The sequence below is a fragment of the Patiria miniata genome, unplaced genomic scaffold (assembly GCF_015706575.1).
Source record: "Patiria miniata isolate m_02_andy unplaced genomic scaffold, ASM1570657v1 HiC_scaffold_18, whole genome shotgun sequence".
In the NCBI taxonomy this organism is placed as follows: domain Eukaryota; kingdom Metazoa; phylum Echinodermata; class Asteroidea; order Valvatida; family Asterinidae; genus Patiria; species Patiria miniata.
The window spans coordinates 5,518,592-5,648,873 of record NW_024037056.1 but is presented as its reverse complement, the minus strand read 5'-3'; the positions used below and the strand labels follow the sequence as shown (position 1 = coordinate 5,648,873).

General features: G+C 39.9%; 8 protein-coding genes across 11 annotated transcripts; 4 read left to right on the top strand and 4 right to left on the bottom strand.

The window, feature by feature from the left end:
• Window positions 1-2,912: 2,912 nt before the first annotated feature.
• LOC119724391 (aquaporin AQPAe.a-like) lies at window positions 2,913-16,664 on the bottom strand. The gene is made up of 5 exons (XM_038195421.1): window positions 16,175-16,664; window positions 13,613-13,775; window positions 6,220-6,424; window positions 5,627-5,719; window positions 2,913-3,289 (listed from the first exon to the last, which is right to left on the bottom strand). The coding sequence occupies exons 1-5, from the start codon at window positions 16,437-16,439 to the stop codon at window positions 3,089-3,091; spliced, it is 927 nt and encodes a 308-aa protein (XP_038051349.1). The 5' UTR covers window positions 16,440-16,664; the 3' UTR covers window positions 2,913-3,088.
• Window positions 16,665-16,945: 281 nt separating this feature from the next.
• LOC119724390 (proteasome inhibitor PI31 subunit-like) lies at window positions 16,946-23,651 on the top strand. Its single transcript, XM_038195420.1, has 6 exons — window positions 16,946-17,119; window positions 18,347-18,496; window positions 20,058-20,140; window positions 21,235-21,444; window positions 21,901-22,068; window positions 23,247-23,651. Exons 1-6 carry the CDS (start codon window positions 16,982-16,984, stop codon window positions 23,389-23,391), a joined length of 894 nt encoding a protein of 297 aa, XP_038051348.1. The 5' UTR covers window positions 16,946-16,981; the 3' UTR covers window positions 23,392-23,651.
• A 2,710-nt stretch (window positions 23,652-26,361) lies between these two features.
• Window positions 26,362-48,169, top strand: LOC119724389 (protein tyrosine phosphatase type IVA 1-like). Its single transcript, XM_038195419.1, has 5 exons — window positions 26,362-26,510; window positions 36,403-37,158; window positions 39,571-39,663; window positions 40,961-41,166; window positions 43,963-48,169. Exons 2-5 carry the CDS (start codon window positions 37,033-37,035, stop codon window positions 44,072-44,074), a joined length of 537 nt encoding a protein of 178 aa, XP_038051347.1. The 5' UTR covers window positions 26,362-26,510; window positions 36,403-37,032; the 3' UTR covers window positions 44,075-48,169.
• Window positions 48,170-54,406: 6,237 nt separating this feature from the next.
• Window positions 54,407-98,853, bottom strand: LOC119724387 (arf-GAP with SH3 domain, ANK repeat and PH domain-containing protein 1-like). 4 transcript variants are annotated; one of them, XM_038195415.1, is made up of 21 exons: window positions 98,551-98,853; window positions 92,677-92,749; window positions 85,468-85,616; window positions 84,473-84,597; window positions 82,161-82,236; window positions 76,783-76,836; window positions 75,804-75,889; window positions 75,234-75,393; window positions 74,103-74,364; window positions 69,293-69,514; window positions 67,976-68,109; window positions 66,798-66,886; window positions 65,482-65,662; window positions 64,161-64,362; window positions 63,134-63,351; window positions 61,465-61,654; window positions 59,512-59,661; window positions 57,903-57,978; window positions 56,593-56,908; window positions 56,012-56,131; window positions 54,407-54,913 (listed from the first exon to the last, which is right to left on the bottom strand). In XM_038195415.1, exons 1-21 carry the CDS (start codon window positions 98,674-98,676, stop codon window positions 54,839-54,841), a joined length of 3,084 nt encoding a protein of 1,027 aa, XP_038051343.1. In that variant the 5' UTR covers window positions 98,677-98,853; the 3' UTR covers window positions 54,407-54,838. The 4 variants fall into 4 exon arrangements, with proteins under 4 accessions (XP_038051343.1, XP_038051345.1, XP_038051344.1 ...); XM_038195417.1 differs by having other exon boundaries at window positions 56,012-56,128; XM_038195416.1 differs by having other exon boundaries at window positions 59,512-59,658.
• Window positions 98,854-99,206: 353 nt separating this feature from the next.
• Window positions 99,207-102,290, top strand: LOC119724385 (E3 SUMO-protein ligase NSE2-like). Its single transcript, XM_038195413.1, has 6 exons — window positions 99,207-99,259; window positions 99,808-100,001; window positions 100,291-100,403; window positions 100,851-101,010; window positions 101,205-101,391; window positions 101,731-102,290. The coding sequence occupies exons 2-6, from the start codon at window positions 99,869-99,871 to the stop codon at window positions 101,843-101,845; spliced, it is 708 nt and encodes a 235-aa protein (XP_038051341.1). The 5' UTR covers window positions 99,207-99,259; window positions 99,808-99,868; the 3' UTR covers window positions 101,846-102,290.
• Window positions 102,291-102,814: 524 nt separating this feature from the next.
• On the top strand, window positions 102,815-106,964 carry LOC119724386 (cytochrome b-c1 complex subunit 7-like). The gene is made up of 4 exons (XM_038195414.1): window positions 102,815-102,908; window positions 103,836-103,892; window positions 105,246-105,412; window positions 106,118-106,964. Exons 1-4 carry the CDS (start codon window positions 102,890-102,892, stop codon window positions 106,193-106,195), a joined length of 321 nt encoding a protein of 106 aa, XP_038051342.1. The 5' UTR covers window positions 102,815-102,889; the 3' UTR covers window positions 106,196-106,964.
• A 1,454-nt stretch (window positions 106,965-108,418) lies between these two features.
• On the bottom strand, window positions 108,419-117,730 carry LOC119724384. The gene is made up of 4 exons (XM_038195412.1): window positions 117,270-117,730; window positions 114,299-114,531; window positions 110,540-112,831; window positions 108,419-109,740 (listed from the first exon to the last, which is right to left on the bottom strand). The coding sequence occupies exons 1-4, from the start codon at window positions 117,430-117,432 to the stop codon at window positions 109,444-109,446; spliced, it is 2,985 nt and encodes a 994-aa protein (XP_038051340.1). The 5' UTR covers window positions 117,433-117,730; the 3' UTR covers window positions 108,419-109,443.
• A 1,144-nt stretch (window positions 117,731-118,874) lies between these two features.
• On the bottom strand, window positions 118,875-125,706 carry LOC119724383. Its single transcript, XM_038195411.1, has 4 exons — window positions 125,151-125,706; window positions 123,097-123,323; window positions 120,489-122,861; window positions 118,875-119,788 (listed from the first exon to the last, which is right to left on the bottom strand). The coding sequence occupies exons 1-4, from the start codon at window positions 125,311-125,313 to the stop codon at window positions 119,516-119,518; spliced, it is 3,036 nt and encodes a 1,011-aa protein (XP_038051339.1). The 5' UTR covers window positions 125,314-125,706; the 3' UTR covers window positions 118,875-119,515.
• Window positions 125,707-130,282: the final 4,576 nt, after the last annotated feature.

Genomic DNA, 130,282 nt, shown 5'->3' with positions numbered 1-130,282 from the left:
CTTCTCATTTCACTAATCATACTTTGCTATCGGATAAAAAAAAACAAACTGTTGTACAAAAATACTTATGCTGATAAAGTGTATATTACAAATTTACAACTTGTTTACATTGGTTAAAATGAAACACTACCAAAATAGTACCATTTATTCGACTTTCTACAAAAAGGTGAACAATTTTGATCATTTGTCTTTTAACATTAAATATGTTCAGGATCACATTTTGGGTAAGGCCCAGCCCCAGACCAACGTTACAATATATATGCACCTTTCTCCAAAACTTTTTTGAGTATCAGTTTTTTTGGTGGTAAATTTTGTAATCACAAATTAAATTGTAAAATGGTGTTACAAATCAAGAGAATTATATTTTAAGGGGCAATTCAGAATAGTCAAAGTTAACAATATTATATTTTTTGGAAATTGTTTTGGACCCACCCCCCCCCCCCCAAATTTCGATTTTTAAATGCTGAGTGACTATTCAGAATGTCCTATATACTAAAGAACAAAGTAAAGCTTCAAATATTTTTGCAGATATTTTAGGTCAATGTTCCTCCAGCTCACAAGTTTTCAATGGCCTTTCCAGGCTTCCAGCATGCAACTTTGTAGACGAAACAGACGGAAATTGCCAAGCACACAAAACTTTGTACAATGTATTCAGTTTTTTAAGAAACTTTATAATATTTTTTATAAAAAGTGGTTTATTTCGGCTTCGTTATGATTAGATTTGCCGTGTCCAATGACAGACATGACAGACAATCTCGAAGAGGCTGCTGGGTAGTTTTGTCCCTTCTTGTATTTTTTTTCTTTTACTTTAATTGAAAACTGAATTTCGATTTTCTGTTATTTCCTTTGACCCACCCACAATTTCGAAAAAAAGATATTTTTTAACATTGACTATTCTGAATAGCCCCTTACCAGTAGGTATAAAACACTGACTAAACCAATAAAAATGTTGTGTGAGACAAACTTCTTGCGTTTTCTGTACTTTCTGTGTTTCTGTGTTATTATTTCTGGATAAAAAAGTTTAAAGTGGCTTTGGCATGCTCAGTTCATAACATCGGAAATTGCAATATTTTTAACAGCACTGCAATTTTTTTTACGTTTTAATTTTTTTGTTAATCACCATGCACTCTTTAATCATGGAACTGCATATTTTTCAAAACCTGATTTCTGCAAATTTTATTTAACAAAAAAATGACTAATATGTTTATGATCACTAATACTGTGTGGTATATTGTTGACTTCTTGAAACTACAAATTGGAGCTTTTTTTTACAAAGCCAAAAAACGACACTACTTTCAAGAAAGAAGGCACTATAATCAGTTACAAATTCACTACACCTCTTTCAACTGGGAGCCAGGGTAAAATGTAAGTTCTATAAAAAATAAAAAACTCTTGTCCGTTACTTTTTACACTTCTATTTACAGAACACTGAAAATTGCAAAGCGTTTTTATTTGAGACAAGATACATTATGAATACATATTGTAATGAATTTACACCATGTACAGTTATGATTAGAGGTATACTTTCTGTCAAAAGTGATACAGATTGTGAATTTAAATCTAATTTAAGTGTACAAAACAGATGAACTACACCTGTACTGCAAAAATATATACACAAGTTAAAGTAGTGTTATGCGCATTTTAAAGATATAGTCCATCATTTGTAATTTGTGCATTTTGTTCGTTTGAAGCAACAAAAGTGTTCAAAATCTAAAGAAGGGTACTGAACAACTTAGCTGATGAAGTTTCAGCTCAGCTTCAGCTGTATATTCCGAGAAAAACAGCATTTTAGGATCTTAATTTCAAATCAAAAGTTGCTGAATCATGTTTTGAATTGGGCCTGAATTCAGCGCCCGAGACACGTTTTCACTGAGCCGATTGTAGCTACACGATGTCGCGCACTGATCCGACGAATTATAGCAACCGCGTGTGCATCATGTCAACGCTTGCGCGCACTTCGCCGATTAAAAGAAAAACCGAACCACTAACATAAATTTCCAATGGTGCGTCTTAAGACGCACCGTTGGAAAGGCCTTCTTTCGTTGATTACTTCAAAATGACAGCTTGCCAGAAAGAATAATTTCACAGGGAGTTTACTCCCCTTACTATCTTTCAACTAAATATGTTTTTCAACAATAAGTACGCCAGTTACTTTTCGGATAGCTGCAAATGATGGACTATAGCGTTAATCAGTGCACGTCGGATGACGTGTATACACGCACAGGTTTTGCGGTATTCGGAACGGATGACGGATAAACACGCAATGAGCGAGACCGGAAATATCTGTCTGCGACCCCCTTGCAGCGAGCGAGGCTGGGAAATATCAGGGTGTGCTACCCGCAGATGACGGCCTGAACCCGTCTGACATCGAGGTTCGTGAAAAACAATCCCGCACCTTGGTCCGGTCAATGTCAAAATAATCTCGGCGCGAAGTGGTTAATTCAGAAAGAATTTATGTGTTCCAGGCTTCTATACATGTTTTTCTTTCTGAAATTTATTTTGCAAATGGCTCCTTTAATTTTTACCTCAGCCTAATCAAGTACATGTTTCGCACATCTTCTGAAACTCTACAATTCATCTGCTTAAAAATTGTTCACACGAAATGTGTGCACATATGCAGGCCTGCTTGTAATGCATTTTCCAACGTGCAGTTGACGCCAAAAAAAAATAACCTGACAAGAAATCAAAACCTGAGTCTTTTCCCTGCAAACACTGAGATGCTAACACCCCTAATAATAAGGCACAATGGACTGACCCATAAAGCCCAGCCCACAATATTTTTGACCAATCACACAATCTCTGCAACTTAATGGAGTACTGAAGTGTGACGTCATTTAGAACCAGAAAGCGTAGTTCAAACGAATGGAGTACGCGCGCTTCCTTTTTCTCGGGCTCAATCACGCGCTAATGTAACACACATTTTGTTCGCGTGACGTATTCACTTCGGTACTCCATGTCTGACTTCTGAGGAGAGAATGCAAATTGTTCCCAATGTTCAAAATGGGCGGGGCTTATGACCAAACCGGACCGTTCCATTGTCCCATAGGGAAGTTTTCATAATATGCACTTTTAAAATATGTCCTTTATTTCAAACCATGCCTCTGGTTCCTCTGTCCTCTTTCCTGTGTGGTGACACGGGCTGCATTGCGATCATACTGTCTTCCTCGGAATCAAAGTTGGAAGTTGACCTCAACGACCTCATGCTGCCTGGGACAAAGGTCGGGTCAAAGATGAACTTGTAGATCAGAGCTGCAACCAGTCCGCCGGCGACGGGCCCAGCGAGATAAACCTGCAGAGAGGTATTAAAACAGGAATGAGAAATAGTAAGTAGTTCATTCTAGGAAGTGTGTATTTAGCCAGTGCCGGCTTAATTTCAGTAAACACTATTTGGCCAGCACCCGATTTCATGAAACTCATCTTAACTTACAATGCATCGTAGCGCTGCGACGCGTCATATATGGTGCGTCGCAGCTGCTACCCATTCTGCAATCCATTTCACAAAACATGTAAGTGTGACGCGTCATAGGTGCATTTATAGCACAACTTGGTGACTGGTTTATGTATCATGCATCGGTGAAAGTAAATAGTCGTCTGATATTCAAAAGTGTGTCGGATGATCGTGGTTTAAATGATCGATGAAATGGTTTAAAACGTAAAACCAAATGGCGGACGTGTGATGCAATTTTAAAGGAAAAAAAGCTCTCAGTGGACTGTATAGCTACCGTACTTTCAATAACTGCAATATTCCAGGCTAATTCATAATTATTCAATGCATTTTCTATTTACAACTTTACACACATTGTCTCGGTATTATAGTCTCGTTTATGTATATTTATGGCATAAAATTGGCTAGGAAAAGGGCGCTTCTTATTTTGCGATGACCACTAGACATGTCGTAACTTGTGACGTGTTTTAAGCCATTGTCAAGGAACTTGCGACGCGTTCAACACATTGCAAGTTTCATGAAATGGAACATACGACACGTCGCGAGTTGTGACTTATTACATGTCGTAACTGGGGTTGCGAAGCATCGCAGCGCTTCGTGAAATCGGGTGCAGGTAGGTTGTACAATGCCCTCTACATTATACAAGGTATTAAATTACCACCGTCGGATGTGCAAGACCTGTTTTAGTGGATAGAGTGTGTAACTCATTGGTAGGAGAACAGTGTTCACTTCCCAGCAACAGCGACATTTTCAATTTTTTTTTCATCCCAAAAAATTAAGAATATTCTTCTTTTATTATTTTAAATTGACTCCAACATTTAATTACAGAGTATTACATTTTCTTTTTGTGATTCGTGGCTCTGGAGGATTTTTTTCAAAAGGGAAAAAGTCTGAAATTGTAAAATGGTCTGATTCCCATCTCGTGAATACGAAGTCACTTTGACAATGTTGGCGCGGAACCCAACTAAGATTTGTCACGGTAAAATTTTTTAAGTCCCCAAAAAGTCACTGCGCATGTTCAGTGCTTAGCCAGCAAAATATTGTTTACTTAAATTAAGCCGGCCCTGGCTAAATATATGGGCCAAGTTCGGGCAAGGACCTTTAGTCAACTAGTAGTTGATTTGTGACGTACCTTATGCCTGCGCACTGATAGCAACGTGCGAACGTCTTTAGTCAAACGCTGGTCAAAATGTCATCGCAAAAACTTCTGGATCCTGGCTCTCTGCTAGCGTTATGAATGCGCGCGGCTATTGGTTACCAGCGATGCAACCAGCCCCAGTAGGTTGGTTCCAAATAGTCAACTAGCGTAGTCAACCACCGTCGACTAGACAGAGTTCGGGCAAGCTATAGTTAACCATTGGTCAACTATAGTCCTTGCGCAAACTTGGCCTACACTGCCTTCATTCTATGAATTTGCCGTCCACTGATTTCCCTACCCCTTACCCCCTATACATCTGAAATGATGATTTTATAATTGTGATGTACTCCTTAATGCAGTCATCCTCCAAGAGTGATTATGAATAGCAAATTACCTACCCCAACAAATAACAAATCCTTCTAAGTCATTGTTAAATGTTAAAGATAATAAAATAGCAAATTATAAAGTCCCAAGGTAACAGGGACAGTAAAAATGTCACACTTTTGGACCTTAAATTTATAGAATGACCAAAATGGAGCTTTAAATCCCAATTTTGTTTTGAGGTCAGTGTATAATTTTAGCAGAGTTTTCTAGGAAAAAAAAAGACCCGGGGAGTAAAGGTGACTGCACTTTTCTTTTCAAATTTTCTGAAGGGAGTGCGAGCTCTGAGCCACGGACACGCGCCGTGGTGGGTATATGCATTCGAGCGGAACGTCATTGAACCCCATGTTTGATTGGCTATTGAGAGTTGGCATACGACCAGCACAAGTACACGTTTCTAGTCACAGTAGAGTGATTACTTTCAAACCCTAGCTCCCAATGAATACAAAATATTATTACAACCCTGATGAGCACACAAAAAGTTTAGAATAGAGTAAAGTTGATTTTACTAGATTAACTTGTACTACCATGTAACGGTACCTGTATGTATATACAAGCTATTGAGTGGTCAATTTAATCTGTAGTGAATGCGTGTACGCGTGTACAGCTTATGAATTTCAATGTATATTTCTACACGAGCTACAAAACTTTTCAAAACTTACCTCTAAAATAACGGGCCAGTCGTTGGTATTGCTTTGGACAACCGCTGCACTGATCGTGCGTGCCGGGTTCATGCTAGCACCAGTGAACTCGTACTGAAAAAAAAAAAACAAGAAACTTTGAGAATAGTTAAAATAGTACATTAAACCTTGTTTAGATTTTACATGTACAGTGAAGTATTGGTAGAATATAAGATTTTAGGCTTTGCATGGTTTCGTTTCGGTTTGCGGTAACACCATTTGATATTTACATGTAGTTCTGATAAGAACTTGTCCTGCTTATTATCAACTTTCACCAAGTAGTTTTTAGTTCTGATAAGAACAGTCCTGCTTAAATCTAAAAGAACTTGTCTTTGGTCTCCAGTATTGGTAGAGCTGTAATAAGATTTTATAAGTAATAATTCAGGCCACAAGATCTTTTTTTTCTGCAGCAGCTCAATTTCAGCACAATTTATTTCTACCCTCTACCCAGCTGTACTCCTGGGTGGGGAGAGTCAAACTGTTGCATAGTGTCTTGCCCAAGAACACAAGCCCCATGTTCCTCTGTCAGGGGTAGAGCCCACATGCCAAAATGAGTCGGACACAGCCAAACTTACCCCCCATAACGTATTCAAGAGGTACGCCAGGCCGATAGGCAGAGCGACAAGCTTCGCAGCAAACCGCGTTGCTTCCATGGACGAAACGAACGTGAAGACAAACAGAAATGACATCAGGAACTCCAGCCCCATGGCCTGATGAGCCGTGATCTGCGGCGAGACGACCGTGTATCCCATGTTGCCAAGAATTGACGTCGGGAGGAAACTGTGGTGAAGAAAAAATGAGAGTACATATATTGGAGAAGTTAGTTTTTTGCTATTTTTAGTTTCAAAAAAGAGTTAAGAATTGTTTTCATTTAAACGTGTGAACATTTCATCCTTAACAGAGACCAGTCAAAAGCAATATTCATGTACATAACATGAACCCAATTTTGTAGAAAAGATAAAATTTCTCGGCAAAATTTGCTTTGCAAAGATCAGCGGAGAGTAAGGATGTGACTTTGCGTTTAATTTTGTAAACGTTTAGCAAATATTTTAAGAACCGTTTAAACGTTTAGCCATTCACAAAGGCTGACGCCTGCTCATTGAGTCTGCAGACCGGTGTGATTGACATGATCAATCAACAATGGCAGTCATTGAAAAAGTAAAAACTTCACGTCGTCTGCTCCGAATGTAACAATGTATTGAAGTACTTCTAAGGTTTTGTAAATAAGTTTGAAAACATTGTTAATTATTTGTGCTACTGTATGTAGGTTTTTTAAAACTCAACGGAAGACTGCGTGAACGGTGGACGTGGGTCAGTTTTTTTATAATTCGGGTTTCGTTTAAATGTTTTTTGAAAATTTGTAAACAGATTTAGAATTGTTTTCGTTTAAACGTGTAAACATCACATCCTAAGCAGAGAACCAGTCAAAAGCAACATGACATTTGGTTGGGAACCAGTTTTTTTTTTCCAATTCATTTTCTTGCACTGATATTGTATAAACTTTTCCTTTCACGCATTTTGTTTCAGGATTCCCCAATAAAAGTCTATACAAAAGTCCCTGGATGCCTCCATATCCGGGTGCACGATCCCCAAGATTCCTGGAATTCCAGTCACGGAATTCTCTGATAACCTTCCAACGATAAAAACCGAGGCGCACCGAGACGGCACAGTCATTTTATGATATGACATCTTTGCCATTCAACTTGTACCTAGACTTGTAAAAAGCGACTAAGATATCTCTGTTTGATGACACATTAGGTACATTTTTCAAACTCTAAAAATTCTGGCTCCATGGAGAACTGGGAACTTGTCTAATAAGTGCCCGATTGCATAAATTGTGGCAGATTTATAGCAAGCAAACAGTGGAGCATGTGTGGCGCGCATAGCACTGCTCGGTGCCTGACTCTATGATGTGACCTGCCCATCAATCTTGTTACTTGTAAAAATAACAGTGGAATTTAAAACGCGCCAGGAATACGTTGCTCAATAAGTGTACAGCGTAACGCATTTTTAGCTACAAGAAACAAATGGCACTGCATGTACAAATCCAGTTTAGTATACATGAACACAGAAGAATACATGTACTTTTGTCTTAACTTAGGACAATAATAGTTCTGCTTCCGAGTACATGGCATTTGAAAATAGGGTAGGTAGGTAGGGAATTTTTATTTTGCCATTTTCTTTGGGTGTACGATCATACACATATGGAGGCGTCTGCGTGTAGTCAAGGGTAAAAGGTAGAAATTGATGGTTTTGGGTGTTTTTCTCATTTTTCCCATAAAAAAATTGGGGTAGGGGCTGTCAGAATAGGATAGGTAGGGAAACCGGAAGCAGAAGTATTTTTTTTTTGGCCTTAAGTTAAATGTAGAGTATATTTGCATATCTATTTTATATCTAAAAAGTGGCTGACAACTTTATCGTTGAAAAGCATACTAGGTTTAAAGATAGTAATGGCACTAAACTCCCTGTGAAATTATTCTTTCTTGCGTGCTGTCATTTTGAAGAAAACAATAAAAAAGGTCATTTTAAAGATGCATCTAAATTCTAAAGAAGAATTTTTGGAAATTTCCGTTAGCACTGAGTTCATTTTTAAATCAGCGAAGCCGTGAATGGGTGCACGCATAGTCGCAAGTGTTGACACGATGCACGCCCGCGCGCGATTGCTATAATACATGTACGTCGGTTCAGAGCGTGACATCTTTTTCATAGCTCAATGATGAGAACATGTCCCATACGCTGATTTCGGGCGCAATTCAAAACATGACGCGATAACTTCTGAATTGAAATCGAGATCATACTCATAGTATATATTTTTCCTCAAAAATAAACAGTATTCACTGAGCTATAAACTTCATCAGGTTAGTTCTTTAGATTTTGAGCACTTTTGTTGCTTCCAATGAAAATAAATGCCCAAATTACAAATGATTTACTCTACCTTTAAGTATAGAATCGGTATAAATTTCTTTTTGGAGAACTAAATAAATAAACAAAACTATTCCACAAAGTTATTGTACCAATATTCAGTTTTTTTTTACAGTTTGTTCCACTACCAGTGCCCAGTGGAAAATAAAAACAACTTACACGACCTTTCACCCCAACTGCCCTTTCAGACGCTTCCACAAAAATAACAAACCTACATGTAGGGGGTCCCGACCCAAGGACTAGACCAGCAACTGGACAAATCTTCACCCAGCAAGACTTTGCAAAGTAACCATACATGTACATGCAGCTCGTGGTCGGGCAGTGTTATTGATGTAAAGCAATTGTAAGCGTCATGTGCAGGTCGCGTGCATTTTCTATGGGGCTTTTGTTATTGTCGGGTGTAGGCTTGTGAAGTTTACGCAAGTGGGCATGCGGGACATGCCAAGTTTTTAAAGCACAGCAACAATGGTGCGGCTTGACGAAGTTCAACAACTGGTTTATGAATAGAATTGCGTCAAAATTGTTCATTTGGCCAATTGGGTTCCTTGCTCATGATCACCTTGTAAATGTACTTGAACAATGTATCGTATCTAAAATGTGTTTGTTGTATAAATAGCCCAATCAGGCCTTTTGCAATTGCAGTTTACCGAGCAATTATAAGAAAACTTTACTGCAAGGAAAGACAGAACTATAAATTATTGAAATAATTAATTTTGCTGGTTGTCGTTTAGTGGGAAATTACCTTTAGGTAATTTTTTTTTTCAATTTGTTTAATTTTTAATGGCATAAGTGTGAAGTTGTCGTTTAGTGGGAATTAATTATTGTACCTTTAGGTAATTTTATTTTTTAAAATTGTTAATGGCATACATGTAAGTGTGAAGTGAAAAACGAGGAAATCAGCTAATCCGAATAAAAGTTGCATGCCTATACTAGAGCCATTCTAGCAAAATTGAGAAATAAGTGCAACCTTCAATTTCGGAAACTTTTGTCCACCCCACTCAACATGTACCAGTATATTTGCCTACGGATGGCCTTGGTTATGTTATAGAATAGGATGTGCAGACTACATGACAGTATTTTCGCAAGCAAAAACGTGACGCTATTTCACTCGTACAAATATTGCTTTTCCCAGCTCCATGTCCCACCTGTATGTAAATGATGCGTCCTCATTTTAAGGTCATCGCATGAAAGAAAACATGTCAGATAAGATCATGTTTGCACTGCGTAAGGAATTTGAACTTACCATAAATTGGTTTACCCTAGGAGTTAAAGCTACAGTCCATCATTTGCAGCTATCCAAAAAGTAACTGACGTAATTATTGTTGAAAAACATACTTGGTTGAAAGATAGTAAGGGAACTAAACTCCCTGTGAAATTATTCTTTCTGGCAAGCTGTCATGTTGAAGAAATCAATGACAGAAGGCCTTTCTAACAGTGCATCTAAAGACGCACCGTTGGAAATTTCCGTTAGTAGTTCGTTTTTTTATTCGGCGAAGTGCGCACAAGCTTTGACACGACGCACACGCGGTTGCTATAATTCGTCGGATCAGTGCGCGACATCGCGTATCTGCAATTGGCTAAGTGAGAACGTATCTCGGATGCTGAATTCAGGCCCAATTCAAAACATGATTCAGCAACTTTTGATTTGAAATCGAGATCCTAAAATGTTGTTTTTCTCGAAATATACAGCTGAAGCTGAGCTGAAACTTCATCAGGTTAGTTGTTCAGCACCCTTCTTTAGATTTTGAGCACGATTGTTGCTTCAAAGGAACAAAAATCACAAATTACAACTGATGGACTGTTCCTTTAAGGCAAAGATAGTGATTTCAATAAACCTACTGAAAGGGAGCACATTTTAGTCTTGCAAAGGAATTGTGAAGACTAAAAAGTTGTACACAATCTTGCAAGGGAATTGTAAAGACAATTTCTTCAACTTTATTGTCTCTAAACTTCCTCCCTTGCACACAGTCGTGCACATGGTTTTTCTTTTGATAAATTCAGTATGCAGATCTATCTAATTGTCTGCACTACTTTTCTGTTTTTCTGTTTTGTCACTCTAGTGCTAGAAATTGGGAATAATTCTCAGCTTTCTTACATGTAAATGTTAACACTAACAGGTTTGGTCAAGTTCAAAGTTATGGCAATATTGTGGGGAACTATTGTGTTCAGTTTGGAGAAATGTATTTTTCCCTGGAAATACCGTAGTAATTTTATCAATACGATTTCAGACACAATGTACAAACAATGGGAACTTTAAAGACAAACTTCTCTTCTTCAAGTTATTTTTTCTCCAAACTTCCTCCCTTGTAGTTGTACACACAATGTGGTAACCCCATTATTCAAATTTTTTTGAACGAAACACAGAAAGCAAAAAAGGGAAACGGTCAAGGTCAGGAATCATTCTTTAAAGAGACTATGATTTTACAAACATACTTTGTTGCTTTTGACTTTTTAGTTCCAGGATACAAGCGAATGAAAACATGGACCATTGCCAAATATCTGGTTTTATCATAACAGCCCCGACAGGGAACCATGTAGGAAAATACCCAAACTTGGAGTTGGAAAGTGTTCAGTTGAGCGAAGATAATATGACTGTAACCAAACGTGAAGGTGAAACTTGTATTAAAGTGACCTCGCAATAAGGTCTAGGGATGAATTTTTTTTATTTCTTTCTGGTAATGAAACCAAGGATTCCTCAAAAGCGCCCTAGGCACTGCAGCTCGCAAGCCTGAAGAAACCCGTAGAGAGAAGACAATGAGAAGAAATTACAGTTTTAGAGGTTGGAGGAAAACCCGCAGATGAGTGTTTCTGGGTAAAAAATAACCTACGGGATCAGGTAGGGACTGAAAACCCAATCCACATGTGGAACGGGCAGGAATCGAACCCGGGCCATAGCAGTGGAAGGCGAGGAACGTAACCACAAAGCACTTGGCCAACCTGACTCCATGTATGATGTATGTTACCTTGCAGTTAAAAAAAATCTCCCTGGTTTTACATACATGTACATGTAGGTTTTTGGTTTAAATGTCACTTTGTAAAAACGGAAATTAACCGCCTAATGAAAAACTGGCAAGAGCACGGTAGTGCTGTGCGTAAGTCTTAAAATTTGAAGCTTACAATGTATCAAATTATTATCAGGCACAAATTTATTATGAATGAAATACACACATTGCCCAACATCCCGATTTCAGCTTTATGGTGATTTCTGGTTTGGCAACAGCTGTGAGTCTTTATAAACACCCCGCACCAGTTAATGACAAGAACACAATTATTGTCCTCATAAATTGGCCAAGCCAGTCTGTTCCCATGGCTATCACACAGTTTGATAGGTTCTTTATATCGACACCATCTGCTTCGAATCACAGCAAGGGGGCTCAGGACAATATTGCCTGTTCCTCCTTTATCAGACCTCCGCTTGCTGTATCTGACCTGATAGGGTCACTTCTACACAAGTAGCCTGTGGATGCTTTGTACAGTTTTTTTTTCTCCAATTTTTTCTTCTTCTTGGCTTCAAGGTCTTGTAACAATCAAGACATCTTCGGCTTTACAGGGCGAGTGAAAAAAAACAATCCAAATGTTCGGACTATTGTTTTATTGAAGTTCTGCATGTAACACTTTCAAAATCTAGGACATGAAAGCCCAATTCATAAGCTTTCTTTAAGTACAAGCAACATTCAAATCACTCATGTACTTTTCAAGTTACTGAATTTTAAACGCGACCACCGTTTTTAAAGTTCTGTCCACGGATCACAAAAAGGCAAGTGTTCTTTCAGCAAAACGAAAACAAATCACATAGGGATGTGGGTGAATTGTTTTTGTTTTGCTGAAAGAACGCACACCTTTTCTGTGATCCGTGGACAGAATTTTTAAACGGTGGTTGTGTTTAAAATTCTGTAACTTGAAAAGTACATAAGTGATTTGAATGATTCTTGTACTAAAAGAAAACTTATGAATTGGGCTTTCATATCCTAGATTTTTAGAGTGCTACATGCAGAACTTCAGTAAAAAATAGTCCCGACATTTTGGTTTTTTGTTTGTTTTGGACTCACCCTGTATAATATAAGCTCCTCGGATTTTAGAATATGAATCACAAAATGCCATTTTTTGTGTAAGAGAGATTTGAAGCTTTGTATGTCGGATTCTATGGACAACAAGAATGAGGTTTGCTGTATTTGATAATTTCATGTTTTTTTGAGGAAATGTTGTTTCTGGAGGATACTCAATGTTGTTTCTTTCACTGAAAATGCAGTGCATGTTTCTTTCAGAAGTTGATCCACTATTTCTAGGGATTAACCTCCTGCTGTTTGAACAGTCACAGACAGTCAGAAAATGGATCCTCTTCCCCTGCCATGCCTTTTGCACAGGCTAGTCACCAACAGTCCGATCATATTTCAAGCAAGCACTTTGACTAGTCAAATTCAGTCAACACACAAAAACAGGCAAGTGGTAAGCACAGCTGGCTTATCAATCACCTACAGTCAAAGCATAGCTTAATCAAGTTACATAAACAGTCACAGCCAGTCAATCCTGCTTTCTGTAGGCTGGGAGCTCTTAACTGTTGAAAACAGTCACTTGATTGATTTTGACTGCAAGGACAACTTGGCTCAGGATGTGTAATTTGCATTTGAGGGTTAATATATCACATAATGTTATCACCAAAGTTCACTTTATTGTAGTGTATTGAGAATAATTCATTTGCTATTCAGCTCTATAAATCCATTAAATCTCTTCATTGTATTATTTCCTTCTTCAAAGCCTATACTTATTCATTTTGTACAAATCACTAATGATACGTATATATGTACAAAATTTTTTTTTTTAAATTTGAGCTCTATAGGATTAAAATAAGGGCCTAAAAAAAGGGGAAAAAAAATCAGATTTAATTTGAGTGAAGGCTTCGTGCATTAAATCAACTCCAATTGAATTTGTATCTCTTGACAGCAATTTAAGATTAACTTGTTTTGAAAACATCTGTCACTGAAAGGCTATAAAAACACAAAGAATCAAAGAGAAAAACCCAAATTTTAAAACCACAAGAATTCCTACCCCTTGAGGAGCAAAACTGCGACGGAGGCGCCCAGGAATTGAGCCGCGATGAAGAACAGTCCTTTAACGATTCCTGTTTGTCGGATGATCATGAGCGATGCTGTGACGGCGGGGTTTAGATGTGCTCCACTGATGTGCTCAAAACAGTGAACAAGGGTCACAACTGGGAACAGACAAAAACACCAATAAAATGTGTTAAAGGGAATGTACAACATTTGCTTTTGCTGTAATTTTCCGAAATAAATGAATTTGGAGGATCAGTATGTTATAGCAAATTTTGTTAAAATGACTTGATTTACGTTTTGGGCTTGTACATGTAGATGCTGGAAAAACCAAGAAAACCAATCATGTTCTTGTAGTCTGGTTCCCTGACCCACTTAAGATGAATCTGGAGCATAGACTTTGGGGAATTGTAAGGTCAGGGTCAGGGAATCAGTCTAGAAGGCTTGTACCCCTTCACAGGTGTATAATCAATTGCAAAGAAAATGCGGAAACTGATAAGGAAAAATTAGGAGCAATTTTTGAGAAAAAAAAACAACAGTTTTCTCCAAGGCTGGTCGGCCAACCAGTGTTGGAAAAATACCACTTTTCTTGAAAATGTCAGCACACCAGGAGCCACAATTTTACAGGATGCTTTAGAATGTCATTCCCTAACAATCCAGTAAGTATTTTATGATAATTTGATCATTTCGTTTTGTGATGTTTGCAAATGTTTGCAAATGTTACGGTACTGACATCCTAATTTCGTGAGCAATTTTCCCTGGTAAGCACCTCAAAGTGCAAGGCAATTTTAACTATTTGCTTTACAAAATTGTAGTGATAACGTAGAAAATATGTTTCTTTGCTATAAAAAAAATGCTTGGCAATTTGGCAAAAGTTTCAACAAAATCACTCACTGACATAGTGTAAAAATCCAGAACTTTTAAACTTAAACTTTAAGTAAAATTCTCAACAATACAGATGGTAAAAACATGCAATTCAAGAAATTATGCTTGCACATGAATTAGCCAGTCCTGTACTTTATCAGCTTAAAAAAGGGGTACTAAGCATCAATATCCATCCAATCTCTCTCTAAATTCCAAATCAAATGTAAATCTTTTTTTTTTAAAGTTTGGCACGTGCCTGTTTTTGATTCTTAAAATTTTAAATAACTTGGTTTCACTCGCTGCCTGTATTGAAGTGCAAAAAATTTGAAGAGAACATTATAATTTTAATTCAAACTTTCAACTTACATAGTAAAATACCCCGGGCCTCATTTTGTGAAAATAGGTATGGAAATTTAGAAAAAAAATAATTGGCTACCGGGCAGGTGGGTATTAAGAATAAAGCATTGACAACAGGAACCTTACAAGCTGTTTAGACGTTAATCTTTTTACCACTTCAGCACATTTCACTTTCAAGCCACCCTATGCCTTCTCACAGTGCTCCCTAATCCCATTCTCCAATCTAAATCTCTCATTACCATATCAACAGGAATGCCTCCTATTTTCATGAAAAAAAAAGTCCAGCAGTTTAGCTTGAGGCTAAATTGGATTTTAGCTCAATGGAAAACTCAAGCTGGCGACTTTCGAGTTCAATCCACAGAGTGAAAGAATGTTGATGGAAGGGCAGCTTTATAGTGAAGAATAAAACGCTGGCCACGGGGTAACGGGCCTTATGAATGTAATATTGAATATGAATATAAAGCTCTTTTTTTCTTCATTCAAAAGTTTTTTTATCAGCTGAATCTTTTGGCTGGAGATTTAAAATGGTTTCGTCATTTGAATACAAATGAGCTTTACATTTCTCATTGTACATGTACTAGGGAGGAAGTCAAGCATGCTATAGAAACATTGGTATTTTCGACATGTGCAGTTTCACTTTTGAAATGTGAAAAAGCATTAAAAAAGGTCATTGTGAATTTCAGACTCGGGGAAATGTGTAGAGTGTTAAAGGTAAATGAATGGCGGGAACATTTTGCAGTTTGCAAGCTTATTTTAAAAAAAAATGGTTTTCTTTAAACTTAAATGGAATAGAGTAAATCAGATCCCGCAAAAATAAGTTTATTTACAAATGTACAACTGAAGATATTTTTATGTTTTGAAAGGAAATGCTAATTTGTAGAAATATTGAAAATTCTGGGAATATGTGATCTCAAACTCAGTCAGTTTCTTTAACAAATTTTTTTAAAATCATTTTCAGCCAAATTTGTTTTTAACATATCACAATCATCACATTTTCTCGCCAATTTTACATTAAATTTAAAAGTATACATATATACCTTCTTGAAATATTTCAACACATTTTACATTCACTGATTCAGCATAAAAAAAACCTAAAAAATATTATTAGAAAACTACTTTAATATGTCGTCTTGTGTTTATCATTATAAGATTGATGAACAGTTTATTTAAATTGGTTAAACATTAAAAGTGAATTACATGTATATTTGTTTAGCTTGACAAATTTAAGAAACGTTTAAAAAAAATTCTTAAATTTGTCTTAAGTTAAGCTAAATAAAAAAATGTGATTTTCTTTTTGAACAATATAATTCACGCCAAACCGCCAAACCAAAGAACCTACCAGCTAATCCTAGTGTAAAACTCAGCCTCAAAACATCCACCCTGACAGAAGAATCCCACTGCAGATCCGCCACACAAGCCACGATCATGAAGAAGAAAGTACCGAGGCACTCGGCCACCACACCCCGGCAAAACTCCGCCGAGCAGTTCAGGCCCAGCCCCCAGCCCCGCTCCCGCGTACTTTTCTTCCGTGAGCTCCCCGTCGCCCCGGAGTTTCGACCCGACTTGTTGTGGGTCCGCTGCAGATCGTACGAAGTCGGAGCCATTTTACATCCAAAAGGTTTTGAAGATTAAGTTGCACAGTTAGATAGGACGAAGCAGAATTTCTCGTTTCACGTAAATGTGGTTTTAAAAACTCCCAACAATATTCACGATCGGCAATTTTGAACAGGTTTTCGAAGTGTATTTTAGACTAATTTCACTGATCCCTGACCACGCATCGCGAGCTAAGCTAAACTGAACTGCACGTTTGTTGGAAATGTTTAGAGTTGATTGGTTGATTGATCGATTCAACGTTCTTGTCATTGGACCTTTGACCTCATTTCTAAGTTTACTACAGACGAAACCATATCTAACAGAGGGGTGTGTGAATGCCGTTTGTTCCAAAACTGGACATTTCCCATTGATATTCTACTTATAAATTCCAAAATGATTACTTATAAAATACCTTTATGACAAATTTAAATGAGATATTATCAGTTAAAAATACCGGATAATATAAAAAAAATTCTTGTATCTTCCCTCCATAACATTATAGAAGGGCCTGAAGCGTGCGACCTGTGACCTTACTCGAACAACAACAAGAAACATGGCGGCCTCCACTGGTCTGGAACTTCTCTACGCCAGCGTACAAAATCAAATTAGATCGCAGTATGATGCCCTCATTTGTTGTTTGCACTGGAATATGGTGCAGAATGGATTCAAGTGTGTCGGTGCGGGAGATATGGTGAGCTGTTAGAGATTCTGGAAATAACAAAAACCTATATTAAAACAGATTTTTGCATGATGACCGTGAATGACGATATGTATTTATTTTTACACTAACTCGCCCCAATGGAAAAAAAATACGTCAAGGGGCGATTTTTTTACATGGACTTTATCTTGAGAAAAGGTCAAGTTTAGTGATATAGTTTCAATGACTATTTTACTTGCAAGCATGGACCATTTTTGGGACAACATTTAATTTTTTAAAAATATAATTTTGGTAATCGTGTAGGACAACTGTTTTGGTGATCGTGTAGTGTAGGGCCCGGTTCCTGTAAGGGAACAAAATCCACTTCAAAATTATTGGATCTACCAAACTTGTTGGCGACATTCTCAATAAACAGGTATGTCAATGTCATTGAGTCATAGATAGAGCGAGGGCATGGTTTTGATTTTTTGACGGAAATTTGTGGGTAAAATGACGATGACAGCGCGGCGACAACACGTGACCCGAAAATAAAGATGGCGATCACCGCGCGATGTACCGTGAGCACGCACGGTGTGCTGAATCACAATGCGCAAACCGCGCAGGAAAATCGTGATTTCTACGCTAAGAATCTGTTCAAAATTGCAAAACGAGTGTCACATCAGAATTGAGAAAAGTCTGCTTTTGATTGTAAAGGTGATTTTTGAGCAATAAAAAGCATTTTTGACTCTAATTTGATCAAAACAAAACAGGGGCCCTACACTTCACGATCGCCACTGTTTTTTACAAGTTCCGTTCATAAATCAATTCAAAACCAGGGCCTCTTTTCACAAAATAAAGTTACATGATATTCAACATGTTATCTTCAGTGCTTAAAACTTAGATGATTCCATACACATAAAGTGACTTATCCTGCTTGTATTACCGCCAAATGTTTAGTTAAAAAAATAGTCCCAAAATAAACAAAACATAAAGTGGCTTTTTTTGTTGTCTTATATGGAATGGGTTCCTTAACTACACGATTACCAGAATTTTACTTAAACTAGTAGGCCAATAGTGATGGCAATTCATCAACAACGAAGTGCCAATTGCAGGAATATAAAATTAAAATAGAAATTATTCTATTGTCATCATTGAAGTGCTATAATGCAGTTCAATGTTTGCAAAATTTATATTGTAAACTTTTGATCAATTTATGGTTGAAGCAAAACATCGGAAATAAGAGTACATGTAGTTGTGTTCACGTGTTTGTAAATTTCCCAGGCAACCGGCCAAAAGACTGAGCTGCTTCCAAGTGAGTGGAATGGGGGAACCGGTGAGGCCTACAACCTGAGATATCAACCTGCCGAGGGGACAGACTACTACCTGCTGAAGGTGGTCAGAATGGACGATACCCTGCTGGTTCACATTCTGGTATATTGAGAAATCTGGGTCTTTAACCCTAACCCCCCACAATCCTGCAAAATCCTACTGGCCTTTTTTGTGTGGAGGATTTTGGAGGATTGAGTCTGAATGGCAAAAAGAAAGTGTTGGTTGGTTATGCGGAGGATACATTGTGTACCCTGCATTGTTTACATTGAGTCCAGACTGGGACCTGGAGTGCTCTGAAACGTGCAAAACTAAATCAGGCCAACTTTACTCACTCTTTTGCCAGCAAATTTCTCCAAAAATTCCACTGGGCAAAGAAAAGGTCCTCAGTATTTCACCAACCGAGTTTGCAGACTCAATTCAATTTTTAAAGGAGACATTTCGTCAATATTTGCACGAGAGGGAAGCCAAGTGATTTCAAAATGAGGCTAAAGATCAGACTGGTACATGTCCAAGCATGGTTCAACTATTTCAAAAGACTGACCTCATCATTCAGTGTCATTTAGTCTGGTGGCTGACTATGGAGAAATGTGTAGTAAATAGAGACTAGTTTCCGGTTCATGCCACATGTTTCATTTGGCACAGTTGATTGATGCAGTACTGAAGCAGTGTTGGACTGGTTGTTTCAGGTGCCAGTCTATTTTCTTGTATTGCATGTTACACAGTTTTGCGAGTCCCAAATTTTCGGACTAAATTGAGCCCTGCATTATGATTATGCTCAATATCATCCACACTGCTTCTGAATGTCATTGGCCCTGCCTCAACCCATTAATAGTAATTGTAAGAGGATTTTAAAGGATTGGTCAGTCACCCCTCCACTGAACAAATTCAAGAAATAACGGATGATTTTTGAGGAATGAGACTGAATCCAAATTTGACATGGTGGCAGTTGGAGGATTTTGCAGGATTGAGGATGGTTCCTAGCCAAAAGGGCCGAGGAGGTTACGGTTAATTAGGCCAAAGAAAAATAATAGTTCTGCTTCCGGTTTCCCAACCTACCCTATTTTAACAGCCCCTACCCTAATTGTTTTGATGGGAAAAATGAGGAAAAAAGCTGCAAAACGTCAATTACTACCTTTTAACCTAGATTACCTCTTTTGATCGTACACAAAAAAATTGCCAAAAAAACAATTGTCCCTACCTACCTACCCTATTTTCAAATGCCATGTAATATGAAGCAGAAGTATTTTTTTTGTTTGGCACTATGTCCTTTGAGACATAGGGACTCCCTTTTACTATCAAAATCTTTAAGTGATACTGTAGACTGGTACATTGAACAATCAACCTAGGCACCAAGTCAGTACTTATAAATGGTTTTTCAACATTTCGGCCACATAACAAGATGGTTATGTATCAATCCAGTCTTCGACTTCAAATTTTAATCACTTGGCTGTCTGTCTGGTGAAAAAAGATTGAAAATAACTCTATTTAACAAAATAACCTTAAACTGGGCTGGTGAAATACTCAGAACACAATTTGTGCAACATGGAAATATGGGAGAATGTTTTTCACCAATTTGCCACATTTTTGTTTAGAAGAACACAAATTGTCTTTTCCTGTTTTGATAAATTTGAATATTCATCACTTTTGGTTTTGTGCCTCACAGAGGGAAAAAGATGAGAGGATATCCAATGTTTCTCTGGAAACTTCCGACTATGTGGATGTGGACAACTTGGGAGATTTTAACCGGTGAGAAGTGTTGATCATCCGTAAACTGCATAAAAATGTGCAACATTAATACTGACATTTTTTTAAGCTTCGGTAGGAGCTTTTACGTGTCACTTGGTGGTCGGTTGGTCGGTCGGTCGGTCTGTCTGTCCCAAAAAATTTACCAAAAGTATGGTGTTCCATATGTGCCATCGGCGTCGCATTTCTCGGTGTCGCATTTTTTAGCTCTGGCAGGGATCGTTCTGATCGATTACATGCAAGACTTTTATGCAAGACTTCTTGCAACACGGCCAGAGCTTATTGTGCACTCACACTTGTAACCCACCATTTGGCTAACCAATGCCAACACAGCACGTACCTCAAAATGCTATAGTTACAAGCATGTCTCCTGCGAAATTCGAGAACTTAAATCCAAGTTTTAAGGTAGTTATGGTTCACCCACTTCGTTCTGGAAAGGTTCGTGTGCTTCGCAAACTATTGTGGGTCAAATGTAAGAAGTGCCTTGCAGCTTACTTGTTTTTTAATCGTTGACCTAAATAACATAGCATCCTCTATTGAATACATAAATTATTCGTATTGCAAATGCGAGGATGTAACAACAAGAGGGCGCTGTTACATCTACACAACCAGTATGAAAATGTCATAGCTGAGGAATTTTTCGTCAACAATTTCCTTGCGACTGACTTGTTTGGACTTCAGTAACTCTCTGGAAAATTAGAATCAACAGCTAAATTTCAAAGGTGCAATGCTCTAAACAACAACTTAGCAGCACAGAAGTTTCAAGTCTTTGAGCAAACTGTAGTGAGTTGCTTATATATTTAACGCACACAGTTTTTTTTTTACGCAGCACAAACTTTTGCACGATATACATGACTTAAGTTTTAGGACTCTCATACACAGTGATAAGAGTCCCAAATTTTCGGACTCGTCATCGTGGTGCTCATCTTTTACTCAGGTGCTGAAGTCGACTCTCAAAACTTGAATTAAGTTTACAGAACGTCTTGAAAACTCTGCGCTGAAATCACATTTGTACCACAGAAACTGTTTTGGAGTCTAAATCCTAAACTCAATTTCTGTCGTTAATATGGAAGTGTCAATGCTGATATTTTATCCAGGATGTTTAAGAACTTGAGCAAGCTGCAGCAGAAGTTCAAATCAGAGCTGACGGACAAACTCAAAGCAACCCCATCAACAAGCTCTAGCTCTACATCCCGACAGAACCCCAGAGACACACAGTCACGGCAGGACCCCGTGGGTAGGGAGGATGATACAGACCCTCTCAGAATACCCAGGAGACAACCCAACCAAGGTGGAAGACCAGATTGGTAAGAATTGCATACAAATATTTTAATATCATTTGTTCTTAAGTGGCTGTTAATTTAACCCTTTTTTTTTAAAACTGAAATGGGATGTTATTTCTGCAAAGTATTTAATTGTACACAGAGAGTGTAGAGACATTACTGCATGCCTAAAAGTTGTAGCTGTTTTGACATTTTCTTGACATGTTATTTAACAGGCCAAGAAAATGTCGAAAAAAGCTACAACTTTATAATTAATAACATTAGTTAGTATTTTTCATTTGAAAAATACTAACTAATATTATTAATTATAAATCTGATCAAAACCCCATTCTTGAACAGCTTTGGTATTTTGTACATTACCATTGTATGTTAACATTTGTAAGTTTTACCCATCCTAAAATACAGCAATAACCAAGTTTGGCTCAAAGATCATTTCAATTTGATATTGAAGGAACTTGAAATTTGCCATTCTCCATCCAGGGGGCAGCCAAGAAATCCATTTGTAGTGGGTGAGGGTGATTTGGATCCATTTAGCGGTGCCCCACCTGGAATGCTAATGGATCCTGCACGGTCAGGCTTCCCTCGGCCTGGATTCCCAGGAGGGTATGGGGGAGGACTCGGAATGCCTGGACCTGGTAGATTACCAAGGTAAGTTGAAAATCAGCTGTGAACCAGTCACAGGTAATATTCACCTTGACCTCAATTTGCATATTGACCCCAAGTGGGCGTGGTAAGCCTTGCTGAAGCAATTTTGCCACATTTTTCATCATCAACGTTATGTTTTGTGTAATAGCGATATGTTTTTTGGAGTGTTTTCGTAGAGATAATGTACTGTTAAATTTTCGAAGTCTGAAAGAACGAAATTGGCGAAAAAAGCGAAACAAAACAAATAAATCATTTTTTTCACGTGCCAACCGTGACTTCAGAGGACAGTGAAATCGGAGCGTAGGACCTGCATACACTGGATACCTCTCCATTAACCCTTGCATTTTGTGCTTGTGCACACTCCTTAGGCCTGCAAAAAAAGGGACACACAGACAGACAGACATCAGACAGACGGACAGACAGACAGACAGTGTAGGATCTTTTAATATAGGATATGACTATTTGGCCAGTACCCTGTTTATGTTAAGCAATATTTTTTCTGTGCTTAGCAAAGTTGTGTGATTGGCAGCTCCATGAGTTTTGAACTGCTTGGCTAGCTTGCTGGTTGGTTGGCTGGCTGGCTCCCCCCCCCCCTGCTTGTTGGCTGGCTGGTTGACTGGCTGGCTGAATGGTTGGCTGGTTTGCAGACAGGCTGGCTGGCTTGCTTGCTGGCTGGCTGGCTCCCCCCCAACTCTGTGACTGGCTGGCTGGCTGGCCGACTGGCAGGCTGGCTGGGTGGCTGGCAGGCTGGCTGGCTGGCTGGCAGGCTGGCTGGCAGGCTGGCTGGTTGGCTGGTTTGCAGACAGGCTGGCTGGCTTGCTCCCCCGGCTGGATGGCTGGCTGGCTCCCCTGCTAGCTGGTTGGCAGGCTGGCTGGCTGACTCCCCGACTCTGTGACTGGCTGGCTCCCCGGCCGGCCGGCCGGCAGGCAGGCAGGCAGGCTGGCAGGGTGCCTGGCTCCCCGACTGACTGGCTGGTTGGCTGGCTGACTCCCCAGCTGGCTGACTCCCCGGCTGGCGGGCTGGCTGGCTGACTCCCCGGCTGGTTTGCAGACAGGCCGGCTGGCTTGCTTGCTGGCTGGCTGGCTGGCTGGCTCCCCTGCTAGCTGGTTGGCTGGCTGGCTGGCTCCCCGTTTACCTCCCCTAGGCTTGCCATAACTATATTTCTTTTCTCTGTTTCCAGGGGTGCAGTGCCTCCAGGTGCCAGGTTTGATCCTATTGGTCCACCAGACCCAGACGGCGGTCTTCCAAATCCGCAGGGACGATTCCGTGGTGAACCTGACCCAGACCATGGGCCACCACCAGGATTTGATGATATGTACATGTAGGAGTGGATTACAGTAGTGCTGTTCTCTCACCAGTGGGCAATGTTATTAAATGTATTTAATAATATTCAATAATATCTATTATGTTTGATAATATTTACTAGGACATTTTAAAGTGATTAATTTTAGCATTGCTGTTCTTTTTCCAGAGGTTCCTTTATGTTCAAGTTATTAATTCGTTGTTATAGTCCGTGTGAGAAGAACTCGTTCAGATTCTGCTGTTCTCATTCCTGTGGGTTGGGTGAAATAGCCTAAAGATAAGGGGTGAACTCTCTGTGAAACAGAGAAGTGTGTAGAATAAACGTGTACATTGAAAACCTTTTCAAAAGCTTTAAATTGTATAATACGTTTATTATTAAGAGTAAGTTGTAAAAATTTATAAAACCAGTTGCAATTTTACATTAAACTTGAATTGAACAAGTATATAGGCTTAAATGCAAAATTTTAAAGTCAAGTGTATTTATGTTGAAAATATTTTTGTTCTAATTGGAGTGGGTTGCATGTAGCTAAGCTTCACACTTTGGCTTTAACTTTGATGAACACTGCAAAAATGTACCATTAACTGTCAAAATTAGACATCTGTTGGAAGTTAATCTCTATATTGCAATTCAGGTGAGCAAAAAAGTTACTCTAGTGAAAGATTTTGCTTGCCTATTTTCGTGGTTTTTACATTATGTAGTACCCTGGAGTCCTATCAGTTCTGGGGGAAGAATTTAAGACAATTAGTTTTCCAACTGAGAGACTGGTTATTTTTTTTAATCCATGAACAAAACACGGCAGGGGTTTTTGCATTAAAATTTAAAAAGATAAAAACGTCCCTCATCAACGACTAGTTTTAAAAGGTTCATGAACTGAATTTTCCTTTGGAATTATTTTGTCCAACTTTCTACCCTTGTACACTTCTTTTATAATGTAATATGTCCTGTGCTTTTCAGGACAACTGAGGGCGCTGTTGCTGTGACACTACTCAGATTAGGGGTTTTCAAATTGTGAACCAACCAATTTGCTCACTGAAAACATCTGTGAGAAAATTGTGCTCATTGGCCAGGCTTACAGCCATGTACTGACCAACGACGAATCACCACGGAAAAAGAAAATTTACCACAGCAAAATGTGCAAAATTCCGGCAAGTTTTGGTGCTGAAATGTCTGTAACATTGAAGTTTCCGCTTGAAATTACGTCAGACTTTTGCTCATGATGAATATGGAGATTTGCATTGGCATAAAAACCAAAAAGGCACCAAAATACACTTGAGAAATCGCACAACAGAAGATTAGATGGGGACACAAAGGTGCATTTTCATTGTTTTTTCAAGGATTGCATACATTATGGGCCTTTTCGCTAGTATAATTTAAAGGCATGTCGACCAAATCCGCACCATTATTCGCCGGTTGAGCAAGATTCAATGTATACATTTATTCTGAAATCTTTTGTCAGATCAGATACTGTGAACATTTCTAACAAAGTAACAAAGATTTGAGAACTAATAAACGGTTAAGTTGTGGCCTTGTAGTCCCAAAAACCGATCGCGTACCGACATTCAATTTGCGGTTTTGGCTTTCGCGCGCAAGCCGCGCATAAATTATGCGGCTTTTGGTTTTGGTTAAAATTTCAACCCGGTTTATCTGGCTATGCGGGCTCCGTCCTTAAAGGGGCAGTTGCGTTAGATATTCCCGCACTGTCATCATTTCCAAATCGTTATAAGATTTTACTTTAAAAAGGAAAGAAAAAAATACCAAATTGATTGTGGAGGATCATTAATATATCTGCTTGTAATTATATATTTAAGGGCACAAATATAACTAACAAAGGGAATTATTTGAATCTGTTGTGGATCTCAATGATATTAAACAAAATTAATTTACTATTTGAAAAAAATTCATTTTTGAAACATTTGATGTAGATAGTCTTTGCGGATATTTTGCTGGCTAAAAATAAAATGAGCTCAGTTTTCCAGATTATCGATTCTCTGTTACACAAAGTTTGGGAGGATATGGATATGTTGTAGTTGTTAAAGCTACAGTCCATCATTTGCAGCTATCCAAAAAGTAACTGACGGAATTATTGTTGAAAAAGATAGTATAAGGGGACTAAACTCCCTGTGAAATTATTCTTTCTGGCATGCTGTTATGTTGAATCAATCAACGAAAGAAGGCCTTTCCAACGATGCCTCTAAAGACGCACCGTTGGAAATTTCCGTTAGTACATGTAGTTCGGCAAAGCGTGCGCAAGCGTTGACACGATGCACATGCGCGCGCGGTTGCTATATTCATCGGATCGGTGCGCGACATCGCGTAGCTGCAATCGACTCAGTGAGAACGTGTCTCGGACGCTGAATTCAGGCCCAATTCAAAACATGATTCAGCAACTTTTGATCTGAAATCGACATCCTAGAATGTTGTTTTTCTCAAAATATTATTATTATTATTATTATTATTATTAATCATTTCTGGTAATGAAACCAAGGATTCCTCAAAAGCGCCCTAGGCACTGTAGCTCGCAAGCCTGAAGAAACCTGTGGAGAAAAGACAATGAGAAGAAGTTACAGTTTTAGAGGTGGGAGGAAAAGCCCAGAAGAATATTCTGGGGAAAACCCACGGAATCAGGCAGGGACTGAAAACCCAATCCACATATTGGCCCAGGCGGGATTCGAACCCGGGTCACAGCAGTGGAAGGCAAGGAAAGTACCACTACGCCAACCTGACTCCCCAGCTGAAGCTGAGCAGAAACTTTATCAGGTTAGTTGTTCAGCACCCTTCTTTAGATTTTGAGCACAATTGTTGCTTCAAACGGACAAAAGGCACAAATTACAAACGATGGACTGTACCTTTAATTAGCTTCGATGAGTTTTGTTTGGTCACTGAACCGGTTTATAAATACTTAAACCGGATTATCCGTTAACCGAAAGGAGTACGACTGCGTGGTGACCCAGCATGACCTGGGCGTAGTAGTTAATCCGTTGGACTGCGCGCGCGTGTATGCAGATTGCGACATTTCGATTCATTTACTACACGCGCCATCACGATTTGTGACCAGACGTGAGTCGTCCGTGCGAAATCAAGACACCTTTTCTTTCCGTTGTTTTGGAATTAATTCCTCCCTCGATGTGCCAATTAACAGGAGTAAGTAATCACAGCACTCATACGTTTTAAGTTTGTGTCATGTTTTCTGAAATCGGCGAGTGTTTTGGGTGGATTTTCTGCGATTTTTTGTGCCGGTACACTGTGTGGAATGTGCAGATGAGTGTTCGTTGCCATGCAAGTGTACAGTGTGCAAAGTCTTTGTGTAGTTTTATTTTTTTTGCAAATGCAGCAGTGCACTGATGCCGCACCGTACCGGTACTTACTTGCCCGGCCCACCAGGCTCTAGAATCGGAAAGAATTTCGCAATCAGGGGAAAGCGTGCCTGAATTTGCGAGATGTGATGCAATATTTTTGTTGGAGTAATGCACACTGACTGACTAGTGAAGGGCACACTAGGCATGCTAGGGGAACCTATTGCTTTTATTTTGTTGTCATGATGTGTCGGGCCTTCCTCCATCACTGACCATGCCCATGGTCAGAGCATGGAGGAATAAGAACTTATTCCTCCATGGTCAGAGCATGGAGCTCCTTACATGCCTTATGCCTTTTATGGTTGCAGACCAGTAAATAAACTTCCATAGACCATGGAGGAAGGAATTCAATGGTAAATGCTCCCACTTCAGAAATTCGGGAAAAATACTCACAACTCTCCAATTTCTACCCCAAAAAACTGTTCAAAATTACAAAAAAAAGTGTCATTAGAATTGAGAGAAGTCAGAAAGAATGTTGCATCCTGACGCCACCTTTTTCATTATACAATATTTCAATGAAGGTCGGTCATTGCAAAAATGTTGAAAAGACATGAAACTATCTGGGACTGAGAAACATTTCCAATTTTTTTTTTAGAAAATTCTTTAAAAAATGCACTGGACTCTCCATAGTATTGGTTGTGTACAAAGTGTATGATACACTTCCTTCACAACTGAAGAACAGGCGTCTGGATACTACATACATGCACATTCTTTCCAAGAAGTCTGCTTAAGGTGGAAAATGCCATTTTTGAAGGACAAAAACACCCTTGACTCTAGTTTGGTCGAAACTAAAGAGAGGCCCATAACTTCACGATCCTCCCATAAAGCTATTGACATTCAAAGAAGGATTATAAAATACCAGGAAGTACATACCATGTACCATGTGCGGTAGGTGTATTGGCGAAATATACAGTGTGTAGTATACATGTAGTCGGGTGGTAATACATTTGTGGACGTGCACGATAGGGAGTCATCAATGTTTTGAACCCAGATCCCAACCCCACCCCACACCCTACAAGTATCAGGAGCAGGGTTCCATTAGCCTGCTTGAGGTATGGCCGACACAGTATTTGGTTTGGGTAAATACAAAATACTTTACCCAAATCAAACAGCGCCTCTATGCTCTGTCAATGGCAGAGCCTCAAATAGGCCTTGTTCACGTGTCGGCCATAGTAAATTGAAAGCGAGGTACTAAAATCTTCATTTTTGGAACTTGCGAATAGAAATGAAAGTAATGAAATAAAGTAACTACATATTCATACCAGTCTGCTCTGATGAATAATTAAAAATGTGTGATAAATTATACACTAATGTTTTAAACCACATGTAAAAAAATACCCAATAGAAAAAATAAAGCCCCATGGAAAGTAATGGTGCCAGAACGGCTCATCTTCAAACGCCTCAATTTTTTCCCCACCAATATATTATTTGCAATGACTGACAATCATAGCGGTGGAAAAGCATGGCAGCAGGATATTGCATTTCCCACAGTGCGTGTGGAAAGGAATTATGAATATCACAGTTCATAGCCTAGCCCTACCTTCAGTTCTACTAATCCTCCAGCATTTGTATTGAACTACATTGAAGTACATTGCATTACATTGTATTACATTGTATTTATTTCCTTCAGTTCTACTAATCCTCTAGCATTTGTATTGAACTACATTGAAGTACGTTGCATTACATTGTATTTATTCCCCCCCCCCCTCCCTGGAATCCACAATTCTTTGTCACTTCTTAGTTCTAAGAAGAGACGCATTCAACATTGTGTGTCTTTTGAGCAATAAAATTCAACTCTCAAACTCTGACAATTTCATTCATGGAAGTTGAGGAAATAGCTTAACAGTGTGGTGTCCCTCTCCATGCATGGGTTGGATTGAAAACACGCTTCCAAAAGGAAGCAGAAATTTGGCGTAATTGCCTCGTAGGCGACTGACAAGCTGTGAACTTGCCCCCGTTCCTGGTACGCCCACTCCCATGGTCGTCTGCGGTGTGTCAAAAGCCGTTGTGTCATTAACCAAGGTCCAACAAGTTGGCTATTTTTTTTTTGAATTTTCTTGAGCAAAAATGTCATTGTTTGGATTTTGTGGATTTGTAATTTGGTCTTAAACTTGACTTCTGTGCTGTCACAATCTTGAAATATTATCTTTAACCCTAACCTTCCCAAATCCTACAAAGTCCTGTTTGCAAAATGAAGGATTTGCAGGATTGTGGCCATATGGCAAAAATGTGTGGCTGATTTTTGAGGATGCACTGTGTCAAGGTCTCAGGCCGGACCTTGTGTTGTTTATGCTCAGCTGTTCATAAATTTAGGGCCTAGATTATATTTGAAATCCGCACTGCTCCAGGATGTCACTGGCTTTGCCTCAGCATATTGACAGTGATTGCTGGAGGATTTTGCAGGATTGAGGCAGTGGTCACCCCTCCAAGTCCAAGGACCACATTCAAGAAATAACAGATGATTTTGGAGGATTGAGGCAGTGGTCACCCCTCCAAGGACCACATTCAGAAATAACAGATGATTTTGGAGGATTGAGGCAGTGGTCACCCCTCCAAGGACCACATTCAGAAATAACAGATGATTTTGGTGGATTGAGGCTGTATGCAATTTTTACATGGAGGCAGCTGGGGGATTTTGCAGGATCGAGGTGGCAATGCATCCTAGCACATATGCCTAGGGAGTTAGGGTTAAGATTTCTTTTTGCTGCTCGACTTTGAGCCTTGCTTGTTCGGCTAGTGCCCTATGCTCTTCATGTGACCTTTCCGTGGGTGTTACATGTACACTATTGCTGTCATTCCCCGAAGCCGTGGCCAGTGCACCCTGTGTAGTTGTACACTGATCTATGTTCTTTACTCGTAATTGAATCCTGACATGTGTGTGTCTTGTTTATGACCTTGTCAGGGGCGGGCGTGTGCGATATCCGACACGCATCCCACACATACATCCTCGTACACACACGCTGCTTGTTAATGTAGGAAATTAATAAGTCATCACAAACTCCTGTGGGCTTTATTCTCATGTTAAACATATCTACTAAAGGTTGGCAGATGTTGTGTGCACACATACTGAAATTTGTATCCTTGTGGAGACATTTCTTTGTTCTCGTGTAGTAAAGTTTTCGAGTTTGAAAGTGTACTTTCAAAATGCTCTTATTTTAACCAGAATTAATTTCATTGGCTGAAATTCGGACTTAAAGGGAATATACAACATTTGCAAACATCGAATAAACAAAATACCAAATTTTTACGAAATACCTTACTAGGATGTTTGTAAATTACGGTCTTAAGCATCTTGTAAAATTATGGCACCTGGTGTGAAGTCATTTTCAAGAAAAGTGGTATTTTATTGTAAATTTCCAACGCTGGTCGGCCGACCACCGTTAGAAAAACCTAACTATTTTTCAACTACTGCTCCAAATTTACCATTTTTTCAGTCCAAATTTTTTTTGCTATTGGTTACATGTTTATGAACGGATGCAGGCCAGCTAGACTGGTTCCCTTACCTTACAGTTTTCCGGCATCTATGAATTGATCCATATCATCTTTAATAGAGTCAGGGAACCAGACTACTTGAACATTTTAGTTTTTCTTGGTTTTTCCAGCATTTTTGAACACAAAACTTCAAACATGTCAGCGTAACAATATTTGATCTATTATACTAACCCCTCATATTGTTCATTACTGAAAATTACAGCAAAAGCCAATGATGTACATTCCCTTTAATATCCCTTTTCTAAAGCCCTTCCATTTGCGACAGATCAACAGACCGTAGAAATTCCTAGTTTTTTAGTAAAATCCATATTTCGTGAAAACCTTGTGGAGACGTATTCATCTATAGAAATTGCCATGTGGAGACGTATACAATCTTTTGTTCCCTATTGTGTGCATGTCTCCAGAGGGCACGGTGTATCAGATGACATGTGTTACTGTATGAATGCCATCGAAAATACCTGCATTTTTTCCCCGATAGTATAATATTGTTAGAATAATGACATTTCAGGTGCAGTACATGTGTAGCACAATTTTCAGTGCAATATTTAAGACACGACGGTGAAATTGTTTTGAATGCAAATTCCTCGCAGTGATTGACATCGCATGGGCATGCCATACATTTCTGCAGTAACAGTGAAGGAGCATTAGGGCCTGCTATCCCTGCGGTGGACATTTTGTGGCATAACGTTTTTCAAGCTTGGATAGTCATGAGTGAACGCTTTATGCATTCATTGTTACTAAATTAAAATAAAGAATACCCTCTCAGGTACCTGCTGTGCATGGAGAGTGTTGTACATGTACATTGTGGAATTTTGTCAGACCACACACTGTACCGGTAGTTGCATAGAATAATTGAAGCAGACCTCGATAATCATTCATGCGCAATGTGATTAGATATGAACATTGATCGTTGCTATAGGGCCTGTTGACCCATTTCGTTGTGTTCAATTCCAGAGTCATGTAAATATGTCAATTATGTTCATGTATATGAACAAGGTGTAAAGGATTATTTGTTTGATAACCAAAAATGTGCATAAACATACATACTATACGGATTTACATGTACCCTGATTTCAAGTCCTTACATTACAATAAATTATGATCTCATACAGTTGGTTCCAACATAACCTGAATTTTCTGGGCAGAGTTTGAAATGAAGACTAAGACCCCCCCCCCCCCCCAAATATGAAGGATGATTTTTTTTCAATTTTCTGATATTCAAATTGTCTAAAAAAAATAATAGGTAGGCACAGCTGGCTTATCAATCACCTACAGCCAAACCATACACTGTATCAAGTCACATAAACAGTCACAGCCAGTCAATCCTACTTTATGTAGGCTGGGAGCTCTTAACTGTTAAAAACAGTTGCTTGACTGATATTGACTGAAATGACAACTTGGCACAGAATGCATGTTTGCATAGGAGGGTTACATTCAAGAAAATTGCAGAAATTTAACATAATTTAACAACATAGTGTTGCCACGGAAAATCTGTTTTCTAAAATTAAACCATCTTTGAAAAGGGAAAGTCTAAAATATATTTTACAACTATTCATTTGCTATTTGAAAAACCTATTTTCACTAGCTACATGTACCCAGAACACATTAAATGACAGAACACATCAAAGGGAAGATACAACATTTGCAAACATCATGAAAACGAAATGACCAAATTATCACGAAATATCTTACTGGTTTGTTAGGGAGTGACAGTCTAAAGCATCCTGTAAAATAATGGCTTCTGGTGGGCTGACATTTTCAAGAAAAATGGTATATTTCCAACACTGGTCGGCCGACCAGCGTTGGAGAAAACTGGCTTTTTTTCCAAAATCTGCTCTTAATTTTTCATAATTAGTTTTTCCGCATTTTCTTTGCAATTGAATACACACAAATATGAAGGGGTACAAGCCTGCCAGACTGATTCTCTGACCTTACAATTCCCCAAAGTCGACAAACTGCTCCGTTTCATCTTAAGTGCGGTATGGGAACTACATGTACACTACAAGAACATGATGTTTTTCTTGGTTTTTCCAGCATCTTCAAGCCCAAAACGTGAAACAAGTCAGTTTAACTATATTTGCTATAAATAACATTCTACTCCCCCATTTCCATTTACTACTGAAAATTGCAGCAAGTACATTCCTTTTAAGTATACAATGTACATGTACATTATTTTTTCAGTACAAGATGTCAAGGTGGCACATGATGACGACAAAAATAATATCCATCTAAAATCTATAGTTATGGAGGTCGCGCATGCATTGACATGTACAGTATACCGATCCCTGAAGACCATACATGTACACCGCAGCCGGTCGTGCGCCCTAACAACTCCATAAAGCAATTCATTATGATTGATAATTCATTGCGTGGCCTGTCCACTCTTCCTCGAACGTAGAAATTCCAAGCGTCCTGCGAATAGGAATTGCTGTATCTTGTGTTAGTGTGTTATGAGTCGTTTAGTCGTACACGCAGCTGACCTTGGCTCCGACAGTCAACAATTTGAGTGATTAAACGGGTCACTTGCAGGCCGAAGATTATTTTTGCAGATTGTCACTTTATTTTCATAATGTACTAAGTACCTCTGTCTTCATAATACACAAAATACACATGTTGGGTACACTGTCGGTTCAGTAATGTTCTTGATATTCAAAGGTGCATTTTGAGGTTAAAATTATCAAATTTTTACCAGAAAATGGCACAATTTATGTGCAGTGCTAATGAGTTGGGCCAAAGAGGTGCATACCGTGTAACAAAAAATCATGTTGTTGCTGAAATTACCTTAGTTTTTAAAGACATCAACAAAAATTATGTTATTAAAAATAATTTGAATTTAAATCCTACCAACTTTATAGGAAATGCCCTGCATAATTGCATAACATACAGTTTGTACATGTACATGTGCATTTGTGTACGGATACAAGATGCAACAACAGACCCCAAACTGCCCTTAATATTTGTCATTTTTTAAAAATTGTGAAACTTTATCTCTGTAATTTATTATCTGTACCTGCACTTCCCTGTTTATTGTGTATTTGTGCCACCACACAATTCAAAGGTCGCAATTCGATTCCATTCAATTCCGTAATTTCATCCACGAGAAACAAAATCCCCTCGAATTTTCGAGGAAGCTATCGAATTTGCGTCATGTCCACGACAGTCGACTTGTCGAGGAGATTTCTAATCTATAATCTCCCCGTCACCATTTGTCCTTCGTTTGTCTTCCTGCCCCGAGCCATCTCAAATTTAATTGAGCCGAATTTGTCCTACCTTGCCAGAGCTTTTGAAGATCGTCCCTGACGTTATTGGTATCTATTTAATCTGCAGTTGATGAACTGCTGCTCATGATCGTTTTTTAATTGGGAATTTTTTTAGCCGTGCGGATAACCTTACCAGCTGGCTGGTACGTGTGCTTTAAAGGGATTTCTGTCCACTCGGGCATGGAGGTGCAAAGCTGATATTATTGTTTTGCAAATTCATATGCTCCGCAAAAATTAGCAGGGGACCAGTCAGTGGTAATATACTTCACACGACATCTTGACTGGCAATCGGTTTTTCGTAAGCATGTGTTGTTTGAATTGGCTAGAAAATTGTGTTTGTTTGTAGCCCGTTGTGCAGGAAAAATGCTTAAAAAAATTAGGTACATGTACACATGTACATGTATGTACATGTGCAAGCTGTATGTAAGTGTACATGTTTGTACATGTACACGTTTTGTTTGCCCTCAATTTCTTTGATATTACCGCATTTTGTGGACCATGAACTTGAAGGTTTGTGAAAAAAAGGTGGGTGGAAGCCGTGCACAGGATTGTGAGCTCCTATTTCTGAGAAATTTCAGATGAAATTGGGCCCTAAAATGGCTCTGTTTTGCAATGGAGCGCAGGCATCATTTTTCAAAATGGCGATGGGCCACAGGACTACTTTTAGGGGTGATCATCTTTGGACAGTTGGATGGAATTTTCTCCCAAAAGTCATCGGATTACCACCCGAAAATTAACAGAAAATGAAAGATGACGAAATAAGCTTTAATATGATGGGTGTCTCAAACACCTTGGAGAGTTGTGAGTATTTTAAATAATTTTTGGAAGTACGCGTAATTATCTCTGAGGTCTATGGGAGTCGATTTACAGGTCTACAACCTATACTCGAGACTGTAGGCATGTTATGTTGACTTCCAGAGGAAAAAAATCGTAAGTCTGGTCCTGTTTACTAATTTGCTGATTGAATGTCCAGCATACATGTACCACCAACATGATAAACATGACTGGCTCATGTTACAAAGATCCTCCTTTCATGGGAAACTTAGACACATCCGCCAGGCTCAGCTAGCTGTGTAAGCCACACTACACAGAACTACATTGTTCATGCTTACATTACAGCATGGGCCTTATTCACGAGTCGGCCATATTGAATTTAAAGTGAGGTAAAATCTTCAGTTTTGGAACTTGCGAAGAGAAATGAAAGCAGTGACATATAAAGTGAATTACACATTATACCAGTCTGCTCTGATGAATAATTTTAAATTTGTGGTTAAAAATACCCTAATGTTTTAAGCCACAAAAAAGTGAAAGTGAGGCTAGAATGTAGAAATAGTCTGGCACCATCCCATTCAACAGTTCACAATTAATAAAATACATTCAGGGAACCAGTCCAAAATGGCTTTCTCGTTTATAAGGTCCATACATGTATTGGTGGCCCATGCAATGTAATTTTATGCAATCCTTGAAAATACACCTTTGTGTCCTATTTAACCTTATGTTTAATTTTTGGTTTGCCATTTTCAAGGGTATTTTTGGTGCCCTTTTGGTTTTTCTGCTAGTGCAAATTTCCATATTCATGAGCCAAATTGTGATGTCATTTCAGGCAGAAACCTCAATGCTACAGCTATTTCAGCACCAAAAATTGCCAGAATTTTGGATATTTCTCTGTCGTAATTTTTCTTTTTTTTTGGTGATTCTTTGTTGGGTCAGTACAAGGTAAGCCAATGAGCAAACTTTTCTCACAAATATTTTCAACAAGCAAATTTTGGGGTTCACAATTTGAACAGAAAAACCCTAAACTGAACAGTGACTTCCTGAAATGACATCAATGTTTAAAGAAGTGCACTTTTCAATCAAATTAGCCAAAAAGGGATGTCAAATATTTTTCATACATTTAAGAGGAGTAGCAAATTGGACAAAATATGTTCGTAAGAAAAATTCACTTCATTGACCCTTTAACTTCGTCGTCACTGAAAGAGGAATTTGGCCTATTATACATGTACCCCAATTTACATTAATGTACGTCAATCTACTGAACATGTACATTTTTTGAACATTTTCACTGAACAATTCTAACATTTGTACTGAACCTGTGTGTACATACATGTACATCATTTTGTACGTATACATGTACATTCATGTACATTTGTATACAAATATACAATGTACCGGTATGTATGTACATTATGTCTGTAAGCCAGACAGTGTGTGGTATGGCATGCATTAGGTTGAGACTGTGCATCACATACATGTGTGGTTCGTGAGTCACAAAGTCATTGAATTAGTGCAACGATTCGCAGGTTTAGGTAATGTGAGAGACGAGAGTGGATGCATTGTACGTCGGACTTACGCAAGCAGCGTGTTTTTGGTTGTGCAATAGTCGAACTTCGCTAACATTGGCGATTCGTCTTGAATAATGTGGCCAACTATTAAAAGTATGGAGTATATGACGTTTTTATTTTGTAGATGTGTATAAATGAGAGCCATGCAACTTTTCCTCGGATCCGCAGATTTCTTCGTTTTTTACTTCTCATGAATGCCATTACAAATTGGAAAACACTGCAAAGTCTTGTGTGGTTTGGAATTTCCTCTTTTTTCCCCTTACTTTTCTCAGATTTTTTTTTGGTTGTTAAAAAGATAAACAGTGTATATATCATGAAACATTTTTAAATATTTATAAGACTAATCTTGCTACCATGGTTATCAGCTATTGTTGACATGGCACGCTGGTCGTATACGCAAAAACAGCCCTTTTTTGGGGCAGTAGGGTTGGCAAACTGAATACATACCTCAAATTTGCGACAAAATGTGCATAAAGAAGGCACTACATTGGAAATGGCTTCTCATTGGGTCTCCAGTTAAGTCTAGAGTATTATACGAAATTTGTAAATAACTTGATTTGTTTTTCTGGGTTTTTTTCTCCAACAGTTCTCTACTGCCCCAGTCTCGGCATTTATGGCGTTTGCTAAAATTGCAGGCGAATACTGCCAAAGCCAGCACAAGTAAAAACTGTAACCGAACTTTCTGGTTTCGCACACGTGGGACACTTCAGCCGTCGCTTCCCCCGTACTCTCTGAAGCGCCCTCGTGTGAGACACAGACTGAACGCTTCTGGACCCCCACGACTCGGTGAGGGTTCGGCGCAAGCAACGTACGACACGTGCAATCTGCTTTCTCGGGGCCTCGCTTGCATGCGCGGGCTTCGCCACGGCACAGCGAGAGCTGTTGCACAGAACTTAAACTCTGGACACCACGGATGGGGTAAGTTGACGGTCGGTGACAGGGCGACTGCCTGGGCCTGGCAAGGGTACCAAGTTGGGGACTGGTCGGTCAGGGGAGCTGGCTATTGCGGACTTGCTTTCCCGAAGGTTAAGAGCAAGCCGAACCGGTGATCGGAGATCTGAAGTCTCGTCTACGAGGGACCCCAAACCGTCAGCTGTGTGTGTGTGTGAGTGTGAACGCGAGTGATATCTTGCCTTGGACGTCTAGTACCACTACCTACCCCCTTCCGCGCCCAGCTTAGTATTTTGTACATTTCTTCGTTCGTCGCTGTGATCCTATGAGGAACTACAGTATCAACATGGCCAGAAGCGTGCGACCAGCACCCGTCGAGATTATCTACAAACATACACGATTTCTTATCATCCACAACCCTGACAAGAATGGACTGGATCATTTCATCAAGGTAAGGAATAAAAAAATTATGAATTTGTTATTTTATTAATATTTTTCTCTGAGTTGAGTACACATATGTACACATGAAAGTAACTTGAATGCAAATTTATGATGTCACAGGAAGTATTTGCAATGCAAATTAGCAAAGTTTAAAATATTTTCGACTTTTGCAAAACTTGTAACAAATTTCAGAGACAACAATTTGTGATGTGTGAACATCAAACACACATGAATATAAAAACAATTTTCATGTCATCAATTTCCATCAAACATTTGTAAAAACTGTACCGAAATTTGACTTGGAATTTGTTGCCTATTCCAAAAGCGTTTACTTTCTGTGAAGTCACAAATTCACATTCAAGTTCGTACATCTAAGAACTGACACCATTCATCAAAACTCCACTTACACGTTTTGCAGTATTTTGGTAGATTAAAAAAACTGTTACAATTACTATCCATAGAACGTTCTGACCCAATTTTATGTGCTGTAGGTTATTGTAAAATGTTAAAGAGTGTTCCAATTCCGAAAGGTTGTTAACAAAAACAGCCTAGAGCAATATATGGTCAAGAAATGAAAACAAAATGTGGACAAGGGTCGTAGCTTAAACACTAGTCCGTGATTACCACAACATAAACTAGATCGGGCCGTGTTTACTTGAACACTTGCCGACAGCTTTCTGAAAATTCTCTCGATCAGCTCGGAGACGGGATTATAGTTCCAACTTCCCACACGCCTCATTCCGTACATTGTTGTTGTATCGCCAAACACAGCACCTCGGGGGGACAGCGGCCCGCCGCAAAAAAAAAATATCTAAATTTACTTTGCATAATGCCTGTCCCATCCTATTCAATCGTCCGTGCAAGGAAAAAAGGGGCAGACATCACAAAGTCGAAGACACCGCGATTAGGCAGACGTAGGCAGCAAGTCACGCTTTTGTGAGACGGTTTCAGTCAAACATTGCCACAAAAGGGGGGAACGAAGACAACAGTTTGACCTTTTCAAAATTCTTTAGACTCAGCTTTCGGCCAATTGTGCCATTTTCATGCAGGGATGTATTTTTTTTCTCTATTGGTCGGCTCAAAAGATTCGCGGAAGCGTAGGATCATCTCTATTTAATTACGAGGCTGCCAGACTTCGTAATTTACCAGATGGGGTTGAACGTCACGTGCAAGGGCCGATTCGTTAACAATAGGAAGCACATACATGACTGTAAACATCTGACTTGCTATCAGACAAAAATTGCTGCAAAAAACATGAACATTATTTGAAAATTTAATAAAGATTTGTTTTGAGTTTATTCTTCCGCATACCGGGGTACATGATGTACATGTACATGTATGTCATTGTTAACATGAACAAGTAGAGTTATAATTCACATGTTCATGTACATACTACATAGTCAGTACATAGTTGTACATTCTCGTCACTTCTGTTAAGGCCAAAAAAATAATAGTTCTGCTTCCGGTTTCCCTACCTACCCTATTCTGACAGCCCCTACCCTTTTTTTTAAAGGGCAAAATGAGAAAAAAACACAATGAGAAAGTTTTACCCTTGACTACACGCAGACGCCTCCATATGATTGTACACACAAAAAATGTGGCCAAAAAAAAAAAAATTCCCTACCTACCCACCCTATTTTAGAATACCATGTAATCGGAAGCAGAAGTATTTTTTTTGGGCCTAATGTTATCAACACAAAATTACAAATCACAAAATAACAAATTTGCTTTTAGAAACCCAACTTGTATGTCATCCGTATCGCCGGTTTTTTTTCCTTCCACTTTTGAAGCCTCAACTTCAATTTTTATTGTGAAAAAAACCAACCTAATCTAGGGTTGGAGAACACAGGAACAAAATAGGATTTAAAAATTTCCTCTGGCGAATCTGTATGATTCTTTGTAAAAGCCCAGACATGCCTCGCAAAAATTCCTGTGGTTTTTCTCCCTATTGTTTTGAGGAAGACTTCTGCGTATAAATATTTTTCAGGCCAGTGCCTACATTTTAAGCCCTCGCACAGTCAATATTTGCAAGCGTTCCAGTCCTGTTGTTGTTACGCTTAATGTCCTGTTGGTTTTGGACAGCCGACTGTTTGCCGAGTTCTTATGCCTATTATCTCTGGCGCTGCACATGTGGGGTTGGTTTTGAGCACGGCCGAAAATAAAACTTCCGCTTATTAAAGGCTTAAAATTGATAAGCCAAACATGAAATTTTTAATGGATATATGTATTTGTATCTATTTTTGGTTGTTGGCTGCTCTGTAAACCGATCAGAAAGATATTTTGGATGACAATATTTTTGGCAAAAATGTGCAAAAAATTATATCTTTAATATCTTGACTTTTATCTTTAATTGGTATTGAATCATTGATCTTGTGGTTTAGTGAGCCCTGATATTTTTTTCATCATTGTATTTGCTTTCTAGGAATTGAAGAAGAGAGACATAGTTGAAGTAGCCCGAGTTTGCGAGCCCACCTACGAGACCAAATTACTGGAGAATGAAGGAATACAAGTCCTGGTAGGTTTGCTTGTTACTGGCCTGTTTGTTTACTAATTTGTTTGTTTACTAATATTACTTTATTTGTTCATCAATTTCCCAAGAACATTAGGCCCAAAAAATAATAGTTCTGCTTCTGGTTTATACCCTACTATTATACCTACCCTCTTTGATAGCTCCTACCCTAATTTAATTTGGGGAAAAATGAGAAAAAAACCGAAAATCATCAATTACTACCTTTTACCCTTGACTACACGCAGACACCTCCATATGATCGTAAATTAAAAACAATGCCCCCCGCCCCCCACAAAAAAAATCCCCACCTACATGTACATGTACCTACCCTATTGTAAAATGCCATATAATCGGAAGCAGACATATTTTTGGCCTTACATGAATGTGAATTTGCCCTGTCATGGAGCTGTCAGCTCAACAGTAGAAAATTATTTATTTAATGTGCCCATTCTTTTAAAACTTCTGCCATTTGCTGTTGTTTTTTCCCCACCTAATCAGGCACCATTTTATGGCCGAACACTTCCCACAAGTGGAATTAGTAAATTTCATGTGCACATTCTTTGGAACGTTTCACTTTTGTGGGTCTTCCAATTCAAAAGTTTCTGACAAAAAACTTATAATTGTCTTTATTTTCCACCTCTTCTGTTCCAAATCCTGTTGTTTTTATAGACAGTTTTTACTATTTTTTTTATCCATTCTTTTGAACTATTTTTGACAGTTTTTTTGTGAACATTTTTATACGTGTATGTACAGGTTTTTTGTTATTAACCCTAACCCTCCTCACTCCTCCAAAATCCTCCTGGCGGTTTTTGAGGATTCTAGAGGATTGAGGATGAATGGTGATTGAATCACATGAAGATTTTGGAGGATTGAGGATGAATGGTGATTGAAGCATAGGAGGATTTTGGAGGATTGAGGATGAATGGTGTTTGAAGATGAGGATGATTTTGGAGGATTGAGGGTGAATGCATTTTGAGGCAGGACTGTCTGAGGATTTTGAATGATTTAGGCGTTGGTTATCCTTCATTTAAACACGAGTGCAAAATTCTGGGATGGGGAGGATTTTGGAGGATTGACAATGAATGCATTTTGAGGCAGGACTGTCTGACAATTTTGAAGAATTAAGGTGTTATTGCAAAGTTTTGGAGGATTGAGGATGGTTCTTAACAAAAAGGGCCAAGGGGGTTAAAGCTATTTGTGCATTTCTTTGTATAGTTTGTCTCCTTTTTAACTGTTTTGACACAGTTTTTCATGTACACTGTGCCTTTTACAATGTATTTCTTGTTGACTTTTTCTTCTTAAGGACTGGGCCTTTGACGATGGTGGAGTGCCTACCAACGATATCATCGAGAAATGGCTGGATATGTTGAAGAAACGTTTTAGCGAGACGCCAGGTAGCTGCGTGGCCGTCCACTGCGTGGCGGGATTAGGGCGTGCCCCCTTGCTGGTTGCCGTGGCGCTGATGGAGGCAGGCATGGGATATGAGGATGCCGTCACCTTGATAAGAGAGTAAGTATAGCGTTACGTTCAGCTGGTACCCCGCAACTTGGAACCGACGTTGCGTTCTGGTGACGTCTGAGCTTTCATTGGCTTACATTTTGTTCAGGAAGTGACCTGATTCAAAACCTTGTTTACACAGAACACACAAACATGCATTTATTTTGGCGATGAGCTACCCACAATGCATTGCAAAGTTTGCATTTCCTCGTCGACTTTTGTAAATACAGGCATGCAACGTTTCCTCGGATCCGCTGATTTCCTCATTTTTGTACTTCTCATGAATGCCGTCACAAATTGAAAAACATTGTACAAAGTATTGTGCGGTTTGGAATTTCCTGGGTTTTTTTCCTCTTAATTCCCAGTTGCATGCATGTAAATAGAGATCAAGTGGCCACCTTTGGATATGGCGATGGGTACAAAGAAATGCCAAAATCTTTTATACAAATTACAGTCGAATCTCGTTAGTACAAACTCTGTTAAAATTCTGGTTATAACAAACATAAAGCCTTAGTCCCGACTGTGCATTTATGTGCACAATGAATGGGACTGATGTTCCTCTTAATACAAAATTCTGATATAACAAACAATTTGGCTAGGTCCGAACGAGTTTGTATTAACGAGACTCGACTGTATTGAGAAACTAACCCAAAACGCATCTCTGACATTTGTCAAAAATCTGGGATAAAAAAATGGCATGGCAAAGAAAAATTTGTTGGACTGTTTTCCTGAATGAAGAAAACACAGGCATGTAATTTTTCCTCGGATCAGCACTTTCTGTCATTTTGTGTTTTCTACATATGCTGTTAAGAGTTGCATGTCCGAAAACAACAAACAACAAGTAGTATGTCTGTAGGAAGGGCAAGTATGCATACACATTTCTACGTACATGTATGTACGTGGTTTTGGTTGCCAAGGCAACAAATGTACGGATTCAGGGTGAATTACAGCACTTCAGTTTTGATTTAATTTGTTTTGCTGGTACAAATATGCCTTTGCCGCATACTTTGCAGTTTTTTGTTTTTCATCATCAGAAATTTTACCTTGCCCCAAAACGGGGGAAAAACAGAGGTTTTAGATAATTGGGAGCTCTCCGTATGCGTCATTACCGCATACTTCGCAGTTTTTTAGTTTTTTCATCATCAGAAATTGTACTTTGCTCAAAAATGGGGGAAAAACAAATGTTTTAGATAATTATGAGCTCTCTGTAAGTGTCATTACTGCATACTTGCAGTTTTTTTGTTTTTCATCATCAGAAATTGTACTTTGCTCAAAAACGGGGAAAAACAAAGTGAAAAACAGAAATGTTGGTATTTTTTTCCGCACATGCATGCGATGTTTATCAGAGGTCATTTTGATAAGGTTGTTTGTGAAGATATTTCCTTATTCGGACAGTATCAATGTCACAAGAGTTGTTAACCACACAGGACGTGTTGCGTGTCACCCTGCTTTGCTTGATCCCACGCACAATTGAAGAATAAGTATTTTGAAGCGCCTGGTTGCAGCTCATAAAGCATTTTTTCCCTGTTTACATTTTGGATGGTAACTATCAACAGGAAACAAAATATTTTTCTCGATACATGAGCAGAGGAGTATAGCCCACAATAAACAGCTCGCCTCTAATGAAAACCAATTTTTCATGTTTCAAAATATTATGAAACATTTTATTAAAAAACAAGTGTTGATTTCACTAACTATACAGGGAAGTAACCCGTGTACACATGGGCATAAACAGGAATGGCTTTTAATAAAAACAATGCTGTATTTTTCCTGCTATTTTAAAATAATTCTTTCCCGTCCAGTATTTGGAGAAAACACTTTCTTATTCTTAACTTAACAGTGAACACGATCATCGATTTCCAAAATTTCAAAAGCACCTTTTACATGTATGTCATTAGGTCATTCCATGCCATTTCATCAGGCCATGGCACCATATGTCACAGATTTTGCTCAAACTTGGTGGAAAGGTTCTGTTAGTTGTTCTATAGATGAGGTGGAAACCAAAAATTCAAATTGCTTTCTGTTACGGTGTTGTGGTAGAATAAAGATTAATGAACTTTGCCAAAAAAGGGGAAACTGATTGTCCCATAGAATAAATCACCATCTTTAAGGACCCATATCTTGAGATTAAAATTGATATGGAAGTTTAATTTTGGTGCATTGGTACAATACTGTAGTGGAGAATGAATATAGGAAAATAATACCCATCATGCCTCCACCTTAATGGGTTTTTTTTTTGGGGGGGGGGTTCAAATTCAAAAGTGATCCATCGTTAAGTGTCGCATGCATTTTTTCAAATTTTGAAGACCCCTAGTCTTGGAACTTTCCATTAAATATTCTTTATTTCAATTTTAAGGTAATCTCCGAAAGAGCAATTGTAGATGTCTTCCCTGATTTGGGTGACCCCCAATATGGCCCCAGCCAGAAATCTGCCTTAAAATTGGCCCAAAACAAGGGGGGGGGGGGGGGGGGGGAATCCCCATGTGGCTCAGGTGATATAATTTTCTAGCTTTGTTTCAGGAAAGGGTGCATCTTCAAGATTATTATTATCCAAAAAAATGCTTGTGTATCTGGTATGTTCATGAAAAATCAAAGCTGCAAAAATACCCCCCCCCCAAATGAGCGACAATTTGTTTGAGGCACACATTGTGCAGGCAATTTTAACTGACCTCAAATAAGCTCAATAGCATACATGTAAATGGAACTCTTTTTTTGTCGCTTTTGTTTATCTGAGTACCGGTATGTCCCTCTAACTAACTCGTCTAACCATTTGTCTATTTTCTTGGGTTTTTTTCTCCCTCCTTTTAGGAAACGCCGTGGTGCCATCAACGCTAAACAGCTAGCCTTTCTGGAGAAGTATCGCTCCCGGATGAGACTAAAACTCAAGAAGAACAAACAGGAGCCGTGCTGCATCCAGTAGAGACACACCGCTCAAAAAATGTCTCCCTAAAAAAAACAAGGTCACGTATGACCACCTCCAACGAAAAAAAAAAAGCATAACGTCCAGCTCCCAAAATTAAGAATTTTTGTTAATGAATTTAAGCAGGGAATTTATTTGTTCTTAGTGAACCACATATTTAATTGATTATTTTTTTGTTTGTTAAGTTGTACAGGTGGGAGTACGTATACCATACATGTGTGTTTAAGCATGGAGCATTTTAGTTCTAAGTACCCTAATATTGGCAAAAACCATAACCTCATTTTGTGGTTACCTTACACAGATTTTAATTTCCCAATTTTGTTAATGTGCGATCTGCCAGCAGTTATGCTGCATACTTTTGGCCGATTCAGGAAAACTTCCTGACAAAAATGTCGGGGAAGTTAGGGTTAAAATGCTTCATTTAGATAGGATCAATTCAACTAAGTTGCGGTTTTAGGAATGTGCACAATTTTATCTATCCATACACTTGCTAAAAAAAAATATTACTTCCTGGTATAAGACAAATTCACCAGACCATAAAAGATGGAGATTGGTAGTAACGGTTTAATTGTCAGATAGCACAGAACATGTGTGTGGCATCACTGATTCCATTATTGCCTGGATTGTGCATGTGCCCATTGCCTTACATGAACAAGTGAAGCCATGCGCGAGTCACTGTTTGAGCCTCCAATGGCCGCTGCTACATATGTTCAATGCATACAGTATCACATGCTTTATCAAGTCTGACACGGTTTTGTGTACGTTTTGGGCCTCCCAAGATGGCGACCCAGTGGCTTCAGTCTGTTGTCTTGAGGTGCAGTTCAGTTAATACATGGTGTCTGGGTACCAGACCAAAATCAATATTCTTGTGCTTTTGGGACGCGACATCAAGAATTAAAGGCATGTCCTCACCTTTTAACATAGATCAATAAATATTGGGTACACATCACTTTATAACTCTCAAAATTGTATTTTTGTGATATTTTGGGGAAATTATATTTGAGTAGTACTTCTTCACATAGAGCAATATATTAATCAATAACGCACACACTAAGAAGTTGAGCCAAAAGTGTAGAACTACAGAAAGAAAACCAAAAATCTAACCAATATGATCCTTACTGATTGTGCAGCTCCTAAAATATCCTTGTTTTTTTGCCTTTTTTTGATTTTATTCATTTGGCAAGAAGACATTCAGAATTTTACCTTCAACCCCAAAAATTGCAACGTTCCATTCCTCAAAAACAAAGGGACACATAGCTCCATTTTGTTTGGAAAATTTCTCAAGAATTGGTTGATTTTTTGTCCCGCAGTAAATTTCACCTCACAAAACAAGGCTCACGTAGATGTTCATGATTGGCTTTTCCCCAAACAATTTCTCTGGTATGTTATATAAGATTTATTTATTGGTCAGTATAGAACAGTACTAGTACACTCTCGGTTGTTTTTATTGATCAATCTCTGAAGAAAAGAAAAGAAAAATAACTGAGAAAAAGAATGGCTGATTTCTTGTCTCCCAAGTTCCAAGTTTCCAAAATTCACTCGTCTTTTTCCAAAAAAATTAGTTCCGTTTTGAGTGTTTAAGTTTTGCACAAAATGTCCAGCTATTAAATTTCTGTTTGATTCATGATTTTTTTTCTTGGTATAAATGTGTAATCCTTTATAGTTTATTGTATGAACAACTAGTTAAAAAAAATACACCACTGATAAGTTGAATGCTTGTGGTTAACTCGCTAGTTCAAAGGGTCAAATGCCAAAGTTCAGGTGTTGGGGGTCATGCTGAAATTTATCCAGTGTATGTGACATGGTGAACTTGGAATTTTTCAAACCATGCTGCCAAATTGAGCGAAGTATCGGTCTTGGCACTTTCAAATAAGGAATCTGGGTTTTTATTTTGTTTTTTTGTCAGTTTTTTTTTCTTCTTTTTTTTTTTTTTAAATTTGAATATGGTCATGTCAGTTGAAGTCGTTTTGACTTAAAAGTTTCCAATGTTTTGACCCTAAATGTAAGTTACGCAATTTTTTTTGTGTCTTCGAATTTGAATGATTTCAATTGAATTATTTTGTGTACACTTTTATTGCATTCTTCTATGATTTTAATAATTTGCCTTCTTTCTTAGAAAGGGATATAACAATGTTTTGTAGGAACCACACACCTTGTTATATTTCTGAGTGGGATTTTTTTCTCTTACGGATGTAAAACAAACATGAATGTCCACGTAGAGTATTGTTCTAGCGTGCAAGCAAAACATCTGCAATCTCTGCCCATTAAATGAATTCTCTGAATTGTATTTATAATATTTCTTTTGCATGAACAAAAATGATGTAAAATGTTTTTAAAAACCATAATCAACACACAATGAATTTTGTTAAACAAAAAAAAATCAAACTATAAAACAGGCTGAATTTGTAGTTGCGAAAATAATTATCTCATTTCTAAACAACAAAAATCAAACGTTTGCATTTATACATGTTTAAGTAGTTAAGAAATTGTGATATTTAAATAACACTTGTTCGTCCTGTAACCTGTACTAACAACTGAAAAAAAGGGAGACAAAAAAATACTAAGAAAATGCCTTTGAAAATTGACACTGGACAAGCAGTAAAATAATGGACAAAGTCTATTTTTCACACTGCGTTTCTACTCTGAAAGTGTGCTTTAAAAGAACTATTTTTAGGTGCTGAAATTTGATATGACCCGTACTGCATTTTGCTCCTTTTTTTGCTCTTCTGAGAAGTCAATTGGCAAAGTAGTATTATAGCCCCACTAGCCTAGGCCGTAAAATCCAAAAAAAAAATTATCTTGATTCAGACAGAAAGAATTCATTTGAAACTGATGTGTAACGGACTATTCATTTTCTACAATAGTGGGACTTTTTACATATTTTTTTTACCAACATCGAAGAGATTTGCTTTAAATGAAAAACACCTTTTTGGACATCGGAGAGTTTGCTTGTTTTGCGGTTTGCTATGTTTTTCAATGTCTGATGGAATCAAAATGTTGAAGTGGTTTTTTTTTTTCAAACATCGCAAGACTTTCTAATCTCAAGCGGCCATTTTTTCCCCTCAAATTAATGTCTCGGTTTAACAGCTGCTTACTTTCAAAGGGTTTGCTTTCTTGAATTTGTTTGGGCACAAGTCTCTCTGGTAAATTAAACTGGTGCCTTTAACTTGGCACCAAATGACATAATCATCAATGTTAGGCCTCTGGGAACAAGACCAATATGGCTGCCCACAGCTGGAAATTCTGATTTCATGTCTCGTTTTTTTCCCCCTTAAGTTCTTTATATTTCCAAATGTAAGTGGGTTTGAAAAAACGTCGTTTCTGTTATTTTCAAATCTGTGTATTACTCATGGCATTCGTGTCACATGATCTTGTTTTCTGTTGCCATTGGTTACTTGAAGTTGTGTTTTGCATATTCGTGCTTGTTTACCACCCAGTAATGAGTCTATTTTCCACAAAGTGTGATAGTTTTGTCTTATTCATTTTATGTAGATTGTTTAGGTTAACCTGATGTCTGAATCTATTTCACTTTTTGTTTGCAAGTCATGAAATGTCCGTTTTATTTGTCAAAACTCTGTGTAATATCACCTTTAATATCACTCAGAAATTAACGCCCATTTTTAACGAAACTGAATATTAAAGGGTGAAGTTGTCATGGATATTCTTCTGCCTTTTCAGTATTAAAATGAAGTTCTTTTGCAAACTTATATTATAAAATCTCCGAGAACAGTCTTTAATTTAACTATAACTTTTTGTGAGTGTCAAACCACACGCACACATCGTAGAATAAATTTACAAACATCTTTTGATTAATTTATGTAATTTAATTTTGAAAAGGTACATGTGCATAACGGATGAAATTATTCTTTTTACTGAAAAGGAAACTTTTGATCAATACTTCTTGGATGTTTTTGTCGGCAAACTCAACAGAAATGTGTCACAGTTTGGGTTTTTTCTTAGCCAAAACAGGATGGATTGTATGCCTTGATAATAACCTTTATCAATACTTTTTTGGGGGAAAAGACCTTAAGTTTTCTCCCAGAAGTTGCTGCTTGTCCCCTTTACCAGAAATAAAAACCTGATTTGATTAAGTTACAAACTGTGTTCAGTTCTATTTTACTAATGTGATGTTTTGTTTTTATTAGTGCGCCCTCCCCGTTCACTGCCTACCGTTCAGTAAATCAAATTCCTAATGAATATTCAGAGCTTTATAATTGATACGAGAAGAGCGCATGCGTGCCAACTTGGGCGGTTTACGAAATACAAAGGCGCATGCGCGTGGACTTGACTTATTTCTTGGTTCGCTTGTTGCAACCGAATCTTTATAATTTAAATCCAAACAATTTAAGTACGAAGAGTGCGATGGCCTAGTGGAAGGCACCCTAGCGCTCAATCGAAAGGTTGTGGGTTCAATTCCCACGAGGTACCTAGTTGGCATTTTATTTCGTTTTACTTTTATTTATTTATAATAAAAAAGAGTAAAATTCCATTTATTTTATTTTATTTTATATAGTTGGGGTAGACACGCGATACAAAACTCGGACTGGCCGCAGGTTTCCCTGCAGCCAGTCCGACTTGCCGCAGCCGGGACTCGAACCAGGGGCGCCGGCTTACCGATCAGCACCTCTACCGGGTGCGCTACCTGGGTCCCCCAGTGCAAAACACACTTCCTATAATTAAAACCCTTAGAATCGCCGCAAATAAAATCGAAAATAAAATACGCCCTCAGTATTCGAACCCCGAGCTCCGGAGTACAAGTTCTGTGCCTTACCACTTAGGCCACCGGCACGTCTGGATTCGATTTTCGAATTTTAAATATATCAAGCTTCGTTTTGTACTTAGTATTAAATTTAACCAAAAATTGTGAAACCTCATGCCGGAATCTTTGGGCTCGGAGACGATCTATGAAACCACCAACACTTGAATTTATTTTGCGTGCGGGTTTGGAAGTTTAAAATTAGCCTGTAGTATAGTTTTATACTTTGGAAAATAAACTACTCGCTTCTTCTGTTTCGATGCCGCTAGTTCTCACTGTTAAACTTTCAACTAACATTTAAAAATGCATTGTTGCTTTAAACTATAAAACATTTTTTTATTTAGCTTGATCATGTCAAGATAGGTAAAAAGAATTCTTTTTTTTATATTCTTGGGATCACTTTTTTTTAATTCTTGGGATGATTTTGTGGACGTACCAAACCCAAATTCCGGATTTTTTTGCCACTGTCCAATTTCATGCCTGAATTGGTTTTTTTTTTTACGTTTTACAGATGATTTATACAAAACGTTCTTCTAATAATTCCGTTGCACACAAATTTCCATCAGACGGAGATTATGTCACATTATATGCGCCTGTAAAAGCTTTTTCGCCTACTCCATCAATTTTACCCGACAACAGATAAAAAAAAATCCCGGGAGCCTAATAATGGTAATTGCCTGAGATAACGTACATCGCCATGAAGCCGTGTTGTCAGATAATTTCGACCTTGCTTTTTTTTCCTTCCAATTATTTGGTTACGTCCTTGTCTTGCTTGCAGAAAATAATTTATCATAGAGTTAATGCATAACAACTAACGATACAGTGATGATACACGTTTGCTGTTGCTAAGATCGTGGGCGGGGCGGGAAGGTTACAGTAGGACGTCTTTCATTTTGTTTTAAAGGAGGGTTTCCTCACAAAATAGTATTTATTAAGTGAACATTTTCCACTTACTAACCCCAGCTACAAATCACAGTTTTCAGTTTTAAATGCATGTTTTAGTATATATCCGAGGTTTTGATAATTCAAGAAGTCAAAGGAAATAAAGTAGCCCCATGTGTTGTTTTTCCTTTTTTCACATCAACTGTCACACTAGTAAATCTTTATTCAATCCACAGACTATACAAAACCGATCTGGACAGGCCTTTAACCAACATTTTTTTTTTACAATACATATACATTTATGTATATATCATACAACATATCTTCATTTCTGGTTTTTAAAAATATGTATACATTTACATGGTTTTTATGTAGTACATTAACAAAGAAACTGTAACATCGGGACCATGAGCTTGAATCTTTAAAAAAAAATGGCTTCTTTAAATTGGAATAAATTTAACGGAAGTCAATTTAGTATGATCTCTTGTGAGATGTGGGTGGATTTCAAATAAAATTCGTCATGTCAGCTTTACAGAAAAAGTAGGTAAACTAATTTTGGCACTATGCCAACACACCGATCCATTAAGACCCACCCACTGCGCACGTGGCGTAACAACACGTGTGCCTATCCAATGCCAACACTGCATGTTCAAGCCGCGCGCAACACGCGTCACGCGCGCGTGCACGCATGTCGCACATTCCTGGACGCGTGTCGACATTAATCACGGCTGTGATTGGTCAGAAGACAGTGGGGCGGGGCTTAATGGGTAGGCCTAACCAATCACAAGTAATATTCCCCATAATGGCATTTTTGGGTGGTATCCCATTTGCTAATCGCAACTTTCTTGTGCTCAGTAATACTTGAAGATGAAAATGCTACTTAAAAAAAATATGTTTAAGCGTTCTAAATTGGCTCAGAACCATTCGAAAGCAATATGCATCATGTCAGAAAAGAAGTAAATGATTTTTTAAAGCAAGATTTCTCTGGTAAGCATATTATGCTCTATGCAATCGCTTTAAGCTCTGTTCATAAAACGAACATTGCAGTTGAATATCCATTAATTTCTACACACACAAAATAAAATCTGGAACAAAAAAAATAACAATAAATAATATGCAAGCCCAAAATTCCCGAAAATCAATATTTCATAACCAATAAAGTATTTCAAAATACCAAAAAAAAAAAATCATTGTAATGTTTGCAATCTAACTAGGAAACAAAACTGGCAATGCACATTGATAAAGTTTGGTCTCCATTAAAAGAAAACAAAATACTCATGAAGACAATTTCAAATACATTCCTGAATCATGACAAAAGGTTCAATTTTTACCTTAATTATAAATCTAAGGATAAATACAGACATTTCATTCAAGAAAGAACTACTTGAGTTGGGATACAAAATAGAGGATTCTCCACTACTCTTTCTTGGAAAATAGTTTGATTTCTGACAGAGTTTAATGGTGAACTTTTTATGGATTTTAGTGATTTTTGAGGTCTAATATGGTATTAAAAAGTCATTATTTAAGAGAAACAAGTGAATTTTTACCTTAATGAGATTTACATTTATACAAAAATGGTCCCTTATCAGTTGTCTTTTACTGCAAGATTTATTTTAATAAAGTCGACTAAATTTAGGCCTCTTTAACAGTGTTCACGTTTTGTAATAAGCACCTTTTAAACAAAAATAGCACGAAAACAAGACTGCCAGATGATCAACCCTTGCCGTTTTAGATATTCACTCCAATTTTTTTTTTTTAACTTACTGTTTTTTTCTAGCTACATGTATATAAGTTATTCACATTTGAATGGGACATCAGACGAAAAAGCTGCACAGATTTAGTTACGGAATATTCAGGGATTTGCGTCCCAAAAACAATTTGGGAATTTTTTGGGGGGAGCTCTGGAGGCGCAAGAGCGACCCCAAATAAAAACATTTCTCTAGGAGTTTCAAACACCAAAAATAGGAAAAAGTAGGTTTTTCATTAAAATAAAGCACACAAACAGAAACTTTGTCCGTAGAAAAATTTGAATTTGTTGAAGAGCTGGGAAAAAGCAACTTCAAGTTAGTGTTATGCTTCGAACCATCTCCATATATTATTTGTACACAAGATTTATACGACTAAAGGTTCTTGAATAAAATTTAAAAAAAATATAAAAAAACTTGAAATTTCCATTTTTTCCCTCTCCTGTATCCCTAGCAACCAACATTTACGTAGTTGGATCGTTAAATAATGAAAAGTACGGAAAAATTGAAAGACTTCTTGCCTGTAAATAATTTGTATACTAATGACTGTCAAATCTATTTTTAACATACATCACAGCTCTTAGCTTAATGAAAGCTTCAAGGCAGGTGTAGTCAATTGACCTCCAATGTTTTTTTTTTCAAATTCAGCTCATTCCTATGGCTCTGCTCATTCATTCATCATTCATCATTCTGTGCTTACAGCGCTAGCAAGGAAATTGTGCTCTTAACCTAAGAGTAGGGACTTAAAGCTACAGTCCATCATTTACAGTAATCCAAAAGGTAACTGACGTAATTATTGTTGAAAAACACACTTGGTTGAAAGATAGTAAGGGGACTAAACTCCCTGTGAAATTATTATTTGCGGCATGCTTTCATTTCGAAGAAATCAACAAAAGAAGGCCTTTCCAACGATGCGTCTTAAGACGGATTTTTTGAAATTTCCGTTAGTAGTTCGTTTTTATATTTAGCGAAGCGTGCCCAAGCGTTGACACAAGCACATTCACGCGTGGTTGGTATAATTCGTTAGATCAGTGCGCGACATCGTGTAGCTGCAATCGGCTCAGTGAGAACATGTCTCGGACGCTGAATTCAAAACATGTTTCAGCAACTTTTGATTTGGAATCGAGATCCTTAAATGTTGTTTTTCTCGAAATTTACAGCTGAAGCTGAGCTGAAACTTCATCAGGTTAGTTGTTCAGCTGCCTTCTTCAGATTTTGAGCATGTTTGTTGCTTCAAACAAACAAAATGCACAAATTATGGATTATGGACTTATGCACAAACGATGGACTGTGCCTTTAAGTCATGGGATATAAGTTATGAGGCTCATCATTAGCAGAGACCTTTTCTGCTGAAGTTAGAAAAATAATAAAAGTAAGAAGAGCCAACAAAGTTAGTTCTTGTCATAATTTGGCAAAAAATATTTAAATAAAATTTAAAAAAAAAACTGAGCATAACATTGAATAAATGGGGATCAGGCAAACTTTAATGGAATAATTCGTTTCTCAAGGAAAAATATATGCACAGCTCCTCCCCCCCCCAAAAAAAAAATATGTTGAGACTTCACCAAAGATATTTTTTTTAAATAAAGTTTTTGGTTTTAAGCAGCAAAATATTTACCACTACAAAATGCATGAAGACTTTTCTGATAGTGCCCATTGCTTGCTTCTACTCATACAAGCGTAACAATGTAATACAGGAAGTCATTTTTTATAAAGTAACGAATCTACGAAGAAGAAAAAAAGCCTCAAAATAAATAGTGGTAAACCAATGTATGAAAGGTATAAAAATTGTATCGCCTCATTGAAATAAATACAAAAAAAAAAAACGATGGCACGCTAATTTAATTTTTGTTGCAAAATCACTACAAAATATGAAACGAAAAATGCAAAAAACTTCATTATTCACAAAACAGCAGAGTTTGCAGGGCACAACTCCCTTGTCCCATAAAAACACTGGAACTTGGAAGATGATTTCGATGGAATCACCGATTTATTGTACGTTGCAAATTTAAATAAATTTAAACAAATTATATCAGCCTAGTCCTAAGATACTGATCATTGTACTTTTTTTTAATATTTACAATTAACTTATCTTTACTTTAAGCAAATTGTTGTCGTCGTTTTTAAACGGATTTACGATAAAAGTTCCACTTTGTTGCCACTTACTATATTTTGCACAAACGCAGGTTTGCTAAATCTCCAAAAAATATATAGAAATCTTTAAAATAATTCTATTTTCATAATGCACGTATCGTTGTTTTCAGAGATCACTTTGAAAAATTAAAGCGGCTGTGTTGTCATGTGATCGAGTCTGGTATCTCTTAATGTTTATTTTTCCTTGATCCTTGTGCTTAGAAAAACTTTCACATTTTTCCTGGTTTTGAAAAACAGCAAATCACAAAACTTATGGTTTGCAGGGTGTAGTCGATTATTACGAGTAAAACGAGAAAAAGAGTCTGGTGCCTTTCGGTCATTCCATGCAAATATTACACAAGAGACCTTGGGAGCCACTTTTAGTTTAAAGGTAGAGTAGATCGTTTGCAGCTATTCAAAAAGTGAAATTATTGTTGAAAAACTTACTTGGTTTAAAGATAGTAATGGCACTAAACTCCCTGTGAATTTATTCTTCCTGGCATGCTGTCATTTTGAAGAAAACAATAAAAAAAGGCAATTTCCAAAGATGCGTCAAGTGACGCATTTTTGGAAATTTCTGTTTGTAGTAGGTTTGTAATTCAGTGAATCAGTGAATGGGTGCGCGCAAGTGTTGACATGATGCACACGTGCACATGGTTGCTAAAATTTCATCGGTTCAGTGTGTGACATCACGTCACTGCAATCGGCTGAATGAGAACGTGTCCCTGATGCTGATTTCGGGCCTATTCAAAACGTGACTCAGCAACTTTTGAACTGAAATTGAGATCCTTTTTTTGTAAATTGGAATAAACAGCATTCACTGAGCTAAAATTTCATCAGAATAGTTGCTAAGCACCCTATTTTTGGCACTTTTATTGCTTCAAACGAAAAAAAATGCACAAATGACAAATGATCTACCCTACCTTAAACCCTCTGATGATTTTGAACTATTGATATATTTCGAAAACAAACAGGATATGAGTTGGACTTAACTTTATTCTTAACTCCAACGTATGTTTTCTGATAGTAAGACTGGAAAACTTCCAAAAATGTCTACAATCTGTTTCCTTCAATTCGCAACAACGGAAAATTTCAATGCATTCTAGAGGACTTGGTATGGGCGGATGTTAAAAGTAGATATTTGGAAATACTTGTATTTACGTGTCTGGAGAAGCAGCACATGATCACAAAGGAAGTCTATGGTGGGTGATTATCAGCTATTGATCAATCAATCAATCAATCGATCGATTATCCGTTGCTGATCTCCACAAAATTGACCGGGAAGACTCCTCGTCGGTGAGGCATTCCGTCCACTTCCCCAATCTGAAAAATACAGGGGAAAAAAAAAAGGTACTTATGACTTGAAGCTTTGCATGGTGGATGAGATAAAGTAGAAAGATTGCAGGTAACACAATGTGGATAGTAATCACTTCTTGGCAGAAGTGTGGTTCTGAAAAGAACCGACTGGTTGAGTGTAGAACTCCCTAGTCTTGGCCTCGGTGCCTTGGTTCTTTTCAGAACCACACTTCTAGAAAGATTGTAGGTAACACCATGTGGATAGTAATCACTTCTTGGTAGAAGTGTGGTTCTGAAAAGAACCGGCTGGTTGAGTGTAGAACTCCCTAGTCCTGGCCTCGGTGCCTTGGTTCTTTTCAGAACCACACTTCTAGAAAGATTGTAGGTAACACCATGTGGATAGTAATCACTTCTTGGCAGGAGTGTGGTTCTGAAAAGAACCGACTAGTTGAGTGTAGAACTCCCTAGTCTTGGCCTCGGTGCCTTGGTTCTTTTCAGAACCACACTTCTTCCAAGAATAGATTACTTTCCTCTTGGTGTTACCCGCAATCTTTCTACTTTAATAGTATTTGGGGTTTTTTTTCACCCATATATTTTTTAGAGCTGCAGGTTGAGGGTTCGAGTCCAGCCTGGGGTCATGGTGCGAGTGCCCTTGGGCAAGGCACTTTGTCACTCATATCTTGTCCCCGCCCAGGAGTAAATGGGTACCTATGAGGGCAGAGTTGGTTATTGTGATTGAATTAGCTTCCTTGCGCCTAACAGGCTGCATCGAGCTGTATACTCCCCAGGGAGCTGAGATGGTATTTGGAATGTTTAATTGGTCCGATGATCAGAGGTTATAATAATGTAAAGCGCTTTGATCTTAGTTAAAAGCGCTATATAAAAACCTGTTATTATAACTATTATTATTATATCTATTTATATTATTATTCCACCATGGGACGCTCAAAAGCGCGCTTCGGTAATTCACCCAATACACTCCTTTTTAGAGGGGTGTTCAGAGCTATACCAAACGCACGTGTATGAGCGTTAAGGCATGGAAGCATCTCAATAATGGCTACCAGGATAGTAATTTCAAAATTGGCTTGGTTTGCACCAAGACATTTTATTTTCCAAGATACTTACCCACCACTCGCTGTCAGCCTCCCCCGTCACCACAATGATCTCACCCTCCTCGAATTCAAGCTCGTCTTCGTAGTCGGCGTGGCAATCGTAGAGCGCCCTCACGCGCCTCAATCCCTTCTGCTGGAGAATCACAAATGACGGGACTCATGATGCAAGACGTGTTATTTATAGATCAATCCAGGCATGCTATTAATTCTATCACGAAGGCCCCCTTCAATGGCGAAAGCATTGGGCTAGCTATTGTTCAGATAATCTGTCACGGGGCAGTTGCTTTGTACAATAGCATGCACAATGGTTTCTCCATTGAAGGGGGCCTTGTGAGTGGGCAGTGATCTTGTGCCGGGGGTTGAGGTTGGGGGTGGGAGTGGGGGTGGAGTTGGGGGTTGGGTTGGGGTGGAGTTGGGGGTAGGGTGGGGTGGAGTTGGGGGTGGAGTTGGGGGTGGAGTTAGGGGTGGAGTTGGGGGTGGAGTTGGGTGGGGGGTGGGGGTGGAGTTGGGGGTGGGAGTTAAGGTTGAGAGTGGGGTTCAGCATGTGGTAAGGGTTGGGTTGGTGTAGGGTTGGTGGTGGGTTGATATACATACCGAGGTACCGGTAGGACTCTTCGGCACACGTGGAGCCGGCATGGGTGCGTCGCCTGTTCCTTTCTCCTCCTCCACACCAGATGTGGAGCTCCGCCCACTCCCCGGCCTGCTATTGGGCTGGCTCTCATGCTGGCTGTTCGGCCTGCTATCTGATTGGCTGCTGTGTGCCGTGTAGTAACTGGTGGTGCTGATTGGTCGACTGCTACCGTCGCCGTTGCTCTCAATACTGGCTGTAGAGAGTTTCTTCTTGGAAGGAACTGGGGGCGGGCCTTCAAAGCTCGGTGGGCGGTTCTTAAGCAACAGGTTGGGTTTATCACTTGAGACACAAAGATGAGAAAGAGAAGATGTTTTAAGTCACACACTTAACACTTCCCATTACCACATAACACGGATTGTGTAAGTCATTCATTTTCTAATGACTTTTTCAGCAATGCAAAAGAAAGAAGACATGGGCTTCCCAGTCAAGCTGGACCCAAAAGGCTCAGTTTAGCAATTTATTTATACCAAGTGACTTAGTCAGCCAGCGACTCAGCCGGCCAGCGACTCAGCCGGCCAGCCATTCAGCCGCCCAGCGACTGAGATGGCCAATGATTCAGCCGTCCAGCCACTTAGACAGCCAGCGATTCGGCCGGTCAGCGATTCAGACGGCCAACGACTAAGCCGGCCAAGACTCAGCTGGCCAGCAACTCAGCAGGCCAGCGACTCAGCTGGCTGGCCACGTGGCCAGTGACTCAGTCGGCCAGCCACTCAGCCAGCCAGCGATTCAGCCAGCCAACGACTCAGACGGCCAGCAACTCAGATGGCCAGCAACTAAGCCAGACATCTACTTAGATGGACAGCCACTTAGACGGCCAGCGATTCAGCTGGCCAAAGACTCAGCCGGCCTGCGAAAAGCCGGACAGCCACTCAGCCAGCCAGCAACTCAGTCTGCCAGAGCTTCAGCTGGACAGACACTCAGACGGCCAGCCTTCACTCAGCCAGCCACCCGCTCAGCTGGACAGCCACTCAGCCGGCCATCCTTCAGCTGGCAAGCTACTCAGCTGACCAACCAGCCAGCCAGCCAGCCTGTGACTCAGCCTGCCAGCAACTCAGTTGGCCAGAGCTTCAGCCGGACAGTCACTCAGCTGACCAACCAGCCAACCAGCCAGCCAGCCAGGCACTCAGCCAGCCAGTGACTCAGACTAGCCTCTCAGCTGGCCACCCACTCAGCCAGCCAGCCAGTCAGAGGACAGTAGGCTGGCCCTTCAGGTCCAGCAATGCAAACCTAGCAATGAATGTTTCTTATCAAACTTTGTCTGTGCTATACTCACGTTAGTAGCTTCCTCATGGTATCCATAGTGGTGGATGATGGGCGTGTCGGTGAGGCTTTGTTGCCTCTATCTGAACCTGTCCAAAATAGAAGGTAATCTCTACTGTACATTACTGCAGACCAACTTGGAAAAAAATCAATGAGCTTTGATGAAGGTGTTACAGTTAAAATTCAACAGAAATGCATTCACCCCTTTTTTGTCGGGGTTTCTCAAAAATAAAACGGACATTTAGGTTGAGTTTGTGTGGGATTTAGGAGGGCACTGCCCAACCATTACTGCTTTACGTGGGATTTGATGCCTTTTGACGGTACAGGGAATTTCGAGGAGTCGGGAAAAATATAAACCCTATCAACCCAGATAGAAGTTTGAATCGCACTCCAATCAACTGTTAACCGAGGAGATTAGTCCCAAGCGAACTTAGTTTTCCCTTTGTGGGTTATATGACATTAATATTAGCATGACTTTTAGATAGTTGTATCATTGAGTGGAAACTCTTGTTTAAAGGCAGAGTATATCATTTGTCAGGTTTTTTTTTGAGAAACGACAAAAGTGCTAGAAATCTTAAGACGAGTACTCTGGTAACTTTAGCTCAGTGAATGCTGTATATTTTGAGAAAACAATATTCTAGGATCTCGATTTCAATTCAAAAGTTGCAGTGTCACGTTTTGAATTGCGCCCGAAATCATCATCTGGGAAACTTTCTCTTTCAGCTGACTTCAGCTACGCTATGTTAAGCACTGAACTGACGAATTATAGCAACCACACACGCGTGTGCGTCGTGTCAACGCTAGCGCGCAACCATTCACGGATGCACCGAATTATAGAACCAACTACTAATGAACATTTCCAACGACTTGAAGCATCGTTGGAAATGGTCTTCTTTCATTATTTTCTTCAAAGTAACAGCATGCCAGAAAGAATATTTGCAGGGAGTTTAGTGCCATTACTATCTTAAAGATATAGTCCATCATTTGTAATTTGTGCATTTTGTTCGTTTGAAGCAACAAAAGTGTTCAAAATCTAATGAAGGATACTAAACAACTAACATGATGAAGATTCAGCTCAGCTTCAGCTGTATATTCCGAGAAAAACAGCATTCTAGGATCTCAATTTCAAATCAAAAGTTGCTGAATCATGTTTTGAATTGCAGCTATATGCGATGTCGCGCACTGATCCGACGAATTATAGCAACCGCGCGCGCCTGTGCGTCGTGCCAATGCTTGCGTGCACTGCGCCGAATAACAAAACGAACTACTAATTTAAATTTTCCTACGGTGCGTCTTAAGACGCACCGTTGGAAAGGCCTTCTTTCGTTGATTACTTTAAAAAAAAAATGATAGCTTGCCAGAAAGATTAATTTCACAGGGAGTTTAGTCCACTTACTATCTTTCAACCGAGTATGTTTTTCAACAATAATATGCCAGTTACTTTTTCGGATGGCTGCAAATGATGGACTATAGCTTTAAACCAAGTATGCGTTTTCAACAATAATTTTGTCAGCTGCAAATGATATACTCTACCTTCTATGAAAAATAATGATCAATCGATAATGTGACAAGAAATTGGAGAAAAAAATTGAGGAGAGATGAGATTGAAATAAGGACTTTACCTGAGTCTCCCTTGGGGCTCTCTCTAATGGACGTAATCCTTGCTGGAGGGGTCGGGGGAGGGGAATTGACAAAAGCTGGGTCAGAGGCGTTTCTCTTGTGGGTCATGTAAGGGGGATTGGGGGCCTTCTTCTTCATTGAGATGCTCCCTACTTCATTTGGGGGAGGGGGAGGGGGAGGAATTGAGAAATTTAGGGTGTGATTTGTTTTCAAGACCAGATATATAGTAGACCAGGATTTAGAGTTATATGGGGTTTGAAATGGTGGGGCGGAATTGGCAGGGATTGGGGTTGAGACGGGGTTGCGGGACGGGGGTTACGGGAGGGGGTGATGGGATGGGGCGATTTGGTTGAGTAGGTTCGATCCAATAGGGGTTAGGTTGGTGGGGTTGGGGGAATTATCAGAATCCAGATTCCCAAGGGGTTGGGGGGGGGGTGAAGAATCCCAGGTGGGGGTGGGGGAACGGAGTTCGGTTCATAAGAGGGATACAAAGGCAAGTGTGTGGATTTAAGGGAGGATTATCAGAATCCACATTCCCAAGGGGTGGGGGAGGGGGGGATGGGGAACGGAGTTTGGTCCACAAGAGGGGTATTAAGGCCAGTGTGTGGATTTAAGGGAGGATTATCAGAATCCAGATTCCCAAGGGGGGGGGGGGGGAAAAGAATCCCAGGTGGGGGTGGGGGAACAAGTTTGGTTCATAAGAGGGGTATAAAGACAAGTGTGTGGATTTAAGGGAGGATTACCACAATCCAGATTCCCAATGGGAGGGGAGGAAGAATTCCCGGAAGGGGGTGGGGGAGGGGTTCGTCAATTTGAAGTCATATGGGTAAGTCAGTGGATGATTTTGTCAGGTTTACGATGGTTGTGTGGAGCATCAGTAGCCGCGTGTTAAATGACCGATGGAGAACATGCAAAAGAAGAAAACAAAGAAAACCAAAATGACAGAAAATAAGCACTTTTTTGTTTGTTTCCATTTCAGCAGCCCGATATTTAAATAAAGCAAAAGCCAAAGCATCATTATCCATTTGAAACTAATTGCCTGCCAAAAACATTAGTAACTTTGCTGTCAGTGGATGGAGAAGTGAGATATTTCAGACAAGTTGTGCAGCAATCCAACAAAAAATTTTTATTTTTAAATATTATATATTTTTTTTTTTAAAGTTAATGTACATTTGAATCATTAATTTTTTTAAAGGGAAGATACAACATTTGCAAACATCAAAAAACGAAATGGTCTACTTATCACAAAATATCTTACTGGATTGTTAGGGAACGACTGTCCAAAGCATCCTGTAAATCGTGGCACCTGGTTTGCTGACCTTTTAAAGAAACCTTGTACTTTTCCAACGCTGGTCGGCCGAGCAGCGTTGGAGAAAACTGTTTTTTTTTCCCCCTCCAAAACTGCTCCCAATTTTTCATATTTAGTTATTCCGCATTTTCTTTGCAATTGATTACACACCTCTGAAGAGGTACAAGCCAGCTAGACTGTTTCTCTGACAACTCCCCAAAGTCTATAAATTGCTCCGTTTCATCTTAAGAGGGGTCAGGGAACCAGACTTCAAGAACATTGTTGGTTTTCTTGGATTTTCCAGCATCTCCGAACCCAAAACGTGAAGCAAGTCAATTTAACAGTATTTGCTATAACAGACTAATCCACCAAATCCATTTATTTCTGAAAATTGCAGCAAAAGCAAATGTTGTACATTCCCTTTAAAGACCAATGGTTCCCCAAAAATTTCTGCTCTTGAAAAAAAAAATGAAAAATAGCTTATTAGTAAAATAATAATTAGTATTACAGCCACTTGTATTGTTTTAGATTGTTAAATTGGTTTTTGCATTTTTATCCAAATTATGTCCAGCACCAGAGCCCAACCCACAAATGACACCACAGTTTCTGAAACACCCTTTCTCAAAGTCTGGTACCCGGGTTGTATTACACTCAACCAATGACTAACCTTTTCGGGGTGGTACCGGGGGTGGTGGCATGGATGGTCGCTCCATTACAACGCTGTCTGTTGCCGATCGCGCTCGTCTGCCGTCTGTCTTCTCCGACGAGATGCGTTCGCGGCTCAACTTGTTGGGAAATGTGCCGCTGGGAGACTGGAGGAGAGTTTGAGGTCGGTGGGCTGGTCGTCGGGCTGGACTCTTTAGGAAAACAAACCAGAAAAATCATGGTGCTTGTGTTCTTGGGCAAGACACTTTACTATAATCACTTGCTGTCACTCAGAGATATAAATGGGTACTTGTGATGGTTGAGACCAGACTGAACTGATTTCAAGCAGCTGTGGGAAACTGGTCTGTGGGCCTGATGAACAGGGGTAATAATTATGAAAACTTGGAATCATGGTGCTTGTGTTTTTGGGCAAGACACTTTACTACAATCACTTTCTTTCAGTTTAGTATAAATCTGTTCCTGTGAAGGCTGAGACCAGATTACAATAATTTTAAGCTGCTGTGGGCAACTGGTCTTGGGGCCTGATGAACAGGGTTAGTAATTATGAAAATCTGGGATCATTATGCTTGTGTTCTTGGGCAAGACACTTTACTACAATCACTTTCTTTCACCCAGGAGTATAAATGAGTACCTGCGAGGGTTGAGACCAGATTGCACTGATGTCATGCTGCTCTGGGAAACTAGTCTTGGGCCTGATGAACAGGGGTAGTAATTATGAAAAACTGGGATCATGGTGCTTGTGTTCTTGGGCAAGACATTTTACTACAATCACTTTCTTTCACCCAGGAGTATAAATGGGTACCTGTGAGGGTTGAGACCAGATTGCACTGATGTCAAGATGCTGTGGGAAACTGGTCTGTGGGCCTGATGAACAGGGGTAGTAATTATGAAAAACTGGAATCATGATGCTTGTGTTTTTGGGCAAGGCACTTTACTTACTTCTTCACACAGGAGTGTACACTGGTATGTGTGAGGGTAGAGAACACATTTTGTTGAACTGCTGTATTACTGCTGATCTATGTGGTGCTTATATGTGATGCGATCAAGCTACATGAGTCGTTTGTCGACCCTTGTCAAAAATAATTTTATTACAGATTTGAAAAGAGCACAATCTCAGTATTACTGCTGTGAAAACCGCATGCTGATACCATCTTTAGTTCAAAAATTATGGAAGTTGGAACACCAAGAGATGCAGTGAAGTGATATGATGAAGTGGCCCTATTTTGGCCTGTATCTCCAAATAAAAATTCCCAACAAAAGACTCATTAAGCTTGATCGCATCACATATAGCGCTTTATACCAAAGGTCTCAAAGCGCCTCACAATTATTAGCCCTGTTTATCAGGCCATGAAAATTTTTTCGCTGCAGCAACCTCGAAATCCCAATCTGGTCTCTACTTTCACAGGTACCCATTTATAATCCTGGGTGGAGAGAGGCAATTGTAGTAAAGTGTCTTGCCCAAGAACACAAGCACCATGTTCCCTATTAGAGTTTGAACCATGTACCACGGCACACGAGTTGAACACCGTAACCATTGGGCTTGGCGATCCACATTATGTCCTGATGAACAGGGATAATACTTTTGAGGCACTTTGCAAAATAATTTCTACAAAAGCATCACATTATCACATTTATTACCACTAAAAAACAACCAAGCTTGATCAACTCACCTGTAGACGTGAATTCCTTTGCGGTTTCTCCTGTTGATCTAGGTCATCCTCTTCGCTGAAGTCAGCTCCGTCTTCGTTGTCGCCACTCAACCCCCAGTCAAAGTCCACGTGCTCACACTGCAGCAGTTTGCCCAGCATGGCCTGCCGCATCAGCTCCTCACACTGACCGTAGCCATTCCGGATGACAATATCCAGAGCTGTTTCGCCATTCGCGTTTTCTGAAACACCAATAAAAAAAGTATTCGAACTTCAAAACCAGCTACCTCAGAAACCCCAAATTCCTCAAAACCCAGCTTGGCAACATGTAGAGTAATCGCGACCCATACCAAAGTTTTGAACATCTCAATCCTGAACAGACTAAAATGCTTTGCACTGGCCACAGCCGTTGTGGATGACAATATCCAGACCTGCTTCGCCATTCGCATTTTCTAAAACACCCCAAAAAGTTGTGTGAACCTCAGCTAGGGTGCAGACCAGTAAATTGACTCCAATAGGCATCCCTGATAATTACAAGCACTTCCAATAATTATTAAAAATATTCGCAACTATCCAAGGTGTTTGAGACACCCATCAAATTAGAGCTCATTTCATCCTCTTTCGTTCTCTGTTCAATTTTCGGGTGGTAATCCGAAAATGGTCACCCCTTAAAGTAGTTCTGTAGCCCATCGCCATTTTGAAAACAAATTCATCACTTCGTCAAAATGATGGAGGCTATACATAAATAGAAATATAGCATGCGTATTAAACCAATGAGACTAAGTGACAAATAGAGATTTGTCTCTTTCATTACTTTGTGTGATTAGCGTAATGAACGAACTATGGATTTTTGTGTTTTGAAATTTACTAATTATGCAGAGGATATCACAAAATATTTGAATATCAAAAATCTCAGATTGCCTAAAATCTCAGTTTTGGACAGATTCGTCATTTCATCAAAACGGTGACGAAATCTTGATTTGGCCCACGTAGGCAATTTTGGGCCTATTTACCGGTTTGCACCCTAAAAATTCAACTACCTCAAACCTACCTGTGCTTGGTTTGGCGCCCCCTCTGAGTAGGATCTTGACACAGTCTGCTTTATTCTGCCGAGCAGCGAGGTGGAAGGGCGTGTCGCCGCTGTGGTTAAACTGGTCCATGCGACTGAGGTTCTGAACCAGGAAATCCACAATGTGGAGGTTGGAGTCGTCTTGCTGCCGGACAGCGAAGTGGAGCGCTGTCTCGTTGTTGTACTGTGAGGTAAGAGGTTGAATGAGGTTTGGTTTTAAATGAAGTAATAGTTTTTATAAGGTAACAGGTGGAGTGAGGTGCATTTATAAGGTTGTGTGAGGTTACAGATAGCGAAATGTTGCAAGATGTGTGAGGTATCAAGTTGAATGATGTATCTTGTTGAGTGAGAATACAGGGGAGTGAGGTATAAGGTTGAATGAGGCAACAGGTGGAATGAGGTACATTTGGAAGATTTAAGCGAGGTTACACATGGTTCACAGAGTGTAATGTTACAAGATGTGTGAGGTAACAAGTTGAATGATGTAACTTGTTGAGTGTGATTACAGGGGAGTGAGCTATGGGGTTGAATAGGTATAAGGTTGAGTGAGGTAACAGGTGGAGTGAGGTTACATCGGAGTGAGGCATGTGGGTGAACGAGGTAGCAAGTTTGAGTGAGGAAAGTTTGAGCAAGGTAACAGTCAAAGATGTGGGCTCAGGAATGAGGTTGAGTAAGAAAAAAGGTGGAGTTTGGAAACAAGAATGATGTTAAATGATGAGCAAGTTAATTGGGACAACAGGACAAGTGAGGTATGAGGTTGCGCAAGGTACGAAGTTGAATGAGATGACATCTTGACAAAGGTAGTGGGTTAAGTTAGGTAAAACGTTGAATGAGAAGAGAGGTTGAACAAGAGGTTATGTTGATTAAGAGGTTGTGTGAGGTAACTCCTTTGGTGAGGTTATGGGACAATTGAGTTCACAGGCCAAGTGAGGCACAGGTCAAGCGTGGTAACAGATTGAAGTAGCAGGTCAAGTGAGGTAACAGATTGAAGTAGCAGTTCAAGTGAGGTCACCGGTTGAGTGACATGTTATCTCAGAACATAAGTATAAGTTTAGGACTGAATGAGGTTACCGTTTGTGTGAGGTTACAGATGAGGTTACAGGTTGTCTGAGGTTACAGGTTGAGTTTCAATAATCAAATGTCCACAACCTCTGTAAATCTGAATTCGTTTGTCTAGTTTTTCCGTGTAAGTCTCATGCAAGGACAAATAACCTCAGATTCTTTCTGTTCTTCCGTTTTGTTGTCAGTCAAATCCTCAATCATTCCTAGGACAAAATTTTTATTCGCAAAACCTCGTCCTTACCGTGTCAGACACAGGAGCAGACAGGTCCACGCCCTCCGCGAACACCCTGAGCAGCTGGCCGATGTCTGATAACAACACAGCCTGCCTCAGATCTTGCAGCATGACGGAAGAGCTAGGGCTCGTCTTCAAGACGTACTTCCGTTTCTCGTACTTGGCAAAGATGAACTGCTTCCTCTCATCCCTGCAAGAAATATTTCAAGCAAAATAAATGTAGCTCTACTGTGGCACGATTTGAGGGAGGTTAATTTTCCCAAGAACATTATGCAAAATGTTTCGTTGAAAAAAAATTGGAGAGAAACTAACTCTAAAGGAAGCATTCTATCCACACGGTAGATTTATATTACATCTTCCTGTTTTGTGCAGCAAGAGTCAGGCATGCAACTTTTCCTCGGATCCGCTGATTTCCTCGTTTTTTTACTTCTCATGAATGCCATTACAAATTGAAAAATACTGTACAAAGTCTTGTGTATTTCGGAATTTCCTCGTTTTTTCTAAATTCCCAGATGCATGCCTTAAGAGTGGGCATCTAAAATCTACAGGCTGAGTCAAAAAAACGAAACCCAAATGTTGGGACTATTGTTTTAGTGAAGTTCTGCATGTAGCACTTTCAAAATCTAGGATATAAAAGCCCAATTCATAAGCCATCTTTTAGTAAAAGAATCGTTCAAATCGCCCATGTACTTTTCAAGTTACGGAATGTTAAACACAACCACCGTTTTAAAGTTCTGTCCAAGGATCACAAAAAAGTGTGCGTTCTTTCAGCAAAAAGAAAACAATTCACACACTTCCCTATGTGATTTGTTTTCGTTTTGTTGAAAGAACACTGAACTCTTTGTGATCCGTGGACTGAACTTTAAAACGATGGTTGTGTTTAAAATTCCGTTACTTAAAAACTTACAGGGGTGATTTGAATGATTCTTGTACTAAACGAAAGCTTATGAATTGGGCTTTCATATCCTAGATTTTGAAAGTGCTACATGCAGAACTTCACTTAAACAATGGTCCCGACATTTGGGTTTCGTTTTTTTTTACTCACCCTGTAGAGTGTCAAAAACATCCACAAGGAAATGTTTATGGAGGAAACACAACTTTGAAGTCTTTGTTTCATAATGGGCAAGGAATATCATAAATTAATGTGCAGTGTTAATAAACAGTGCTATATTTAATGCACGTAGTTTCAGTTACGTTACTGTACAAAATATGTGTTTGTATATTCAGTTCTTGCACTTAAATCTTCTTATTAGGCCGTGTTATTTTTCCTGTTATTGCCTGGACTGGGGTCCTGACTCCCTCCAACACTGACTGGCTATACTTACATAGTACTATTTGGTCCCGGTTTCTTGGACGGCTCCAGTCTAGCCTCAAAGACATCGTTGAAGTCAGCATTGCCAACGGTCATTGCTATCTGTTGATAGAAGGGAAAAAAAACCTTATTATTCAGTATTTGTGCTTCAACACAAGTCCATCACAAGGCCAGTGGCAAATAATCAAAAGTCAATCACAAGGCAATTCAAAAGTTCCATAAGTTGGTCTTACCGTGCATAAATTAGCATAAATTCAATTATAAAATGTAACACACGTGACCCTAGAACAATTTCCATTTGGTAAAATTAAGCAGAGAGTGTACATTGTTCATAGGCAATTCAACGGTTACTCACGTTACATTTTTAAAGTACTTTTGAGTTTCCTTGGGCTGTAATTACCTTACTGAAAAGGTTTAATAACTTTTATCCCCATGGTAGATAGAGAGTAGACCTAGACCTCACGTTACAAAAATGTAACGTGAGTAACCAATTTTGTGCATCTTGTTTATCATACAAGACACATTTTTCTGGATGTCATCTTTGGTGCTTAGGTAGGTCTAGGTCTACTCTATCTACCATGGGGATAACAGTTATTAAACCTTTTCAGTAAGGTAATTACAGCCTAAGGAAACTCAAAAGTACATCAAAAATGTAACGTGAGTAACCGTGGAATTGCCCTTATGCATTCTGTAAATCGCAAAAAAATACTAGTCTTACTTTAAAACTACCGTAAAACTACCGGTAGTATGGGCGTGTGTGTTCTTAAACCTTTGGAGAAAAGTGTGCATTTCTGATATGGGCCCGATAACATTCTTACGTCTGATGTCACACATGTGACCAAACTTTGATGACTCCTGATATTTTGACACAATTTGTGAAAGTAGAGACTATACTCTGAGGTAGGGAGTAAAAAGTACTAACCTGATGAATCAGTGAAAGTGATTTGTCAGATGTAGCTAAGAAGGGATAAAGCTTCAAAAATCAGATCGGCCCAAATGTCAAACAGTGACCAAAGAATGGTTCTATAGTCATATTGAACAATGAAAACTAAAAAGGAATGGAGCTTATAGAGTCATAAACACCACACATCACTCCCAAGAAAGTTTAAGATTTGATATTTTAACTCAGACTTTGTAATGACCATAAAGATATATTAGGCAATTATTGAAAGCCACTTTTGTCCGACTTACAAGAAGTTGTGCCGTGCCTAGTCTATCCAACTCCAAGGACTGGACCCGCGATATGTGCACGCCCAGCTGCCTATGGACACCGGAGCATTCTATACACGTCAGGATACCCAGGTTGGTGGATAACCACTGTGGATCTGTGAGGTCAAAGGTCAAAGGTGAAAGTAACACACACTACTAGTATACAGATTGTGATCTGATACACGGTACCCTGTGGAGACGTGCATAATAGGGGACAAAAGATTGTATGTCTCCACAGAGCAATTTCTATAGGTGAATACGTCTCCACAAGGTTATCACGAAATAGATGTATAGATTTTACTCAAAAACTAGGAATTTCCAAGGTGTGTTGATGTGTCACAATGAAGTATTTTATGTAAGGAATATAAGTCTGAATTTCAGACCAGGATATTAGTTCTATTCTCTAAGTTTTAAATAATTCTCTGTCGGGAGAGCACCTGTATGGTGTTCAGAATGTCACAGGTTCGAATCCTGCTCCACTAGAATTCTATATTCAACCTTAATTTACCGTATCTTAAGCTGCTACTCGACAAAGGAAATTGACTGCAGTGGCATTTTAACGTGTAACCTCCGGATTGCCGTTCCGGTGCTCTACCAACTGAGCTATCCAGCCCTATGTTGGCATTTCCCCATTTCTGTCACTGTCTTTGTTCATGGAGGCTAGTCCAAAACTTGTTTCAGCAAGAAGATAACAATTATAAGATGGAATTTTTGCGCCGGGGTGATATAAATCAAATTAGGTTTTGCCCTTCACCGACGTTTTTAAACACTGTATACTCAGTGTGTTACCTCCCGAGTGAAAGTTGGAAAAATATCACTCGGGTGGGACTCAAACCCACGAACTCCTGCTTTCTAGTGCAGATGTCTTACCACTCGACCACCGAGCTAACGGGATCGGTTGGCCGGTTTGAATCTGATGTACATAGCAGCGGGTACCGCAAAAACGTCGGTGAAGGGCAAAACCTAATTTGATTTATATCACCCCGGCGCAAAAATTCCATCTTATAATAGTTTATGCGGTACCCGCTGCTATGTACATCAGATTCGAAACGGCCAACCGATCCCGTTAGCTCGGTGGTCGAGTGGTAAGACATCTGCACTAGAAAGCAGGAGTTTGTGGGTTCGAGTCCCACCCGAGTGACATTTTTCCAACGTTCACTCGGGAGGTAACACACTGAGTATACAGTGTTTAAAAACGAAGATAACAATTATTTTTCGCTCTCGCAACAATGGCGCCCTCTACAGTTTTGCATCGACCAAATACACAAAGAGGCGATGCACGTTGACATATGAGCCTACCTGGCGCGGAGCAGTCGCAGCAGATATCATTACACGGCAGCCGCCGGACCTGCCCGACGATGCACTGCGTCAGCTCCTGCAGGCCCTTGTTTGGGATGTCAGACGGCGAGTTGCTGTCGTCAAAGACCGCGTCCAGGGCGTACTTCTTGCTGTTGTTGAGCACGGAGATCCATTCAGCGGCTTCTTCTTCGGTCTCGGCCATGAAGTGGTAGGTCCTATCCCCTGGGAAGAGACAAGATTCATAATCCGGGGTGAGATTTGAGGCCTTTTCACACTGTCCAAAATCTCCGGGTTGGAACCGGTTCCAACCCCGAGATTTTTTTCAACCCTTTTCCCACTTCTAAAATTTCAACCCGGTTCCGACCCGGGTAGAGTGCTCTAGCCGGATCGAAATCAACCCTGGGAGGGACCAGGGTTGAAAATCTCAACCCGGATCGAAATTGCATTTTTCGGCCTGAACCGTGTCGAAAATGATAGTGTGAACCGCCCCGGGTTGAGTCACTCACGGCCGATCCGTGTTGAGTTGAGGCCAACATTTTACCGAAAATCTGACACGCCGTGCATAATATTTCCCTCCACCACTATCGCCGTCACAAACACCGATCCCGAAACAATCGCTCCCTAATTATCATCCAATAATGTATCGGTGTATGGAGCATCCTTTACCGAGTCTGGGCTTGTATTAGGTCCGCAAAATGTACCCCAAAAATGTACATTTCTAATGTTAAATAGAACGAATCGTCTAACGAAATGACCGGAGCCATTTTGGAAATATTGCACACAGCTGCGCTGGTGTCGTACAAAAATCGGACTCCCAAATTGGATTCGTTTACTCTCTTATTATTGGTCAAACCCTTTCACGTGACAGGTCCTTCTCCTAATAGGCATGCGCAATACTACCAATGAGTCCGTATTTCACAGAGTAGTAAATTCACGCTGCACACCGGCCTGTCCGTAAGCCTCGTGCGCGCAGCAGCCGCGTGCGTCGCAATGCATTATGGGATTGAGAAAATCATCGCAGCGCCCTGCGCCGAATGCGATCCGTGTCGAGAATTTGTAGTGTGAATTCACAGGGGCCGTAGCCGGATTGAACGTTACACGGTTCACGTAGCGGCCGTTCCCGTAAAGGACAGTGTGAACGTCGCGTCTCTCCGATCCGTGTCGAAAAATACTCGGGCTGAACCGGGTTGGATCCGGGTAGGTTTCAACACGGTTCGAAACGGAGATAGTGTGAAAAGGCCTTTGGAGAAAATGAAAAATCCCAGAAATAATCAGTGGAGTGTTTGAGGGCCGCTGTGGGCCCTAGAGCAATGTAGGGTCTATGGTATATATTTGGTTAATTTGCTTATAAACCCTAACCACCCCAACTCCATCAAAATCCATCCTCCCATTTTGGTGGATTTTGGGGACTTGGTCCAGAAGGCCTGGCGTGACTAAATACTGATGAAGTATGATGGACTTGGGCCTAATAGCCTGAAGCAGTGCTAAGGGTATCCGATTGATTTTGCCTAGCTTCCTGTACTGCTATTGTGATAAAAGCCATGTGTAGCAAGTCCATGAATGTCAACCAGTGCATCAGTGGTGGATTGCATTATGTCATGTACAGTTTTGTATTAGACGCACAGTGATTGATGGATTTTGATGGAATTGGTCCAGTTCCTAGTACAAGATGCTTGAGAGTTAGGGTTAAAGGCTAGCCAAAATACCAAATTCTTTTGCTCTATTCAAACCTTAATAGGTAAAAGCATGTGTACATTCAAACCACAGGCTTCCAGATTCCAAAAGGGATTCTTTCAAATCCTGACGAAAAAATTTTGAAATCAGAAAAAAAATCCTGAGAAAAAATTCAACAAATGTGGAAAAATCGTTTCAAACACGTTACCACAGAACAATTCCCATTTTGAGGGTGTTTATTCAAAAATTAATTGTGTAAATCACAGAAGACAAATCTTACCCCAAAATTAGTATGGGTGTGTGTGTTTTTAGAACTTTGGAGAAAAGTGTGAATTTCCGATATGGGCCCGATAACATTTTTACGTCTGATGTCACACACGTGACCAAACTTTGATGACCCCTCCTTGTACTATTTTGACACAATTTGTGAAAGTAAAAGCTATACTCTGAGGTAGGGAGTAAAAAGTGCTAACCTGATGTATCAGTGAAAGTAATATGTATATGTGTAGTTAACAAGAGGTAAAGCTTCACAAATCAGACAAGCCCAACTCCATGTCACACATGTGACCGAAGAATGGCCCTCGATGATAATTACAGCTTTTCTGGATAAACGAAGCTTAGAGTGCACCAATTATTCAGATTTGATAGAACAGAAATTGGACAAGTTCAATATTGAGTAACTGGAAGGGTGTATTCCGGATTTGTGTGCATACATGTATTTCACTTTGTCTTCACTGAGATGTTTTTTCCTTCTTTCTAATGATCAGCTGGCAATGAGCCAACTATTTCGTCACTTTCTCTTTGCAAAAGAAAAGATAAACACACGCATAAATGTTTTGGATAAACGCCTCAATGTTTTGTTACAAGATCAAGGAAGTGTATGCATGTAATTTCAAAATATTTATCTGCCGACAAAGATTTTTTTTTTTCGAACGCAACTTGAAAGAATCAAGTGAGCTAAATATTTTCACTTTCTTCCTCAAAACAAACGTGTAAAATGTATACATACATGTAATGGCACATATACATAACATGCATTGTGTTTATTTCCTATCTTTGAAGTAACACTGATTTTTGTAGCAATTTTATCAGAAAGAAATCGACGCCCCCCCCCCCCCCCCCCCCCCCCCCCACCACTTGACACTAAAAGCTTCCCCAAGATGACAACGACATAATGACTCAGGGGAACCGGCTAAATTGAAAAGCGGCGAGTGATTTGTCGGATGAGATAAACGGGTCATCTTCTAATGTTCACCGGTTCCCTGCCGCCGTAAACCGATTCTCTCAAGTCTGCTGTGAGTAAGCAATTAGGCAACGTCAAGAAAAATTGTTTCACGGGCCCAAAAAATATTTCACTTTCATCTTTTTTTTACATTTTGACTGACTGGTAGTAATGCGCATGCCTACGTGAGGATTGTGAACGTTCAACCAATAAAACGGTAAAGGCACTGGATTTCATAGGAGTCCACATTTCATGTGACACTGCAAAAGTGTTTAAGACCAGCCGGCCATGTCTTTATCATCCGTTTAAGACCAGCCACGTGACAGGCTCTCGACCAATTGGAACAGGCAAACTGTCCTAGGTATTTATGAATGTTAAATTATAAGCTTTTTCCTTTACCATATCGAAGAAAAAAAATGTATGCAGGGAAATAAAAATAAAGGTCTGTTGTACCAGTAACAATTTTTTTTTCTCGACTGGCCATGCTTTTATGTCCATTGAGATAAATTGGGAACTGGATCCTTTCTAAAACCTTGTGAATTTTTACTGTGGCCGTAAAAAAAACCCTGCTAACAAGAAATCACGAAAGACGTGACAGGTCAATTATCCTGGGGTAGGAATCCGGAGAACTGCAGATGATTTACGACTCGGGTTTATTTCAGATAGAAGGGATGAAAAATGTCCATGATTGGAACGGGTTTTAAAAAAAATACCACACATTTTTAGATGTGGAATGATAAGGTACAAACATTTGGATATGATATAAAACAGTCAGTTAGTTGATGATCATCAAATCAAATATGGAGTGATGATAAATTTTTCTTTAAAAAAAAATATAATTTCATATATGGTAAAAATTTAAACTGTTTAATTTTATATTTGGTAAAATATTGTGGCATTTTCAGTTTATTGTTGTGAAATACTCTTAATTAAAAAGTGTATCAATTTAAGTGTAATGCAGGTCCATCGTCAGCCCTGAGCATCCGGGGGGGGGGGGGGGGGGGGGGCGCTACGAACTAGGGGAAGCCCACTACCATTAAAAATAAAAAAATACATATGTATGGCTTTTGCCGTTTGACCATTACACAAAAGTAGCTCTTGCGAGTTCTAAATCATTTTTGTTTGATTTGATCAGAAACGTTAAACGTAAAAAAAAAACGATCAACTTGTGGAGTGCTTTGGCCTCGTGGTTAAGGGCATTGGATTCGGGGTCTGCAGGTAAAGCTGCAGGTTGTGGGTTCGAGTCCAGCCTGGGGTCATGGTGCGTGTGCCCTTGGGCAAGGTACTTTGTCACTCATTGCTTCTCTCCACCCAGGAGTAAATGATAACCTGTGAGGGTAGAGATGGTTAGGCCAAAAAAAATAAGTCTCCGGTTTCTGGTATGCGCGCGCGTCGCCGTAGCCATGCGCGTCGGCAAAATGAAAAAGTTTTTTTTCAATAAAAGATGATGTCTCAAAACTGCCAAACTCACTGGTTTGACTGGAATCCTGCTGCTGCACAATTTTAACGTGTTTTTAGATGGGGATATGATGGAGAATAAGCTTTATGTGGCCTCTCTGGACTCCCATATATTTTCACTAAGTTTAGTCGGGCACCAATTGCAGTCCTCAGCCGACATTTGAAGCAAAAAAAACAGGTAAAAAAAAAAAAGCCGCGTCGCCACACCACTTTTTGGGCAAGCTCCATACCAGAAACCGGAGACTTTTTTGGGGGGCCTTAGTGTGATTGAATTAGCTTCCTTGCACCTAACAGGCGGCATCGAGCTGTATACTCCCCAGGGAGCCAAGATGGTATTTGGAATGTTTCATGGGCCCAATGAGCAGGAGTAATAATGATGTAGTGCCATGAGGGCCAGTACCTGGTGGATATGCACGCTGTATAAATACCCACAAATATTATTATTGATCAACTTACTTGCTACGAGGTCAAAGTACTTTTTGCTCTGTTCCTCCAGGGAGGGTTTGACCTGACAAGTCAGCAGGTTCATTCGGACTGGCGCCTTGCTGACCGTGGAGTGGGCGATGCCCAGATAACCGTCCTTGATCTCGCAGCGGCGTTTCTGGTACACCTTGCGCAAGCCCTCGGTGCGCTTGTGCAGGAAGCCGGTCTTTTCTGTGCCCAGGGCCTTGTCGGTCTGGAGCTGGTGGAGGCTGTAGCCTTGCTTCTCTGGTGGAGTCTGGGAACAAGACAAGAGATTTTTTTTAAAGATGTCCGTGCTTCTTTATTATTTTTTTAAACTCCTATATTTCTAATACCAAAGTCATGAATGAAACACCAAACCAAAATAATAGGCCTATATTTAGTTATAATAATAATAATTTGGGGAGCTAATCATCCTTACTCGCAGCTGAGAAGCTGAATTGCGAAGGACGCGGCTACAACATGGGCCCAATTTCACGGCGCCTGCTTAACAGTAAGCAGAAAAGTTGTGTTTAGCATAGCAGAAAAATTTGCTAACCTTAAGCACTATTTCACGGCGTGGACGTGCTAACGGTCGCGCGTGCATGGAGATTCCTATTGTTACGTCACTAAGTTAAGCAAATTCCTCTGAAGTAAGCATGCCTTTTGCTGTGCTTATGCTTACGGTCTCCATGAAATAGACGGAGGCTCTGTTAGCAGAAAATCGTGTGCTTACCAGCGCCGTGAAATTGGGCCCTGGTCGGGCCGCAGGCATGTAAAGGCGCCTAAGGCAGCTGCCATATGACCCAAGTCTGACCACGGAGCACAACCAGAGATCGAAAGTGTTTGATTTTTCCGGAGGGAGGAAAACCAGAGGGCCCGGAGAAAAACCCTCGTGGCACAGGAGAGAATCAACGCACAACTCTACTCACATATGGTCCGAGCCGGGAATCGAACCCGGGCCACAGTGGTGAGAGGCGAGCGCTTTACGCACTTGCCATCCTAAGGCACCCAATTTAAGCTGTTCTGTACATGTTATTTTCAAATTTCGTCCCCACTTTTTTCCCAATGGCGGGTGTGAAACAATTAGCATACAATTTGAAATTTGTTGGGAGAAAATACATTGAATTTTTTTAGGGCCCATACCTCCTTATCTAACGACAGACTTGTCTTGAGAAGGTTCCTGAGGTCAAGTAGTTTCTTCTTCTCTTCGTCATGTCTCGTCTTGATCTTGTTGACATTCTCCGCCAGCTCGTCGACGTAGGACTTGAAATGCTCGATTGTCTTCAAGCCCTCCTGGTAGAAACTAACAACGAAGTAGGAAAATTCAAATTATTGTAATTATTATAATGGACCGAGCCGAGGGCGGTTTAAGACCACCCATGTGACAGGCTCTCGACCAATAGGAAATGGGTAACCTGCCTCAGGTATCAATGAATATTCATTTAACAATTGGATGAATGATGCATACCTGTTTTCCACTCTGTAGTATTCTACTAGATGCTGCCAAGCTCCGCCCCCTTTTTGACTTGTGTCAGTCACTTTGATGAGGTATTGATGAATATTCAAAACATGTAAATGAATGATGCCTACCTGTTTTCCACCCTGTAGTATTCCACTAGATGCCGGGCTAGCTCCGCCCCCTTTTTGACTTGATGTCAGTCACTTTGATGAGGTATTTATGAATATTAAAAACATGTAAATGTTGATGCCTACCTGTTTTCCACCCTGTAGTATTCCACTAGATGCTGGACTAGCTCCGCCCCCTTTTTGGCCTTGATGTCATTCACTTTGATGAGGTACTGAAAGGGGGGGGGGGGATAATAGTCAAACATTTACAAAGTGAAGGATTTTTGGTGGATCAGGGCATGTAGGTGTGGGTTGCAGTTTGATTTGGTGGGTTTGGGTCTTTTTCGGATTTTGGGGTTTTCTGTCTTGAGTTTTGGGCTTCCCGTTTTGGGTTTCTGGTATTGGGTTTTGGGGTTTTGGTGTTGGGTTTTAGGTTTTCCAGTTTTGGATTTTGGATTTTGAGTTTTCTGTTTTCTGTTTTTGGTTTTTGGTTTTTGGTTTTAGGTTTTAGGTTTTGGGTTTTGGTTTTGGGGTTTTGGGTTTTGGGGTTTTTCGGTTTTGGGGTTTTGGGTTTTGAGTTTAAGGTTTTCTATTTTTGGATTCTGGATTTGGGGTTTGCTGTTTTTGGTTTTCTGTTTTAGGTTTTGGGTTTGGGGTTTTCTGTTTTGGGTTTTGGTGTTGGGTTTTGGGTTTTGGTTTTTGGTTTTGGATCTTGGGTTTTGGGTTTTCTGTTTTTGGTTTTGGTTTTCTGTTTGGGGTTTTGGGTTTGGGTGTTGAGTTTTGGGTTTTCTGTTTCCTGTTTTGGATTTTCTGTTTTGGGTTTGGGTGTTGGGCTTTGAGATATTGGTTTTCTGTTTTTGATTGGGTTTCCTATTTTGGATTCTGGGTTTTCTTGTGGGGTTTGGGTTTTAGATTTTTGATTTTCTTGTGGGGGTTTGGGGTTTTCTTTTGAGTTTTTAGGGGTTTAAGATTTGGTTTTTGGTTTGGGCTGTCTGGGTTGACTTGGGTACATTCTAAACCTACCAGAGACTGAAACTCTTCAATTTTATTTTGGATAATGAACCAACTCCACTTCAAGTTACTTTAATATCTTAAAGGAAAGTCTCTCCTAGTTCCCAGCGCTTACCTCGCACATCTGTAACTGGAACATCCTCCTTTCCTTCTCCATTTCCTCAGCCACCTGCAACAACCAAAAAAATGAATAAGTGGCTCAGCAATTCTTTAATCTAATCAGGAAAAGTGGGCGGATGATGTCAGCTTTTTGATTAAAACCAAATGTTAGTAACGTCGGAGTGAAACTTTCGGTTAGACACGCATGGCAAAGTACAATTACTGTAGAGTCATGAAATATAGTTTCATCTGAACATGAATTGCAAAAAGTAAAATTGAAGCTTCAAAGTCATGAATACAATGTATGTTGTGCAGGTCAAATTTCAAATGTACTGTACCAATGGACGATTCCGGGCACCTGCTAAGGTAAAATCCATGGAGCTGCTAAGCACAAAAATTTGCTTAGCGTGAAAACTTTTCCGCTTGGCAAAAACAGGATTACCAACCAAATTTCCATGTGATGTATATATTGCTTGTCATTGGTATTCAGCTGTGATTGCTTAGCATGAAAATCACACGGAGTTTTGGCTGGTAACCTGCTTTTACTAAGCCAGACTTTTTTGTGCTAAGCATTTTTGTGCTTAGCAGCTACATGAAATTGGCCGCAGATTGATGCTCACGAGGCCCCCTTCAATGGAGAAACCATTACAAGTGCATGTGTACAAAGCAACTGCCACCTGATGGATTATCTGAACAATAGCTAGCACAATGCTTTCGCCATTGAGGGGGGCTTTCACGATAGAATTGATAGCTTACCCGGATTGGCCAAAAAGTAAAAATTAACTTCGTGTTTCCTATTTTATTTTTTTTTTTGAAGTTAAAAATTTGGAACCCCGGATCTCTCACCACATGCATGTGCACATGTGGGACGCTGTGGTCCAATGGTTAGGGTATTCGACTTGTGTGCCGTGGTACATGGGTTCGAATCCTGACGGGGAACATGGTGCTTGTGCTCTTCCTCCTTCGGATGGATCGTAAAGAACCCAGTAACACTTGTCACTAAGAGAAGGGGTTTGCCCCGATGTTTCTGGCAGTGGCTGCAATATGCACTGCAGCACCTTGTATCGTATACCCTTGTAAAGGTGCTTTATAATGGGTCTCATATTTTTCTTATACTTCATTTACTAGGACCTTTGTTGGTAGATAAGATTCTAGTATTAACTATTATTACTAACATGTGCATGTTTGTATTGGGGACCCAAGGTACCGGTACTGGTACAATTCTTTTCTCTTAAAGTACATGTAATAACTTGAACCATCCCATTCTAGTCCCAATCAAGTTAAATTTGGCCTTCATGGCAGGGTCACATTCTGTCTGTTCCTTCCTTCCTGCTGCAGGAAGTCAGGATTCCCTACTAGTTGGCACGGGTTTCGGGAAATGAAAAAAAAGTTGATGCTCGGTTGAAATTAATCTCAGGGAACCAGATACCGTATGTGCTGTATTGTATGGCAGTGTTTATGACTTAACAAATGCACAGTGTAAGCACAAGTTGTTCATGTACATTTGTACAATGTACATATGTATGTATGTAGGTCTTATTTTTCCTTTTGGAAAACAAGTTCTGCAGTTTTCTCCAAATACTCAAGATTACTATGCATGTTCAATACACTTGAGTGTGCAGACTTCAATTAATAACACCTTAGGCCAAAAAAAATAAGTCTCCGGTTTCTGGTATGCGCGCGCGTCGCCGTAGCCATGCGCGTCGGCAAAATGAAAAAAAAAAATTTTTCAATGAAAGATGATGTCTCAAAACCACCAAACTCACTGGTTTGACTGGAATCCTGCTGCTGCACAATTTTAACGTGTTTTTAGATGGGGTTATGATCGAGAATAAGCTTTATGTGGCCTCTCTGGACTCCCATATATTTGCACTAAGTTTAGTCGGGTACCATTTTGCAGTCATCCGCCGACATTTGAAGCAAAAAAAAAAACTGGTTAAAAAAAAAAAAAAAAGCCGCGTCGCCGCACCACTGTTTGGGCAAGCTCCATACCAGAAACCGCAGACTTTTTTTTTGGCCTTAGAATGTTATTAATGAACTTTTGATTTAACTTGAAAACTTGAGAATACAAGTTTTCCATTCACATCCCTTTGGTGAAAATGCACATGTCCTTGGAAATCCATGTACAAAGGAAGTGCATTTCTACTGTGGCTACAAAATTCAGTCTGTTACAATGTACATGTACATGTAGGCCTTCATGTAATCCCAAACTTGATGTATACAGTATACATTCACAAAACTCAAGATCTATTAAAGGGAATACATACAACATTTGCAAACATCGAAAAATAAAACTACCACGTTTTTACGAAATACCTTACTAGGATGTTGGTAAATGACAGTCTAAAGCATCCTGTAAAATTATGGCACCTGGTGTGAAGTCATTTTCAAGAAAATAGTATTTTTGTATACATTTCCAACGGTGGTCGGCCGACCACCGTTGGAAAACCTAACTATTTTTCAACTACTGCTCCAACTTTACACTTTTTTCAGTCCAAATTTTGTTTGCTATTGGTTACATGTTCATGAACGGGTGCAGGCCAGCTAGACTGGTTCCCTTACCTTACAATTTTCCGGCATCTATGAATTGATCCATTTTTTATCTTTAGTGGAGTCAAGGAACCAGACTACTTGAACATTTTTGTTTTTCTTGGTTTTTCCAGCATTTTCGAACACAAAACTTCAAACATGTCAGTGTAACAATATTTGATCTATCATACTTACCCCTCAAATAGTTCATTTCTGAAAATTACAGCAAAAGCCAATGATGTACATTCCCTTTAATCCATCTGAAACACAAGATTGTTTTTTACTCTTGAAATTAAAGGGAATAACATTTGCTTTTGCTGTCATTTTCAGAAATGGATGGATTGGGGGATTAATAGCAAATATTGTTACTCTGACTTGCTTGAAGTTTTGTGATCGTAAATTCTGGAAACTCAAGAAACACAATCATGTTCTTTTAGTCTGGTTCCCTGACACCACTTAAATTGAAATGGAGCAATTTATAGACGTCATCAGGGAATTAGAAGGTCAGGGAACCAGTCTAGAAGGCTTGTACCTATTCATAGATGTGTAATCGATTGCAAACACAATTCAGACTTACTAAACATGAAAAATTGGGGGCACTACTTGAACCTAAAACTGCCCTGAGCAGCACACTACAGTGTACTTTTTTGTTCCACTTCTGAGCGCATGACCTAAAAAACACATGGTTGAGATCACAACTCAGCCCTACTCAGAATCTACTCTACTGCTGGCAACTTGGCAAGCTGATACTAGGATGTGGTGAATGGGCCATGATGACCGTGGGAATTTTTCCAAGTTGGTTATTGGAAACCACAGAGTGGGTTTCTTGGTTCAAGGATACAGAAGAGGGTGGGTGGGTTTATGACACAGTGCCCGGTAAGGATTGTCTGTTAGGAAATATGACAACGCAAAGTTGTTGTAATGTGATCTGGAAGTTCATAATGATGCGGCAAATTGGACCAATACAGGAACTAGTCTCATTCAACTATTAGAAACCACAATATTTTCAATCACAGAATGACTGCTAATTTGTAATTAACTCGTTAGCAATTTTGTTACATTGTATTACACTGGATTTACTCCAGGATAGATCTATGACACCGTACAGTGCTAAGGTGGTTTTGGGCGGTGCAGGGAGTAACAGGCAGGGTGGTTTGGGGCAGTACAGGGAGTAACAGGCAGGGCAGTTTGGGGCAGTACAGGGAGTAACAGGCAGGGTGGTTTGGGGCAGTACAGGGAGTAACAGGCAGGGTGGTTTGGGGCGGTACAGGGAGTAACAGGCAGGGCAGTTTGGGGCAGTACAGGGAGTAACAGGCAGGGTGGTTTGGGGTAGTACAAGGAGTAACAGGCAGGGCAGTTTGAGGCAGAACAGGGAGTAACAGGCGGGGCGGTTTGGGGTAGTACAAGGAGTAACAGGCAGGGCAGTTTGAGGCAGTACAGGGAGTAACAGGCAGGGTGGTTTGGGGTAGTACAAGGAGTAACAGGCAGGGCAGTTTGAGGCAGTACAGGGAGTAACAGGCGGGGCGGTTTGTGGCAGTACAGGGAGTAACAGGCAGGGCGGTTTGGGGCAGTACAGGGAGTAACAGGCAGGGGGGTTTGAGACAGTACAGGGAGTAACAGGCAGGTTGGTTCGGGCGGTACAGGTAGTAACAGGCAGGGTGGTTTGGGGCAGTACAGGGAGTAACAGGCAGGGTGGTTTGGGGCAGTACAGGGAGTAACAGGCAGGGTGGTTTGGGGCAGTACAGGGAGTAACAGGCAGGGTGGTTTGGGGAGGTACATGGAGTAACAGGCAGGGTGGTTTGGGGCAGTACAGGGAGTAACAGGCAGGGTGGTTGGGGCAGTACAGGAGTAACAGGCAGGGCAGTTTGGGGCAGTACAAAGGGTAACTGATGGGGGGGGGATTTGGGGCAGTACAGGGATAACAGGCAGGGTGGTTAGGGACAGTACAGGGAGTAACAGGCAGGGCGGTTTGGGGGCAGGACAGTACAGGGAGGTCGCTTTTAGGCGTTTCAGGGACTTACAGGTTGTAAAGCTTCAATTAGAATGTTCTTTGGTAATTCATACAAAAACACTCTCCCCCTACAATAAGGCTGCATCTAAAATATCTGGCTACGGCTCGCAGTAACACACAAGTCTATGGGAAGTGGATAAGCCGCTTCCATAGTCGCATGTATTAGTACAAGTCATAGCAAGTAATTCTGAGACAGCCTTATTCCAATAGGAAAGTGTTTTTGTATGACATGCGATGCATCAGGGAAGTGCCAAGAGCTTTTGGCCAAATCAAAAGTGCAACGGATCCGAAGAAGACAAGCTGCATTCTAACACAGAACACAGCTAAAAAAAAAATATCAAATTACGAAAACCGCGCCGGATATCTGGAGGGCTTATATTTGTTGAGGTGAATACGATCGCCGTTTGCATTGTACCATGTCTGCACTTAGGATGCATTAGACGGACGGGAGGAATTCTCCAGTGCAACAAATCTTAGCAAACACGCAGAGGGACAAAAAAACATAAGCTACACAATGTAGGCTCATCCTTTCACTTGGATATGTGCACTTGTTATTGTACACTTATGTACTCTAGACGGTGTAGTGTTGCACGTAACCTATACATGACAGTGGTGTCCAGGCAGGGGGGGGGGGGGGGGATGTGTGGACGTCCTCCCATATATTCCCAGGGTCCCCTATTCCGAGCCCCATCCATAAGTAATTGACACAATAACGAAGAAAATGTAATGTACACATAACATTGAGGACTGAAAAAAAATCTCCAATACTCCTATCCCCCCCCCCATGATAAATCCGGGCAGTGCAACTGATATGTAGGGGTGTATAACCCCGTCTGTCATCGTGTCTGACTCACCTCAGGGCCTGATATCGTTGTTCTGATGAGCCCTGCCTCTTTGGCCAACTGCTTCTTCTCCCGTTCAATTTTGGTGCTGCGTAGAAAAAGAGTCAACATTTTAGACGGAATGTAACATACATGTTTTGTAACTTTCAAATTATGAAAAACTCTTCCTGGAAGAACCCTCAAGTAATTCTTAAGCCATGGAAAATCCGGAGACAATACAAATCTGGAAATTTCATTCATATATATTCTCTGGACGTTTTGGCTAGGAACCTTTTTCTAACATATTTTCAAGGTTGACAAGGCTGTAAAATCACTTTGAGAAAAATCAATGACTTTCCCAGTGTTGGGCAGATTCACTTCAAATAACATGTTTACAAAAAAAATCACTAACTTATAACTGAAAATGAAGTTTCCATGAAAGTGTGATCCATATTTTGTCCATGATATTATTTCCAGGCTAATTTTGAGACTTCGGAGAAAAAATGTTGATTGAGTTACAATGTCGCACATACGGTACGTCATGCATTTTTGTCATCTTAATCTTAATTTAATTCCTGAAGTCCCAGAGAGGGTCAATGCTACTGTGCATCTGACTGACTGACTCCCTGACTGACTGACTCCCCCCGTGAGCTGAGCAGTGCTCTTGTATAGGATCGCCCATTATCACCAATGAATGGCTCAATCCGGCCCATCGTGTACACAGATACACATGTACATGAAAATACTTCCAGTGAATAGCCATTTTTGAATCATTTGAATAGACTTCGTGGACTTTGGGACCAGCTTTAATAGACTTGCATAAGTCATCCCTGAGATTGGATACATCATTTCTTTGGTCTGAAAACCGAGTCCCACAATTGCGGTTTACAGTAGCACTGCCACTGCTTATTGGCCATCAAAATTGAACATCTAATGCCTATTTTTTAAACACTATACTGTGAATCTACAGTAACATGTACAGCTACCTTAGAATGATTTATGATCCCACAGCCCACAGCAACACAGCAAACATTAACATAGGTCATAAGATTAATCGTTTATACACGACAGCAAAGCCCCCACCCCCTGCATTCAGTTATTGTAGATCCACCATCTGCCAAAGTGCTACGGTCCGTTGCTAGTCTCATTATACAAACAGTGGAAAGTGCTGCACTTGTTCTGGGAAACCAGGCTTTATTTTTGATAATCTTTCCAGGCAGTGGTCTGCATGGCATGTGTTTGTACCGGGGATTGTTCATTTTTAACCCCATTCCACTTGGTCAGGGAAGCGCAGAAGACGGAAATTTCTGTTCTGCATTAAAAACAAGGTGAAATGCGTTCATGCGTGTTTGCTTTGGCAGTGATCGAAATCACACAAGCTGAATATTTTCTAATTTATAAATTTGAGGTGATTATGAGTCCTGCTCTGCAAAAATGAGTCTTTTGTGGCAAAACTGATGATTTTAGTTAACTACATTAAAGGAAATGGGAATGAAATTAGCTTTCAATTGGAATATCATGGACCGAGCTCTAAGATATTTGGTTGCATTGTTATGCTTGCTTAATTTTGTCAATTTTTTTTCACTAAGCTAGAAACGTCTCAATGGAGAAAAAAAGGGTTTGAAAAATGACAAATATACTGCAATTAACCAGGAAAAAGCACCAAAAGCCATAACTTAATCACTTTTTTTCACACAATATTTAAATTTCTTAATAAACATTTAAACTACATGTAAAACTATCAAACAACCAACATAAAACCAAAAAACCCCCCAAAATTTGGATTAAATTTTCACTGTTTCCATTTCAAAATGATGAAAGCTTGAATTCAAAGTATGCGACATCAGACTCATTTTTGCAGAGTGCGTCATATACTTGTAATGTTAATGCACAAAGCTGCAATCAAAGGTCGTTTATTGTGTAAAAAACCAACAACAACAAAAAACAGCATTTCTTTGTTGGATTATTAACTGTTTACATAAAATATGCAATGAACTTGAAGTTGGTATTCGTTGGGGAAAACCAGAGTCCGAAGTTCTCATCAACCACAGACCCTAAAGCCAGCACGTAGCCATTTCTAACACCATAAAATAATGCGATCCAATCTGTTCAACGGTCAACAAGTCGACTATTCTTATTACCATACCCTCTTAAGACTATGCACATTGTTCATCAAAACAAAATCACGCAAATCAAAGTTCAATTGCGATCAATTCTGTAGACTGTATAAAACAAGCCATGCATAACAGGAATGGTAAATTACCCTCTCCGGGCCAAGTAAAAAAATAAAACAGTTTTTGCTCCCGCCCGCTTCCTGTTTTTGTAAATTGTCAATTTTCACTTACTATTTGGATTCGTAGTCCTTGCAGGCCTTCTCAAACGTTTTCTTCATGTCTCCTTTCTGGCCTTTGAGGTCGCCCTTCAGTAACGAGTCCAGCGGGAACATCACAATGTTGTTGATGTTTTGTACCTGTCAACAAAAACAACATCAAAACAGACAATCAATCACAAGTCCATCGCAAGTCTATCGCAAGTTCACCATGAGTCCATCCCAAGTCCATCCCAAGTCCATCACAAGTCCATCTTAAATCAATCGCAAGTCAATTACAAGTCCATCGCAAGTTCACCATGAGTCTATCACAAGTCCATCACAAGTCTATCCCAAGTCCATCCCAAGTCCATCACAAGTCCATCGCAAGTCCATCCCAAACCCATCACAAGCCCATCCCAAGTCCATCCCAAGTCCATCCCAAGTCCATCACAAGTCCATCCCAAACCCATCACAAGTCCATCCCAAGTCCATCCCAAGTCCATCACGAGTCCATCACAAGCTTATCACAAGTCCATTACAAGCCCAGCACAAGTCCAGCACAAGTTCACCATGAGTCTAAAACAAGCCCATCACAAGTCCATTACAAGCCCATCACAAGCCCATCACAAGTCCATCGCAAGTGTATCGTAAGTCCATCCCAAGTCTATCACAAGTCCATCACAAGTCCATCCCAAGTCCATCCCACGTCCATCACAAGTCCATCACAAGTCCATCCCAAGTCCATCCCAACTCCATCACAAGTCTATTGCAAGTCAGTCGCAAGTCAGTCGCAAGACAATCACAAGTCAATCACAAGTCCATCACAAGTCCACCCCAAATCCATCACAAGTTAAGCATAAATCAATCATAAGATAATCACAAGCTCATCACAAGTCAATCACTGGTCGGTCAGTCAGTCACAAGTACCAGAGGAAGAACACCGACTCGTGACAGACTCATGTTTGAGTTATGTTGGACTTGTGACCGCCTTGAGATTGTAATGATTTAGAATTCTAATCTCTATCTTACCAGATGCTTAAGGAGAGCAGCCAGTTCCTTAGTGATGACCGAGAACTTCAAGAAGGCAGCTCCTAGATCTGGCTCCTTCTCTTTCGACAACGTCGATGAGCCCAACTTTTCCAGGTTTTCGGCAAATGAAAGCAGGTTGCCAACATATGCTGCAACAAGACAGAGAAGTTTTATGAATTTAATTAATTAATGCATAGTAATAATAATATAATATCAAGTAATCTTAAATATTATCAAAATATTCAACATTGATTTATCGTTGCACAGCGTGCATGCATACATGTAGAAAAGTGGTTTTTCCCAAAGATGGATCAAGATTTGTTTTTTATTTATTAGGAAAAAATTGACTATTTGCACTTCTCTTGTAGGCCTATAATTCTACATTTTGAAGTCAAATACAATGTTATACATTCTGTATACGGTACAATCATGTACATTCACATTTAAGTGTAAGAAGATATGTATGGACATTAGTCACGGGTTCGAGTGATTACATTCATATGTACCGGTATTGCACATGTATGTACATGTACATGTATGTGTGCATGTACATGTACATGTACATCTACATGTATACATGTACATGTATATGTACATATATGTACTGTACATATATGTATACATTGTACATTTACATGTTTGTACATTGTACACGTACACATGTGTATACAAATTATATTGTACCGTAGTTTAAATGTACACATACAAAGTTCCACATGTACGTGTACATGTATACTGTATTGCAAGTCTATATGATATACATCATTGTAAATGTATGTACATGTACATGTACATGTGTACTTTTTGCACTAGTGAACCCTGTAAACAAGAATTGCTACAATTTGGCAGTCTCTATTAAATCAAGTGCCAACTGTCACATTGAATGGGCAACTCCACGCATCCACTTTAGCCCAGGCCCTTATTTGGGCTTGATGGCTTTGGCAGATCACTGATCATCAGACCCCTGGTGATGTGGTGTGAGTGAAATAATGTTTATCCTGAAATATTAAAGGGGCTTTTCCAACGATTGTAAAAAAGGTTATTCAAGAAATTAGAAGATATTTCAGAAATATATCGAACAGGGGATAATTTACAATATTTTGAAAGGCGTCCAAAAAATATTAAAGGGCACTTTTAGATTAACATGTACGGTACATACAGTATGTATGTTTTATGTGGCTATTCAAGAAATATTCCAACGTGTATTATTCATAAGATGGAATATGCGTCGGGGTGATGTAAATCAATATTACGTCGGTGAAGAGCAAAACCTAATATTGAAATACTTTTAATTTAAAACCTAACTCCCTTGGCCCTGTTTGCTGGGAACCGTCTTCAATCCTCCAAAATCCTCCAAAATTTTGCACTTATGTTGAAATGAAGGATATACCCAGTGCCTCAATCCTTCAAAATCGTCCGACAGTCCTGCCTCTCAAAATGCATTCATCTTCAATTCAATCGTCCTGAAACCTATCCTCCTCCTTTTCAAACACCTCCTCCTTTTCAAACAATCCTCCAAAATCCTCATGTTTCTCAAACAATATTCATCCTCAATCCTCCAAAATCCTCATGTTTCTCAAACACCATTCATCCTCAATCCCCAAAATCCTCATGTTTCTCAAACAAAATTCATCCTCAATCCTCCAAAATCCTCATGTTTTTCAAACACCATTCATCCTCAATCCTCCAAAATCCTCATGTTTCTCAAACACCATTCATCCTCAATCCTCCAAAATCCTCCCAAACCGCCATGAGAAGTTTGGAGGATTGAGGTGGGTTAGGGTTAGACTGCAATGAAATGACTAGATTTGTATACATGTATATGGACCATCATGATTATGGAACTAGTACTAGATCCTGAATCCATCAAAGTCCCCCAACTGCTCAATATGGAGGTATCCTGAATCCATCAAAATCCTGCAGTACTTGCCGCTAGGCTTCATGTCCTGAATCCATCAAAATCCCCCAACTTTTTCAATATGGAGGTATCCCGGAATCCGCAGAAATCCTCCAAAACAGGGGTGTGGATTTTGATGGATTCAGGTATGTTAGGGTTAAAATTTTGAAATGTATTTTTATGGGGAAATTACGTTCATGTGGCAATGTACATGTAGTCTGCACATACAATGTATACATTCTACATTGATGAAAGGCCTATTTCAGTACTGTACATACCGGTTCAACGGATGTACAATGTACAATGTACCATACACACAATGTCTCGAATGTCATGAATGTAAATTACTCTCCAGCGGAATCACATTGATACTCGTCACAGATAATATTTCTATTCCCTCTGCCAACCCGGATACCCTCAAGGAAGAAAGACAGTAAATCATGCCAACGAAAAGATAAACTTAAATAAAAAAACCAAAAGTAGAGTCCGCCTAAAGTCATCTGGGAGATTTCCCAGTGCGCTTATTGCCCTGACGTCCCTTGTGTCACAACCCAACGAATCATAACCAGTAAACCCTGTGGGCAGTTTCACTTTCACGTTGCCATAATTTCCATACCTTAAATCAACATGAAGAAGTCAGAGCGGAGTTTCAATAAAACACCGCTGTATTTATCACAGTTCTTTGTTCTCGATTCTAGATCGTTCGGCAAAGCTTGTTTATATGGTTGTACATTGAACTCAATCGGACATTTGGGAACAATTGTACATAACCCAGTTATGTGCTTCCGAATTGACAAAGAAAACTGACAAAGAAAACAGATTTTCTAAATTTTCCTTTTTTAGTTTCAATAAAGCCAAAACAAACAAAAAATTTGCTTCCGATTACATGGCATTTGAAAATAGGGTAGGTAGGGAGGGATTTTTTTTTTGTCGGCAATTTTTGGTACGATCATATGGAGGTGTCTGCATGTACATTGTGTACATGTAGTCAAGGGTAAAAGGTAGTAAATGGTGGTTTTCTGGTTTTTCCCCTCATGTACATTGTGTACATGTAGTCAAGGGTAAAAGGTAGTAAATGGTGGTTTTCTGTTTTTTCCCCTCATTTTTCCTCAAAGGGGAAGTCAAATAGTGTTCACACTGAGTAGAAAGTTGAACAAAATGTGTTCGTAAGAACAATTTATTACATGGACCCTTCATGATTGTCAGGTCTACATACATATACATGTACGTTTGTAAACATACACACACACAAATTCAGTCAAAGGACCAAAAATGGCAATGACATTAATGCTTACATGATTAATGTTTATACATTTGTACAAGCTGGACATGACAGATGAACTCCACCTGTTCGTAACATGCACGAAAAAACATAACATACCGGCACTACATGCTCAATGTGTAGGGTGGGACAAATGCAGGGCACGGATAAATTGTTCGGGGGTGCAAAAGCGTCACCATATTTGGACAAATTGTTGAATTGTAAGAGACCTGGAAATGCCCTGCAGAGTTTGTGCAAAATATTTAATGTAACGAAAGCTGTTCTACATGTAAAATAACTTCACCGGATGCAAAGAAGAGATTTCTACTTTTAGTTTTAAGTGTAGAATCTCCATGGTATTTGCAACAAAAGCTACAACATTTTTTATTCGGAATTCAAAATGACATGCTAGTTTTTCATTACATGTTTATGACTGTACATTTGTACAGTGTACGTGTACACGCATACACATGTACATGTACATGTACATGTTACCAGTACATGCACATTTGCATACATGTACCTGTACATGTTCATTGCATGCAAATTATATATGTCTACTCTCTACTGTAAATTATGGAGTCTACTTTTTTTTCCAGTATGCAGCAGAGTCAAAAATTAAACCGGTCTCGATTCACAATTGATTTTCTTCCATTGCAATTATGGAAATTCAATTAGTACTTGTTGGTGCAGTGGGCCAACATGCACATGTTTAATTACTCCTAATGGAATGCACAGTATGCACTGCATATGGACTACAGTACCGTGCTGAACAGCATATGGGCAATTACACAGACTTTACTCACGTTACATTTTTGATGTACCGGTACTTTTTGAGTTTCCTTGGGCTGTAATTACCTAAGTACTGAAAAGGTTTAATAACTGTTATCCCCATGGGAGATACAGTAGACCTAGACCTACCTAAGCACCAAAGATAACATCCAGAAAAATGTGCTATCACTGTTATGTATGATAAACAAGACGCACAAAATTGGTAACTCACCTTACATTTTCGTAACGTGAGTAATGGATTTTGTGCATCTTGTTTATCATACATAACACATTTTTCTGGATGTTATCTTTGGTGCTTAGGTGTAGGTCTAGGTCTACTCTATCTACCATGGGGATAACAGTTATTAACCCTAACCCACCTCACTCCTCCAAAATCCTCCTGGCGGTTTTGGAGGATTCTAGAGGATTGAGGATGAATGGTGATTGAATCAAATGAGGATTCTGGAGGATTGAGGATGAATGGTGATTGAAGCACATGAGGATTTTGGAGGATTGAGGATGAATGGTGATTGAAGCACAAAAGGATTTTGGAGGATTGAGGATGAATGCATTTTGAGGCAGGACTGTCTGATGATTTTGAAGGATTTGGCGTTGGTTATCCTTCATTTAAACACGAGTGCAAAGTTTTGGGATGAGGAGGATTTTGGAGGATTGAGGATGAATGCATTTTGAGGCAGGACTGTCTGACAATTTTGAAAAATTTAGGCGGAGTTGAAAAATTTTGGAGGATTTTGGAGGATTGAGGATGGTTGTAAGCAACAAGGGCCTAGGGGGTTAGGGTTAAACCTTTTCAGTAAGGTAATTACAGCCCAAGGAAACTCAAAAGTACATCAAAAATGTAGCGTGAGTAACCGTGGAATTGCCCATATGCACATTTACATTTAACTGTACATGTACGTTTTTTATTGGTTTTTATTCCTTTGTGGTACGTACTTGTTTTTGAAAAACAGGCAAAATGTCTGACTATGATGCAGCCACTGCTAAACAAAAAATGAATTTTATTCAATTGAACTTGAGTTATTGAGTACTGTTTTTGGAAAGACAATTCCAAAATGAAATTGTATTCAATGTGCTTTCAAATGAATGCAGGCCCTTCTTACATTGATGAGCCCCAAAAAAACATGTTTTGGGTTTTTGTTGTTTTCTTTTTTAGATTTAAACACGGCTTGTGTAACACAAGGATGACAAACAACCTCATGAATATTCAAGACTTGGAGTTTATGATGTACATAATTTGCATAATACATGTATGTAACGTGTATACCATAATACCAGTACATTTGTACAAGTATACTGGTACATGTATATGTTCAACATACATTGTTAAAAATTCTTTATAAAATTCAGCATAAAAAAACCCAAAATCTCAAAAGCGAGACCATTCAAGTCACACACTGTGCTCTTTTGTTTTATGATATAATACGCGTTTGCCTCAAATGACGTCCTGAACAATGTATATTTTCGTTGTCTACACCTGTCTCTCAATGTAAACACACAATCTGTTCTCAAACATTAGCATTGCACACACACTATACACGAAATCAGAAGCCTAAGCATGTGTTGCACTTTCCCCCAAGGTTCAATTGCAAAAAGCCCACAGCGCTGTTGACTGTGACAACAATGACAAATCCTGCAGTTCATCCACCACGCATTTCTATTAGGCTTATAATTGTGTTCAACTTGTTCTGTTGGCATTGACAATTATCATTCACTGACTAAATATATTCAATTGTAATATGTAAATTGATATGAGATCTGTTAATTGTTCAGTTGGTTTTTTTTTCGACAACAGGTTGGGTAAAATTCCTGTCATGGTTCACCGAAGTTACAAAGACCAAACAATGCGGACATGCTTCGGCTTTTATTTAATTGATAAAAACCACATGTGCCTGGTAGGACAACCGCGCTGTACTGCTGTACAACAAACTGAACAAAAGCTTACGTATTGAATGAATATGGGTGACGCCTACGCTGTGCTAAATACTGTATCATTATGTGCTGTAGAACCAAACTGTACAAGCCACTGTGCGAGATTTATGATAAAATCCATGCAGAAAGGTGTACATGTACATGATGCATATATTTTGGGGTAAATGTACAAGGGAAAACAATATTTTAAAAAATAGTATACTACCATACCTTCATACATTCAGTAGCACAATGTCAATTAATTATTTCATCAAAAATACATTAAAAAAATTGGAATTAGGAAAATCTTTTTTACTCATGAGTAAAAAAGATTTTCCTAATTCCAATTTTTTTTTAATTTTTTTTATTTATTTATTTTTTTTTTTAGATAAGACCTCATTTCAAACATCTGTTAAAGTTGTTTTGATCAATCCTTTCGGTGACCCGTATACACACAATAGACTCCTACATGTATTTGTAGATCTTTAGAGGCGAAAGGAACACAGTAACTGAATCAACACATGTGAACATGTACAAAGCTTGGGCTTTTTGTGTATACCGGTATGAGTTTGTATGATTTGGAAATACATGTTGAATTGAATTGAACATTGCTAAACTGTACTCTCAATATTTTGAGCATTTATTAGTACAACATGATGACAAGAAACACAATAAATGGGGCCACTTATCTACCGTCAAGTTAGCAGTTTTCCAATGGTCGTGATTTCTGTTAAATACCTGAAACCACCAAAGAAGAATTTCAACACCTGAATGAACATGCAGCCTTTCGCTAAACATGATTTGAGCTGATTACTTATATTGCTTTTAGACATTCTCCTCAAATTTCCATCAAAAAGTGGACGGAAAACTTAGACTTTTCTGTCCATTTTTGATGGGAATTTGAGGGTGATTTTATAAATTAAAACAGAAAGAAAGAAATGATTCAACACATAGGTCTATTAAATGTATTATAAGCCTGCATGTCCATTCACATTTCAAAAACTTTTTGGGTGGTTTCAGGTACTGTTAAAAAAAAACTACAACCATTGGAAAAACTGCTAACGTGACGGATGTACAGTGGCCCCCTTTATTGTGTTTCTACAGGAACGTTTTCTGCAAATCGCCCTCAATTTATTTATAATTTTTTGTCAGAATCCAGGCCCATACCTGTACATGTGTATCAGGCCATGCACACCAAGTCAGGTCCCAGACCCTGTTTGCCTTTCAGACAGGAAATGAAACAGTATGAAGTGTGTTGATTTTGGTCACTGCTAATTTCCGGTGTTCTTGACAAATCTGGTCTGGCAATGAAACAGTGCACACAAATCTGTGAGTTTGATTGGTCACTTACTGTTCCCGGTGTTGTAGATGTTCTTAACTGACTTCCTCATCTTACCAAGGCCGCTCCTGTCTGAATCCAATGTCTGAAAAAGAATTAAAATGATTATTTTTTTTTTAAGGGAATATACAACATTGCAAACATCAAAAACAAAACTACCAAGTTTTTCCGAAAAACCTTACTAGGATGTTGGTAAATGACAGTCTAAAGCATCCTGTAAAATTATGGCACCTGGTGTGAAGTCATTTTCAAGAAAATGGTATTTTTGTATACATTTCCTACAGTGGTCGGCCGACCACTGTTGAAAAAAACTGTTTAGCAACTACTGCTCCAAATTTACCATTTTGTTCAGTCAAAATTTTGTTTGCTATTGGTTACATGTTCATGAACGGGTGCAGGCCAGCTAGACTGGTTCCCTAACCTAACAATTTTCCGGCATCTATAAATTGATCCATTTCATCTTTAGTGGAGTCAGGGAACCAGACTACTTGAACATTTTTGTTTTTCTTGGTTTTTCCAGCATTTTCGAACACAAAACATCAAACATGTCAGTGTAACAATATTTAATCTATTATACTAACCCCTCAAATAGTTCATTTCTGAAAATTACAGCAAAAGCCAATGATGTACATTCCCTTTAAATCAGCTTACCCCCTGTACACGTATGTGTACATACGGTCGGTCTAAACCCAACAAGCCTTGCCAAAATTGTGCAAATACACGTAAACATACAACAATTGAATGTGAACTTTTCAAGAATGAAAAACATTATTGGGTTTTTGATTCAAAGGCCCAGAGAATTCAATTTCTGTCCAAATTTGCTTCAAAAACAACCCTGCCTGCCTAACCTTGCCGAAACCAACAAAGTGACAAAACAGGGATTGGTTTACAAAGTCAATCGCTGGGGGACATGTTTGCAGTTTGGGTTTTTCTTGGATGTTTGCTGATTACAACAAAGACGACCTTACTACGCAAGAATGGAAAGATTTGAGCAGTGTTTGCTGACCATGAGACTGGATGGACCAGAGAAAACATGGAGGTCAAAATCAAGAGAAAAAAACAGCTGATTGAACAAAAACACACACAGGGAAAATTAATTAAGTGATGAAAAATGAAACCTACGGAATGCAGAAATAACATTGTGTGTATACATACATGTGCATTTGTACAGTATACTAATGCACAGATTGCATTTTTTTTTGGGATAAATAGGCCTACTGTCTCTATGGTTAAGAAAACTGAAAAACAAAATCGATACAAAAAACGAAACCGAGCAAACATTTGTGTAAATAATTGATTTAAAACATATTAAACTTTTAACATATTTTAAACCTATTTTGAACATGTGTTGTGTACATTTTTACATAATCGTTTACTTTCTGCACAGTATCAATTTGTACTGTATCAAACTGTATACTATTGTCCCTTTTTGTTGACTGTTAGAGATATGAATACATTTACAATTAAGCAATTCAATTTTGGATTTTTGAAAACTGAAAAAAAAATTTGAAAAACAAAACGAAACCGAGTAAACCCAGTGTACATGTATATTGATTTAGAACAAAGCAAATTTTGTATGTGTACCATACATTTTATACACATAACTGTTTACTTTTTGTTCAGTATCAATTTGTATTGTATCAAATTGAACAATTGTCCCTTTTCGTTGACTTTTATTATTAGAGATATGATACAATTGAGCAATTCAATTTGGGATTCAAGGTTCATTGCAAGCATGTTAGTGATTTCATCTGACACAGACACTATTTTTTTGCAAATTATTGAATAATTTTCAGTCAAACTTATCCTCTCAATAACCATCCCACTTGTTCTCAGAATCGCGAGTCTGCCGGTGCCAAAACACAACAGAGCAAACGGAAATGGCAGACAATGCGTTGTCCTGGCCAACAATTCAACGCGTGACTCAACACATGTTTGTCTAACCGACAATTCTCCGTGTTGGTCAGACTTCAGAATATCCTCCTCTCAAACAAACTGCCACCTCGGGCCAAAGTATGCTGGGCTTTTGTTGTGCATGAGTGACTCATTCTTGTGTTGTCATGATTGTGGAGTGAATGGCTGTGGGAAAGCCCCATTAGGAAGTATTGTACAGGACGTGTTTTGCCAAAATACATTTTAAGTGGACTATAAATTACTTTAATTGCAAGTTTGATCTGAACTGAAAATCCATGAAATACTCGGCAGAGGGTTTTGAGGGTTGGTAAGGGCTCCAGAGCAAAAATGGCGTCCTTTTTGGAGGCCCTCTCTTTTTTTCATTGAAAAAAAGAAGAAAAACACCCCAAATGATAAATTTTAAACAGTGACATCACTTTGGCTTCTTTGTCTGTTGCATCAAGCCCATATAAAGCTGGTATGTCATTTCCTGAGTCCAAGTGGCGGGCACTAAAAAAAAAGATCGGCCATTTTGAAAAATAGCCGGCTCGGGCGGCCATTTTGAAAAAAAAAAAAAAAAGGTTTTCCTCCATTCTTTTTTTCAAAAAGGCAAGACGCTAACCACGTTTTTTTTTACTTGGCCTCGTAGGTAGCAACACCTTCTGGATTCTGGATTTCAAAAGGAATTTTTGAAAAATTTCGAATTTTAATAGTAAAAATCCTGACAAATCTCTCCTGTTTTTAAAAATCTTTTTACCACTGTAGAAAATACAGTACACGTACATGTGCTTGAAATTATGCAAACATTTCAACTCTGCTCGTACTGTAATTGTTATCCGAATATATGCAGGTACACGCTACACATACATGTACATGTACAGGTACATGGGTACAGTTGTATACATGGTTTAACAAAGTTGCATACAAATTTGTGTACAGAACCATGGTGCTACACGTACATACGGTCCAAATAAATGAGACAGTGCATTTTGTAATAAAAAAAAATTAGGAAAACCGGATTTTGAAATCTTCGAATTTCTCCCACTTCTTAAAGCAACAGTTAGTGTAAATGTTCAAGCAGATTTTGTTGTCGTGGTGCACCTTTAATAAACAACCCCCATTAATTTCAATAAAGAAAAGACTGTGATATGAATTAAAGGGAATATAAACATCATTTGCTTTTGCTGTAATTTTCAGAAATGGATGGAATTGGGGGGTTGGAAATATATAGCAAATATAGTTACACTGACTTTTTTGAGGTTTTGGGTTCGAAAATGCTATAAAAACCAAGAAAAACAATCATTTTCCTGTAGTCTGGTTCCCTGACTCCATATAAGAAGAAACAGAGCAGTTTACATACATTGGGGAATTGTAAGGTCAGGGAACCAGTCTAGCTGGCTTGTACCCGTTCATAGGTGTGTAATCGATTGCAAACAAGTGCGATGGTCAATTGGGGCCAGTATTTGAAGAAAAAAACCCAGTTTTTTCCAACACTGGTCGGCCGACCAGCGTTGGAAATTGATACAAAAATACCACTTTTCTTTAGCAATGTTCAATTCAATTCAATTTAACATTTATTTCCAAATCATACAAACACTATATACCGGTACATGTACATGAACAGTTGGCGGCTCATACCGGTATACACAAAAAGCCCCAGCTTGTACATGTTCACATGTGTTGATTTTTTCCAACGCTGGTCGGCCGACCAGTGTTGGAAATTGATACAAAAATACCACTTTTCTTGAAAATGACAGTATACCAGGTGCCATGATTTTACAGGATGCTTTACACTGTCATTCACTAACAGTCCAGCAAGGTATTTCAAAATGATTTGGTAGTTTTATTTTTTGATGTTTGCAAATGTTGTATATTCCCTTTAAAGCTACATGTACCTGTATTAATAACACATGTCGTCAAAATAAACAGCACAGTTGTTTTCCAGCACAGCGCAAACATCCATGGCGCTCACCGCTTGATTGACGGGGGAAACTAAAACCCAGCTATAAAAAAAATTACCCACATTTTTGCCACATATGTTGTCGCTTACAATAATGAGTCACTCGGTTGGGAAACTGCCCAAACAGTTCACTCACAGGTTAAAATGAATGGTTAGGATTATTGTGGTAATTGCCGGGGCCCAGAAACATCTGGGGACTAAAACAATATTGACATTTTTTCTTTTTTTCTTTTTTTTGCATGGATTTGATTTGTAATTTTAAGTCGGTAGATTTCTGGGAAGTTTTACTTTCAATATATTTAAAGGGACTAAAATCTCATGAGTGACATTTGATTTGGCTTACTTTTAGTACTGACTTCAAAAGTGTAAACATTTTCAGTATAGAGGAAAATTTTTTAAAAAAATTCTATTAATTTAATGTTTTGTCTATTTATTTGGTTCTTAATATGAGCATGAAAAAAAAACAATGTTTGAAAAAAATTTGTAGTCATTTTTATTTGATTTCTTCACAAGAAAGTATCATTTAGGGAAAGATTGCCATATAAGAAGTTCACTAATTTTCCTCTGTATTGACTAACAAGCCCCCAGATAGCAATTTCATGTCATCAAAGTCAATTTGAGCAGTGAGAAAATACAAGCATTTTCTTACAAAACACTTAGAATTTTTCAGTCCAATCTCATGGGGTTTGTACACAGGGTGTTGAGTGAACTTCGTATATGGAAATCTTTCCTAATTTAGAAAAGAAATACTGTAAAGATACTTCAAATACAAGGAAAAAACCGAAAAACTCTTTTCTATCAGTCGTTGTAGGGTACATAAAATGTACATGTTAACTCTGCTTATACTACAGTAAAACAATTTATATGAAGAGACTGTCTTGTTCTGTTTGATTAAATTGAGAATTATTTTTAAAAATAAGTATATCAATTTTTTTTTTTAAATACATGTATGTACGCAAACGTTCAATTATGACACTGCGACACAGTTTTCCTGAGGACCACCCATGCTTTTTCAATGAACTTAGAAAACAGTGCTAACCCAGACGACAAGAACTTTACCCCAGACAAAAATATGCCAGTACTCATACCTGGAATGTTTTGATGTGGTAGGCTCTCCACTGACCACAACAAACCAAAAAGTTAAAAAGAGATTCCATGTCATGGGTGAGTCATAGGACTGGACATTCCAAGCCTCCAGGTGTGATATGGGCAATAGAGTCATTTGCAATTTTTGGAGACGGAAAACAAACATTTGTGGTCAGCATTACATCAACTGTTTATGCAACGTGGTCTGGGTTGGGGAAATTGGACAACCAAAAACAACAGGTCTCATGACCAGTGACAATTATACATTGATGATTTTTTTTTCGGACAGCAAAAGTCTTTGTACTTCAAAAATATTATTGGACATGAGCCCAACTAGTTCAGTATTATTTATAAATCTTATTATTTTTAAATGATTCGTAAAATACTTTAGAAAGACACAATATGCCTACCAAATGAATACAGTACCATTCTGGCCGGAAAAAAATCTTAATTTTAGACTCTATTTTCAAGGTAGGATATGTATTTTCCCAATGTTCAGATTGTTAGCTAGGTCTACATTAATTTAAACTGACGCTAGTGACAGTGACTGACATTCAATTTAACTTAGAACAATAACATTGTCTAAACATGCTAAAGCAGCCAACAAAATTAAATTAAAGTAGAGAGTCATGCAAATCACTTTCGTTCACACATTTTATAAATAAGGAAGTTTTCCGAAGGCAAGCATATTAATTCAATTTCAACAATCACTTAAAATTTGTTGAGAAGAAATAACACTCGAAACAAAACCAAAATCGAACACGAATTCATGACACAAACTGTCAAACATGTTCAAATTTTGTTTGAAAGTACTTAAACATTGGTCAATAGTCTCCTTAGTTTCTTGTGTCTTCATTCTCTGTGTAAAAACAGTTACCTTAACGGTGTTGTAGTCTTTGTTTAAAGTGTTTACTGAACCGTGACTGACTGACTGCTCGACAACTTACCTCTTCCAACTGGGCAACAACGTTGCGACAGGCTCCCATTTTCCCCACGAAACTCGACGTGGTTGGCGAATTAAGATCCTCATTTGTCTCATTTACGAACTCCAAAACGCTGATTAATTCCGGCATGTTGCTGTCATGGACACTCTCTGTCAGCTTTTGCCGCTGGCAGGGTGTTTAGTTGTGAACAAAAGTGTAAATTGTTCTCACTTTCGAGTCGTCAGAGGTGTGTGCGTTAGCGGAAATGAACAACCCACTCGACAAACCTACATCCTAATCCTACGTACGTACAGTTTGAAATAATAAAAAAGTAATGATAGTCGGATACCGCATCATTCCCATGACGCTATCCTGTCATGGAGGAAACAGTCCTCAGACTTGACAAGAAATTAATGGAGTCTTGAATAGCGCCCTCTTTTGGCCAAAAACAAATTTCGGCGCTAAAACTGAAAGGAAAAAGTCACCAAAAATGTAAATTCAAGACAATAAAGAAATCAACACGGTTATTTTTAAGAACAAAGGCGCAAATTGAAACTTTAAAGTCAGAGTTAAAGGAGAAATTCTTCAAAAAATGAAAAAAAAATGAAAATAAAGTAAGTTGCGTTTAGTTTGAAGCGCGCCCTCTTTTGAATATAAATAGCACCTTGGACCGCCCTCTCTCGGTCTCTCCTGTCACGTCAACTTTCGCGGATTTTTTGTGATCATAGCTGTGGTTGGGATTTCCTCTTTATTTTGATTTAACAAAATTTGTATTCTCTAATTTATCTGTATTTTTCATTACCTGTTAGATCACAAGAGGTGGCTTAACAATCGTTTCGTTTTTTGCCTTTAAATTTATGGGAAAATGGGAATATCATGCGCGGCATGCCAAATCAAATTGTTGACATATCACATATCACATGGTGCTGTGTTGACAGAAATGTAAACAAGTCTAAATACCAGAGTAATCGTGGTAATGTTTACAATTTTGGTAATCGTGTAGTTTAGGACACTTCTTGGTATGTTTGACAAATTACTTTCAAAAATGTTCCCTCTTTCTACAAAATTAAGCTAGCTGACATGGTATCGTACTCGTCGTAACGAACTATTTCAGTGACTTCCTGCTTGTATCATATCCAAATGTACAAGGCCTAAGTCCCAAAACGAGTGTGTTTTCATTCTCTAGAGTCTTATATGGAACGGGGTCCCTAACCTACACGATTATCACAATTTTTCATAATTAATTCTTGGTCTAATTTCGTTTTATGTCTTTCTTCTTAGGCATACTTTTACTAGACTTTTCGGCAGGCAGTTTCGTGAATTTGAGAATCGTCACTCCAAGATGGCAGGAATCGCCAATCTGTCGATGGTTGATAACGCCCTCCGCAGTGTGGACAAGGTGGTGTCCTACATCACCATCGGAATGGAAGACATCATAGAGGTGTCGCTTGATCTTGCCGAATCGGCAACAGAAGGTGAGCGAGTGGTGTAAATTCCCCCCCCCCCCCCCCTCCGAGCCTATGCCACTCACCCGCAAAGCCCCCCCCCCCCCCTTGTACCACTGCTCAAAATTTAAAGGAAGGTATATTAAATGGGCATTCTATTGTTAAAATTAAAAATCCCGAAAAGTATTTGCAAAAGTGTCGAAAAAGTGGAAGAATTCATCTGGCATCTCAGACAATCTACCCTCTTAGAAAAAAAAGCAGCCTCCTTTTTTCAAAAAGCCCAGACGAGAAACTGCATTTTTTTCTTGGCCTTCAACAGGAGATGGTACGGAAGGTCACTTGGAAGAATTGAAGAAAATGATGGAAGAGTATGCCTCTATGGAGCAAGATGTCCATCAGTACGTCAAGGCAGTCAAGCAGGTCAAAGGCCAGGTATGGAACGCCAAGTGGAACAAATTTCAGCTATGACCAAATTCTAATCAAAGTTTATCAAAGAAAGAACCAATACTAAGTTGTAGACCTGGAATTTTGCTTGTAAAATTAAAGGCAATTCGATATTTGTTGGTGGAGGCTTTTAATGCTTTTAATGCTTTTAACCAGTTCACGCCGGGATTATTTGGCAAGAACGAAACGAGGCGCGGGATTACTTTTCACTCGACCTCAAGCCAGGCGGGTTGAAGCCGTCACCCTCGGGCAGCACACTCATATTTCCGGCCTCGCTCGATGCGAGCGGGTTGCTGACAGATATTTCCGGCCTCGTCCCTGCGTGTTTATCTGTCATCCGTTCCGAATACAGCCAAAATCTTTGCAGGTATGTACGTCATCTGGCGCGAACTGGTTAAGAAAATATAAAGTTGCATAATTTGTGTGTTGTCTCAGATACAAAGATTGGGAATCGAGGAACAGATGAAAGTTGAAGTTTCGGATCTCGTTGAGGAGGCGGTTGCAGACATCCAAAAGACCGGCAGCGAAGAGACGTCGGCCAGACACGGCAAGGTAGATGAACTCATACGAAGGATGTGGCACTACAGAAATGCTGGTATGTAACATCTCTTTCCTTTGCGATTTTCAAAGGAAGGCATTGTTTAAGAAAATCCAACGTGACATCATCACCCCTCATGAATATTCAATTAGTTCTCACGAAGTGCTTGTGAACCTCTGAGGAAGATGCTGTTAACAGAGCGACCAACTTTTCACAAGTTCATCTTTATCGTAATGTTTATTCCCATGCAGGGGAGAGCATGCCCTCAACAAGCGCGCAACACGGCGACGATGATGTCGTCATGACGCAATGCGAGGTGTCGACCGTTTGTCCAATCTCACGGTGCGAAATGACGGACCCGGTCACCAACCGACACTGCCAACACAACTACGAGCGGGTGGCCATCATGCAGATTGTGAGAAACCGCAAAAATGCAAAGTAAGAATGAAACAAAAATCTTTTGTTAAAGTCATCAAATCAACAGCATCTGGTGCCAGGGTGCCCTCTATTGAACCATGTGGATTTGCGATCATGAACACCCATGGAAACGGTCGCATGTCGCTCTTGCGTTAATTGCCAGCAGAATTAAAGTTTGCGTACAAGACACTTGAGTCGCGTCAGCAAATTTTTATCCGCATGACCTTTGACCTGGACTACGTCATCGGGATACCAAATTGGCTTATTGCCTCCGTACAGAAGGCAATACCGCCCTCTATAGGTCAAGCACAAAGTCAATTGAAATTTGTTTGAACTCTGTGTTTATTTCTCATTTGCCAGGTGCCCTGTGATTGGCTGTGGCAACCAGATTCCGATCACCAAGGCGGACCTCGTAGACAACCGACAGCTCAAGAGGTTCATCGAACACAGAAACAGACAAGAAAACCGATCCTAGGACAAACAGACTGGTTGAAAGGGGGACGGAAAAGAAGGGGGAGGGGCTTTAAGAGATCCAGGGGGAGGCATTTGGAAAGCCAAACAAGACGCCAAAAATAGCAAAGATTAATTTTTCAGTTCAATTTAAAAAATCGACCTGGAGAGGAAGGCAGGAATTAGTAATAACTGCTGAGATTTTAAAGGTGCAGTCTGATGATTGTCTTTTGTGAATAATGAGCTTTAATTTAATCAAGCTTTAATGCAAACAAATGGTAATACTGTCACATGTAACTGTCATGTGATTTAAGTTCGGTCAGGGGTCATTCCGGATAATCAAACGCTCATCGAAGGCGCATGAACACGCACGTACGGAGCTGATGTTTTGTTTTAACATTTGTTACAACTTTTCTTGAAGTTTTTGTATGTTTTTATAAATAAACTTGTTCTAAAAGAAGTTTAAATGATATTTTGAGATGTGTGTGTTTCTTTTGAGGTGTCTTATTTGAATAAAATGTCTGTCTGTGTTGTTTTGTTTTAACATTTGTTACAACTTTTCTTGAAGTTTTTGTATGTTTATATAAATAAACTTGCTCTAAAAGAAATTTAAATGATATTTTGAAATGTGTGTGTTTCTTTTGAGGTGTCTTATTTGAATAAAATGTCTGTCTATCAATAATTCAGAATTGGAAAGAAAGAAATGTTATTTTTTTTCGTGACATAATAGTACATGTACATATAACTACAGTAGTAGAGTTCACTTATTTTAACAGTGCAGTGTTATATGATGAACCCATGAACAGTAATGAATATTGAACCAGATTTGCTTGGAACTTCAAACAGTTTTAATAAAATGTGATAATGGTAATCTTAATTTCCTTTCATATGAAATATGTTTTTCTGCATGTTAATTACTATACATGATTAATTGGGAACGGAGTGCCTCTTTAATATTAAGCAGCCGGCGTTTTACGCTGGTACCCTGTCGACCACTATGTGGATTTCAATGTAAATCTGATCTTTGCATGCAACCCACCACCAGCGACAATTCTTTCCAGAAATCAAAATGGCGTCACAGAGCAGAGGTAAATTTCGCCGGGATATTCTTCTACTGATTTTGACTGAAACCGTACCGATCAAAACTTTGCTTTTGCTGTTAAAAGATTTGTTTAGATATGTAGCTTCAACATTAGATAGTATTGTGAATTAAATTCCATCACTTTTTTCAGGAAACTTTCTATACAAACTTTTCAAATTGATCGCAAGCGTATTTCATTTTCACTCGGGGCCTTGGCCTACCTCGTTTTTGCGACTGCCGGGCCGCGCAACCGAAAACGCGGGGGGGGGGGGGGATACTTGGGGGATACGTAAAACTGGTCTGAAGATTTGACGATTTTTTTTCGAGATAAAACATTGCATTGTAGGCCTATGCGACTATGCGTGCAAAAGCATAGTGGGGTACAAGCAAAATTAAAGCAATCGTCGTGTTCTGAAGTTATATTAAAAAAAAAAAACGTTGGCGGTTGGGACAGCAAAGTGTTTAAACATTGTTAAACTGGTGTCTTGTGTTGTGGGGTTGTGTGTTCAAACTTTTGTGCGATGAAGCTTAAAGTTTCCATCTCTTTTTGATTGGACTTAAAATTGCACAGAATGCAGATTCGGTTACCACGTCCCCCCCCCCCCCCCCCCTCCCATAGCCTTGTGCATTTATCCGATGCTTTTATCTCAAAAAGAAAAGTCATCGAATCTTGTTGTGCACATATGCAGTTGGAATACAGAACTGGCATATTGTCGTCATGATTGTTCTCGTGTATAAATCATGGAGAGCGTTCAGACTCATTAAATTTTTACTCATGTAAAGTTTTCACACTTTGTAGTTCACCAAGCTGACATTTGAATTTTGATGTTTATTAATATTATTACCTTACATGGAATAGGCCCAATGGAATCTCTTGCATCATATTGCCGATATTGATAAATTACTTTAAAAACTGAATTTTATCATTTTGCAGGACTTTGGGAAGGACTGCGAAAATGGTATTACGCCAGAGCTGGATTTAACCAATTAGGTTTGTAGTAAGAATTCTGTTGGGAAAGAATGTTGCATCTTGACGCCACTTCAGCGGTTGTGTACAAAGTCTATGGAGAGTCAAGACAATTTTTCAAGTATTTCCTAACAAAATTTGGAAATGTTTTTCAGTCCCAGATTCATGTCTTATCGTCATTTTTGCAATGACTGACCTACATTGAGATGATATATAAAGAAAAAAGTGGGGTCAGGTTGCAACATGTTTCCAATACTTTGAAAAGGCACTCGACTCTCCTTAGACTTGGTACACGACCTAAGAAGTTGCGTCTGGATACTACATTTTTTCTTTCTGTTGGAGTATTTCTTACCTTCAAGTTGTTTTGATGCCATGTGTGGCATCTGAAAATGCTTCAGCTGTGGTAAATTATGATATATTGTGAAGCTGGAACTCGAACCCAAAGCTGAAAATCAAACCAAGATTTCGTAAATGCTCTATTGCACCTTGTGAACTAAGGCCTACCTAAACTTGTGGTAAATGCAGTGTCAATGATTTGCGCATAAAATTTAAATATTAACTTAGGACTTAAAAGATTTGTTCAAGTGCACCACATTAAGGAACACTCAACCAATTTTGTGCCCAATTTCCGGCAGCCACCGTGTCTGAATTTCGCACTATATTTCATGACACTGAAATTTTTAACAAAGGTTCAACAGCAAGCATTATTAACCCTTACCGCCCTGAATCCTTCAAAATCCTCTTTGCCAAAGTGGAGGAATTTGGAGGATTGAGGTTACATGGCAAAAGTGCGTTACTGATTTCGTAGGATGAGCTTTGTCAAGGTCTTGGGCCAGACCTTGTGTTGTTTTTGCTCAGCCATGCATAAATGTAGGCCTGGATTATGCTTGAAATCCTCCGCACTGCTCCAGGATGTCACTAGCATAGCCTCAACATATTGACAGTCTCTGCCGCAGGATTTTGCAGGATTCAGGCAGTGGTCACCCCTCCACGGACCATATTCAAGAAATAATGGAGGAATTTGCAGGATTGAGGCTATATGCTATTTTTCCATGAGGCCAGTTGGAGGATTTTTTTCAGGATTTAGGTTGCATCCTAGCAAAAATGCCTAGGGCGTTGAGGTTAAGGTAAACATACCAGTATTTAACTGAATGAATTTGAAGTTTGTCAACAAAGAAGTTTGGCAACACTGCATGAGAAAAGTCGGGGGAAACGTTGAAGTGCACCACGTAAGGAAACACCACTATGTAGGGTAATGTGGAATGCATAAACAGCTTAGTTACTAATTAGTTGTAATACAAGTCGTCAAGTGCGGTATAAGGGTTAGTACCTCCCCATAGTTGATAACAAGGTAGCTTTTGTTTATCTTTTTGACAGGACTCCTGCGTGATGACACACTACGCATGACGCCTGTCGTGTCGGAAGCCCTACGACGCCTGCCCGAGGAACAGTACAACGAGAGGGCGTTCCGCATCAAGCGAGCGTTTAACCTGTCAATTAGGCACGGTGTCCTGCCCAAGGAAGAATGGACAAAATATGAAGAGGTAACTAACTTTGTGCCACTGAAACTTTATCAACGGTGTCCCTGCATCCTTTAAAATCCACTAGGAAGTTTTAGAACATTTTGTAGGATTGAGGAAGAAAAGTTATGTAGGAATATAGATCTCTCTCATAGTACATTATCTTCGTAGGACAATTACAACTGCGTGTTCAACACCATCAGTGTGCAAAATGTTCTGAACACGCGCGCATGTTGCTAGAAATTTCTGTGAAATACGGCGCAGCTAATGCGCGCCACAATGCGTGTGTCAACCTGTAGGAAGTGACCTCATTTAAGAGAGACCTATTGTCAACGTGTATGTGTATCAATGTGTATCAACGCATTATGCAGCCAAATTTTAAAAAAAATTGGAAAAAACTTACTCGTCAACAATTATGTGCCTGGCGTTTTATCGCTTTGGACTTGATAAACCCAATTGGACGATACACTGTCATGTGACTGACGGGTGTGATGTTGACGGTTACTAGGTTCAGTATGCACATTTTGTTATCGAATTTAATTCCAAATTTAGTCAAGTTTCACGAAAGCCATTCCTTTCGGCAGTTTAGTTCAAGAACATAAATTGTAGAAGACAGGTTTTCAGAAAACTCGGGCCCATAAAAGTTGTTTGTTTACATAAAAGTTTTCAACCTGGATTTGCCAGAAGGTTATTATTTTGGTTTTATCCTTTTTTTCTCTTCCAAATCAGGACGTCCGTTACTTGAAACCCTTCATGGATGAAGTAGAAAGAGAATTCAAGGAGAGGAAAGAATGGAACACCCGCTAGCTTCGTCCTCGAAAAAAAGTCCTTTTTCTGTTCCCGTGCCAGAATCAGGCCTCCCTCCTTTTGAAAAAATGTATTATAGTTTGTTTTTTCGACACCGATTTAAAACTGATCAGAAGTTGACTAAAAAGATCCTTTGGGTGTATTTACTGTTGATGTTTTAAGAATATAGGGGGAAATGAGTGAATGTTAGTATAAGCTCATAAATGAAAAGCTGCATGGTCTAATGGAAAAGAAAAAAAAGTAGTTGAAGAATTGTTACTTAAAAACACAGGGTTGTTTAACGATTTCTTTAGCCACACCCCCTCCCCACTTAAAAAGACGTAATTTGGCAGCATTTATAGCAGCAGAAGCGAATCTGTTAGTTCATGGTAACAGTTATCAAGAATCATAAACACCACACATGAATTTGTCTACATTGTACACCACCGTTGTAGTTTTTTTGTGTGGAAAAGTAACTCTTTAATTCATGCAATATTAAGCTTTCACTATTGAAACATATAGTATGCATCCAGATTTTGTTTGCAAATTATTTAATAATAATACGACGACACCCTGTGTTCAAAGTTTACATTTGGCAACCAAACTTTTTAAAGAATTACCTTAAACCTTTACCCTTTGTGTTGATTTTCATGTATCAAGTCAAAATTTTATGAGATTTAGTTTCCGCTTGAAAAACGTCCCTCAAATGAACAAGTTATGACTGTGTTATCCAAATATAACTTTGCTGTGTTGATTACTAGAATAAATAATTTTGTTTGAGAGAAACAGATGCATGTATGCAGCGCAAATATGTGTTTCATTTTAAACAAGCTGTGTGTCATAACTTAAGTCCAAATTTTATGAGATTTAGTTTCCGCTTGAAAAACTACCCTCAAATGAACAAGTTATGACTGTGTTATCCAAATCTAACTTTGCTGTGTTGATTATTAGAATAAATATTTTGTTTGAGAGAAACAGATACACGTATGCAGCACAAATATTTGTTTCATTTTAAACAAGCTGTATGTCATAACTTAAACAGCTGTACTCAATTGTTGACTAACTCTTGGCTAAGAGTTGAAAGAATGCCAACAAAAATGCAGCAATAGCTTAGTATGATGTTAATATATATATATACATTGTAGTCAACACTGTTATGCATGAAGTACCTGCTATATTTCGAGCCTTTTCAAGTTGCACATGCTTTAACAAAACTGAAGCTTCGAAAATTCTGTAGATTGCAAAACAAGCCTCTTTTATACACGGGACACAAGGAGCACCAATATTGCCTCCCAGTTGATGCGAGACAAATGCCTTGTCTAATGAGTACTTGGTTGTACTGTTGGCAGAAACAACTGTTGGCAGAAACAACCGAAGACAAGTCTAATCGTCTATATCCTCATCTTAGAATAAACAAATTATTATTCAAACAATCATTTAGTTACAGTTAGTCCCCTTCTAATAGTACAATGCCTTTCTAACAAGGGCCCATTGCTTGTGAACGAAATAAATACTCTTTCAAAAAAATCACCAAGGCCCAATTTCATGCAGTTTATGGAATATCCCATTGCACAGCACGGGTCTATAATAATGCAGATTCGGCGATTAATAACGCAAAACAAGCCTGTGTCCTGACCTCAAGATTCTGACCATTCAGCGAACGCCTTCTATCAGGTCTTCCGTAACACATTGTATATTACAAAGACTGTGAAAGACATGGCACCCAAATTGACCAATCCACAGCTTAGTCCACATTTCTGATAGAAATCACGCCACAGTCCCTAAAACCACTCCGATTGGTTGGCGCGCGGGGTCGCATAAAATGTACATGCTCTATTAACAATTGTTGACTGCTGTGATGTGGGATATGACGTTTTGAACACCCGAGGGGGGCTATGCGCCCGAGGGTGTTTAAAACGTCATATCCCACATCACAGCGGTCAACAATTGTTTTGTTATACCTCTGTCTTGGATTCTTTGGATTTTGATGTAAAAATCACAAAAACAAACAGCAGTAAACACAACACTCAAACGCCAACTAACATGTATGTCGCATGCTCGGAACAGCCTCGTCTGCAAGTTCGCTGCTCCCACTCATGTGTGAAAACATGTTGAAAATAGCGTGGGTACCAACGATATAAGCGTTTCACACCGTATCGTACGCAAGTCATTAGCACACTCCCTGTGGGATATCCACAGGGAGTGTGCCATAACTTTTTAAAAACTTTAACGTGATCGTTCTAGGCCAATGAAAATACAGTATTCAAGACAGAGGTATAACAAATGATAATATCAGACGTTAAACCGTGGCTCTGCCCACGTTAATGTCGGATCCTCAGACTAAATTTCATGCTGAAGAGCTGAAAAAGTGCTTAGCAATATGCTACTTCGCAAAAAATCAGCAGAGAACCAGTTCAAAGCGGTCTGCATAACATGCCCACTAAGCTTTGGCTGGTAACCAAACAAAAGCCTAATGAGCACTTCCATACAACTGGCCCTAGACCAATATCACTTAACCCCTGAGCAGAAACAAAAGGAAGCTTGGCAATTTATATGCTTAGCAAAAATGAGTTGAGAACCAGTCGCAATAATTATACATGGCGTGTAATTTGGCTGGTAACCTAGGCAAGAAACACCTCCATATAATGGACCTATGAATTAAGCCCCGCCCACTGCGCACGTTGGAAACATACAACACCTGCAGCTGCGCCTAGCCTAGCCTCTCCATTGGGCTTTATTCACGAGTCGGCCATATTAAATTGAAAGCGAGGTAAAATCTTCATTTCTGAAACTTGCGAATAGAAATGAAAGCAATTACATAAAGTTATTACAATTTAATACCAATCTGCTCTGATGAATTATTTAAAATTTGTGATTAAATACACCTAATGTTTAAAGCCACATTTTAAGTTAAATTGAAAGTGAGGCTAGAATGCTTAAATAGTCTGGCACCATCCCTTTCAACAGTTCACAATTTATAAAACAAGTTATTGAGAACACGACCAAAAATGGCTTTCTCGTGATACACTGCCACAAGGCATGTTCAAGCCGCCAGCGTATTGAGTCTGACTTTTGTGCACGCATGACGGACGCAGCCTCGCGTACTCCACGGGCGCGTGTGCGTTCCTTCACTAAGATCGCGCAAGGCATGATAGGAAACAACATGGCGTAACAAGATTGTACCCATGGAAACGAGGTTGTGACGGACGTTAATCAAGGCCGTGATTGATCAGAGCGTCACGGGGCAGGGCTTGTTGGTCCCAAGTTGGCTACAGTTCAGTCACGGTCGTCTTGCGCGTAGAGGTGCTGCTGTTACTCCCACTTCGGTGTTTTAACATCGGCCGCGTCGAAGAACGAGTGGAGTAGGAACTAGAACCTTTCTCGGTTCTTCCAGCATAGAGCAGGTTCTTCCAGAGGCGCCAGACTTTCTTGTTGCAGATGAAGGAGAGGAAGATGAGGAGCCCCTGGCAGGAGTTGAGGATGATGAAGATGTACCAGAGAGCGGTGACGTCACTGAATGCCGCTGCAAAGCCAAAGATCCACGTGAAACCCATCAGACTGGAAATCTAGGAAAAAGTTTGGATAGTTTGAAAGCAAGAGTAGATGTTATCAGAAAGGATTGCCATGATGTCATGGATGAAGGAAGTATTGTGTACTGCCAAAAGGTGTCCATGCTTCGTTGATGTCTAAAGCCACATAATACAGGGTGAGTAAACAGCCCAAAACCCAAATGTCGGGACCACTGTTTTAATGATGTTCTGCATGTAGCACTTTCAATATCTAGAATATTAAAGCCCAATTCACTAAGCTTTCTTATGGTACAAGAATCTTATGGTTACACAAGAATTATTCAAATCACTCATGCATTTCAAGTAACGGAATTTTAAACACAACCACCATTTTAAAGTTCTGTCCACGGATCACAAAAAGGTACATTCATCCCTATGTGAATTGTTGTCGTTTTGCTGGAGAACACTTACCTTTTTGTGATCCGTGGACGCAACTTTATAAAAGTGTTACATGCATTACTTCACTAAAAAAAATGGTCCCGACATTTGGGTTTCGGGTTTTTTTTACTCACCCTGTACAATTTTTTTTACAAAGCCTGAGAAAGGTAACATGCAGTGTTTTGCAATGATGGCTCCATCCAAGAAATCAAATTTCAGGAAACGGAGGTACACCAACACAAGAGAGACTATGAAGACCAATATAGATCACATATGGTAGGGCCTATTGACTAATGGCAATGACTGCTTGTCCACAATAATGTCAACAGGCAAGCGTAACAAAGTCCAAATCTCTTGGTTTCATGAGATAGTTTATAAGGGCTTTCAGGAGGTGAAGGGCAACTCAAATGATTCTCACCTTTATGTAGACCATCAGCTCTTGTCTCATTCTTTGCAGCTCCGTCTTGTCAGTGTGTTTGAGAGGATTGCTCTGTTTATTCGTAGAACGTATCCCACGAACGGTGAATGCGAATAAAATGCCATTCACCACCACCACTACGCCTATGGGAACTCCAAATGCTACAAGGTTGACGTAGCCATTGCCAATCCAGCAGACATTCTCGTTGCCATACCAAAATGGAAGGTCTGTGCAACCACAGAGGTGTATCACCAAGCACGGCAGGACGATAAGCATAGCTCCTCCAAAGGCGAAAGTTACATGCAGGAGGTATATCCGCTTGTCGGAGTCAAGCCTTCGGATCTTAGAACTGTAGGCGAAAGTTTGGTTGAGGTCGAACGCCAAGACACTGGTCCAGAGAACTGTTGAAAGCCAGAAGAAGTGACCCAAGACTGCCACTGTTGTGCAAGCTGGTGGGTTGCTGGTTGCAGCGCCGCTGACTAGAAGAAGCAACTGTGCTAGGAAGAGACAAGCAACCAGAGACATTATCGCTAGACTGATTCGCTGTCTGAGTTCCTTGAAAGCACAGTATGTGATAAAAGTAACGGCTGCTGCTGACATTGAGACGATGTTACCAATCAGGCTCAGGATTTGCTGAGGTTTTGAGAAATCCAAGAAGGTAGATGTGGTGCCATTTCGGGTACCGTTGCTGTCAAAGAATGAACAAACTTGAATCCCACCACTTTCAGTTCTTACGTACTCATCACTCCTGAAAACTCTTCCCGTGCGATTGTGGATGATTGACCCTGGGTCGTTTTCGTCGGGATGGAAAAGAGAAGAGTTCAAAACCATCAAGGGACATGCCAGGGTTGGTTCGGCACAGATCTGCACGTGAGTAAACTGCTCAAATGATTGTTCTCGCTTTTGGAAGTTTGCGCGTATTATCGTCTGGTTCAGAGCGTACCAAGACGCGGACGCGTTGACGTAGACAAGGGTTGTACCATTCTGAACAGGGAGGGAGAACTGGGTGTCATTCAACCAGCGCCCTGTACATTTGTCTCTGGGTAAATGTTCACAGTGTTGTTTAAATTCTACGGACCACATTGCTTTGGCATCAAATATATGGCAATATGGAGTCGCTGGAAGGGACAACTCTTGTAATTCCTGGAAGTTCTTCAAGGGTTCGCCAGTTGAACTGGCAAAGAATGAATAAGCGACACCCCTTGGACAATTAATGGTTGGTTCAGGGGTGGAAGCTGCAGCCTGCAAGGTCCCCTGCTCAAATCCAAGGAAATCTTCAAGACACAGCTGAATGTCTCCAATTCGTTGAGCATCTTCATCCTTTGACAGACCTCCCAGACAATCACCAAAATTGACTGTTAATTCAACGATCATGTCGACATTGTCCCCACAGCCATGCCCCAAGACATTTATGTCTGGGACACACTGATTGTCCTTGAGAAGGTAGCCGTTGGGGCACGACAATCGACGGCAACGCGAGTCGAAAGGATCGTAGACCTCATTCCGAGGACACTGGACTGTCTCTGCAATCTGAAACTCTCTACCCTGAACGATCTTAACATCGCTACTAGCTCGAAAATCAAAGAGAATAGAAATTGGTGGAGACATTCTACCCATTGGACGTGCACCAAGAAGCTGATCATCTGTTCCACCAAAAGTTCCACCATGAAAGCTCGGAAACATGCCTGATAGGTAGAATACCGGAAAGTCTCTGCTGCAGTCTGTAGCATACTCCACTCGGTCAGGCCCATTGGGGAGGTTGCAAAGAGCACAGTGCGGGTTTCTGAATAGCTCCAGACTTCCTTGGCCATCCACCGTCGTGAGTGCCGTGTAAGACGCGCAGGCGTCACTCAGTGGATCCTGCTGCGTTGCGCAGCGACCTTTGACATCCGGATAACACGCGCGTGCCGTCTTCGTGACGTCGTCCATTTCTGGGGCGCGGATGATGACGACACACCCGAGTTCTTGCTCAATCCGATCGAGATTTTTTATGGAACTTAGCAGAAGTTCTCTCGCCGTTTCGTATTGCCACGGATTGAGATCACAGTCAACGACGACCTTCCATGGGATAATGTCTGCCATTCCTTCCCCATGACAGAGGGCGCAATACACATTCCTGAAATGCAAACTGCTGTTCTTGCTATAGCAGGGAATCGCAGCCAGCGCGTCATCGGCACCAGGGTCTTCGCATGAAACAGCCGTCTGGGCGTCAGAATCTTCAGGACAGACACTGACAAGAAGGTAGGTGCTTGCTAGAAACTTACGAGATGAAACGCAGGAGAAACTGTCACGCTGTCGAAATGAAATCCAGAAGCTGTTATCAGTTACAGAATAGTAGATAATGTTCAGCGTAATTGACAGGAAACCGATCATACAGGGTTAGATTATCTCAATGAAGTTTCAATTCAAGGCCCATTTCTGTATCAGAAACCTATTAAAATTGTTATGGAGATTAATTAAACCTCGCGTCATTGGACACTACAAAATTCACCTGCTGCGTTGAGTAAGGCCTACTGCGTGCATTTCATAGTCCCGACCTCATAAATTCTTTTTGAATGCCCGAAAGTCGACATCTACAATACCAAAGGGAGGTATATCGCGGTACATTAAAGAGCTGTATACAGATGGCTGCGAGTGTCATATTCAAGTTCTATCTGGACACCAAGAGATTTTATTTCTAGACACCAAGAGATAATTATTTCTAGAACAGCATTTTGTTACCGCACAAATTTAAAGGTCCAATTTCAGCGCTAAAGGCAGTTCGACAATAAAAAATCATCCGGGCTCTCTACAAAAAATATGCATTGGTTCAATATTTTCTCTGGAAGTATACAAATCCCCGAGAAGAAACATAAACTGATAATTGACATCCTGCAGGAGTCCTTAATGTTGATATACAACTTTTGATTTTGCAGTAAGTTTCAGAAATGAATGGATTTTGGGGTTCGTATTTTATCGCATAAATATTGTAACACTGACTTGTTTAAAGTTTTGTGTTCATAGATTCTGGAACACCAAGAAAAGATGCCGTTCTTCACTCAAAAAACAACTTAGTCAAAATATTGACTGGTTTTCCTAGTTATTGAAAATTGACTAGGAATTTAGTTAAACATGCAAAGCTTCATATTTTGACTGGAAAAAGTAGTTGGGTTCGACTCCAATTTCAGTTTCTTGCATAACTATTTTTCCAAAGTCAATAATACTGACTGGAAAAATCTAGTCAGATTGACTGATTTTCAGTTGCACCCAGCTGACCCTGAATGGCCTGTCAAATTTGACTGGTTTCTAGTCAAATCTGACTAATGCTTTTTTAGAGTGTTGTAGTCTCGTTCCCTGCCCTACTTCAGACGAAATAGGAGCGATTTATAGACGTCCGGGGGAACTGTCAGGTCAGGGAACCAGACTAGCTGACATGCACCAAAAAGTCAGGATTTTTCAAACGATTGTCGGACCATCGTTGGAAATTGATAAAAAAAACCTTGCAAAGTGTTCTTGAAAACGACAGCACACCAGGTGCCATGATTTCACAGGATGCTTATTTCACAATAATTTGGTAGTTTTGTTTTCTTATGTTTGCAAATGTTGTACATGGATATTACCTTTAACTAAACATGTAATGATAGTTGAACCTACCTGGCAAGCATTTCACACGACATAATTAGAACGAAACAGAAATAAGGTCATATTTTCTGAAGCGGGTTTATGGACACGCAAATCATGCTATGAAAGTTGTTTAGAAATCAAATCCTCGAAACCAACCTCGATTTTCACATTTCTTGTATCGGTGCTTGGTGATGTTTGCTCCCCACACGTCGCTGCGTAGTCGTGACAGCAGTCGTCGTAGAACACGCAGGCTTGGTCGCAATGGCAGAGAGGAGGCATTTCGTGGCGTGCCACACCGAAAAAGAAAGACGGGCCGCAACCAAGACTACTGCAGAAATGCTTGTCAGTGCACAGACCCACAGATGTATTCGTTAAAGTGATTGTAGTGACTGCATCAAACGAGAAAATGTAAACATGTCTATGAGCAAAGATATAGCCTTTGAAATTGATGCTCTCTATGGAGAAGTAACCGGCATATGTTATGTCCCTTTAGGTATTTGTATTTCGAGCACACGGACATATATTTTCTTTAAGTTTAAGCATTGTGTAGGATATACGGAAATATATTCTCTGAAACCAAGGTTAAATGATCAAATTTCAATAGCTTTAATGGTTTAAGAAGCTTCAAGCACGTGGCACTGAGAAGCACTGAGAAACCGGAAGTAGTAAAACATGGAGGTTGCAATATCCATTTTCAACTATCGGCCTCTTTCATGACGATGAAAGAGGCCGATAGTTGAAAATGGACTGTGTGATGCACAGTCTCCCGTTCACTGGTGCATTCACCTGTGTATGGCATTATGTATGATGAATTGATTGGAAAACCAAAATATAACCAGAAGGTTTTCGAAAGATATTGCAGAGTCAGGAATGTACAGTGGAGAACATCCAAGATGGGACTCCTGCAGGGTGAAGAATTTGAAGGATTCAGAAAGAAGCAAAAGTTTCCGAGTAAGAAATTATGGTTTATGAATCTCTTAATGTCATGTCAATATCTGTGCCTCCAACCAGGAAAGGAATGCAACTCCGGCGGAGAAATTATACAAACTCGCGTGGCATCGATTTACGATTTGTACCTAAAATTTGCCTTTAAATAGAAGTTAGGTTATAATTCGATTGGTATGAATCATACCGTACGGTATGCACACACACTGGGGCGCGCGGTAACAACAGAGCCGGGCTGTCATCAATGGAAGTCTTGAGGTCACTTTGTGATTGGTGAGATGTAACCTTCGCGCTTTGGTATAGCATGGAGCTGTGTTTATAGCTCCATGGGTATAGTCAGCACGGGAGGAATGCGGCACGCGCCGGCGGGTGTTTACATTGGTATGCACTGTACTGTATACCTCGTTTGTTAAAAACTGCCAACTTGTTTGTTGGCACTATTTCGTATGTTACTGTTAGTGATAGAAACTCAATACAGCCAGCCGCCATGACGCTCAAGAGTCAAAGTACCTTACACAAAATTATTTCACATTTTCCAGGAAAGACGCTGCTATACCATTTCTCCATTGGATGAGGGGTATTGGAGTCATGCTATTACTATTTTGATCAACATTTTAAATGATATTCAGTCCTAATGAAATTAGTGGCTGTGTTTCGAATCCTTCATTGACCCGACATATTAAAAGCGAAAGAAGCAAGTTGGGACAGAAAGATAACCTTTCTCTTTTCACATATATACCTCACTGAATTAAGCTCGAAACAAGGAAGAATATATAGTGTATAAACAAACCTTGTAAATAATTTTTAGATTAAATTTACTGTTGTACTCTTTTTTTGTTTTAATCAAAGTCAAAAACCTCGTAACTGCCAAGTGGTAGTTCTCTGTTATTCTCTTGGCCCTGTTGGCCCATGGAGGAATATTTCTTATTCCTCCATGGTTGGCCACAGACAAATATATTTTGAACTTGATACAAAATAAAGGATTTTTTCCCCTGCCGTAAATATATTATTTATTTAACTGTTTTGAAGAGCTAGGAAAACGGATACGCAACAAAGAGGCCATTTTCTTTATTGCAGTCATAAATTACAAACTGAAAGTTTTTACAACCCCCCCCCCCCCCCGACCAAGACTTCCTACAATGATTGGGTAGACTTTGTACCACTAAATGGAAAATTGTGCTCTGGAGTAAAGATAGATAATAATGACATGAATGACATGGTGTCTATTTAGTGGCTGGTTAATAATAGACAAACATCTCACCATATGTCCAATATCTGTCCGATATACATATCAAATATATGTACTTTACCCAACAGCAGATTGGGGGGGGGGGGGGCAACGGGGGCCATGACCCCCGCCCCCCCCCCCGCCCCCCCCCCCCCCCAAAAAAAGAACACAGTTTTTTTTTAGTAACGTCGCAAAAAAGGCGGCCTTTGGGTACACCACCCACAAAACTCAACAAAAACAATACAATTACACCCTCTCCCCTTGCTTTTAATATTAAATTATGGGCGGCAAATTTTTGGACCACTTTTTCGGGAACAAAAAGTGTTTTTGCCCCCCCCCCCCCAAAAAAAGTGTTCTGGATCCGGCCTTGACTTTAACAAGAGTTTTAGAGGATCAGATTTTACTTAAAACATCTTGATCAGTTTTGTATGCAGCACCAACTAAAGATTGGGAAAAAAGTATCCTCACGTACAATATTTACATGATGTATGTACTCCAATACATTGTTGAACCATGGTTGAACTAAATCATGTGAATAACGAAACAAAATATAGCTCATTTTGCTCATATATTTTCATGAAAATTGAGGGAAAAATGTTGCAACCTGACGCCACTTTTTTCTTCATATATCATCTTAATGAAGGTCATTCATTGCAAAATTAAAATGATGGTATAATTATAATAATAAAGATGCATGAATCTGGGACTGAGAAACTTTTCCAATTTGGTTAGGAAATACTTAGAAAATTTTCGTGACTCTCCATAGACTTTGTACACAATCGTGGAGTGGCCTCTAGGTTGCAAAAGTTTTCAAAAATTGATTATGAACGTATTTGTTGTACAAAAAAGGTACTATTTGTAGCCCACATGTTTGTGAATGGGGAAATAGGTAAAAAATACAAACATGTATTTCCTTTAATAATAGTGTCACGTCATAACTGTGTAACAACTTACCATCGTCCGGCGGCGGATATTCCAGCATGGGTACGTCTACCCACAATGGAGGGTATGCCGTCACATCAGACGAGTTGGGTTGAGCCATGGAGCTAATCGGAGCCAAACTGCACAGCAGTTGCAACAGCACCCAGAACACAACAAGCAAAAACCGCTCACCCATCTTGCAACAAGTTCAATTCCGTGTTGTATGGTCTATGGTTAGTCAATGGACTGCCGAATGACCTTAAAAACGAACGTATACATGTACATGTACATGTACATGGGTGCTCTCTGTATGGTTATCTCATTGTAAGCAGGTATACTGCAGGAAATTGCAGCGTTAAAACGGCATTTGAAGAAAAGCACACATTGAAAGCGGAATGCGAAGTACTTTATGTACTGACTTATTATTCGGTATACGGCGGTATTACGTAATGAAACGCATAGTCGCTAGTCTGGGCGGTGGATGGAATGTGCGCGCGTGCAGGAACCACTTTTGCCTAGTTAGACTGGTAACCTAACCTCATTGAATAAGCTATTAAGGAAGTGATCGAGACTTCAAAAGGTGATCACTTTTTGACAGTTGTAGCTAGCGTGAATATCCGAAAATATGGACTCGTTGGTAGTATTGCGCATGCGTAAGCATGATAATAACCTATAAAAATGGCATATTTATAGGAGAGTGAATTGTCACGTGCAGTGGCGTATCCACGGGGGGGGGGCGTGGGGGCGACAGCCCCCCCCCCCCCATGAAACCTTGTCGGACCCCAGTCGATCGCCCCCCCCCCCCCCACTGAGATTTTGAGTTTCTAAAAAAATTATCATTGATCTACATGACGCCCCCATGAAATGTTCCAGCCCCCCCCCCCCCCCCCCCCCCCACTGAAAAATTCCTGGCTACGCCACTGGTCACGTGCGAGGGATTAACCAATAATAGGTAAAAGGAGTCCGATTTTCACAGGAGTCGGATTGTCATATGACACCGGCACCGTGGTGATTTACGTATCTAGAGCCCTAATCAATCATAAGAAAGAATGTTGATTGGCTTCAAGCATGATCCTACGTTCCCTGTCCTTTTTGGGATTGTATCATAGGAGTTTTTGAAACCTCGGTTCATTTGGAAATACGACTCCATGAAATTTATTAAGCCCTTATCTCGGGCGACTATGCCTCAAAGTGTTCGATATCCTGCTTCAAGAATATCAAATCCTATAAAGAGGCCAAACGTATATAGGCGCACTGTCCATTTCTTAAAAAAATAAATGGCTTTTCAAATGATTCTGTAGCCAGAGGTGAAGCCGAATCTTTAGATGAAGTTGGGGTTTTGGAAAATCGAAAACGTATACATACCACAGGCTGATATTAAGGCGCCCTCTTGAGACAAAGATCAGCGACTTTGGGCTGCTTCATCTTTTTTTTCTTTTTTAAAATTCATATAGATTGAAAAATATCAATCCCGCCCTATCTTTACGTCACGACACCGCCCTCTTAATGGCGCAAGATTTAACTGTTGGTCGACAAAATTAAATTTAAATACAAAAAGTTTGCATGTTCATCAGAAACGGGATGCAATATTTGCCTTACCATTTAATTAATCAATTTTATTCAGATAAATATGTACTGTTGCGATGGGTATAGCCTTTTAATTAACAATTAAATAAAGTTTCTGTTTTCATTGATGTATAAATGATGTGCAGCTGAAGAATATTACGGCTAACATAAATTTACAAAAGTGTAAATTTGTGAGTGTTATTTTTCTTAGCACAAAGAGCTCCTCTTTAAATGTCGCGTCAGAGCAAAGAAAAATAAGTACTGAAAGACTCATGCTCGATTATCAAATTAAAATAATACATTAAATTAAAATTATAACATATATACACATTATATTTAAATTATAACAATGATATCCAATGGAAATAGGTAATCTGTGCGTGCACAATCAGTTGTGGACTACAACTAGCCAATCACAGTGCACTATTGGGCTCGGTCGACTAATGAGGGCGATTTAGAATCGAACCCGTTCTAGCGCCCTCAATCATTGCCCAAATGACAGGCCAGTTTTTGCACAGTATGTCATGGTGTTCAGCAACCGAAACCATTTTCATATTTTACAATCATTGAGCACTTTCAAATAATAGTTAGCTAGTCTGCATGAGCACTAATGTTCTACAACTAGCGGCCTAAAAGTAAAGGAGCCACGCAGTATGCCGAAACCGAGGTTTTGGAAATGGCTCATCGGGCCCTGCAGGCATTGTTTGTCACGTTTAAACATGACTGGTTGCTTCTAACGACAAAGTATTGCCGCTTTTGGGTTTCAGCGGCGTGTTGGTCGTGGGTCCCGACGTCGAAGGTTTCCAGCTATCACGGCGAAGGCGGTTCCTCCAGAGGTGCCAGACTCTCTTGTTGCAGATGAAGGAGAGGAAGATGAGAAGCCCCTGGCAGGAGTTGAGGATGATGAAGATGTACCAGAGAGCGGTGACGTCACTGAATGCCGCTGCAAAGCCGAAGATCCATGTGAAGCCCATCAGACTGGAAATCTAGGAAAACAAGATCGGGATGTGGCCTTAGGCATCGAAAGTTAAGGTTAACTACTTTATTGCTGTACGTAATTGTTGTCGACTTCTTTCTGCAAAAGTTAACATCGAGTCAATCACAAATCTTATCACACAAGTCAAGTCACAGGTCAGGTCACAGGTTTTAAGGGATAATGATAAAGACATATTTCTTGAACAGCTATTCAAATGAGATATATTTAAACATATCTCATTTGAATAGCTTGTGGATTGCCTTCAGACTCAATAATCCATTTGCGACTTAATCCAATGCTTTGTACGTTTTAACCTTGCATTCTCCAGACCAAAGGGACTTTTGCAACATCACGTGATTCGGGGCAAGCCTTTATGCTAGCAACCACCAGCTCCGTCATGGTCTGGTGTCTTTTGTGCCATTCTCACCAATGGTGAACAATGTATTGGTGCTGAGCGTCTCTTACGTAACCATGCAAGAGCTTTCCCCGAATCATGTGATTAGCAACAGTGTCTTTGGTCTGGATAATTCAAGTTCAAATTTGTCAAGCATTCTGAGCAAGCCAGCGTAACATCAGCGTAAATCCCAAGGGTAGGCCCTATGCGTTACGCACGTCACTCGCAAATTGCTTATTATACATGATTGACCTGTGGGGACCTGTGGCGATGTCCGACATAATTCCATTACAACTCTATAGATAAAAGTGCATACCCTGATATAGATAAAAAGTTCTTCCCGCATCTTTTGCAATTCCGACTTGTCTGTCACTGATTGGGTCAGCTTCTTCGAAGCTCGCATTCCGTGGATGGTTAAGATGAACAGCACGGTGTTCACAAGAACCGTCAGGCCTATGGGAACTCCGAAGGTTACAAGATTGACGTAGCCATTGCCAATCCAGCAGACGCTCTCGCTACCGTACCAAAATGGGAGGTCTGCGCAACCACAGAGATGTATTATCAGGCAGGGGAGGACTATGAGTGTGGCTCCACCGAATGCGAAGATGGCCTGAAGACCGTAGACTCTCAAGTCGGCGTCAATTCTCCGAATTTGAGAGATAGAGGCGAAGACTCGGTTGAGAGAGAAAGCCAAGACCCCGGTCCAGAGAACCGTGGCTAGCCAGAAGAAGTGGCCCAAGACTGCCACTGCTGTGCAGGCTTGCGGGTTCCTGGTTGCAGAGCCGCTGATCAGAAGAAGCAACTGCGCCAGAAAGAGACAAGCAACCAGAGACATTATCGCCAGGCTGATCCGCTTCCTAAGCTCCTTAAACACACAGTATGTGATGAAAGTTATGGCTGCAGCTACCATCGAAATTATGTTACCGATGAGGCTAAGAACTTGCTGCGGCCTTGAAAAAACTAAAAATCTCCTTGTTGTGGTGCTGTTTTTGGTGCCGTTGGGTTCATAAAAGGAACACACTTCAATTTGGCCATCTTCTGTTCTGATATACTCATCCATCCTGAAAACATTTTTCATTGGGATGTAGATGAGCGATCCTGGATCGTTTTCATCCTCTTCAAAAAGAGACGAGTTTAGAGCCACACGCGGGCAAGCTAGAACTGGATCGGCACATATCTGCACGTCAGTAAATTGATTAAATGAATTTTCCCATTTTTGGAAGTTGGCGCGTATTATCGCCTGGTTCAGCGCGTACCAAGACGCGGAATCGTTGACGTAGACAAGGGTTGTACCATTTTCCGAAGGGAGGGAAAACTCGGTATCGTTTAACCAGATCCCGGGGCATTTGTATTTGGGAAGATCCTTGCAGTTCTGGTGGAGTTTTACAGACCATGTTTGGCGAGAAGCGATGGTTTGGCAGTGTGACGAATCCGGAAGGATTAATTTCGAGACACTTCGGAAGTCCATCAAAGTTGTGTTAACAGTTGTGTTGACGGAAAATGAAAACTGCATCCCCTCTGTGCAATTATTAGTGAGTCCTGGAGTGGCATCGGCCGGTGATGGAGTAGAAGATATAACCAGCAAGGAGCCTTTATCCAATCCAAGAAACTCCTCAAGACAGAGCTCAATATTTCCAACTGGATCATCTTCAACATTTGTGAGATTGTCCCGGCACAGCTCGCCCACATCGACTGTCACTTCCATTTCTATGTCGCTATTACCAGTATCCCCGCAACCCTGTCCTAGTGCCTTGAAGTCGGGCACGCAGTCATTCTCTTTGAGAAGGTAGCCTTCAGGACACGACAATCTGCGACAATCCGATGAGAACGGATCGTAGACTTCATTCTCAGGACATTGGACTCTCTCAGCTACCACTACCACCCTGTTTCGTTCGATTCTCACGCTGCTGTCGGAGCGGAAATCAAAGAGGATAGAGATAGGTGGAATGACTCCTGGTTGTTTTCCAGGACCGGGTTCTCCTCCAGGACCGGGTTGTCCCTCAGGACCCGGCCTGCCGGGCTTCAGTTCCGGACCTGCCGTCGGTGGAAAGGGTCCTGCCGTCGGCGGAAAGGGTCCGATTGGAGGATTTGGATAAAATACAGGTAGTTCTTCCTGGCAATCCGTGGCGTACTCTAATCGGTCAGGCCCGTACGGGACGTTACACAACGCACAGTGCGGGTTTTTGTAAACTCCGCTGTACGGTCGAGAGATCGTGGTGTAGGCCGTGTACGACTCGCATGCGTCGGTGAGAGGATGTTGGGGACTTATACACTGATGGACCACATCCGGGTAACAATGACGTGGCGGTGAAACCTCCTCCGCGTCCCCCTCCGGAAACTCCATCATGACGTCACAGTTAAACTCTGATTCCACCCTGCGGAGATTTCTGATCGAGCTCTGCAGGAGAGTGACTGCTCTGAGGCTTAAACTTTCGCTCCGGCACTCAACGACTATTTTCCAAGCGACTAAGTCCGCCAGATTCTCCCCGTTGCATAGGGCACAGTGGATGTTCCGGAAGTGTTTCTTGCTGATCTTGCTGTACGAGGGAACGGCGGATAAACCGTCATCTGGGTGTGGGTCTCGACATCGAACAGCCGTCTGGGCGTCAGGAGCGTCGGCAGGGCAGGTGGTGACGAGATAGTAGCTGTTTGATCGTCGGTACGGTGAAATGCAGGAGAGATTCTCGATCTGTTCAAATCGAAATTAAAAAGACCAGAGTCAATTACTGAAGAAAAACATCATTCCACTGTACATGTATGATTCACGATAGCAAATTCATCTTATTGACTCTTTAAACAATGTTTCTTTGGGAGCTTTTTCCTTAAAACATTCCTCCAAGAGTCACTGCGGCTTTTTTTTATCAAGTTAAGATACCCAAAGGGAGGAAAAATAGAAGAAAAACATAAAAATCTGAGTGGCAAACCTCATTTTCGGTGTTACTTCCTCCAGCAAAATCGGCTTCCTCCGCCCCCTGATCCGTCCCGCAAGTCTCCGGGTAGTCGTAACAGCAGTCGTCAAACGCCACGCACTCTGGATCGCAGTAGCAGAGTTGGGCGGGTATATCAGCCCGCGGCTGACAGCCAAGCCTACTGCAGAAATGCTTGTCTTTGCACAGACCCACTGTTGTGTTGCTTATCGTGATGGTCGTGACTGTGAACCAATGAATTTTAAGAAATTAAAAAGTTACAAGCTTCAATGGATTAGACAGTGGAGATTCAGGAATGAACGTAAAGCAAAGTTAAGTTTATAACTTCACTTGACGACAGACAAGGGAATTGGAAAGCTCGCTTTTAATTTTTTATTAAAAGGGCATATGCAACCATGCTATCAATGTTCGTTTTGCCATTATGAAGGGTATTTTGGTGTTTTTCTGTTCTTAAGTCAATGCGAATTTCCATATTCATGAGCAAAAATGTGATATCATTCCGGGCAGAAACCTGAATGTTACAGCCTATAGCACAAAAAGTTAATTTCGGATATCTGGCTGTCATAAATTTTCTTTTCTTTGATGATTCGTTACATATTGTGCAAGTACAATGCAGTAAGCAACCCTTTCTCACAAAATGCTTTCAGTATGCAAATTTTGGGTTCACAATTTGAACAGAAAACCCCTAAACCGTACAGTGTCTTCCTGAAATGACATCACAACAACAGCGCCCTCAGTTGTCGGGAAAAATGTGGAAAGTTTTTACATGTTTGAAAGAAGTGCACTTTTTAATCAAATTAGCCACAATAGAATGTCAAATAGTTTTCATACATTCAAGATGAGTAGAAAGTTGCACAAATGTGTTCCCAAGAAAAATGAACTGCATGAACCCTTTAATGTCGCACAGGTTCTTGCAAGCTTTAAGCGGCATATGCCTACCTAGCATTGAACCATTTCATTACCATTAGCTGGTACAGTGAAAGTGCCAGATTATTAGAGTAACGCACGTTTTGGCACCGAATTTCGAAGAGACACCATCAGTTTTGAGTTCAAGGAGGAAATGGGATCAAGGTTGTGGTTTTATGACAGGAACTCATACTCCGGTGTTAAGTATAAAATTACGACTGAAGGAGCCGGATGGGTATGTGGTCATGCACAACAGTCCGTTGGAATGGTGATGGCGGTTGATGACCAATTTGCAAATTTAAAGGAAAACCCTTCCTATGGGACGGTTTGTGGTTTGTTAATTGCATTTAGATGAAACAAAACTCTCATCGAAATATCATCAATTTCAAAGGTGAACAACTGTCCTTTTTTTAGAAAAAAATGGCGCGCTTCAAAGACTTTTTTTGGTATTTTCCAATACGGTCGCTCGAGATTCAGGCTTGATAAGGCGGCACCGCGCTCATAATGTGCAGGTGGCACGCGCGCTAACTTTTCCCTCAACCAATAGTAAGTTTGCCAAGGCTGCGCGTGGCGCGCAGTGTGGTGCCACCATTATACAACTAGTCTTTTCACTGGACGGCAAGTTAGACTATAAGCGAGAAACACAATGGAGATAGGGCCTCCATGCGGCAGCACCGTGAACCGCAAACTCCAAAATTCATACTTGATTTCCTTGTTAACTACTGGGACCAATTACGGTGAAATCTTGATAAGTCAAACCTCAAGGGAACAGGTTCAAAATTTGACTTCAGCAGAGTTTGAGTTAAGCATGCTTATATATCAGTTTTACTACTGAAGACAATGCGGATTCTTTGTTTGATCGACTTACCAGGTTTTTTTTAGTTATCAGAGTTTGACTTATCGAGATTTCACTGTTAGTAAATGCATACAAGAAAAATAATTTTAAACCCATTTTTAAATCAACTGAATCTAGCAACCATTATCGACAGAACCTTATAGGCCATTTATTACATGTATTCCATTTCATCATAAGTTCGTCCCACTTCTTATTGGTCAACTATCATTTGCATTATTGTCCTCGATACTCGTTAAATAAAAAAGGAAGATATATCCAGCGGTAAAGTACAAAATAGCTTGGTTCTTACCATCAGTTGGCTGTCGTTGTGTTGACGTTCCCGGTATCCCACGCGGTATTGCTGGAGCTCGCGAGCCGGGTTTGCCTCTCGGTCCGGCCGGACCCGGACCCGAGGCCTCCACGGCACACCGAAGAAGAAGGAGCACAAGAATTGCCGAGTGTATACTCTGCATTGTTCTATCAAGTTGTAGCCCGCGTCTGTATTGTAATGTGTCCCCAAATATGATATTAACTTGGCCAAAGTATTTTCAAAATTTTCCGATGATGTGAGAAAGGCAAAGACGTGTGCAAACAAGTTACTTACACGTATACCAACACCCCTTGACAACTTTTCCAAACTCACTGTGTAATGGCGACAAATCAATGTTTGAACTTTTCGGGCTTCTTGCAAAACTGCAGACTAGACGGCGATGGTGTATTCAAACGTGTACTGCGTAGCCCAAGTCCGTGGCAGAGTTTCCGATATCTTCCCGACAGCGTGGTTTTATTTTATAAGTAGCTGAGAAATTGCAGCGGAAATATGCCTCAATTGTGAAAACACATGGTTCTGTATCCGGTCGCGCTACGCCGTGACGTCACGTCTTACCGCACTTACTTATTGAGAAATAGAAACCATCCTTGAACTGGTGCCCTGCAGCCGCTGAACTTGCAAAAGCCTTCCCAGTGTTTTGATAATGATTATATAAAACAACTCTACAGAGCTTTTTAACCACCGTTCAGCACAGAAACTTAACTAATTGTAATGATTATATTATGAGTTAATGTAAAAACATTGCAGTGCATACACGCACCATACCACTGACTGCATATCCCACGCCGAACTTGGAAGGACTTGTGCAAGTTTAGTGCTGCGACAAGTTCAGCACCGTGTTGAGCCGTCTCCATAGAAACAGACTATGATAACATCATATCGGAAAAACATGACGGAAGTAGATGGCGTAGAAAAAAACCGCGTATCTTATAATACAGAACATTCGGCCGACGTGTTCCGGCCGTTGAAGGTTTTCCCCAGTTTTTTCTATGAAAACACATGGTTTCGAAAACCGATGAAAACGCCAACGTCAATAAAAAAAATAACAGCGTTGCTGTTGAAACCCCTCAGCCAGAGTCAAGTTATCATCCGGAAACCATTAACCTTTAACTCAACGTGGTGACCTTGACCTTTGACCCCAAAACCAGTCCCAACATGCCTGTACCAATGGGAAACCCCCTACCGAAGATAGACACCAACATTTCATTTCTAACTCAAGGTATCATTCGAAACCATTTACATTGAACTCACCATGCTGACCTTGACCTTTGACCTTTTGACCCCAAAACCAATCCCAACTTGCCTTCTCCCAAGGGGAACCCTCTTCCAAAGTTAGACACCAAAATCGCATTTCTAACTCAAGTTATCATCCGGAAACCATTTACCTTTAACTCACAATGGTGACCTTGACCTTTGACCTTTTGACCCCAAAACCAATCCCAACTTGCCTACTCCCAAGGGCAACCCTCTACCAAAGTTAGACACCAAAATCACATTTCTAACTCAAGTTATCATCCGGAAACCATTTACATTTAACTCACCACGGTGACCTTGACCTTTGACCTTTTGACCCCAAAACCAATCCCAACTTGCCTACTCCCAAGGGCAACCCCCTATCAAAGTTAGACACCAAAATCTCATTTCTAACTCAAGTTATCATCCGGAAACCATTTACCTTTATCTCACCATGCTGACCTTGACCTTTGACCTTTTGACCCCAAAACCAATCCCAACTTGCCTTCTCCCAAGGGGAACCCTCTTCCAAAGTTAGACACCAAAATCGCATTTCTAACTCAAGTTATCATCCGGAAACCATTTACCTTTAACTCACAATGGTGACCTTGACCTTTGACCTTTTGACCCCAAAACCAATCCCAACTTGCCTACTCCCAAGGGCAACCCTCTACCAAAGTTAGACACCAAAATCTCATTTCTAACTCAAGTTATCATCCTGAAACCATTTACATTTAACTCACCACGGTGACCTTGACCTTTGACCTTTTGACCCCAAAACCAATCCCAACTTGCCTACTCCCAAGGGCAACCCCCTATCAAAGTTAGACACCAAAATCTCATTTCTAACTCAAGTTATCATCCGGAAACCATTTACCTTTATCTCACCATGCTGACCTTGACCTTTGACCTTTTGACCCCAAAACCAATCCCAACTTGCCTACTCCCAAAGGCAACCCTCTACCAAAGTTAGACACCAAAATCTCATTTCTAACTGAAGTTATCATCCGGAAACCATTTACATTTAACTCACCATGGTGACCTTGACCTTTGACCTTTTGACCTCAAAACCAATCCCAACTTGCCTACTCCCAAGGGCAACCCTCTACCGAAGTTACAACCCCAAACAACATTTCTAACTCAAGTTATCATCCGGAAACTAAGCTGCCCGGACGGACGGACGGACGGACGGACGGACAGACACACATACATCCGGACGGACGGACGCCCTAGGCGATGACAATACCCCTCGAGCCTCTCGGCTGAGGGGTAAAAACCCCCAACATTTTCCCAGCAGCCTCCATATAATTACAGCATTTTTTTTTTTAGAGTTCGCACATGGATCTACATAATGCACTTAAACTGAAAACAGTTTGAGCAAATGGGTTCAGGGTGACCGTTTTAGCCGATTTTCGGCTAACTTTGACAGAATTTTCGTTAAAGGGAAAATACAACATTTGCAAACATCAAAAAATAAAGCTACCAAATCATTTTGAAATACCTTGCTGGACTGTTAGTGAATGACAGTGTAAAGCATCCCGTAAAATCATGGCACCTGGTTTACTGTCATTTTCAAGAAAAGTGGTATTTTTGTATCAATTTCCAATCAGCGTTGGAAAAAAACTGGGTTTTTTTCAAATACTGGCCCCAATTGACCATCGCACTTGTTTGCAATCGATTACAAACCTATGAACGGGTACGAGCCAGCTAGACTGGTTCCCTGACCTTACAATTCCCCAATGTATGTAAACTGCTCTGTTTCTTCTTATATGGAGTCAGGGAACCAGACTACAGGAAAACGATTGTTTTTCTTGGTTTTTATAGCATTTTCGAACCCAAAACCTCAAAAAAGTCAGTGTAACTATATTTGCTATATAATTCCAACCCCCCAATTCCATTCATTTCTGAAAATTACAGCAAAAGCAAATGATGTAAAAACGAGTTTGACAGAAAATTTGACAGAATGGATTTTTTTGGCAGATTTCTGGCAGAATTCTGCAAAAATGGTTATTTGACAGAAAAACAGCAAATTTGAGCAAAAAAAGTGTACACTTGTTTAAAAAAGCTTCAATGCTTTCAAACAAACCCTTGCATAATGGGACAGGTTGGCTGGTCTAGGTGCTGAGGTTCACTGGGAAACGGACTTTATATCGTCGTGGTGGGATCCCCGTATTGCCCGAAATTTACCAATAATTTCACATCATCTTTATGTGACTAGATTGTTTATGTAATTTGAATCTTAATTTAAGGCAATACTACCAATCTGCATGTGATTTTAGGTGTTTATAGTGAATTTCGAGTAATCCTGGGGAATTTGGCAGATTTTTGATAAATCTGACAGATTTTTGATGTGCGTTTAGCAGAATTTGGCTCTGGCCTTACGGTCACCCTGAATGGTTGTACCCAATGTAGGTCAACTACCAACTGCCTGTATATTATGTCGGGCAAATTCTTCCCGGCAACAGTTGATCAAGTTTTACCCGAATTAACCAACAATGAACAAACTTCCCACAGCAACTGTTGCCCAAATAACATTGCCCAGGCGTGTTTTACCGATTTGTTTTGCAGTGATAGTAGAAATATCACATGATCACAATTAATATACGGGAAATGGGTCTTGGCCTTGGGGGGACATTCCCATAGACTTGATTACACAATTTTTCCGTATTTAATGTCACCTAACCCCAATTTTACCTTATCTATACGAATTTCGGTATACATGTACATGTTTAATATTTTGGACCACGAACAGCCTAAACTTTTGTCTCAAAATAGGAGCTGTGACATTATAGGGCCTACTAATGTCCGGTGTCTCCCTAAGGTATACATGTAATTAACCGTAACCCCAGCCCAATTTACTAGCAACCATACCCATTCTGGCAAATTCCAACACCCACATGGGAAATGGACCGATCCAGTAAGCCCCTCCCACTGCGCACGTGGGCAAAATAACACGTGCTCTTCTCTGATCCAATGCCACACTGCATTTTCCTGCCGCGCGCATCGTACGTGCGTGCACGCATGTCGGACATAAATCACGGCTGTAATTGGTCAGAATACCGTGGGGCGGTGCTTACTGGATCGGTCCATTGTACACCGTGACGCGTGACACACTGTTGGACTTAGTTTCTGGAGGTATGCCAACCCCAGTGTATCCTATCCCAACAGATTTAAACAAAACCTGCTGTAGAACTTTTATGGGTTGGGTTCGGTTAGGGTTGACGACAAAATGTCTCCAAAAGTTGACATCCACATTTGTACGACCCTCCTCCACGAGTTAATTATCATAAATACATGTATCAACCTTTTTTGGCGGGCTTCCATTGGTCGATACCGAGACCACGCGGAGTCACGCCGATGCGAGTCACGCTGATGAATATGCTGACGCGCTATACGTCACCGTTGCCGCCAAAAGTAACATACCGAAAGACCACGTGTTGTTTTGCTAGCGCGGCAAAAAATGTATTCAATTTTGACACGCAGATTTAAACTCTCTCATTATTGAAGTTACCCCTCATGGTCCAATGCCTTCAACGTGGCCACCACCTCTTTCTACCCAAAGCTCTGCACGAAGTCTAGTCTATTTGACCATTTCAACCTTTGCATAATTAACCATCAGCCGGAAATCTTAGCCAGGTAAAACTTGGCCCAGTACAGGTTTTGACCCTTGACAGAATAACAACGAAATACGAATGCTCAGCCTCCGTGGACACAAACAAACAAGGTATCATTGGAAAGAGGACACATCGGTGTTTCACATGATCTGTAACATTTCAAAACATTTATTAAATTTTTTATATTTACCTCTGGGTTTTCTTTTGTTTGACACACCCTGTCATAGTATACTGCAGATCCAAGCAAGTTTTACAACTCACATA

What these genes read in the sequence shown, in the direction of transcription:
- LOC119724384 (XM_038195412.1), bottom strand. Translation starts at nt 117,432, where the DNA reads ATGGGTGAGCGGTTTTTGCTTGTTGTGTTCTGGGTGCTGTTGCAACTG. An exon ending in CAAGAAATGTGAAAATCGAG is followed by an intron (nt 112,832 to 114,298) that starts GTTGGTTTCGAG and finishes TCATTTCGACAG; the next exon opens with CGTGACAGTTTCTCCTGCGT. An exon ending in AGCTGATGGTCTACATAAAG is followed by an intron (nt 109,741 to 110,539) that starts GTGAGAATCATT and finishes ACTTTTTCCTAG; the next exon opens with ATTTCCAGTCTGATGGGTTT.
- LOC119724386 (XM_038195414.1), top strand. An exon ending in AGCTGGATTTAACCAATTAG is followed by an intron (nt 103,893 to 105,245) that starts GTTTGTAGTAAG and finishes TCTTTTTGACAG; the next exon opens with GACTCCTGCGTGATGACACA. An exon ending in AATGGACAAAATATGAAGAG is followed by an intron (nt 105,413 to 106,117) that starts GTAACTAACTTT and finishes CTTCCAAATCAG; the next exon opens with GACGTCCGTTACTTGAAACC.
- LOC119724387 (XM_038195415.1), bottom strand. Translation starts at nt 98,676, where the DNA reads ATGCCGGAATTAATCAGCGTTTTGGAGTTCGTAAATGAGACAAATGAG. An exon ending in AAAGGAATTCACGTCTACAG is followed by an intron (nt 61,655 to 63,133) that starts GTGAGTTGATCA and finishes GTTTTCCTAAAG; the next exon opens with AGTCCAGCCCGACGACCAGC. An exon ending in AGGCTGACAGCGAGTGGTGG is followed by an intron (nt 54,914 to 56,011) that starts GTAAGTATCTTG and finishes TGTATTTTTCAG; the next exon opens with ATTGGGGAAGTGGACGGAAT.
- LOC119724390 (XM_038195420.1), top strand. Translation starts at nt 16,982, where the DNA reads ATGGCGGCCTCCACTGGTCTGGAACTTCTCTACGCCAGCGTACAAAAT. An exon ending in CCCTGCTGGTTCACATTCTG is followed by an intron (nt 18,497 to 20,057) that starts GTATATTGAGAA and finishes TGTGCCTCACAG; the next exon opens with AGGGAAAAAGATGAGAGGAT. An exon ending in AACTTGGGAGATTTTAACCG is followed by an intron (nt 20,141 to 21,234) that starts GTGAGAAGTGTT and finishes TATTTTATCCAG; the next exon opens with GATGTTTAAGAACTTGAGCA.
- LOC119724391 (XM_038195421.1), bottom strand. Translation starts at nt 16,439, where the DNA reads ATGGCTCCGACTTCGTACGATCTGCAGCGGACCCACAACAAGTCGGGT. An exon ending in TTTTACACTAGGATTAGCTG is followed by an intron (nt 13,776 to 16,174) that starts GTAGGTTCTTTG and finishes GTCTGTTCCCAG; the next exon opens with TTGTGACCCTTGTTCACTGT. An exon ending in GCAGTTTTGCTCCTCAAGGG is followed by an intron (nt 6,425 to 13,612) that starts GTAGGAATTCTT and finishes TCTTCACCACAG; the next exon opens with TTTCCTCCCGACGTCAATTC.
- LOC119724383 (XM_038195411.1), bottom strand. Translation starts at nt 125,313, where the DNA reads ATGCAGAGTATACACTCGGCAATTCTTGTGCTCCTTCTTCTTCGGTGT. An exon ending in GAAGTAACACCGAAAATGAG is followed by an intron (nt 122,862 to 123,096) that starts GTTTGCCACTCA and finishes CGATTTGAACAG; the next exon opens with ATCGAGAATCTCTCCTGCAT. An exon ending in AACTTTTTATCTATATCAGG is followed by an intron (nt 119,789 to 120,488) that starts GTATGCACTTTT and finishes TTGTTTTCCTAG; the next exon opens with ATTTCCAGTCTGATGGGCTT.
- LOC119724385 (XM_038195413.1), top strand. Translation starts at nt 99,869, where the DNA reads ATGGCAGGAATCGCCAATCTGTCGATGGTTGATAACGCCCTCCGCAGT. An exon ending in GTGGCACTACAGAAATGCTG is followed by an intron (nt 101,011 to 101,204) that starts GTATGTAACATC and finishes ATTCCCATGCAG; the next exon opens with GGGAGAGCATGCCCTCAACA. An exon ending in AGAAACCGCAAAAATGCAAA is followed by an intron (nt 101,392 to 101,730) that starts GTAAGAATGAAA and finishes CTCATTTGCCAG; the next exon opens with GTGCCCTGTGATTGGCTGTG.
- LOC119724389 (XM_038195419.1), top strand. Translation starts at nt 37,033, where the DNA reads ATGAGGAACTACAGTATCAACATGGCCAGAAGCGTGCGACCAGCACCC. An exon ending in GACTGGATCATTTCATCAAG is followed by an intron (nt 37,159 to 39,570) that starts GTAAGGAATAAA and finishes TTTGCTTTCTAG; the next exon opens with GAATTGAAGAAGAGAGACAT. An exon ending in GCCGTCACCTTGATAAGAGA is followed by an intron (nt 41,167 to 43,962) that starts GTAAGTATAGCG and finishes CCCTCCTTTTAG; the next exon opens with GAAACGCCGTGGTGCCATCA.